The 135,590-nt window shown below is 33.6% G+C and overlaps 1 protein-coding gene and 2 long non-coding RNA genes across 7 annotated transcripts; 2 read left to right on the plus strand and 1 right to left on the minus strand.

The window, feature by feature from the left end:
• The first annotated feature begins 12,049 nt into the window (after positions 1-12,049).
• Positions 12,050-39,671, plus strand: LOC119077738. Its single transcript, XR_005087862.1, has 4 exons — positions 12,050-12,166; positions 18,199-18,201; positions 38,205-38,210; positions 39,658-39,671. It is a non-coding gene; the product is annotated as an uncharacterized LOC119077738 (long non-coding RNA).
• LOC119077736 (RNA-binding protein Musashi homolog 2) lies at positions 13,455-103,492 on the minus strand. 5 transcript variants are annotated; one of them, XR_005087861.1, is made up of 7 exons: positions 102,773-103,492; positions 30,983-31,030; positions 17,259-17,565; positions 16,525-17,153; positions 16,067-16,294; positions 15,844-15,937; positions 13,455-13,543 (listed from the first exon to the last, which is right to left on the minus strand). XR_005087861.1 is itself a non-coding variant. In XM_037185017.1 (6 exons), the coding sequence occupies exons 1-6, from the start codon at positions 102,871-102,873 to the stop codon at positions 15,931-15,933; spliced, it is 1,320 nt and encodes a 439-aa protein (XP_037040912.1). In that variant the 5' UTR covers positions 102,874-103,492; the 3' UTR covers positions 15,780-15,930. The 5 variants fall into 5 exon arrangements, 3 of the variants coding, with proteins under 3 accessions (XP_037040912.1, XP_037040911.1, XP_037040910.1); XR_005087860.1 differs by lacking the exon at positions 13,455-13,543 and adding an exon at positions 13,687-15,781; XM_037185017.1 differs by lacking the exon at positions 13,455-13,543 and having other exon boundaries at positions 15,780-15,937.
• Positions 76,357-94,503, plus strand: LOC119077739. Its single transcript, XR_005087863.1, has 4 exons — positions 76,357-76,487; positions 78,927-78,932; positions 85,482-85,492; positions 94,491-94,503. It is a non-coding gene; the product is annotated as an uncharacterized LOC119077739 (long non-coding RNA).
• Positions 103,493-135,590: the final 32,098 nt, after the last annotated feature.

Raw genomic sequence — 135,590 nt, forward strand, 5'->3', positions numbered from 1 at the left:
GCCTAATGTATCTACTAATGTTACTCTAAAATAAAGCTCTCGTCCGATTTCTAATCAAATGAATTTTTAAATGAGTTAAATCAGTTGAGGATTCGTCGTGACCGAATCTTATGGCATATCTCTATAGCACTATAAAACAAACAGCTCAACAACAATTTATTATGAGAGGCGTCTAATGTACACACCATACGCTGCAAACTAAAAGCTATAAATGTAACGACAAGACTAAGGAACCAACATGTTATTATCTTGAAATACATTGTCACTTTGCACAAGAAAAATGTCTCAATAAGTGGAGGTTGCATATCGTTTTGACCGAAACCAACAAACAATATTGACTCAATCCAACGGAATATTTAAAGTTTAATGTTCATATAACAAATATGAATATCTAAATACAGAAAGGGGATGTGTCCAATTAGTGAATTATAGAAAAAATGAAATGTAATTGATTTAGCTTCTAACGCTTGCATTTTACATTTATGTATTTTGATATTGATAATAAATTCCCAATTTATTAGTTGACTTCTGACTTGTTGGCAGTAGACCATTACACAATATTTATACTACGCCCACTTGTGTAATGTTCGAAGAGTTTCCGGTGATTCACTTCAAAATTTCCAAGTCATAATTTCTATTTGAGAAGTTATCAAAAAAGTAAAGCGACGATTGTCATGGAAATAATAGGAAAAGATGATATTACATGTAAGTAAATTCGGACAATAGTTTCAAATTCAATCGATGGTCGGTTCGCCATTTTAGTTACTGACAAAAAATGTAACGTACAGCCAGGTACCAAAGACAAAGACGAAGATGCATCGTGTGGAATATTAATGAATTGAAAACCGTTACTGATTCACTTTGACTTAAATGAACGAGATACAAATAAATGAAGCTTTCTCGGTGAGAACATCTCACGACCTGTGATAGAAAAAGTCAAACTAGTAGTTGTAGTATTTGACACAAAATAAACAAAGTAATCAACAGATTGATAGGAAGGACTGGACTAGTCATAATAAGCAATTAAGTGTCTACGACGGTAACAAAGAAATCAATCCCTCCACCCGATGTTCTCGTTGATGAGGAGTTTGGGTCTAGATAGAAGTTCAGCTAAAATCAACAATGAGTCCCCCAGACAGTCTATTGATGAAATCTAATTCAGATTCTACTAGCAGAATCCTAATAAGACATTACGTATCCAGATTTATACCTACTAAAGCAAACACCATCATGCATCTATAACAACAGAAAATTGAAGACTTTAAAACGAAACGAAAAAAACAGTATTCAATGGTTTAAAACTAAAAAAATTCCTTGGTTTGTTTTTATGTTTATTATATTTTTATTTAGTTATGCTTAAAATCAAAAATACCTAGTCGTCTACATTTTTTTTTATTAAAAATTATATTTGTGAAAAATGCAATGAGCAAAAATGTTTCTTTTTTTTAATATGCTCGTGTTAGTAAACCAAAAAAAAAACAGTTTTTAAGAAAATAATAAAAGAAATGAAAAAAATCACCTAAGTCTAACTACAAAAAAAAAAACGAAAAAATAACTAATTAAACTAATGAAACTAAACAAACAAAGAAAATGAAAATGTGATGACAAACTAAAAATCTCTAATTTTTACTTTTTACCTTAATCTTATTACAAGAACATTTTTTTGTATTTTTTTAAATATTTTTTTTTTGTTTTTGTTTTGTATTGGTTATACTTGTTGTTTTTGTAAATAATGTTTAAGGTATTTTTTTATTGAATTATTTTTTTTTCTGCAAATATAATTAACCATTTCATTATGTATAGCTAAATATAACTTTCAACCGTCTATGCTAACATATAATTAATATTTTTTCTTTATTTAATTTTTTTTGTGATTTTTTGTTTTGTTATTGTTAATTCATTAATATTTTTTAAATCTAATTTTCAACACTCAATAATGATATTAAATTCTAGAAAACAAACAAAGGTGGTTAAAAAGTTTATTAAATAAATACGGTGTGTACAATCATTAGTATAATAATAACGTTTAATGCTGATTTCAACTGTGATTTCTCATTTTATTAGTATCTCCATTGCAAATAAGTTTTCATTTAAAAAGGAAAAAGATGAACAAAAATTAAAAATCGAAGTAGTAGAATTGTTTTGTCAATTTATTTTTTATTAGAAATTAACAACAATTTCAATCAGATATGAAACGTCCACCCTATTAGGGCTTTAGTACACAGTGCCTGTATTACGATAATTTATATACTGAAGTTACTAAAAATTGTCGAAATTTTAGCAGGAATTTTTGCAAATTGTAACAAAAAATGGACTTAGGTGTTAGAAGACGTTTTCGAATAATTCTGAAATTAATTACCGCAAGTCAATGTTGCCGTAATTTGCATGAGGGACATAGTGAACAATTTAACTAAAAAAATTCTTTTATTTAAAATATTCACTAAGCCACTTGTGCAAATTACGGCAGATATTGAGACTTCCTGTATATTTCAGGAAAATTACTGAGGAAAGAAGTAGCTAAGGGTCGATTTAAAGAGTTTTCAAATTTGCGTTTTTTGCTAGAATTGCGTATTTGCGTTTCAGCAAATGAAATGTTTCCAGCACGAGTCGGCATCGAATTCGATAAAAAAGCCCTTTAGCATGTAAGTTAGGAAAGTAACATTTAAAAAGCGTGCGACGCACATGAAATAATTTTTCTTTAATAACCGAAGCATCATTTCATACAAGTTAAAAAAATGATTAACATTCATGTAGGACTAATAGGCCTGTTCATTTTTGACAAATAGTTTCAAATTCATCTGGCATGGTGTCTATCTGGTCCGGAAGGCTAAAATATTGGACCCGTATTTTTTTTTAGAATTTTAAAAAATAGTTTAGATCTGGGGAGCGAAGCATTTGTTCATATGTACGAATGCGTTGGTTAGAAGAGTAAAAAAGATATACACCATCATTCTCCTCTCTTCTAACCAACGCTTTCGTACATTTGAACAAATGCTTCGCTCCCCAGATCTAAACTATTTTTTAAAATTCTAAAAAAAAATACGGGTCCAATATTTTAGCCTTCCGGACCAGATAGACACCATGCCAGATGAATTTGAGACTATTTGTCAAAAATGAACAGGCCTAAGGACTAAGCATTTTTACTTCAGTGCAGAAGTAATGAAAGCAAGAGAGTGCCATCACAATTTTTATATTCGATTGTTGACGTAGATGTTTCATTACTATTCTAGAATGCTATTAAGAAATGAGATGATATTTAGGTTATGAAAAGATATCCCACTAGTCTTCCAAGACAAAAAGTTGTATGATGTAAAATGATGCAACGAAAGGCTGAGTATCCTAAAAATTTGAAAGTTTCGACCACTGTTTGAAACTAATCTCTTTTATGGAGTTTGTATTTTGAATGATAATTTCGGTTCAATACATGAAGATCGGGTTAATTTCTATCACAATTTTGTGAATGAGAGTATTGTTTTTTACACACATAATCTATACAAAAGCTAATCAAATCAGTCTAGAATATACAAAAAAAATTACTCGTTTTTAATCAAATTATTTCAAAAAGATACATGTGAATCAAAGAGTTTTATTATAAACAAAAAACAAAATACAGCAACGATTTAATAATACGAACACATTGACCAGCTCTAATGTTTACCAGAAAAAAGCTACGTATTCAAAAATAAACTAAAGTGAATAATCTTGGGGTTAGAATTGTTTTTTATAGAAAAAAAAATGAGAATAAAACTTGTACTTACAGTCAATTTATTTTGCTCTAATTTTTATTTATTTATTTTTTAATTATCCTCGGTTTATGACGTTCTTATTAACACGAAATAGGACACACTAAAATTATATGCTTTGTTGGATCACTACGACTCATTTAAGCATCTTCAGTTGGTGAATTTTTCTTATAGGATTTCATTTCTCAACATAATGGGAACTAATGCATTTAGTGCTTCTGTGATCGAGCAAACATCAACAGATTTTAATAATTCTATCAACAGAAATCGCTATCCCAATACATACCGAGAATTAACATGAAACTAAGAAAATTGTTAACAGTGTAGATCTATGGGGTTAGATAGTTTTTCGAGTCCAGAATACTTTTACTGAAAACGGTCCTCTACCCTACATAATCTCATAGACATATAGCAAAAATGGTAGAAGTATTATTGTAATAGTCATTCGACAAGTGGTGCAATGGATTTTCATACATATTTTACAACCCTAGGGTTGCTTTTTACTTCGAGTTTAAAGTTGTGTATATAACTCCTGATAAAGATTAAAAATTATGTTTACATGCTACATGCGTCGCAAACCGTACTTTTCATATTTCAAGCACGTCTGATGACACCCTCAGCAAGTAAAATACTATTAATGGTGATTATTGACCTCGGCTTCGCCTTGGATCACACGTAGCCTCGACTTTTCAATTTTTTATCCCTAGTTATGTAAGTTGGGCGACTTTGAAATTAGTGACGCATTTTGATTCAGCTGATGTTGGATCAGCTGATTCAACTGATCCACTCATGAAAACAAATGTGCTAATGCCTGTTTATACGAGTGAACAATGTATACACGCATGCGCGTGATAATAGTAAAATCGCTTAAAGACGTAATGCCATTTGTATGAGTGGATCAGTTGAGAAACAGCTGAAACGAAATACGTCACTTATTTGAAAATCGCCGACTGTAAGTAAGTATAAACAAGTTGCAATATAAGAAATTTCTTTGCGTCAGGGCTTATTATTTGGAACTTTTTCACGAAATTTTAGAGATAATAAAATTTTTAAGGAGTTTTGGATCCTAAAATTCTGAAAGACACTCAAATTTATGGATTTGTGTTAATGTTTGAGAATGTTTCAGAATTATTCTTAAAATTATTAAATTCTTAAATTTACAGTCCCGGAACTATAAGAGGTAACAATTTCAATCCAATCGACGCTATTCATTCCACATTACCAGCGTTGACATTTACGTATGTAGATGTATTATAACGTGTAAATCGCATGTGGAATGAATAACGTCGAGTGGATTGTAATTGTTGAAAATATAACTTCTGATAATTCTTCCACCGTAAGAGTTTGTTTTAGGAATTTTTGAGAATTTTTATTGTAAAATAAATATTCCAAATAATAGACCATGTTGTGCCGTGTAAAGTATTTTGTACCAATCAGCAAATTAAGTCTTAATACAATTGCCGTTCGTAGCACGGAAACATATTCTGTTCAACCTATTTGTCTGATTTCGTAATTGACATTTTATTTTATGAAAAACCGTAATTTTGTGAGATTATGTAAGATACCGGACCGACAGTAATTCAAAATAAATTAAGTATAACAAGAACAAATCCATATTTATAAACCATTCCAATATTCAAATGACTATTATGATATGAAAACAAATTGAATTTCTCTCACTTTGATGTAGTTCCTTTTTATTTTCAATCTTTTTTTTTTGTTGGTTTTGTATTTGTTAAATTAAAATTCTAGGAGCTAAAAATGTAATATTAATATCTTGTACAACGGAAAAAAGGTTAAAAATAAAATTAAAAAAATAGAAATGAAAAGAGAAACAACTAGAAATACTTTTGTTTTATTAATTAATTTCATTTTTTTTTGATAATCAGCATCGAAAACTAACAAGTTTTTAGTAAAATGTAATTTACAAAATACCATGTGTGTGTGTATAATACGTATTAAGTAAATATATATCTTCTTATTTATTTCATTAATTGTTAAGTACAACGATATATAATTAATAATCATACGTCTATAATGTCTAAGTTTTACTTTTTTGTATTTTTTTACTTTTTTTTTTAATTTTTTACCATTTTTTTTCTCGATCAACTTAACTAATCTCTCAGCTCATCACTAAAATAGAAATCACTAAACTAAAAACTAAAAACAAAAACATCATATCGTTGGGATAGAAAATAATTTAAGTTTCTTTCGCAAATTTTATTTTTTTTAGTTTACAAAATGGGAATTATTTATAAACTAATTTGATCGGTTAAAAAACAAACGGTAGAACTATAAAATCTAAAAGTGTGTTAATGTAATACACGCTAAAATTAATAGTAATCAATATAATCAATCAGTATTGTTTGTTTCTAAAAAACAAAAAATACAATTCAGTCCAATTTGAGGTTATATATTCAAAATTTATATATTTTAAGTTTTTTTTTAAATACTCGCCTATGTAATGCTTCGTTTTAAAATTAGGTTAATTGTTTCCATTTTCTTTAAATTACTGTTTACGATTATTGTTTTCTTGCAAATTTATGTAATATTTTGTTTCAACAACAGAGAAGAAATTATGAAATGGATGATGAGATTAAATTTCTTTTCCGGTTATAATGGGTTATATGAATCGAAGAAAATGAATGATGCAAAGAAAAAGAAAAAGAAAATCGCTAGATGAATGAAAGGATTTTCATTTTTAAAATATTTACATTAATTTAGGGGGTTGAGGGATATTATATAAAGGTATAATTTGTGATAGAAAAGTTTTGTTATTGCTTCTTTGAATGATATCTTCTTTCTTTTACTTTTAATATTGTTCTTTGTTTTAACATTTTGAAATGAAAAAACCGAAAAATGAATTGCTTGTTTAGTACAATTATTACGTTTCAATGAGAACTATTTGCTTTTTAGTAGATAACTATATTTTATACGATGCAATAAATACTTTGAAGCTTAGAGAACACTTTATTTATAGCTGCTACTAAACTAATTTTGGATAGAAAAACGATCAAAAAAATAATTAGTTTAAATTAAAGAAACAAAAAAAAAATCGAGAAAAATTCTCTCTTTATACGCATTACATAATATTGGGAAAAAGCTTTACTTTTCATCTTGATGATATAATAGAAAATTTGATTGGTAGTGAACGTGTAACGAACTCTTTCGCAGTTTTGTGCAAAGAGTGTCAATTAATTTACATTTTTCTTTCCATCTTCTTCACTCATCAACCAATCAAAATTAACAATTATATATAGTGCTGCTACAAGGATTACAAATGAGTGCTAATTACTCTACGGTTTACTATTTAGTTTCGTTAATTTTACCATTTTTTCTTCTTTTTTTTATTGAAAAAATAAATTCAAAAATTGATTTTTGGTCCATTTTTTTAAATTTTGTTAAATTTTATTTATAATTTGTATAGCTTAGGTGATATAGTTTTGGTATTTTAGAAGAAAATTCAAGAGTTTTATTGGTGACGTGAAATTTAGATCTGTGACCCCACATATACCTTACACGAATGTAACCGATGAGTGGAATTTTTGTCTCTTTAAAATCAAGATAAATGGGAATGGGTATATATAAAGACATGATATGTATCATCATCAGCAAAACTTCCATCGAAAATTATTGTTTTCCATTGACTTCTTTCTTTTCCACTTTCCCTAATTCAGTGGAGCAATTGAGCAATGTTTATAAAACCGCCGTTATCATATAAGATCAATTTATATATTTTTTGACCAGGATAAAAGGTTGTAATAAAGATATTGAAGTTTTGTTTCTGTAGTTTTTCTTTCTTTCTTCTTCTTTCAATAGAGATACAAGTTTGTACTTTTTCTTTATATTTATTAGAATTTAAGTCAAAGTTTTAGCATCGATTTAAGCACACACGTTTTTTTAATAGAAATTTTATTTTTAACGCAACAAATCGATCCCGGTTAATGAGTTATTGTAGACTGTCCAAAGAGACGTCCTCATTTTTCAGTGCTACTTTGACCTTCAAACTCTTTTTTTTGTGAAGCTGTGTAACAGTGTGACCATAATATCCTCCAAAAAATGGAGTAGGTCTATTCTATTAGACTTTATAGAATGAATTTTTTATCAAGTATTTAAATTTGCTGGCAGCACTGAACAAAGTGAACCGACATTTATGGTCAGTGTATTGAAACCAATTTTAACCACGAGTAAATTAACCGACTGAATAAAATTAAAATAAAAAAAAACTGACGACAGGAACGAATGAAGTTATTATTAAGTTTCGCACGACAAGAACATAGTTTACACGAAGAGAATTTAAAAAGTGTTGGATGTTTATTAAATGGTTTTTCTATTCTACATTTTATAGGTACTTTTATAATTCGAAAGAGACAACACGCGAGATTACTAATTATATTTAATTATTTAAATTGGAATTAAATTTTATTTTTAAAAAATATTTTACATCTTTTCTTCTTCTTCTTTCTTTTTTAAATATTATTGCTTAGGTTCTTTATTTATGTTATTGTCAGTTCAGTTTAATTAATTTTTTTTTAAATATTTTTTTCCGTAAATGATATGGATTACCTCTCATCTAATTCACAATTGGTTGTAATTTTTTTGTTTCACTTTTTAAGTTTAGGTTTTTTTTTAATTTTATTTTTGGTTTAATTATTGAAGACATTTGTACAGCTACGTATGTAATGAAAAAGTTTAAAAAATAAATAGCGAAGGATGAAAGTAATTTACAGTTGCGGGATATGTCTATTGTTTCACACATTAATTTTTATTTGATAAATTAGGGGGTTTTGTTTAAAAAAGGAAATTGAAAAATTAAAATATTTTACACCGAAAATTAGTGAAATTAATGAACTATAATGAAACGAAAATTTTACTAGTAAATGACAATAAAATGTGAAAAAGATATCAAAAAAATTACGTAAAAAAGAATTTTTATTCTACAACCGAAACAGAATGGAAATATAGAGGAAAAAACACAAACTCATATCTCTAAAATATTTATATTTGTTACAGCTCAGCAATGCAATAAATTAATTGAATAATAAATTGATTTTCGTTATTTAATTAAAGTTGTATCTAAGGCACCTAAACATAACCGGCAACTACATTTTTTTTTAAATTTCAAATACTAAAAATATTCAACAAACACAAAAAATAGTAAAAGGTCTTTCGGGCGAGGAGTTTTATTGAATTCGGAAAAAAAAACCTATTCGTTTAATATTTTGACAGTGTGTACCAAAGTGCAGTGCTCTGATAATTGCATTTTTTCAGTCAGAACTTGGCAAGTTTGTTGTTTATCACCGGTCATTCCATACCGATAAATCATAGATTTGTCTGTGATCCCGGCAATTTTTTTAATAAATTCTGTGTCGTCGGATAGATCAAAGAAGGTTATGCTTTGGAAAAACAATAGAGGACGCGTATTACAAGAGCGACTCGTATTTGGTAGTTTTACGCTACGTACTCGTATTACGTAATTCAATGAATTTTATCGCTAGTGTCAATCAGTATTGCGAAATTTTCATTAGTTGCCGAAACTTAATTGATTCGTAAAATTTGTACTGTGACTACTGTGCCATCTGTTATTAACGACAACAAAAAGCGTTACGATCTGACTATAATGTGATCTGATGACAAGTGTTCACTAACGAAGTAGTAGATTTTGTAGCAACCTAATGAAAATAAAGGATCAAAAGAAGTAACAGGGCCTATTTCTAAGAAATTAGTTTCTTGAAATTTCTCGAATTCCTTGAATTTTTCTTTTAAATTTCTCGAATTTTTCGAAAGAAAATTTTCAGAAAATTCGAAAATTCAAGAAATTTATAAGAAATTCTATAAATTCTTGGAAGTAAGCTTTGCTCGGTAGTAATGTTGAAGATGTGCCCCTTAAAGGTTTAGATAGATGTATTTGTCAAAAGATTTTGCGTTACAGTTCAATTGAAGAAATGAGATGAAGGCATCACTATTCCGAAAGAAAAATTCTGCGGCAAAGTGTTACCTGGGAATATTTATGTGAAGCTTTAACCATAAAAAAGAATTAAATTACTTCGATCATAGGCCTAACGATATCTCTCGCCACACCTGACTGGATATTGTCTAGTATATTAGGTCATTCCATTTAATCACACTGCATTGCTAGATTTTATTCGTTCATACAAAGCATGAAAGGCTGAATCACGTGATTTTCCACACTGTCTTGATTTGGTCAAAATAGAAACGAAACACCAATTGGTATACATCAGCTAATTCATAAATTATACCCAAAATATACACTGAGATTATAACATTATGGTTTTTACTGACAGACATTGCTTAATTATAAGTAATAAAAAAATGGAGCATTAATTCTACCTCTCGATTTAGCAATCCTTAATAGAGCAATATAATAATTCAAAAATGAAAATTTAAGAAAATGATAAAACAAATTTTTACCAAAAGCTATATAATTAATCAATGAGACTTCTAAATAAATAAGTGAAAATAAAATGTAATATTTTGCTGACTTAATTAATTTGTACAAAATTTTTTGTTTTTCTTTCAATCTGTTACTGTTTCACCGAAACAAAATCTAATTTATAGTTGTTAGAACAGACGAATTCCGTAAGAAAAGCAATTTCACATTCATCAAACACGCCCAATTAAACAGAATAAAAAGAGGAGGAAATTTATTTCAGAAATAAAGAAAATGCAACGAAAGATTTTGCGTACTTTTAAAATGTTAAGTTGAAAATATTTCTTAAAGTTTCATTGTCAGTTTTCTGCTTGATGAGAAACTTTTCAAAATATTTAAAACTAGACACAGATTACAGAATATCACATCATTTTTCCATATTTTTAGTTAGTCCATACCCTACTGGTTTGAAATGAAAAATTTACTTTTAAGACACACCACAAGCCTACACATTTTAATTAATTTTTTTGTCAATTTAATTTTCTTTTTTTAATTATTTTTACAACATACAAACATTGAACTGTTAATTTAGTTTTCTTTTCCTTTATTTTTTTTTTGTTTACCGTTAATTTAATTCCTCTCTCCGTTATATGTTGTAATAATTTTTCTTTTCCTTTCTATTCGCATGCATTTGTAAACTTGGTTTTCATCTCAATTATTGTTTGGTTCTCTAAATTTCTTTTTAATTTTTATTGAACAATGCAATTACACAAAACATTTCTATAATTTTCATTTCTCTATTTAAATGTACATCACAAATTTATATACGAATATTAGTCGTTATATATGGTTTTTGAAAATTTATTATTTATTTTTTGCACAACATCTTTTTTATTGAATTGATTTTTCTTGTGTTATTTTATACAAAAATTTGTCAAAACAAGAAAATCATACAAAATAAAATCGAATCACAAAAAGTTGAGATATTTTCCGTAATTTTTTTTTCTACAGTGAGATTCAACAATAAGGTTACACTTTTACGTTTCGGTTTCTCTGTTTTCATCAGAGACTATTTTTGAAAAAAAGTTTTTTTTTTTAATAGTTTCTAGAATTTATCCCCCAATTTCCTATCCCACTTTTCTTCAATTTTCTCAAAAATATTTTTGGTAAATTTTTGAAAAGTTTCTACTTTGGAAAGTTGATGAAAATTTTGTACAATTGATGAAAACTCTGTAAAATTGAGGAAAATACAGCAAAAAAAAATTCATAAAAAATAGTCCATGGGTTTCATATATCAAATAGGTAGCGATTGAAATACGAATAAAACGTCCACCTGAAGCACAACTATAAAAGTGTAACCTTGTTGTTGAATCTAACTGTAATTCATTTTCAAATTTCCTCTCTTCCATAACGACATACATTCTTTTGCTAAATTTATATCTAATCTCGTTTCCTAGATGGAAGTGAAAAATGAACGAGCACATGAATGATATAAATTTTTGTTGGTTATAATAGGTTAGTCCTTTTTTTCTAATTGTTTTTAGATATCCAAAAAATCAATGCGGGGGTTAAAATTGAGGATTTTTAGTTATAATAATTTCCGTTTTTCTTATTTTTCAAAATTGAATCAATTTTGAATATTTTGGAAAAACAAAATTCTTAGATTTCCGTAAAAATAGTAATACTGCTCTTATTGCGAGTTATTGCTTAAGTACTATACAATCACAAAGTCAACATAAATTATTGTTACACTTTGATATTAAAACGGTTTCTTTAAGGGGAAGGAAGAGAGAGACAGATAGAGTTTCAACATAAAAAAAACCATTTCAACGTTGCGACATAGATCAAAGACCTTTGTAAAAGTTTTCTTTTAAAAGAAAAACAGAACGAGAAATTTTCTTCATTCCTCCAAAAACATAGCTAACGAATTATCAATGCTGATTTTGGGCGTTGCTGTAAACATCGGTAAGTTGATTGCTTTATTCGAGGATGACCTCCTGTGAAATGATCTTTATCTTTGTACGACAAGTAAGTAATTCAATGACCTAATCGTTTGAAAGAGTATTGTTGGGATATTAGCTCCTGAACCGTTCAGTTACCCGTGTCACTAATTCGAAATAATTTCGTCACCATATCGTTCATACCGTTTTAAGCTAGACTTCTGTAAAAGTAAAACTGTTAAAGAGATAGTGATGCTTGTACATAGAGTGTGAATGAAAGTCTAGAACAGGTATGGTCGATCGGCGAATTCGTCTTAAACGCACTCACATTTTACGTCAAAATAATATGAAAATGAGTGCGTTTAAGTACGAAAATCAAATTTTTATGTCCTCCGGGCGGACAATAGACCATACCTGTTTTACACTTTCATTGGTCGGGCCGGCGCTGTTGGACTGCAGTCAGACCATTCACCTCTTTCACCTGAAATGCTAAGATAAACGAACTAGATGATCAGTCACTAGCGTGGAAAAGACGTTTAGCTGGACTTGGAGATGCCAAGTCTGACTATGAGTCTTTGATGACGGTTGGAAATATAGGATGAAGTCTTCTGATTCCGATTGAAAGGGGAAAGACCATTGAGCATATCGGATTATTGCTAAATTGAAACCAGAGTCATTTTCCCATAGTTTCTTGAATTTTCCAACCTTTTTATATTTTCCTCAATTTTCCCAAAAAAAAATTTGAGAACATTTGGAAAAATGTAAAAAAATTCTGGAAAATGTGCGAAAATTTAGGAAAAAATGTTTTCCCTAAAATAGTCCCTTATTGAAACACTAACTCTGAACGGTAGTACAATATCTTCCGTTCAAGTGTACGGAACAAAAAAAATTAGTTTAAAATTTCCGTTGTCCCAATTCAAAAGTTGTTCTAAATAAACCGTTAAAAGAATGTCTAAGTGAAAAATATGCTAGGGCTATGTGAGGCTACATTTAGATGAAAAAAGTGAAGTACAATTTGCAACTTTAACCATTTAATCCGCCTAAGTAGCTGTGAAAAATGTTTGTTTGTTTGTATAGTTAAACAGAAAAGATGCTGGTGTTTTTAAAAGGAAAGCTAATCATCTAAATTTATATTAGACTAAATCAGGTGGTACAATCTATTTACAGAATTAAGTACAAATTTTGTCATTTTATTTAAAACGTTCAGTCTCTTGCTAAACACTATGATCACTATTAACATAATCTAATTTCTCGATTGGGTTAATAAACAAAATCAGCAACAGTTTACAACCACGAATTTTGCATAATTTTACAATCGAACTTACCTCGAGGGGTCGTAATATGCCGACACATGGTAGTCGCTTAACATTTTTAACATCACTTTTATTTCTCTATTCTGTTGATCAAATAAACTGATCGATAGTGGCAATCTTTGATACAAAGTCATTATCCTTTTCAAAAGCAATCACCTTAAATATAGAAAGAAAAAACGAGAAATATTTGGAGTTTCGATTTGGCGCAAAAAAAAATTTGTTCTTCTAGGTTTTGATAATCTTCTTTCAATGGAACGAATTACATAATGAAACCAGAAACCACTAATTTAGATGACACATGCGATAATGAAATATTCAAGATGATGAAGGTAATGGCATGGTAACAGTGACACGAGTTTTATTCGTCTCTGTTTTCAGATGTCTTCATTTTGATTTATACACCACAGTATGAACGGCAAAATCAATGAAGACGAATGGAATTGTTAGTATTAATTGACCAAGATCAAACACGAAGTTTATTGTCATTGATGTTTGTCTCTCTATTAGGACAAGTCTTAAATTGGTTAACATTTGGGTTAGTGATTTTATGCTCCGTTTCTTTCTTCTGTTCATCCTTTCGTCACCGCATTCACAAAGGTTTAAATTGTTTCCAGTTCCATTCCATAATCCGTTGCATATGAATACAATATTTCTAACTATAAATTAACATTATTTGTACCAACGGTCATTCATATTACAGCACTAGGTTCAACCTAACTACACCCTAGACCAACATTGATAATATTGCGATTCGATTAAGTAAAAAAGAGACGTTAGGTAAGGAAGGATAAATACTTAAATTCATGGGAAGTAAATTGCTATGTTGCTAGTCTGTTAAAATGTTAAAAGAAACTTTCGTCAACAGGAACGAAAATCAATACGAAAATGTAAAATTAGTAACAGATATACGGGGAATGGTCACCGGGAAAAACTGAAAACTAGTTTAACTATCAAAATTTTGCAGATAAATGAGTTACATCATTTCCAGTTTAGTCTCGGTGAACTCATTAACCTTTTACAGACGGCAGGCATGTTATCAGTATGATTTTATTGACTTTGTTACTTCCTTCGATATTTTCAAAAGCAAAATCTTTTACTTCATTTGTTTTAACATACAATTAAGACCGCTTAAGCCAAAGCAAATCGTCGAAGTCGAAACACGAATATCCGTCGGCAAAAGGTTAATTTAAAATGAGAGAAATGTAAAAAATATCGGTTCTAAATTGAGCAATCGACGACCTGTAGTGTAATAGGAGATGTGATCAGTAAATCATAGTGTGGATGGTTTACAACCAGTGAAATTACTTTCCGTGGTTGTTTATTGTGGATGAAGTTAGTAAACGTTAGAGTTTCCTCAAACAAGGGACGAGGAAAACGAATCTTTCAGACTTCGAAGTTACACAGTTGAGATCATTCGATCAAATTTTATCGTTCAATAGTCAGCTTGAAATTGGAATTGATTGTGTTCGTAATGATTGTAGCAGGTCCTATTTTCGTTAAATTGAAAATTCCCGAAATTCTTGAAGAATCTTGAAACTGGAATTTTTTGAAATTCTTAAGTTTAAGATTTTCGAGATATTTCGGCGAAATTTGAATTACTGAAATTTCTGTTATTCTGGAAGATTCTTGAAATCTCAAAAAATAATCCTGAAAATAGGTCCTGGGTTGTCGTTATCTAATTTGAACAAACATTTTCCATGCGAAATGCAGAACAAACATTAGCAGTTCTAAGAATCGTTAGAAATGCAGAGGAAAAATGTAACTTTGCTGACTACTCCTATTTTGTCATTGTATTCAATTAGGTTAAGCACAACGTTCGGACAGTTGATTGGATCAGATATTTGATGATTTATCAATGGATTCTCGACGAATCTGTACATTTCAATGCGGACACTAGAATCCATCCGTTCTTCATATCTTTTCCTGGGTCCGATTGATAAGTGTTTTTTTAGTCGTTTTACATTTGTATATTCTTTGTCATACGGAAGTTAACAAAATGCTGCAACTAATTCAATTAATAAATTTTTTCGAATAAAGTCCTAGGCGATCCGATGAATCCTAATTCATCATTTAGTTGGTTAACATGACAATTGGATAAGATTATAATAGAAATTAATTAAGAAATGAAAAGAGACTAAGCAATTTCTTACAACGAAAATTACCAACATAAAATAATGTTCAAAGCTACAGAAAGGTTCTCAATATTAATTGATTTTTGTTGTAGTTTGGTGTGACTCAAAATAGATGGCAATGGTGACGAACAATATTAGTCAACCAATTGACTTGAAAAAAGAAAAGAAAATAATTTCTCATAATCCAGTAAGATGTGAAAAATAATTATATTAAATGTGTCTCGTTCATACCATAAATCTATGTTCAGTCACAGTCTGCATTCTGAGGGGTTAAAAATATATTTTCCATTTTAATTATCAAAAAAATTGTTTTGTTTTTCTGACCTCTTCAAATACACAATATTCTCTTTGCTCATTGTTTTGGAATCGCAAGCGCTCGGAACACATAATGGCAACACTTTCCCAATCAAATCAATAACTAAAATCAAACAAAAAAGAAAAACGGAGAAAAAATAAATAATTTTTTTTTTGTCAAATTCATATTGTCCCATCCAATTTTTAGTTGGCTGGGTGCAATGCAAATGAAATGATAAAAATTTAAACGTACATTCCCATGCCGTACATGGAACTCCAATCGACGCCCTGAAAACTTGACATGTCGACGTTCGGCAAACCATAACCTTGTGGATGATATGGATTTTGCGTACCAACAGTCGGTGCGGCTGCTAATGCCTGTTGCTGTTGGGCTGGTTGGCCTTGTGGCTGAGCGTGTTGAGCTGCAGACATATGTGCAGCAGCTGCGGCAGCACTAGCTGGAATTGGATATGGTGCATATCTACGGGGAGAGTACACGGAAAGGCGTTAGACTCACTCTCATTATCGTAAATCAATTGACAAAAAATCATTTAATGAAACACTCAGATTAGACTAGTTACTATCACAGACTCAGCTGGAATTTTTATATTTTTAACTAGTGAAGCTCGACGAAATATGTAGTAACGGCACACTCTTACAGTTAATAACATTACCACATCGCATCGATTTCCACTGCACAAGAAAACATACCTGAAACTATGCAATGTTGGTGGATATGTAGTGAACACTTTTCCATAGCCTGCAGCTGCCGCATTTTGAGCTTGCATAACGGCTGCAGCCTGAGCTGCCTGTGCCTGAGCCTGAGCAACTTGCAATTGTGTGGCCGCCGTCACCGAACCGGGTCCGGTCATCGTTGGCGGTGCAACCATGCGTACACCCAAACCGCCCAGCATCAAACGTTTCTGTAACAGCTGCGCTGCGGGTGTAACAGCCTCTTTCGGTTGAGCCTTCTTGCATTCGACTTTCTTATTCTTAATTGTATGGAAATGAATTTCGCAGACACGGTCGACCACATCCTCATTCTCGAATGTAACAAAACCGAAACCACGATGCCGTTTCGTTTGTTGGTCCATCAACATGACGGTTTCTTCGACTTTGCCGAACTGGTTGAAATAGGCTTTCACTTCGTCAGCGGATGTGTCCTGGCTGACGCCACCAACGAATATCTTCTTGGTTCGATGCGTTTGGCGTGGTCGATTCTTTGGTGTTGCGTGTTTGGGGTCAATTTTTTTGCCATCTAATATGTGAATTGGCACTTTGAGAACATTTTCTACACTACTTGGTTCTGAGAATGTGATGAAACCAAATCCGCGGCTTCTCTGTAGAGCGATGAAAGAAACAAAATTATGAAAAATCATTGAAATACCGTTCTTGTCGCCGTGCCTCCTCTAAAGCCAAATTACTCTTTTTTTTTGCTATCTCACCTGTGTGACCGGATCCTTCATGATCAGTACATCAGTTACTGTTCCAAATACACCGAAATATTCTTGCAACTTTTCCGAAGATGTTTGCCAACTTAGACCGCCAACAAACAATTTACCAGGTGCCGGATCTGCATTATTTGGCGTTGATCGACCTGACGAACCGGAATGTGATGCTGTTGTACCATTGGTATGCTGTGTTTGTTGCTGCTGCTGCTGTTGTTGTTGCTGTTGATGCGCTGCCTCAGTTTTCATTGCAGCCAATGCATTGTGTAAATCGTGATGAATTAGTGCACCATTTTCAATCGCACTGCAAGAATAATAACTTTTGTTGTAGCACATGTTTTCCATTTTGTCAATTCAATGAGATTATCTTTCTACTGAGACGTTACTGCGACATGTACAGTGGTCAACGCTTGCTATGATAAAACTTATATGCGATATAGTCAAGTGCTTTCGTTGTACGCTAAATATCAACTCATCCCTTTGATGCCCTAGTGAAAAACAAAAGCCTCAAAGGTTCGAAATACGTAGTCTCATGGTCTCAAATCTTTTGTCTTTTGAGACGTGAGACTACGTTTTTCGAACCTTTGAGACTTTCATTTTCACCCGGGTGTGGGCGGAAAACTATTACTTTGATTAAAACGGAAAGGATCCTGGATGTTATCCCATCCTTTCATGTTACATTTACGAGCGTTTTAATATCCTTCTCATATGGCTCGTAATTGTATCATGTAAGTTGATATAACCTGTGTGGTTTGCATAGACTCAGCTAATTGCCATTGCTTGAATTCCTGCTTTTTAATAAATTTACAAGAAGAACCGAGAGCATGAACATACCAATTTATACACCTGACAGACAGAGTTCAACAGTTTTTTTTTCATCAGTACACAACATTAAAAAGGACGAACGAAATAAACTGCTGCTATTAAAGTCTTGAAGGTCGTCCAGTGAACTTATGCTCGTTCACAGTCATTTTTTTTGGATATGTGCTGTGTATGTGTTGTTTATAATAAATCAATACAATTTATCAACATAAATTTATCGTGCCCAGAAGTCATTACCTTCACTACATACGTATACTACATACGCTGCCATGTACTTGCATTTTATTATCGAAATTAATAACTTCATGAAGCACGATATTTGTATACTAACACACATCTGACCTAAACTGACGAACCCTCTAGACTATTATAATCACGTTGACTCCCCGTAATAAAAGACAAACATGTTTACCTGTGCTCAATGTACCCACTTTTACAATGTTTTCTTTCATTAGCATCTAATTAACCATTTATTTGGGTAGAAGTAAAAAAGGAGAAGTGGACATGGCATGGCTTATACTGTGCTACAGTTTGCTACAGTCACAGAATCTATGTCATCAATTGTTACTATTGTAAATATACTTGAAAAAAATATAGGGATGGATGGAAGGGCGTCGTTAGCAACGCCGATTAGGCAAAAAAATATTGATTTTAAACAGGTAGTCACTTTTATCCCTTACAAACCCCGGCAAACCCTATAAGTTCAATTCAATCGGATTCTAAAAGACTGAACAAATCTTCAAAATTTTCATAAAACGTCGCTCCACCCTAACGCAAATGCTTAATGAATGTTCAAGCACAGTTTCATTTTCATTTTTATCAGTAGCTTTTCAATTACATCAGCGTCCCCAATAATATCATAATACAATCAACGAAGTTCAATGACCGCATAGGATATTTATGTTACGTCTGTTTTCATATGATATATAAATGCAATAATAAACACCACACATCGCAACGTATGCTGCAAAAATAATAGCAGAAGTTGATAGACCCTCCCGAATAACAAAGCATGGATGATCTAATCATAAGGTAACATTCACATAAAATGTATTGATTGGACGACCACGACGAGCATTACAGTAATAACGTGCGATGTAAATGATATTTATTGGCTGAACCGATTCGAGATTAATTAATTTCTCACAGTAGTGAATTGTTTCGCTAATGCATCCGATGAATGACCAATTGTTTTGCTGCATTGAGAAAGATCAATGAACAGAAAAGAGAATCAAATTTGTTTTCTAACCGAATTATTTAGATACCAAGCAAACAGAGATATCGTTTTAAATACAGCGATATTGCATTTTTCATGTTATTTGAGGTGTAACGACCAGATAGTAGACGAAACCATCCCCTATATTTTGGGGCGACATCATTTAAAAATGATGAAATTCACCGTCATAACGATAATAATATACTGCGCCGAATCGGTTTTTGTCGTTACGTTCGAGGAGTCGGTGGAAAATCTACTCACCGAATACGATTTCGCTTCAGAATAAGCATAGCATTTTACAAACGTGTTGGTGGTCTATTGATTTTCTTTTACACTCTATTTTCCTACCCTGTTCGTTTATGTTGGCACACATTCAAACGAATTTTTCTGTCCAGAGGAGAATCAGAAAGTGATAGATGCATAGACTTGAACAATGTGTTGTTTTTTCGACGATAGTGGAAGAGGGATGACACATACACGACTAGGATGGATTGAATAATATTATTTTATATTTTGAGAGTGTAATTGTATGCTGAAATAAGATGGATGCAATGGAAAAACTTGTCCATCCACCTGTATTTTTGCGAGGAGATCGTAACTTCTCTCAGAAAAAATTGATTCGTTCAAGTAAAGAAATACAACCTAAATGACATCAGTCGTTAAGTCCTATTATATACAATTCCATTCATTTGATGACAAGCAATATTTGTCGAAAAGAGCAAAAAACTAAGCTAAAACGAAAGCGTTGAACATCATCTTCATGAGCACTAATCATGACAATGAATGTTACAACCACCCACCACCACACCACCCCATAATAACACTAACAATGTATTTGTGAGTGGAAAATGAAACGTTTGTCTATCGGTCTCTTTTCCACCGTCGTTGTCATGACAGCCGAACTGCCCGATTACCAAATATCTACCCTAGTCTTTTCAGTAAGCTCAAAGTGTTCGTACGTGAGTGATATTCAGTCTAACACACAAAAAAATCAGATTCAAGTACCTCCTCACATAGTGTTACTCAAAATGGTACATTAACCCAAATGGAATATTTGAAAATTAAGAGAAAGTTTTCAAAGTCATAGCCGCAAAGTGACTTTTGATTGGAAATTGTGTTGATTAAAATTCGCTTGATTACGATTATATTGTCCTGTCACAGCAGTACTTTATTATGCGTTACTGTTGTTTCGGGGCAAATACATTGTTTCCAAGCATTTTCCGCACCCTACATTTAATGGAAATATATTTTTTCTTCCTCTGCCATTCGAAAAACAGAAAATCGATGGCTATGAGGTTTAGCGCTTCGTTTTCGAAATTTTTATTTTAGATATTTACGGTTTTCAGGTTTGAACATTTGATGGATAAAATAGACGGAACGGTTAAAATGGATTTAACAAAAATATTTTATGACACTCTAGGGGAGTGGATATCGGAAAAGTCTCTTTAATATTCCGAGTGTGTATAGCCCAGCCGAAAACTACTCTTATATGTGGATTATCGATTAAGGGTGTGATCAGCCATTTTGTAAATTTTCCGTTTCGGTATAGATTGTGAAAATGTTTTTAACCGAAAGAATATTACCGTTCCCAAACCGAATACCGTCGTGCACAGCCAGCGTTCATACGTGTGATGCACCAATCGTACTCGACAATTTTTTTCATTCAATAAAAGAGAACATGTAAATCGTTTCAAGTTCTGTTCAACAAGTCGTAAAGTCGGTCAATTTAATATCCGATGTTACCTGCTTGCACATTTTGATGGTGATATATGAACTGTGAGCTAGACGTCTAATCTTTTGACGTAGCACCGGATATTTGAAAAATTGTTTTTCTCTTCAACGCAGGAAGCAGTCCTTTGAAATTTTCTTTTTATTAAATAAATTTTCATCAAATAAAATCAATCCATGAAGTCGCCGAACCTTCAGGAAGTTTTTCGTCTCGCTTAAATAAGAAAAATTTCCTCTATGCCTTTCAGTGACAAAACTAAAGAATTTCTTTTTACATTGAACTGACTATTGAAAGGCTAAACGATCGATTTCAATGCGCTGAATTCATGAAAAGTACTCTTTCGTTGAAGGGGTATGCTTCGGAAAAATAAAATCCGAATTCTACATTAGTGTTTATGAATTACTGTGTTTATCGACCTGGAAATTGAAAAAAAAAATGATCTGAACCACACTTTAAAGAGAAACCCACGCATGACCACTCCCTCGACAGAATTAATTTTCATATCAAAACAGGTTACAAAAAACGGTGTACCACGACATTAACGCGAAACATCAGTTGGAAAGATTCAAAATGAATTTTCGTATAGTTAAAATTGTACCCCATCTATAATATACGTTCAGTCGAATGCTGTACTCAATATCTTCACCCCATATCTTCCTTGCTAAAAAAAAAATCCAACAACAACAACTGCACAGAACATTCATATTTGAAGTTTCGCCGACGACGGCAAAAATCTCTAGGGGGAAAAAGTGCGAGCCTTTGTTATGCTGTGTGGTACATCATTCAGCATTATAATATACCAGTAAAGCAACGTACATATTTTAATGCTGGCATAAGAAGTACTACACGAACAACATCCAACCATGCATACGCTTTTTTAGATGTCGTATAATGTTTACAGGTTTTACAGGAACGAAACGGAACATTTTTGTCAGATTAGATTCCTGTAACATAATCTCGTCATGTAACCACTTTCTTTGATAATTTGTGAATAATTTTTCATGATAACAAAAGAGCGGAAATCTTGAGCCTTTTAAATACACTTAGTGTCTGCTTACACTAAGGGAATTGTCTTCCATCATCGACGTAATCGAACGTTGCTACCTATTATAACACAGATGCGAATATGGAGGGTGAATTATGCTTTATACTGACATCAAGAGATTGTTGTCTGTATATGTAATAGCGAGTTACATTTGGCTTTAGAACAACGAAAAACGATTTAACTTTTAAAGAATTTAGGTCAGCAATACAATTGGGATGAAAACTACGTGAAAAGGTTCGTGAGAAGAAATGGTATGTTTTGCAGCTATATCTGTAAAATGATTTTTCCAACATTACTTAGACACACCCAATTCATAATTGAGTCTTTGTGATCGGATGTTTGGGTAACTGTCTCACTAAATCTCTAAGTTCATAGGTTTACAGGTTAGTAAATCATACAAATACATATCACATCGGAACCAAAATAACGATAATACAATAATGACTGACTGTATGCTAAAACTAATGAAGATCTTGTATCAAAGCCTCGACGATGTTTCTGACAGAAAGCTACTACAGACTTAATGATAATACGATACACTTGTTGTTTCTAAAAGTTAGTTTCTCATCATCATTAATGCATCATGGTGCAGTATCATTACGCAATTACAAGGCAGTGATTCAAAAACAAAAAATTCGCATAACAGGTGAAACAAACGCTGTGTCATTTATCAACGTAATAACTGGTTCAGTACATATACACGACTGTAAGTGATACGGGTCGACAAAAAAAATATTTAAAAACAGGGAAATAAATTGAAGAATGGTCTGATTAGTAGAATAATAACAGGTCGTCAAGCCTGAAAGGAAAATGAAAGAGAAACAAAGAAAAACCATCATTACCGTCATCCTTCAAATTAATATTATTTTTATTACTCTACCACCCAATGTGTGGCGTAATTTAATTTCAGGTAATGTTGTTAGCAAAAAAAAAAAAACACAAGAGGAAATTTGAAATAAGCTCGGCTCATTAAAGCTCACGCAATAAATTATATTCTCACGCGCATTTTCTTCAGCATTTTTTTTTACCTTTCAGTATAACAACCAAAAATTCCTTACGACATTTTTGCCATACGATATTACGATATGGGTATTTAACACAATTGTACGTTGTGTGAGTTCGTAGGCGTTATGTATGAAATTTGCATAAATATTTTGATGAAAATAGAGCCGTTTAGAAAACAGCTTGTTGCTTGTATGTCTTGTAACTGGAATATATTAGGGGAATGCGGTATAAGAGTTTTGTTAAGAAAAATATGAGGCCAAAAAGTTATTCAACAAAGTTGACTTAAGGATAAATTCTGGTTGGCTGGATGATATACATACATGCAGACATCGTTTCGTATAATATAAAATCATTAGGGGTATTCCAGGTCTCGACTTTATGCTTTAGTTCATATTGAGTATATCGAGTTCAAATCGTATAAATCAGTAAATACAAACTACCAAGTATGGTCTAATGTCACCTCGGAAGATATATCGATTTAAAAAACGGGGTCAAACGCACTCATTTTCATATAATTTTGACATGAATAATGAACACGTTCAATATAAACCGACCGATTTTGATGAGTCGATAATATCTGGTATAAATGGCAACTGTCAACAGAAAAATAAATAAATTTCGATTCGACAGATTTTCGTCAAACGAAATGCCAGCTCGCGATCTCAAGACTCCGGTTAAATTGGTTAAATACTTAGATTTTCAATCGTACTAATATCTGCTGAGAAATACTTTAAAAAATGGTCACCAAAGGAAAAAAGTTGGAAATCTCATTTCGAGGGTGTTTTTTGTGGCCAGAGCGTAGCAAGGGTCACAAGTCACCCAAGAATAGTACATTTCGTACCTAGGACTAAAAGTGAGAAGTTTCCAGACAGAGCCGAAGGCGAGGTCTGGAATCGAATACACTAAAAAAGACCTTTAGTCCGTGGTACGAATAGTATTTTTCATATTGGACGGAGAAAAATCCTAGGTATGAAAAATGATATTTCCTACTTTTTTCCCGGGGTAAACACAGCGGCTTTCACAATAAAGGCTCTCGAAGCTTCAGTTGAGCTGAGAAAATGAACATTATCTCGCCTACGTTGTCAAAGTCTTATCACCCGGCAGACTGAACTCGTTACACAGGATATACATTACTCGATTTGGATCCAAAACTCATCTTTGGCATTCTATCTTCTTCTCTTTCTAATTCTATCGTATGAAATTGAGGTTGTATGCGAGAAAGAAAGGGTAGAATGTCAAAGAAGAGTTTTGAATCGTCACCTGGATGTATTGTATACGCAATATAATGGAGTAAAAAGTCGAGGCTTGGAATACCCTTATTATTTGTAAATGTGAATTCATTAAATTTCTATTAAAACAGCAAAATATTTTCCGAATATGATTTGTTCATTGCGGACGAACCGAAAAATGTCAATTAACATCTATCTTGAGTCCAATTAGATGATTCTACACAATTTTTTTTTATAACGAGTTTCATAGTAAAAATAACAATTTCAAATAATTGTTCGACTAATTAGTTTAATTACGGAATTCGGTATATTGTTTTCATTGTAATAATAAAACTTAATGATACAACGGAAATATCAACTCTCCAAACGGCTACAAAATTCAATGAAATTTAGAAGTCCGATAGGCTGACAAAACGTTTACCATATAATTAGAATGATATATTCAATAGAAGACTAATTAATTGCTATATTGCCCTTTCGTTTATATTTTCCGTCAATAAAATATCGCATTACAGACGGATAAATGATGTATGCATCGGATATGAATTTGCCATCAAAGCGATCGATATAAATTAGTAGAATCCGAAAAGGAAACGAAATGGAAGTGCAGGAGTAATATTGATTGAACAAAAGTTAAGAGCTATCAGTATCCATTCAGTATCACTCTTAATTAAAACAGAAATTTCATTAGTGTAAGCTGATTGCATAAAAGAAAAATTGAAATTCAATAGTTCTGTAGATGCACGTAAATTCGGATTGGTACAGATGTGCCGAGTGTAATTACAGCAATGGCAAAATATGTGGTAAAGTAATCTCAAACATCTAAAAGTAATAAAAATGTTTCCGAATGTACGAACAAAATAATAGAAATTTTAATACCATCAGCGTAATGGCTTAAGTTGAATCAAATCCAAATTCCATATCCCGAAATTGTATATGAATTCAACTGGGAATGTTCTGCATGTCGCTATGCATGCGAACGGTCCGACGAATGCAAATGAACGAATATGTAATGACGTGCACACTAAAAGGTCACATACAAACGCCGTATGGATTCATGGAAGGTACATAAACTCGCCCGAGATTTTCTTTCCCTTTTTTCTATTGTATTGTATACAATGAGCAGTGTGTGTGCGGTAATTTTCCTCCATTTTGTGGGAAAATCGATATCCGGTAAAAAGCTCCTTCGCTTAGTTCGACTCATGGCTTCGGTACTAGATATTAGGGTGAAACGGCATAGCGTAAAGGTGAAGTGCTTGGTGGACAGAGTACGTAATAGAGACGAATAGGAAAGGAATTAAAGCTCAACAGGCCCACTGGCGGCTTAGGTGCACGGGTTTTGCCCCACATACTTCTACTAAACTAATTAAATGAATATGTAGAAAAGTTGGAACCATCAACGATTATTGTCGTTCCACTAAAGCAGAGTAATATAAGAGAAAGAATAAAGTGAAGCAGGTTAGAATATCAATGTTAAGATATCCAACAGACAATTAAATTAGTGTAAATTAGAGTTTTTTGTTTGAAAGACATCTCGGTCCTAGCACCCCAATATTAATATACCTTACATGGCCTATCTGTCACTTAATCGAATAGTGATTAATTCCTCCGAAAATAAACGTGATGTCTATCCACCCTAATAACATGGTTCTTACGAAAAAATTGATACATATGCGATACAGAGAAAGCTTAAAAGAGTGATTGTTCGTCCATCTTTTGCAAAACTTCGGAACTAAAGATGTGTTAATAGATGTCGCTGTGCATGGTAAAACGAAAAATAAAATCAATGTGTTGGGTAGCTTTTTCTTTCAGGTTTTTTTTCCTTTTGATTTCGCTCTGCTCCTTTCACATTGTTGTCTTTTTTTTGCTGTTTTGGAAAGGATTTGTCTGGGTGGATAATAAATTATATTTTTATTGATTAAGGTTGAGAAAAGAAACATTTTCCTTGAATTTCTTTTTTGCCATTCATTTATCGTCGACATTCTGAAAGAGGCATTATTTACACAAATTAACTCTGGGCTATAGTCCATGTTTTCGATCGCATTCGCATTACAATGGTTGATAAATTGAATTTTGCTGGAGAACATTTTTTGTTAATCTGTTTCGAATGTCTTCGAAAGTAACAACGAATCGAGCTGAGAAGCTGAGACTTTTCATCACCGTTTGAGCTTTTTGTCAAACTTTATGGTGACTAATAACGTGACAACATTTAGCTGTCCCCGGGTCACATGTCTTTGAAACTACTAGTAATCGTTCAGTTAGGAAAACCAGTAAAGAAAATTCTGTATTTTTTGGATATCGATTCTCAATACAACCTGTGCAATGACCACAATCTAATTTTCAATTCACAATTGCTATTCCAATCAATGGTTCCCATCAGTATTTTGGCTCGTTTTCACAAAACTCTGCGTATACAATAGGCCTTTCACTATACTTGATAAACGAAGCATTTCCTTTCGGTAATAACCTCTTTAGGTAATGTAAAACGACATACAAAATCTAAGCCAACAAGAATACCCACTGTGATATTCAACTTAACAGGTTTTTTCTTCCCCAAGAAATCATTGTTTACATCGTCATACCATCTCCACTTTCGGATTATTTATTTAAATTTTCACATACCCCATTCAACGTCGGCATACGTTCACACATACACTGAACGAGATATCTAAATAAAAGGCGACATCCCTTCATATATATCCGAGTATGAAGGGAAAAAAATCGGTTCTCTGTGTGCGCTGATAACTCATAAACTCACACAGCAAGAGACTTAGATTTTGGTTTATACAAAAGCATGTCGTTAATGCCAGCCAGTATCATTAGACATTATGAAAGCTTATTTCTCACACATCTCTCAACAATGTTCTGCAACCAGTGAGCATTGTAATAAAACGGATGTGGAGTATGTGGAGGTTTTTTTTCTATCCTATCCGATCTAATCTTGGAATAAATGTAAAGAAAAAGTGCGTCACACACAGTTTTCAAGTGGTTGTGAGCACAAAGGATGTTCTTTTCGATTATCAATATGATAGCACACTGTCTGAGACTCGGAGAGGGTTACCAATAGACTTTCAACAACGAACAATTGGGTTGAAATTATGAAGCATTTCATTTTGAAAATTTATTACAAAATTTTATGATGAGGTTTCTGTTTTACGTCAAGTGTTTGCTATTTACAATATTACCCTGTAAGTGTCTCATAAAATTTTGAATTTTTTTTTTTCAGTATCCTGTCGGAGAATGATGTAACGAGCGAAGTTTTTTTAATCAATAATTTCGCTGAAAGTAGTCATTGGAATTGCATTTTGTGTGCATAATCAGCAGTTTTCAGTTGTCGAGTTAAATATGGTTTCCACTCAACAAAAAGTACTCCGTTAGAGAGCAAGCTGTCAAGTAAACAAAGAAAAATTTTAAAATATTCAATTTTGTCTCTCACACGGAGTACTTTTTTGGTAAGTTTTAGAAAAACTATTTGAAGTTTCTGTTATAAAAATGCTAGAAAAGGTGAAAAAATTTAGGAAAATTGGGAAAATTTAGGCATCCCAAAAATAGTCCCTGTCCATAACAGTGACTCGAACTTGTACCTTTATTTAACGGTTTCACCAAATAAATCCGGTCTCCGATTTTATGTCTCAACACAATTTTGCTAGAGGTACGGATAACAAATTACCCAACCAATCTTCCCCAATATAATTCAATGCTTTTTGTCCTTTGAATACATCAACTTTGAAAGAGAAGGCGTAAATTAGAACGAAACGGAGACGAACAAGTGATTTTTCATCTGAAGAGTTTGTAAATGAAAATTTATTTTGCTCGTCTTTGTGTACACATCCATAATGGGCTGTCATAAATCAGAAGCTAACATCGTAAATTGCAGAGGAATTATTTATATGGAAACACATGTGTTCAATTCGGCTGCTTCAAAGATTCCTGCGTTCGTCAATAAATCGTTCCAAGGACAAATTACATATATCGCCGAAAAACCAATCGATTTCGATGGTCCTACAGGGCGATATTGAACAGAGTGCTTTGGGTTGGTGCACTTTGTATCCTTATTTGTTAGCATGTGGAATGTTAAATTCGTTATAAGTAGAATAGTTAGACTATCAGACTATCACATCTACCTCCAAACATTATCACCGGTTTTTGTTGCATCAAAATAAAGTATAAATAGCTGGAGGATACATGTTTTCTCTTATTTTTCTTTTGTTTTATTCCCAATCTCTACTCAAGGATGAAACATTTTTGCTGTGAAACTGACGGCACGTAATTCATGTTAACACAAAGCTGGAATATCAAAGCCATATTGCAAAGGGTACCTATAATTACAATCAGTTCATAACCGATCCCTGTCTAGGAACGTTTATTTTCTGGAAAGCGTACTGCATCTTGCACGTTGTTTATGTTCTAAGAGTGGAATAGTTCACGGAATCTGCATTGAATAACTTAGCACATTAAAAACATAATTATATTGTGCGGGTTTTTGAACGTTTTCCATAGTCAATTATGGATTTGTCAGATTGTGAATGGTAGAGGTGTATCTCATGCTGCGTTCGTTATGTAACTTCCTGTAGTATAAGAAACGAATGGTATTCCGTTTATTTTTATGGGAAATGTTTGCAGCAATTGCTTTGTACTTTATATCAATTTTATTCTATTTGAGAATGTAAAGTTATTTTTAATATTGAATTGAATTGAATTGAAAAATGTCCATATAAGTCCGCTGTAAAATCGAATTCTTAGTAAGAAATTTCTAGGAAATATTTCTCTGACAATATGCATCGAAAAATCGTTGTGGTTTAAGCTTTTCTGTTACAAATTCAATGAAGATTCCTCCCACCAGCAGACATCAAGGATTGGAATTCATTTTATAATTTTTTGTCTATAAAAAAAAACTCCAACTTCCTGTACTCAAAATCCTCCAGGTTCTATGCTAGTCAGACTAGTAACATAAGCGCTTCAAAAAACAAAATGACAATAATCTATGCTACACAGCTGAAACTAAATCATTATAAAGAGTAAAGGCAGCATAAAAAAGGATGTAATGGAGGAAGAAAAAAAAAGCACTGAAGCCCTTTGGGTTATTTCAGGATTTGTATGGTATAATCATCACAAAAAAGGATTCTCTTTCTATAAATAATATTTTTTTTCTCCATATTTTTGTTGCATATACGGGCTTTATGGAATAATGTGAAGTTGTTTGTTATTTCGTAAAGAAAGATCTGGATGGAGGTCACAAGCATTGTGTGTGTGCGAGAGCTCTGTTTATAATGAAAAACTATACTTTTATGTGCATATTTATTATGCTCGGCTCATTTTCTGTCTTATCTGGGAACGGTATGTACATTTATGTTGTGTGTGCACATCAAAAACTTTTGTTTGCCTACTCTCTGTATTTATTTATGCATTGAGAATTCCTTTTAAAATTGGAAAGTATTATCTAATGTACTACATTCGACTTGGGTCTGAGATATATAATATTTGTTACTGTACTTACGAGATGGCCAATAAATATTAATAAACAAATTTTGAAATTGAACAACTAAAAGGCTTGATAAGCCGTACTGATAACAATTGGAAAGGTCGTTTCTCGTTAAACAACGAACACTGATAAAAGAAAACTGAGCAAAGCAATACAAATGCTTACCAGACAGTACCGGACTGGCTCGAAAAAGCCCATCGGGGGCTCCATGCAACTCAATTTAAAAAGGACCACAAATTAAAAATTCTCATACAAAAATCCAAAAGGCCCATCGGGAATTCCCCGAATTCACCATATGGCCAGTCCCGGCCTGTTACCAGATCGAACTGGCGAAACTCACCGAATAACAAAGCAAGGGGATATTAATTACAGTAGCTAATAATTATGCATCCCTTCTAGACCTAGACTCAATGGGATGTTGATGATAGTCTGGGGACTATCTCAACCCAAGGAACTATTGCTATAGGTGCTTAGAAAGATCGTCCATCAAGAAACGAAAAATCGGCTCTCAAAAGAATGCTAAAAAATCGTAGATGATCCGAATCTACCGATGTACCAGAGACATCGTATAGACACCTGATAACTGTTTTTTCTATAGAACCTCGGAAACTATGAACGAGCTAATGGATCTGTGGAAACGTAGGTATTAGCAAGCGACTACATTTCGCAACCAATCTTTAACACGTTGCCGGTTATTGCGACTTGTCAACTTTAGACACACCGGAAAGTGCTAAGGGAGTCGAGGAATACCTCTAAATAAATTTATAAAAATAGAAAAATTGATTTTTATAAATTTATTTGGAGAAAAAGTGTGACAAATTTGGAGAACGTTGTCCCAAAAGTAATCCCTATGTGACACCCTATGCACGATTTCGTCGGAAGTCTCCCTGATATTCACGACGCTCTTAACTGGTTAGAGAATCTAGGTGTTGACCTTTGATGTGAACTGTGATATTTTCTTACAATTTTATGTCGTGGCAATCGCAATATCCTTTACATAGTGTGAATGCTTAAATGTGGTTCAGTCATTTGAATATAAATAAACGAACGACAAACTTTAAATTGTTTTTCGAGAAAATTGTCAACACTTCGCACCATATCATAAATTATATTTTATTCATCGAATCGTCGGCATGATTCGAAGTTACCGAACCGCAGATTTATAAAAAGAATTCGAAATCACTTTTACTCACCCAGGAAGTGGTCCATTTGTTTGACTGACTTTATCAGGACTGAAGTATCTGCAAAAATAAAATAAAATTTCATTTCAAATTGAATCGATTTTATTCACAAAATTAAATGGCCACATAAAGATTCTCCATTTACGGATGTCCCTTTTTGCATTTACCTATTGAACTGAATGAAAATTCTGTTTTTTTGTGTGTATGTTTTATATACCTTTGATTATTCACCTGAAACAATATAATCATATACTACACTATATACACAGTGTCAGAGTGCTATTCCAGACCTTATTCTGACTGAATGAAGTCTATGCCATTTACTTCGTACGTGGGTAATACACCATCAATGGTATGGTTTATGCAGAAATAACTACGTCCAAAATGGATGGATTTTGTATTTATATACGTATAGGTACTACATTTTGTGTGTGTGCTACAAATACAATTTAGCCGAGAATGATAACGGATATAAAAGTCATATAATTTCATCTGCTGATCTGGGTATGGGTTAAAGGTTTCTCATTTTTACGAATGTAACAGGAGAGAATGAGTTAAATCAAGGAATTTTGAGCTTATGCACAATATTTTCTTCCTTCTATCTGCTATTCCACCTGACGCCTGGGACCAGTTTTTCGATGAAGAATATGTAAATCTGGAAATTAAGTTTGTTCGCGTTTTTTTTTATTGCGCTTACATTTGCATTAAATGAGGGAATGAAAAAGTTTAGAATTTTCTTTTTTTATGAGAGTTTCAGGCGGAAAAAATGGAAAACATTTATTTTGGTTGGTATATTTAATATAACTAAGCCTCAATTTATGAACATTTGCGCAAGTTACTTGTATTCCGTTAGTTTTACTGATCGCATTAAACGTAGAACGCATACACGGAATTCTGTTTCAAAAGTTTTAAAAGCAGACCGTCTAAAGTATGCGAAAAGTTTTAATTAAAATTTGCTTCAATTTGTTCGTTTAAGGATAAGGATAACTCAGAGGCCATTATGCTTTATAACTGAAGGAATCTTCAATGCGGGCTTTGTATGAATCGACAATAACAATATTTTACCAGCAACGCAATGTAAAAACGCCTTAGAATCTATTAAAAACATAATTGGGCAATCTGCGCCATATCTCAGACTCTTGCCGTAGAAATTTTCAATATCCCAGTCGGAAGACAAACAGTTTCTTTTGTTAATGGAAACTTCGTGTTCATCGACAATTTACACTGTGGATCACTTAATTACATTTTGAATTACAGTTGAGATATGCGTAAGAAGGACCAATGTACTTCTTATCTGCCATATACATAGAAACTTACGTTAAATGTACATAAGTAATGTGATGCATTATATGACAGAGTACAATTATAAAGCAAATGATGTCGTTCAAAAGCTTAAATTTACCACCAAAAGCTCTGTCGAAAGCTCTATATAAAAGTTACTATTCCACAGAGTTTGGTCGCGGTATCAGCGCTAGTTTCGTTTTTCGACAATATCTCTACTGTTTTTTGTCCAAATCACTCAGGTAAAAATGCTATCGCTAGCGCTTATGACTTCAGCAAACTTTGTCTCTCAGACGCGTTTTCACCGCCTGATGTAGACCCACCAACCACCATATTCTTGAAAACATTTCTTTGTTGTTGGGAAATTGCGTTACATGCCCTACTCTAACTGAAAACGATGGCAGCAAAATTAAATCAGCTGAAAATTCAAACCTTTTTCTAATGTTTTATGTGCTTTCTGACTGAACGTTTCAGTACGTCTTTAAATGACACACATCATGTAACACGGTTCGGCAAATTCCTGACCTAACAAAATATTGACACTGTAGAATATAACGATAAAAGCATACTGCGCGCTTTCGTACCCGCTCCCCAAATGAATGTTTAAAAAAAAAAATTGTGCTTAGACGGAGTACAGAATTGACATTATAACATTATTGACTTATAACATTTTCGTTTAGATTTATTTTTACACGAGCGTACATTACGTATTAACCTCACATTTTATTTTAACCATTCTTAAGTGTCGACCCAGGTTGTTGGTTTGAAATAAAACTTAAAGCTGTGTGTATAAGTATATATACAAACGGAATTCATGCTTACAAATATATCATATAACAATAATCCAGTTTGTTTCGGGGACTTTAAACAGATCTACAACACGGCAAGCGTACACATCAGGCCCCAGCTCATAATATAAAATGAATGGTATTTATAAGATGTCCCGCAATACCGAAGCCGTAATAAATTGAAGAGAAAACATATTTTTAAAAGGATTATTCAATTAGGTATTTATGTCTGTTTATGAATGGTGTATGCGCGATACTTTATGATGAGCATGTTATAGGATTATGAGAATGCGATTATGAAGCCATTTTTCAATGAAAATATAACAAAGTGAATTTTAAATAACTAATGATGGTTTCATATCCATCACACCGTTTTGCACTACTAAATAATTCTGTTCTTTTGATTATTGATTTTTTTCGATTTTAATTGAATTTGGATTTTATTTTGCGAGAATTTATTCCAAACTGGGTCAAAGAATTAGACCGAATTCGGATCAATTCGTCATTCATAGTTTTAACAATTTAATAATACCAATTTAGAACTAGCGGATCAGCTTAATTGAATTTACTGATTAGTCTGGAAATAAGTTGGAAAGATTTAATACGATAACTGACACATTTAACATTTGTGATAACTTTTACCGTCCTAACCCAATTGAAACTAAAATTACATTTGCTCTTATGCCATTTTCGGAGAAAAAGTGTGTTTGTGGCTGCAGCCCATCACAAAATCGATATATTTCTTGTCTATATGGTATACGTTTCGGCCATCAAAAGAAGCTATGACTTACAAGATACAACAACAACTCCAGACTTGAAAAACTTCCACCGTTCAACAAATTCTTGCCAAATTGCTTTTTCATAAAATCAACAATTTTATTGTCTTGTCGTTGACACGTAAGCTTTAGGATTGAAACAAGTAAATGTTAAAAGTATTTTAGCCGAAGTCGGAACTCTGAGAAACAAAAATAACGAAAATGTGTTGAGAAATCTGGAGCCAATGTGAGATCAAAATATTGCGACAGACAGCGAATTTTTGAAGTCGGCTCTCTAATGTCTTGGCTAGGTTAATCAAAATTCTTTAACAAACATATGCAGCGGATCGCAAAGTACACAAATGGTTACACAAATCCACGACACCATATTCACATCGACGAGTCTAAAAAAGATTGTTTTACCCAAATTATCTACGAAGATTTCGATCAAAGTTATGTACATATGATAGAGTCACTATAAGTTATGTGGGTGTGTGAAAACCTAACAGAAAAGACTGGGAAGGAGTTTGTTTTCGGATTTAGATTTCCGTTTGACTCTTCCATACCTATAATTCAGTAAATAATATAGTTTGGAGTCAACCGTGGCTGGTACACACGTAACGTCGAGTACAAATATTTTCTATATTTGAACATAAAAATCGCTGGTATATGTATGTACACTGAGGTAATTCGAGACCGTTTTTAGCTATTTTATGTTTTAGCTCATGGCTATGAGAGGTAATACCTTTTTGAGGGTTGGATTGTGGTTTGAAAATAGGATGTTATAACACGAAACCGCAATAGTTTCTGTTAGATAATGGAAAATCGCATTTTACATATTTATTCCGTTTCGATAGTTATCATTTGATTTACTATCAACGTAATGCGCTTGACACGACTGTAGACGAACAGAAATAGCTTTCTTGTTTACAACAAAAATTCGTTCCCGTAGCGAAATTGAATTCGATTGCAATATGAAAAATGGATTGGATAGGTACAACCCTCTTCAATCTACAATAATGTCTGCGTTTTACCTCTACTTTTATAATAACATTTGATTGATCAAACGATTGATTGAGATCTTAACGACAATATTCATCTTATTTATGGTCTGTGATGAGTCGGATATACTGGATTTTTTTCCTGTAGTCTTAAGAAAGATGCACAGAACCTTTGAGGGATAGATTTAATCTTCTAATGCCATTTTCAGTCATCACGTTCACATAAGTCAAGCTCATCGTAGCTCGTATACAAGTCAGATTTGATTTGTTGGTGCAGGCTCACGTTCATCGGTAAAATTACGAAAATCAATGAAAAACGTGAAAAAACAACAAAAAGGATTAGTTTTAAGTCATAGTCAAGTCGAAAACGCATAAACGCAAAAAAGGCAAAAACTGTTCAAGTCGTGTTACCTATCCATAAAGTACCAAAAAACTTTATTCCGTCCATTATTGTGTTCATGACTCACTGCAAAAAGGTGTACATTTCAGAGGACTACCGTTTTTTTATCAACACAACACACCATGCCAATATTTTTGATAGTTCTATTCCACAATTTACAAAAAAAAACTATTTCTCTGCTGTGTGCTACGCTACTTAAGGTAATTTACAATAAATGCATACATCATATTCAACCGAAGAAAACATTCTCTCGTAATGCGACCAGTTCCAAGCTAGTATTTTGGTGCATCGAAAAGCGAAACCATAATCTTTCTTGAATCCCTTAATGAGCAACGTACGGATCAGTTGCACTCTATAAAAAAATGTGAGTGATTCATGGATGTTCTAAGAATCGAGTCGATGACTAGTTATAGCCTTATATACCCAGTATACCCTTATTATCCAGTTAAATCAAAACTTCAAACAATTCTTTCACAATTTTTACTTTAAGTTCTCTTTTAACATTAAACAAAAGTTTTATAAAATTTGAAAAGTTTACATTAAAAAGGAAACAAAGGTAAACAAAACTGATGTTCAAATCAATTTACTGCATAATCCTTGCACACTGAATGCACATTCTACCCGATCAGAAATTGGATTTTTTTTTTTGTAAAAGTATATGCACACGTGTAGTGTGGATAGTTTGTAACTAAATTAAACAATGGGAACCCTTAGAAAAACCATCCGTTTCGATAAAACTACTGCGCTGCAGGTTGATGTAAGACACTTTCGTGGTGTTTTTTTTGCTACAAGGATAATATTGAATTTCATTTCCGCCTTATTTTTTGTTTGAATACGTAACATGGTTCAATATTAGTTTTAATTATGGATGAGTATCTTCCATTCCAGTGAGTGTTATTAACATAATTATAGCTTGCCTTATGCAAGCTATACGCAATGAATTTTTAGAATATAAAAAGTAACAAAGAAATATCGAACAATTGTACAACAATGTATTAATATTAGATTAGAAAAGAGAATACGACTGAGTGATTATGAAACGAGCATCATAATTGTTGACTACCATCAGCCATAATTCATTATGGATGTTATTAGAATGAAGCAGTGTAGTATTTTGCCACAAAATGAAATCACAAAAGGCATACGACTCGATTGGTAAATTAGATAGATGTACGGAAACAAAACTTGACTCGACTAAACGTTTTGTGTACCTACTACTTAACATTTAACAGTTTCATTCGTTCCATATCGTTTCCTATCAAAAGAAGAAACGGAAAGAGAGTCATTGCACTCACTCGTACGTATTGAATGGAAGAACTATAGATCAAGTCCAAGGTTATTCGAAATGTCATCCACAGAGACCCTAACCTGAAAATGTGCAGGCACGTTTGAATATGGAAACAAATGTTTGAATGGTTTTCTTGTAAAATAATCAGCTCAAACACCATACAAGAAACAAATTTCACCTTCTATACATTGGAAATCTATTAAATTTAACGTTTATGTAGATCCGGACAAAACACAAAATTAAACGGCAGAGTTGAGGTTAGGGTTCTCTATAGATGACGGTGTAGCAGTTTACAGTTGCCCGGACTTGATCTATAAGGCTCTATTAAAAAAAGTGCTCCGGGTGAGAGACAAAATTGATTTTTTTCACGGCTCCCACACGGAGTACTTTTTGTTGAGTGGAAATCATACTTAAATAGACTTGCTACTCTAATATGTAATAGATATTTGTGTATCTGTTTTGGACGATTGTTTTTAGGCAATTTCGCTTGTTGTAGCCCGAACGAAGTGAGGGCTACATGCGAAAGTGCCTAAAATCAATCGTCCAAAACAGATACTCAAAAAATTTTTCATGTGAGGGGTCGAAAACCTGAGAAAAATATCGAAACTCCCTCATTTTCGGCCCCGACATGAAAAATACTTTTTGCCTAAAATTGCCTAAAATCAAACGTCCAAAACAGATACACAAATAACTAGTGTAACGAATAGAATTGAGTTGAGCATTTTTCATTTTTAATAGATTCCACAAGTTCCACTCAAATTAGGGGCGTGCGTTTCTCAGGCTGTTTAGAATTGTTTTTGACGTTCAAAGTGACGTACAAGTAGGATTGTGCAGCACTTGAAAAAGATTTTTGGGAAATCGAGAAAATTTCATAAAAATCAACCGAATTTCTAGAAAATCAAAAAAAATCTTGAAACTTTTTCTGTTTTAATTCGTTTTTCGATTTTCGAGAAAATCATGAAAAAATTTCTTAAAGTCAGACAGTATAGGGCACTACATCTGCCTAAATCTAGTACTGCACAATATTCAAGGCAATTATACTTGGGGTAAGAAATTAGTGAATAGCCAAATTTTAATGTTGGCTTGATCATTTAATTGTATGTAAAGAATTACGCTCATGCGAAAATTTTTAACAGACAAAACTCCTTTGATTAAAATTTTAATTTCATATTGTAGTACATCAGGAAGTGTTTGAAATATTTCTTCAATTTTAGTACTCAAATCAACATTAAATTGATTTAATTTTTGGAATCTACCAATAGAAGAACCACTCCCACCAGACCTGACTGAAATTTCCGCTTACATTTTCGTTCATCGATAGACAAATAACCTGCTTTTTATCTTTCAAAAAACGAAATTTCTATCTTACAGGAAATATAACGATTCACCATGCAAAAATTCTACATTAATGTGAAATCCAGTGAGCACCGAATATATACATTGTTGAACAACATAAATCAAAGTGATTACTTCTTGTACACAAACACACACAATATCGAAATGAAATCGCGTGCAGTACCATAGTGATACTGTTACCGAAAACGGAGAGTTTTTTTTTTTGGTCGTTTACCCAGAAGGCTAAAGAAAATTTATTTGTTTTGGTGAAATAAAATCAAAAATAATATTTTTAATATTTTCAAATTGAACTTTGATGTACGACATAAATAAATCGAAATCGATTTTCAACCATTTTTGTTTGCTATGAGTTTGAGGAGGTAAAGTGTTTTGTATGATTAAAATTGTTCGAGAAACTGGGTCAGTAATCGGAACGAAAAGTTTTTGTAATTTATGTATACATATACAATAGACCAAAGTTTTTGATACAAACCCCAGATGGTTCGATCTATAGCGCCACGCAAATAAATCTTTTTGTAGTTACCAATCTGTTCAAACACAAATCGGTTAACGCTAATGTTTTGAAACTTGATGGACAACACCATTTTGAAATCACTATGAACGTTTTTGCCTCGGTTATTTGCGCATTATTTTCTCCTTCTTTTTTGACTATATGTACACAAGCAACCCAATTCGACACGCGTGCGAGTCAGTTATACCATCACAGTGAGGAATAGACAAAAATACCGAATTGAAAATAAAAACGATTTGTTTTATGAAAAACCAATTTTTGATAAATTGTCCCAAAACAAATGTGCCAAGATTCTTCACCATCGAATAAATCAGATCGTGTAACGCGTCACATTAAAAATAAATTCAAATGTCCCACAAAAATGTATCCCATGTCCATTGATTTGCCTAGTACTGAATACATGTCACGGTGGGCCTGAACCGAATTTAATTGAAAATTTGGTTTTTGTGGGTCATTATTATCAACTTTGGTTTGAATGTAAAAAATTATGATTTTTTCATCGATTTCCATATATTTTCAAGAGGTACGTGAAAGTGACGAAAATGAATCTCCTCACATGTGGAATCTGTTGATTGAATGTTGCTTGTGGAAAGAAAATAAATATATGTTTTTGTGCAGTGACACCAATGGAAAATGTATAGATTACGAAATAACCGCCGCTGAAGCAGACGTTTTTTTTACGTTCAGAACGTGTTTGATACCAAATCTATCGGCCTCCCATACAACAAAGCAAATTGCGAAGATTTTTTTGTTCAATTAAACTTGGTTCAGGCCCACCATGATGGATATTGACGGTATATGAATGTGTTCAGAAGAAAATAATTTGAAAAAAATAAAGATAATAATTTTGAGCTGATGACAGTAGCCAATGAATCTGTGATGATTTTTTTCTCTGTTACTTCTAGGACGCCAATCTAATTTTAGAGTATACATTTTTGACTTGAATTGTATCACACTATATTGGTAATAGGCACTTATCATACGCAATTATTGTTCAGCGATGAGTTGTTGAATTCCGTTATATAACACTTTAAGTAAATTTCTTTATCATTCTATCAGTTGGCATAGAAACCCAGTTAAAAGTTAATTTTTTAAGTTAGATTATTCTTGCAAAAATATTAAGATGACACATACTAGCAAAAGTTCCACTAATAATGTTGAAACTCAAAATTTTGTCAAGTAGCACGAACCACGATGAGTTATGTTATTGGAAAAGTGTGTCATATCATATACTACCCGCCTATCCATTGATTGACCGAATAGATCGCTTCTCTGTTAACCTCTACGAAACTTGGTATTTCTATCAGAAAAATCTTATTTGATAAAAATACAAAATTTTCGCAAAATTGGATTTCCTATTTAAAAAAAGGTTCCAGAGACAATTCCGCGAAGTGCCCTATGCATGATTTGCTGTAAACAAACTTTCTTTGAACTCAAACCAAACGGATTTGTATTGATGATGTATCGTTTTACAATGTATTGTATTGAGATTGAGAAAAATAATCTTTGAATTTACATTATACGTACAACTTAAGTAAATATCTTTAGCAGCTTCTGTGTCGTTAAGCTATTATGGCAAAAATATTAAAAACTATCAAAGGCCTCAGCTTACAAACACATATTTGTTACAATGAAAATCTAAGAAAACTGAAGACGTTGTCTACAGAGAAAAAAAAAGTAATAAGAAACGTGATCTAAAGATTTTGGAACGAACGTAATAACAACAGTAAAACGTTTGAGTTAGCTTAATATTTTCAAATGAATCATCGAAAGAAATCGTGGCACATAATTAATAACAATTTTTTTGTTGAGAGACTCACTTTTAGTGTGTTCGTTCAATGACATTTGGCAAATACTTCGAATACTCTTGATATTCGTTTTATATTTAAAACATTGAACATATCGAGTAGAAAGTGAAAAAATGATGTAGGTAAATCGCAATCCCGTTTAAAAATACAAAATAATTTAAAAAAAATATTTTAATGTGTCGTGTCAACAATAGGAAACAGACAAAGATCTAGCATTTGATCAGTAGAAACATACATTTTGCAGTATTGCTGCATGGAAGATTTAATACTAAACTAACGAGAATACATGTGATAGTTGTCACTGGCTAGGGCTACACTTGTTAGAAACAATTTTTTTCAATAAAGTCCTTTTAGCACCTAATTCGTAATTCGGACAACGAATAAGGAACAGTTTAAAAGTTACGTTGTACCGCATGTGGTGGAGTAGAGTGTTAGAGCTGGTTTAAGTTTCATATATTTAAAGTGGCCGCCCCAAATACTTAAGTCAATTAAAGTTTTACGTCCATCAACTGCTGTTAAAATACGTGATGAGCTCTAGCTAGTGTTATTAAGCAACTGACGATATAAGATATTTTTCATCAAACATTAGACGACCATTTGATGACTTGACTGCCTTGTTTGAACAAAAGAAGTAATAGATTTATATTCACTTACACGAAATCGCTCCGAAAGTTAAAGGAATTAGATTTGTGAAGATATGATAGAGAAATCACCCAACTGTCCCAACAAAAACTTTGGGTGATCCGGGCCCTTTAAACAGCTGGTCATATGCTATCAACAGCGACATAAATGAGCAAATTACCTCTTTTAAAAAGCGAAACGTATAGCAAAACTAGAAGTGTATAAGATTTTGTATAAGTAAACTTTTGGCGATGCGTTGATCAAATGAAGGAACAGATTAACAATATAGTTACATTGTGATACCCAATAGACACGATACGCTTTGTGTCTTAAGAAGATTTACAATGAATTATTAATTCATTTCAGAGTGCATGACCAATTTGAATATGGAATGTGGTGAATGCATCGCATAATTTTGTTTATCATTCTGATGATTTAATTCCAATTTGTGCCAATATTATTATTCTGGAGCCATAATTATGATTTATGTTCTAATAATCAGTTTGCACGTTAAACTTGTGCATAAAGAGATTATCGCTTTGTCTATAAAATTATTCCACATTCCAATTTAATTCCGACATTAGCCCGTTTGTTTTTAATCGAGTGAATCGACTCATTGAAATTATAGCTACTAATGCACGTGAGTCACAAAATAAACTTTCCAGCAGAGTTCGAAAAACAAACTGGAGCTGAATGCAGGACCTTTGAAGAGGAAAAGCCTTCAAATAAATCGAATGACATTTTTTTGTAAAGTGATCAGAAGTCAGAGGGTTAGAGCAGTTTGCCTGAATCGAAAAAGGATATGTTCGATTGGAGGGCAACATAATTTCGATTTAATAACAAAAAATTTCAGATTCAGTGCAGAGGTACTTTGAAAGAGAATTTGAAATTAAGGACTATCATCCAAGAATTGTACACCCATCACACTAAAAAAACAATTAATTTTTCCATTGATCCAAAAATAGCGTTAAATTGCAATTTGAAGACCACACTTTGGTATTGCGAGTGTGGTTTCGTTTTTTGAGATGCCTACACCGTTACATGTAAACAATGCTGATTACAACCCACCCTACACGGTAAAATATCATTTTTCGTTATACACTGTGAGCATCGTGCATAAATTTATGTACACTGCACAAACAGTGAAAGCTTTAATTTAAAAAAAAAAATATGGGTCAAAGGTTCAAAATTTCATCGTTGGATGAATTCGATGGACTTGCTGCAAAACAAACAGTGTTTTTTCGGTATTAAAATATACAACATGCCCATAGTAGTTGCTCGAAGGCACAATTTGTACAAACATTTCATTGTTATCGTTGTTGCAGACTGATAGTATAATAGGGGTAAGCCATTATGGTTCGTAAACTTTGTTTGTACACTCACGGAATTTTGAAAACCGACACATTTTCTGTTTTGTGGTTTACTGGTTTTTTGTGAATTTTTCATTTATTTTTTTATGGAGAAATCAGACACTCAAGCAGCAAAACACAGAAAATGTGTCGCGGTTTTCAAAATTTCGTGTGTGTAAGTCAATTTTGTAACTTTTGACATTTAATGTATTGGAGAAATGTCAAAAGTTTATGAAATTGACTTACTTACAAACTTAACGAACCATCATAATGGTTTACCCCCAATATGTGTTTTCGGTTGTTATTTTTAAAATGAATATTTGGAATATAAATTCTACTTTATTGCCCCATTAAAAGCTTCAGTTTATTTAAATTATTGTCCATATTTCATTTTGTCTGGCATAATTCGGCAACTTTATGTATTCGAGCGTAATTTAAAAACAAAAAGACTTCAAAAGCTAATGATATTTTCTACATTTGCTCTCCAATCATTCGGTCATTATGCACGTCAGTATATACAATTTAAAAAATTTCAATATTTTGTCGGTTTAGCCTGCTGGTTAGTGTAATTTTAAGTATTTTATAGGAACAAGTAACACGAGGTAGGAGAAGTCATAAAGAAATCCATTGATAATTATCGGGTTGAATATCTTCTACACCGTTGGGATTTTGAATGATGCGAAAATTAGATTCCGCTGAGTGTTTTTGCAATTATGATTTTAATGCAAAATTGTTGGCAGTTTTTTTAGGTGCTAAGGTTTCAATAGATGAAGTTGACAAAAAAAGTTGAAAATCTTACCTGCTGCAGGTAACTTTGTCTCCAGGTAACCTACCTTATCTGATACAGCTTTATTTTTCAAATGTAGAGCGACCGTAGTGGTTTCTATTATAGGCTACCTGGAGACAAAGTTAACTGAAACACGTAATAGATTTTCAACTCTTTTTTGTCAGGGCATCCAGCTTCACTTTTGCTTATGCAGAAAACTCACTACCAATTTTGCGCTGCTGAGATCGACAATTATGCAGCGTTTTCCATTGTAAACCGATTCCTAGCATACGTTACACAATGCAAAACGTTGTTGATCACAGCAACGCAAAATTGCTCGTTTGATTTCTGTGTTAGGATGTCCCTATTCATTGGAATAACTTATTCTTCCGTTATGTCTGTGATTTGAATTTAAATTGTCCTAAAATCATAAAAAAAATTGATCTCTCGGCTCGGTGTAACGTTTGAATTTCAGATCTTGCTTTCTTTGTCGCACAAGCTCATATGACGTTCAATTTTCGTGTATTTTAGTGCTCATGAATCACATTATTTATTGATATTTGTATAGTAAAGAACGGACATTGGCATTCTACATCTACATTCATTCTTATTCAGATGTGTTTCCAATTTTAGTCGACATGACCTAGGACCTAATAAGTGTTTTTAGTTCTAATTGCCACTTGTTTGTGCTTTTATGGGATTCTGCATGGTCAAACCTTAACTAGTGGGCCAAACAATAATTGTGTGACGTTTCTGTTGCTTTGGGTTTTGCATAACAGAACCTAAAGCATTTACATTTGAACTAAAAGAAAAACAGATTTCGAGCTTTAGGAATTTGGAATTGTAATGGTTTTTGATCTATTTCCTAAAATTCCCATTTGAAATCGATTTTTTGAAAAAAACATATTGCGTGGGCTTATGGACTTGATTTAAGCAAGATGATAACGAATCGTTCTAAAAATGTTCCATCGAATTTACAGTCATCATAACGTCCTCGACCGAATTACGACTAACATGTTTCTTTAGAAATGCTCCGATTTCACTCTCCTCTTACCAATTATTACAAAATATTAAAAATATCGAAAAACAGAGAGAGAGAAAACAAAAATCGAAACCACTTCAAACGTATACTAATAATAGTTAATTAACCAACAATTTTCGTTTTTTTCTTTCTTTCTTCTAAAATTAACTTGCCATCAAGGCACTACTGTGTAGTTCCTATAATGCGATCGAAAACATATAAAAATTCCGAACGAAATGAAAGAAAAACCAGACGTCGTCTTTGCTTGTATTTTTTATTTATACTTTTTGACGTACAAACCAACCGAATGAAAATTACGCTATATTGATTTTCCATTTTTCTATCGGTAACATATAAATTATGGACTTTTGAATACGTTAAACGATATTATGTTGTTGTTGTACAGGTCCAATATTCGTCGTCTAGTATATTGAAGTCGATTCAATAATTCAAAAGTCTAACAATGCTCTGCATGTACCGCTACCGTATATATATATATATAGCTTGTTCTATGATAAGGAGACTTAAAACATTTATTATTGATTTGGTTGGAGTTCATATTAAATTGAGTATCATGACCTCATATAATTGAATAGTTTGGATGGAGTGCACAATTTTGATTTATTTACTTTGAACGAAATTTCAATTTAAAAAGGCATGGTCGTTCCTTGTGCAAAGAAATAGTAGGATTTTTCGCTGCTTGTTACTGATTCAGCTTAAATCGAGAAGGAAATTGAATTCTATTGTACATCGACAATTACAATCATTTATGTATTGGCAACCCGATAGCATCCTTATTCCCGTAAATCCATTGTAATTGGACCACTCAGGTCAAATGGCTTAGAAGTGAATTCGTGTCTGAGCCTCGTGTAACCGAATAAAGTAATTAATTCCGGAATACTTTCCGAACATTCAATTAAACAGAGGGTCTCGTTATAATTAATTAAAATTACAATAAAGGAGAACAAGTAATTTCTTTTCCGAAAGCAGCTGCGTCTCTCAATAAAATGTACAGCAATAACTCAATGAAGTGTTATTATTTATACGAGTTTTAATTGGCTTTATTTGTGTGAGGGAATTTATTTTCCAATTGTCTATAATGTGGTACCGTTGGGTAAATCATTTTTCTTTAAATGATTAGACCTATAAAATAACTTTATGTTACGTTTCGGTTCGGGGTGGTTAAGATTTATTGATTTATGTTATGCGATGCAACCGATAAAACATCGTGTTGTCTGCGTATTTATTGGAGAGTAATCTGATAAAGCAGAAAGCTCACCAGAGTCAAAGCCAAAATTTAATTCATTACGAACACTATAAACTTTGTGTAAAGTTGCAGCAAAGGCAACAGTAAAGGAAAGCTATGGTGTTAAGTCTTAAAATGCATAAGCAAACAGTACTTCAACTGTTTCAATTACAAGTCACAAGTGGTTTTCATTACAACGAACAATGGTTATAATTTGGTGCTATTCATAACAAGGTTGTATTTGAGTTGATTTCCAGACTTTGCACCTAAAACTTTGTCTTTGCCTTTCAAAGTTATACGTGTTTTATGTTAGAAAATTCATTTGATTTTATTTTTTCACTCCATTCGTTGACTTACACAATAAAGTTTCAACGATTCCGTGTACGTCTCAATAAGATTCATCTTTCGATTGACAGACAGCAGATACCGAAAGGTATAAAAACACTTTTACGATCGATTTAATAAATATTTTCATAGCCAAAAAAGAAAAATTTAAATACTCGGAGAAGTTATGATTTACTTGATAGACAGTTATGGGATTAGTATGTGAAGCACATGGATGTATATTGTAATAGTTAGACGTTGTATAGGCGTATTTTGCGCCATAAAATGTATTTTTATAGGGAATCCGTTATTAAGGCAATGTTTTTTTTTTTAAGTTTGTTAAATCGATATTGTTTTTCGAATATATTCGGTTTCAATAAACAAAGTCGGTTTCGAATATAATTTTATAAATTGTTCAACGAACTTTTAACCTATCCAATTATAATCTCAAAATATTTGCTCCCAAATATTGTGTACTGTTGGATAGATAAATCTACTACTTCGTTTGTGTAACACAGAATTTTCTTTACTAAAAGAAACCAGTGCCTATATTTTGTAAATTTATTTACACACTTTTTTCTCTAGGGTCGAAAATGGCTTATTACAACCCTAGGGATTAAAAGTAATATATATTATGCACCTGTTGCCAAGATTGATATTTTGACATGTAGGACATTATTGCCTTAGCCGAAGGCGTGGGCCATAATGCCTACACGTCAAAATAACAGTCTGGCAATAGGTGCATATCATATTTTATCTGTCGAGAACAGATATATCGAGATAAACAAAAACTCCCTAGAGGGATAAGCTCGAGATTATCGTTCTAGACAGATAAAATCCATTACATAACTTGGGATAAAAATGAAAAGTCTCGTATTCGTGTGTTTATTGACCTCAGATTCGCCTCGGACCAACTAAACTACGCACGAACTACTTTTCTTCTTTTTATTCCTTGTTACAAGATAATTAGCTATCTCGAATCCAGATGAGTAACATTATACGAGGGCTTCAACCCGAGATACTTTTACTCATCGTGACACGAGATAAATACTATTTTACATGACTATAGGGATAAAAAGATGAAAAGTAAAGTTTTCGTGTGAATTTTGTTGATCCGAGGCGAAGCCGAGGTCAATAAACACACTAAAACGAGACTTTTCATTTTTATACCGAGTTATGTAATGGATTTTACATGCTGAGGGCGTTGAAAGAAGTGCTTAAAACATGAAAAGTACGGTTTTCGACGCATGTAGCATGTAAAAAATATTTTCTTTGTATTGTATTGGGTTTGCGCTACGGGTGGAAGAGCCATATTACCTCCCTAGAAGGCAAAAGACTATTGAAAAATTTGATGAAACTAGCCAAAATTTACGAAAGTTTACCGAAATTTACCGAATTTATGTATCGATAAATTCAGCAAATATTCTTTAAGTTTCAGTAAATCTCGGCAAATTTTAGTAAATTCTGTAAATAAATGTACCAATAATATACCCTGAACGAACAATATAATCGACAACAGTCGTTTGTAACAAGTTAGCAATCGCTAATCATTTCGGTTTACGAATATTAATTTCAAAAAGAAATTACGCAAAATACGCCAAATACATTTTACCAGAATGATCCACCAACTTCAAACTCATCCAATATTCGAGCTTCGAACTTATGGCTTACCTGGAAAAGAAAAACAAAACCAAATTAATTATAATTATAAGAATCAATGTTGTCAATAAATCTTTCTTTTCTGTTTCAAATAATCGTCCAAATCAACAAACATAAGAAGAGAGTGTCAAAGCTTATGACGTTCTAATTACAAATTGGTCTTTTTTCTTCCGTTTACTTTTCCATCCCTTTTTTCTTTTCAAAGTTAAAATTGATGGATGGTATTCAAATTACTTTTTTCGTTTGAGTGAATAATAAATGAGGAGGCGAAAAGGATGAGTTTTTTTTTTTAAATATTGAATATAATTCAGGTATAGTTGCTCCATAAACAATGTGCAAGACAAAAGATTTTCCTATAATTTAAACAGTTTCCTAAAATTCAGTACAGTGTACGATAACGATTTCACACATCAATGATGATGAAATACTATTCTCAAGCGCCTGGTGAATATTCTGATTCATGAAAATATTCGGGCCAATTCGATATTTACATACAAAAAAAAACTGTTCAGAGAGAAAACTACCTTTATAAACGCGTGTTAGTTGTAGTTCTACAGCTGCTGGTCTCAGGGCCTATTTATTCGAACTAAAAATTTCAAAATTCTTTAAATTGTTCAAAGGTTCGAAATGGATTGTCAAAAATTTTCAAGAAAATTCGACAATTTCCACTAGTTTGATTTCTGTAAAATAGGCCCTGGCAGTAAATGTTACGCGATATAGCGAGCTTTAAACTTCCGGCACTAACGTTGAATCGATATTTAAATATCGAATCCATTTCATTATTTAACACGAATCGACAATGAATATTTAAAAACTAACAGCAGAAAATGAACATAAAACACCCCAAGAAAACGGTGAAGCTACACGAATCACCATCAGTCAATATACTATCTCTAAAACTCAAACAATTTATCGCACGTTCGATTTTATTTCCACAATTTTTTTTGTTTGTTCTCTCTCTGCAAATTTCAACGGTATCGCTGTCACTCAGTGAATTGTATTGTTGTACTCAATTTTAATTTCATCTTCGTATACATAACAACAAAGAAGTGGAACAAATTCTGAATGAATATTTTTAGCGCCAAATAGTAAGTCGACATAATTCAATATTCCATTTAGACAGTCAACTGCCATTCAAGAGACAAGACAAATTGAGTCAGGAATCTTTACAAAAAATTTTTGGCATTGAATAAAGCCTGGTAAATAACCAATTGTTGCTCCAGTATCAAAGATAAAACGAAAACATTTCACATTTTCGAAACGATGATTTTTTATTCCAAAGATCTTTTATTTATTTTCTGTCTCAGTCGCCACAGTATAGACAAGACACATTAGATTGTAGCATGAATAATAATATCATTCAGAAAATGAACGTATGTGGGACATTCCAGCTAATTTGTGTCTTTTCGAAATATTTTCACCAAACGTAAACGTACTGACTATGACTATTCGCAGGCGCCTGCCAATAGCCAAATTATTACTAAAGGTGTTATTGACAGGCGCCTTCCAATAGCATCTCACTTTACAAAATGCTATTGGCAGGCGAACTTGCCTGCGAATAGTGTTTTCCCTTTTACGGAGGTAATTGGCAGGCGCCTGCCAATAGAATTTTGCCTTTTACAAAGACTATTTGCAGGCAATAATGGCCTGCCAATAGCATCTACGAAATGTAAACCGATTTCGGAAAACTTGTTTTTCCCTGACAGCTACCACAAATTTTGGGCTATCAACCTCATATGGGGCTTAAGCTGTGCGTCTTTACAATGACTTTCAAGGAAAAAAAAGTTTACCTAAATCGGTAAAGGTTTAGTGAAAATATATCGAAATGTCACACATTTTTAACGCTGACGCGTGTGCAAATTGTGTGTATCCGTGGTATCCAGGATACCGGGAAAGTTCTGAATTTTTTTTGAAGATACCGGGAAATCGAATTAAACCAGCGGGCAATGTATGTAGCGGGAACTTACTTTTACATTTTTGGATACCGGGAAATCCGGGAAATCTTGACTCGGATTTTGGGAAGAAAACATATTTTGCACACGCGACCGCTGACTTCTTCGATCACACAACTCACACACTTCACAGGCTAGAAATTCAAATTTCTGTTGGTATGAAAGCAATGTGTCTCCATTAGAAAAGTATTATAGACTGATTTGTTACCGCAAAACATAGCCAACACAGCTCACTTTATGCTTCAGAAATGACTAAAATTTCTAGCGTAACTAACCATGGAATTACCCATATGTGTGTTTATTTCACTCAGATGCTGCATTTCAATTAGGCGCAATAAACGTTTCGTTAAATTAAACCGAGTAGAGTGATATTGCATTCAAGAAACTCATTAATAAATGGTTTATAACTGAGACAAATGCGTATATGTACAAGACTGTGTAACAACCATTGCGTAAAGTCCATTTTTTAATTATTGACTCAAAAGGTTTGGACCTATGAGCGAAAAGAAATTCAAGGTTTACTGCATTTGTGAACATTGATCATAAGTTTCGCTAAAATTAAGAAAACTCTGAATAACTGTGCCACAGGAAATCCAGTTATTTATGTTAAGAACGTATGGGATACTTTTCTTGATAACTTAATGACTGATATTCTAAATATAGCACCATAATGATAAATTAAATCATTATCATCAGTAGAGTAATCCAATTATTTTTCGTTAAATATTTATTTAGTATTGGAGTATATTATCAACGTTAAATATATTCCAAAGAACCAGTCGATGTGATTATTAAAGTTCCGGCTAGTATAGTCTATCAACTCCCATTAAAGTACACAAAACGAGCCAGTAAAATTCAATTTACCTATACAGTGGAAAATTAATTAAAATTGAAAAGTTAAAAAATTGAATTGAACGAGACTACAGTATACAAGCGAGAGGGAGCTGTACATACTTATTTATAAATATTGACTTAACGAGATAAAAACGGTATACAATTCACGCCGAAAAATGTTTTTTTTTTGCAAATTTCTTTCACTTCATCATCATACATATCGCAATAATGATAAAAAAAAAAGAATTTACGCCAAGATTCATAATTGATATTATAACTTTTAACGTTCCTAAAGCAATCTTCTGAGTCATTACAACTAATAAAAAACAAAATTATTCACCCCTTCGCTTGCGGATGTCTCATCATGAGTTGAGATATGAAAGGAAAAGAAATCAAAATGGTCGCAAATGAAATGACTAGATAAGGACCGAGAGACGGAAAATTGTGTTCACGAAAAAAAAAAAGTTTGAGGACAGTTTGTCTCGAAGGGATGATGTATTGCGGTGAGAATATATTGTGGTAAATGTTTTGTATTTCGCTACACATAATACTGATGAACTTGACGATTGTTTAATTTTGATGACGCAATCATTTAAACCCGAAACTTCCGGTCGGTTTTCTGTGCCATCAACGGTTGGTTTGGCGAAACGAAATGGATGGTAAACAAATGGAAATTTGAGAAAAATTTCCTGTCCCTTCGAAATTTGTTTATTTTTTTGTGTCGATTCAAAGTTGATGTTAGAGGCCAATGTTCTAGATTTATTCATTATTTTGCTGTTATCCTCGATAGAAATCCATTAACATGGTGTATGAAAAGACGTTTGTAAACAATCCTGCCACTCTACCACCCATTTAAAGGATCCGAATCATGTTTGAGAACGTGGCATTGAAACTATTTAGAAAATGCTAAATAGATTAACGCTTAACCGTACTGAGAAACAAAGCCCGAGATATTGTCGAACATAACAATTTATACCAAAAATGTATGGCATCCACATATTTTCCAGAGACTAGCCAGAGACTTACTTGCAAACTATAAATTGAATTTTATTTATTTCCTTGACTGCAAGTCATTGGTCCTACAGCACAAAATATATCCTACGAAAGACGACCGATTTTTACAAACCTTTTTATATTCGATGATGGATTGAAATCATCAGGTCAAGTTTGAAAATGGATATGGAAAACGAAGCTTTTCTGATAACTGGAGTAATTCGCAACCGATTTAAAAAAAATTGTTTGATGAAGAATGGAATTCCTGAGGTTAGGTTCCAAGATAGATTATAATGATCCAACGATCTAGCTGCTGTTGCTAAACGAATTTTCGTATCTATGTCAACAGTATTTTTCTTGTCATTTGATTTTGACTTGTCAACAAAATTGAATTAAAAAAAAACGAATATGAAGTCTGCGATCGGAGCGAAGCGAGGGTCGTATTTCACACAAGTATAATATCTACAGGAATATATATTGAAGAGATACGCTATTTTTAACAGGGTATTTGATAGACAAATACTTTAAGTGAGCATAAAGGAAGACCTGTATTAGAAAGTGAAGTTCTGAAGCTAAAATTAAGCATCGATTTACAATATTACCGGTGTCAACAGAAGTAAACAGAAGTTTAGACACTCAAGGGATCTGACCCACCCATCAGGTGAGACCTACTAACACAGTAAGACACAGATATTTCCCTTTGAACAATCTGTTGATGCATTACAAGGTAAAATTATTTTTGTTTTTTCACTTTTCAGTCTCATTGAATTTTATATTACTCCAACCGCATTTCAATGAAATATCATACCATGCTCCAATTGCATATATTCATAATCGGATAAAGCAAACCACCTTCACATTTAAATTAAAATTTAAAATAAAATTTACACAAAGTTCACACACCGTCATCATATGAATGAATGAATGGGGAAAAAAATATTCCTCATTTTTACCGAGATCGTTAATTTTCCGTTTTTAATTAAAAAAGAAATTTGAAATTAAAAATTCTGTTATTTCATCAACGAGTATCATAGAAGAAGAAAAAAGACGATACAAACATTGGAAATGGAGAATGTTTCTGCCCTAGTTGTGCCTACGCCCAAGAAAACTATCTTTTTTCAATATGAAAACGATTAAAAACAGCGCATCTCTTTGCACGACTCCACATAAGTATATATAAGAGTAAAATTTTGCATAAAACATTATATATATAATGCATGATAGAGAAACGCTGATATGTGTGCTGCAACCGTTTCAGAGAACTAAGCACATTTAATGTGCAATGTTTAAATGTTTGAAAATGCACTCACTCGTGTAATGCTAAGAAGGTGGATATACATTTCGTGTCTTTTTTTTTTATTTGATGTTTTGAGAAAACTCTAATTCGAAAAGAAGAAAAAAAAAAACAAGAAATTAATAAGGAAAGGCAGCTGCGATAATTTATTTATACCTCGATTTATATGCATGAGCCGAGGTACAAGTTTAGTGAATATTCGCTATTTTTTTCGTTCAATTAATTTATGTGCATACAGCAACACTTGTATCGCAATGAAAAGTATGATCGACAGCGTCGTTTTTATTACATTCAAAATGTCAAGTGACACATTCATTAGTTAACGAATCAGAAAAGAATCTCCGACATAAGTAGAACTCTGTGGTACAAGCTTCTTATGATAATTTATAGGAGTCAACCTTGTCAGAAAACCGCCAGCGTTTACTAGGCTGCAACAAATCGTCACGCCGAATCAATAAAACTCGGTACATCATCATAAGAGACAACCAACAAGACTGTTAAAATTAGATCGAAAAAGAAGAAAAAATTGTTCATGCAGAGAGCATTAAATCATTAGCATCGAAATCAACCCAATTTCGATTTATTTACGATGGGATATATGCTTCCCACATCTAACAAGAATTGATGATTTAAAACATCAAATTAATAAATTTTACGAATTTCTTTCCAATGGCATTCAAAATGAGACAAACTGAATGCATTCCGATATTTATGTTTGCGATATGGAAGTTGAATTCCAAATTTTCGAAAATTCAATTTGCATATTAGATTAAATTGGCTCAGAAGACGGTGATGTACTTGGTATAGTTGTTACCAAATATATTTTGTTAGATTATCCGTCATACGGGTGAGATGTCAACTAAAGTGGAGAGTCAAGTTATTCAAATGAGGTATTTTAGGTCTTAAGTGAAATTAGTTCATGTCAGAAGGTGAATCATAATTATTCTTAAATACTACTCGGAAGGAATTCCTTGTCTTGGAGCCGCAGTAAAATGATTAGAGCAAGAAGTATGGAATCTAATTCAATTTTGAATAGAATATTCGACTAATTGCACATTGCACTGCATATTTAGAAAGTGAACATTTTTTTCTTCTTCTCTAAATAAGAAAAATTAAATTGCTTTATATAAAGTACGTTAACTTGATTACCGGTATGCAAGAGAGTATTACATTTTCTATACATTTTGTACATAAATCCACATAGCAATAATATAATGGAGCTGACTATATTACCGATTGTATAATGAGGCATCGTGTATTTTACGTGTGATGGAATCAAGGAAATCTAGATTTCGCAATAATTTTTCGTATTTTTCTTGTTATTTGTGTGTTATTATAATGTATACGCTCACAACGCTGTATTCGGTATTCACGACTTCATTTGTGTATTTATTATAACGTGCATCAATAAAAGCCACAATTTATTGTAGAAACGATGGGTATACATATAATATAGGAGAAATTATTTCCGAATAGAAAATCTCTGGGATTTTGGCATAATAATTGAGTTCGTATACAATGCAGTAACAGTGTAAACGGAAAAATTAATGAGGGATTCTTTGGAAAAATAGCTTACTGAAATCGTACCTTGGTTGCAGAGGTGTCAGTTTTTATGTAACTAGAAACGTATTCATCCCAAGAATCGGAAAACTTTTTACGCCTCATGAGACGATCGAAGCGCTAAAATAGTTATTTTCATAATGCATGCTAAAAGGCTTATTTAGCGAATGAGAAGTGAGAGCACGAGCCAGAGGCGAGTTCTGGAGTCGAATTCGCTAAGAAAATAATAAAAGTCCAGGTGTTTGTGTCAATCTACTCGCTTTGCGTTTTTCGAGATTTTCAGTTAGCCCATTCGATTGGAAACGAATATCTGGAGAGGGATTACGGCGTCAGTTCTCTTTTCTCTATTCTATCAAAATTCTACTGATAGAGAACGAATCACTGTTTCACTGAAAGATGTCGCTGCAACAGAAAAATAATTAATTTTTTACTCGACGGATTTCAGTCAAATAAAATTGGGAAGAAATAAAAGCGATAAATCTAAAATAAGAATTGATCACTTGAAAATAAAAATGATTGCAGGAAAATAAGAATGTGATCACAACCAGTTTTTCAAATATAACACTACGAAATAAGATTCTATCAACCTAAAATAAGAAGTGATCACAAGTAGTACCTACCACCCGCTAAATCAAATGTGATCACTAAAAATAAAGAATTTGATCACTAAAAATAAAGAATTTGATCACTAAAAGTAAAGAATTTGATCACTAAAAGTCCGAACGAATACACATAAAAAGCGTTTTAACACGCCGAGCGATCCGGCCCATTGCCCCGGAGCGAAGCGGAGGGCCGCAATGCGAGCCGGGCGCCGGAACGGTGTTGGTAACTTAGGAGTTAATTTTTTCTCTCTCGCATCGTCTAATAATTAGTCTGTGTAATTCATTGCACATAAAAAGCGTTTTAACACGCCGAGCGATCCGGCCCATTGCCCCGTAGCGAAGCGGAGGGCCGCAATGCGAGCCGGGCGCCGGAACGGTGTTGGTAACTTAGGTGTTAATTTTTTTTTCTCTTGCATCGTCTAATAATCAAACAGAATAATAGATAGCATATCCTTATTTCTTGCAATCAAATTTTTTATTTTGCACGATCATTTCTTTATTTTTTGTAATCAAATTCGTATAATTGTAGATCATTTCTTATTTCGAGACGATCATATGTTAGTGGTAAAATTGCATATATTTAGTGATCAAATTCTTATTTTTTGGTGATCAAATTCTATTTTTATTGCTATCATAAAAAAATTGTGATCATTTCTCTTTTTCTAGTGATCATTTCCTATTTTCTTGTGATCATTTCTTATTAAATAGCTATCACTTTAATTACATGCCAATAAAATTCCATCGTATAGCACATAATCTTAGGACTCCGGAATAGCAATCAGTTTTTCCATTGGACTGATTACTGTTCCGGAGTCCTGAGATCATGTGCTATACGATGGCATTTTATTTTTCTGTTGACAATGGTTTTGTCGCAGCGACATCTGTCAGTGAAAGGGTGAATCGTTCTCTATCAGTAGAGTTTTGATTGAATAGAGAAAAGAGAACTGACGCCGTAATCTCTCTCCTGTGTAAGAATTTCGTTAATTCAAAAAATTTTAGTGAGCGGACCCTTTTTTTACTACACGAGCGACTATAAGTTAGGAACAACGTTTTTCCTTAGCGATGTTAGAAATACGCGACGAAGTCGTGATATTTTAAAAATAGTTAGGAAAAGTGTATTGATCTAAGGCAAAATAACACCACAGACGACGGGGGACGAGGTGCCAATGGAAAGAGCATGTGGGCAAATATGGTCTTATTGGATTTGGGAGTCAACTTCACTAAATTGAAGGAACGACAAAGAGCTGATTTTTTTTGTTTGAAAGCATTTTAAGGGATTTTTCAAAAAACTGAAAAATGGGATCGATTTCAGTAGACTGTTTTTCAAAAGTATACCTCAATGGATTTTCAAATAATATTGAGCTTCAATAAATAAGGAGACCTTTTTTGTAGCAAATTCGATTGCGTTTCGAGCTAGAAATCTCTCATTCGCTAAAAAAGATTTTCAGCATATATGCGTTAGGAAAATAACTATTGTACGGAGACAGATATCACGGCACAGTTACAACACCCAATTCCGTGAAGTCGACAGATCAGATAACTCCCACCACCACTTCGTGATTAAATTTCCGAATAGTTTCGATTTACCATAACGTTTTGTATTTATGACAATTTCAAATATTCCGTAAGACTGATTTAATTGTGCAGAAAATGATCAAACGTAGCAGAACAAACTGAAGATCTTGCGGAATAAAATCCAGCACACAAATCATAACAGGTAATAAATTCACTTAAATTATACTTTCAACCAGAATGGATGATATAATGCGAAATAACAATGTCTTATGCAAGTAAATTGATCTCGATGTGACAATATTTTGTTGTTTTTTTTTTTTATTCAATAAAATAACAGGTTTCGAGTTTCGATTCATATTTTTTTACATTTTATGATGGTATGGCACAATTGTTTGAATAATTATTTTAATTAGATGACTATGGAACTCCTACAACTTACTATTAAATTTGTGTAATGTCAGATTTGAAATTGGCTTATATCATTGAAAATGGTACGGATTGAATAACAAATTAAATATAAAAAAAAACATTGAGGTTCACCTACTGATACTTGGTTCACACGAACGTGCTGTTGATATGGTTATTTGGGATAGGAAAATATGGGCAGATTAACAATAAACTGAATCAATGTAGTGAATTTATCAAGAGTAAAATGTTAAGGTAGAGCCGAATGAGAATCTTTATTAGTTTAATTCGACATTATCAACACTACGGGCATAATTACTTTTATGCAATTCAGTGATGATATTTGTAACTTACGCCGCCTGTGCGCAATGTCGTATGAACGCATTTTACCGCACTAGTGCGAAAAAGGATTTGCAAGATGTGTGATCGCACTAGTGCGATAAAAGCCACATGTTACTGAAGTTACTGAAGATTAAGTTTGGTATATTATCGGCTTAGCCTCGGATTGACAATCTGACATCTAGTGCGATAATATACGTCCATACGATTCTTGTTACATAAATATCTAATTTACATGACAAAGGATAGTAAGATGAAAACCTGGCTTTTCATTTTTCTCCTGAGTTTTGTAAATGAATTTATTCAAAAACGTGAGGTAATAGTATGTTGTGTTACAAGTATTGTAATGTAGATTTTTTCAGAAAAATCTCATTACAATACGCGTAACACATCATGCTTTGAGCCTACCGAGAATTGAAACAGACAAATGCCCAATAGTACATTGAATGACAAGGGGCGAAAGTAAAAAAATTCAACCGTGTGCGAGAGTTGGAGCCCGCGCCGAAGGCAAGGGCTCTAATCGCACAGGTTGAATTTTTTTATTTTTCCCCCGAGTCGTTCATACTATTTTTTTTGATACCAACATTGAAAATTGATACGTATCGCAAACATCGCAACAAAATGTTGAAATAAAAAGGCATTTAGCCAGAAAATGCGGGGGTGCAGGGGGCGGCAGCCCCCTGGTATATGAAAAATTTAATAATTTAGCCATCACAACAATAACACACACAAAAATTAAGATATAACTAACAAATCATTCAGTAACAAAAAGTATCAACTTTGTATGCTAATTTCAATAAGAACACTGGCGCACAGTGTTTTACAATTTTGATCAAAGTATTCTGCATAATATGAGCGGATTTTGTTGACAACTCGACTCATTTCTCTCATTTTCTGTGACGTCAGTCACTTTCGCTGTTCGTTCAGTTGCGTTCGCTCTTCGTTAAGTACTTTCTCCCCGTGGGATGCATTTTTTTACTTTCGCCCCTCATATGCGGGGCGAAAGTATCATTTTTCAATGTTGGTATCAAAAAAAAAATCATAATTTTCATTGTAAACAATCACTCTTCAAAATTGGTCGATCACATTGCTTTGCATTTTCTAAAACGAATGCTGTAATAACTCATACAAATTCCATATCAACACTGCTTTGAGTGTTGAAATATCCCATCAAACTGGTGTGGAAATTTTCGACTTTTCAATCTAGTTATCGGTATAGAAATCCGTCGTATTTCAATTCTCGGTGGCACGGATCCAAAATTTTACCTCAAGTTCTTGTATAAAATACCTTACTTGGTAGGGGGTAAATGATGGAAATGGTTCGTCTTGTGTGTTTACCGACCTCGACTACGCCTCGATCGGCAAATTTCACACAAGAGGTACCATTTACATCATTTGCCCCATTGGTAAGTAATGTACTATTTACATGCTGTGATTTCCCGAACCAAGTCCCGAAGAAATTCTGTTGTTTTCCCTAGTAATGTATTAAGCCCTTTTCGACCCCATGGAAACCAAAGGTGTAAAGAACACTCTTCTAATATCACTTCATAAAAAAGGAACAATCTGTTACAATATGGTTTTCTTAATTCACAAAACGACAGTGCCGAATATGTTTATCTCATGTTCAGGAAATTGCACATATTTTTTGTTTGTAATCGAGACATAACTTTATTCGGTAGGTCATTTTTGTACATGAAATTAAGACCCGACATGGTGTAAGTGTCGTCGTCTTGATTTCTATTTTAATCAAAAGTTAGTGTGGCAATCGTTACACGTGTACTTTAACTTTATTACTCATCTGAGAGTGGTCTGCACTCAAGATATCACAATAAAATGTGAATCTACATTCCCATCTAACTCTAACGAACAATCTCCATCGAAATGTTACCGAAAATTAGCCTCTTCCACAAAAAATAAAAAAAAGGAAAATAAAAGAGCAACACACCTGAAACAAAGCAATTAAGAAGATTTCTTTCTCTACCAACATTTGCTGGGAAAAGTAATGAAATTTTTTTTATGGCTATGTGTGGGTGTTTATAGTCATTATACACAGATAAGTTAACATAACAACCGTTCGTATTTATTTATTTGTCTGGGATATGTTTTTTTTCTGTTTAATTTCTGATTCTGAAGATTTTCGTTACATACAAATGACTGAACTTTGCCTTTTGACAGATTTTCCTTTGTTGTTTATTAATCATTCAATCAGACAAAAATACCTACAAAAGGAACCGGGTGCCACAATGTAAAATGTTTACGTTGTAGCAGTTTAATATTCTAGTCATCTGTTAGTGAGAAATATGACAAAGATGTACATAGTGCGGAAATGGATTCTCATATTTGTACACTAGTGCGTAAAAGTAACGTTTGTAAAAAGGACGATTCAACTGCTGTACATTTTGTTCTTCAGCTGTGACTAAACTCTTATTTGTACAAACACTTTTCGTTACTGTTAGGCGCAGGATGTGTATTGTCACTGAGTTGAGAAAAATAGTCTTAACAAGAGACGTAATGCTACATCCGCTCTTGGTAGAAGATGTTGTAACTTAAATCGTTCTGCTAATGGGACCCCAAACATTGACAAAAAAAACTGTCGAAAATCTCACCTCAAGCAGGTAGATTTCAAGGTAACATACAACTGTCACAGCTGTAACGCCACATGTAAAGTATATTGATAATGTAGATTACCTGTAGACAAAGTTTCCTGTGCCAGGTGAAATTCTCAATTCTTTTTTGTCGGTGAATTTAAAATTAAGAAGCTTAAAGGAGCCTGTGAAATGAGCCAATAACATCCAAGAGACATCAGGCTTCTTAGAATAAAAAAAAAAATGTTGAGCAGCCGTTAGCTGGATCGATTTTCAAAAACACTATTAATCCAAATAGGATTTCTATAGAGTAAGTATAAGTGGTCGTGCACTTTTTTGGGCCTCACATTTACGTCCGGAATTTTGAATAGAGAATTCAAACAGGCTTCTTCGTTTAGGATACAGGTAAAAAATAACAACCATCATCTGCTATCGATTGCAACGATATCATAAACTAAGAGCTCTGTCCAGTCTTATACAGCGATGGTTATGATAGAAATATTGAAGTAATAGATTTGCATCAAACACTGTAGAAACGTTAAACAAATGAAGTAACAGAGTTAATGGTGTTATTGCGAAACGTTTTCTGTTTCTAAGGGATTAATATTCATGTCGACAATACAATAATTTCCCATTCTGTTGTAATACAAAACATTTTTATTGCTGTGGAACATGATACTCCCACCCTTATGTTTTTTTAATTACTCCGATTTCTGACAAATTTTCGTATATTGACCAGAGTACTGAAACGCGCAATTCAATAAAAAAAATGAAATAAAGGAACGAGCAATCTCCTCGAAAGAAAAAGAAAATGCACTTTCAATTCCATGCGGGCGAATTGATAACATGAAGATAAAGTCGAAAACAAATAAAAATTTATCAATGAGAACGAACGTGTCTGAAGTGCACCATTTTTTTCTCAGAACAACCGTACTATACATTATCTTCATAAAAAATAAATTTTCAGTACAAGAACAGTGACGTAAATGTAATTAATTTCAAGCCCATCGTATTGTGGAGAGCGGAATTGTTGAAAGAATTTTTTCATTTAATTTCAAAATGTGCACTAAATGAACTCCGTATGAAAAACGATATAATAAAAACAGAAATTTCAGAGCAGAAGTTTAAATAAAAGAAAACTATTGTCTGCAGCTTACACGTCATGTGGATAATGAATGTAAACCGATCCTGTTTAGGCGATCATTAAGACCAAAAATATTTAACAAAACAATGTGATTCCTTTGTCTTTCACAGAAATTTCTTTAACATCAGATCAGACACCATTCATTTACAGTACAAATAAATTCAAACGAGACATGTTCTTTGTATCGAATTCAGTTGATTTACTGAATCTTTTAAAAGTTCTAACTTTGAATTAATAATAGAATAAATGTGCTGTCGCTGTTGCCAGTCTTCGCACTATAAGACAAAGTTTAACAAAGTTAATGTGACGACTTTGCCTCTCCAGAAAGTTCACACACAAAACAACTAATTACGACTAATGTAATCAGTTTACGGAAACATAATACGTTAGTTTACCTAAGCACATCAATAATTAACACTTTAACTCAAACACTACAATCCACCGATCCAAAATCAAAGCAACGTCGTTTCATCTTCATAATTGTTAGAAGACAAAAATCCATTCTGTATGATAAGATAAGAGCACCAAGTGCAGTGAACCTGTTGTTTACATAATTCGCCCGAAAAGCGTAATCGGTTTTCAGATCAACGTTTTAATGCGGCATGTTAGCTGTTTTAGTTTAACGGTAATTGAATTTATTAAAGTTAACAAATTGGTCCATTAATGAAAACTCTTTTTAAGTGACTATGGTCGTAATTTGAACATAAAATTTATGTCGAGAACTTAATTGCTTTCGTACAAACATTCTGGAATGTCTTTGTACTGTAACAGTGTCGAACAAAGATGAGTTGAAGAAACTTCTTAAATTTATATTTATCGACTTTATGGAGAAATGGATACATATCGTTGAAATGTGCACTTTATACTAGAAGAAACAGAACTTGTTCAAGAGTCAAAGGATACGGACAAAGGAAGGAAATGTCAATGAGTTCGTTACGTATATGCTAAACTGTAAACTCAATTTACTGTTACACGCTCTTTCCGTTCCATTAACTATTTTGAAAATTTCATCAATTTAGTTGGAACAAGCTCATGACTAGAACGAAAAATTTAACTTTATTCGAAAAGCATTTTTGCTGTTCAATCAAAGTTAAACAGTTGAAAAAGTTATTAAATTTAACGAGCTATTGAAAGAGACATACACCTCCTGTCATAGCAAAATCTGACTTCGTCTGTCCATTAATACGATCATAAGTGACAATACGACATCGTTTGTGCTAATAAAACATGGTTGAAAAGTGGAAATAGTTAACGTAACTGGGTAATTAGTAATATAATATAGGAAGGTACCTGTATCATGTAATGCACAATTATAAAAGTTTGTAAAAGCTCTCTCAATTCTGAATAAAAAACCAGAACACAAAGCGATGAAATGTTTAATTAAACGCAAAATTCTGTGCAATACACTAAAAATACTGGGTATTTTCTTCACAAATATTTCCGTCGAAATGTTTTTCGTGAAAATATTATTTTGAAGCAGCGAAAAAAAAACTTTTTCAATGTAAAGCAATTTTTTTTAATTTTACCATATTGCGATCGGATTTTTTTTTTCATGTGTTCCATACAGTTGTTGTAGCGGGTTTTATCCCTTAAAAGGATTTTAGCGCATACAAAAATATATTTTTTAATATCAGTTATAGGTATTAGGTACAGGTATAGGTTTACAGGTTTATTGTTGTGCATTTTTTCGGAAATAAATCTGAACATTTGAAAGTTTAATATATTCAGGTGAATTCATAAACTAACACAGCGAAGTGTAGGGATTGTAATTTTGACATTTTTTCCTTGTTGCCTGGCCCATGAGAATAATTCATAAAACTTAAAAAAGGCTCAACAGATGTAAACCTTTTCGCTTACCCACTAAGTTTACGTAAAGTGATTGTTGGTGGATTGCCACCAAAGCAGATATGCTGTTTCGAGCTTGGAGTTTAGTAGAGGTCCGAGGTGAGTATGGTCTAACCATCTTCAGGTTTTTCCACAGAATCCTTTCCAAAAGCGAACGAGTATTTGAAGGTTCACATAATAAGAAAATCTTCAAGTGAATACGGCGGAAAACGGTCTCACTGTAAGAAACTGCTAGAAAGTCCGAAACAAAAAAAAAATCTTTTATTTAAGAATTTTATTCTGACCATGGAAGAGCAGTTCAGCAAATTTTACTTGTAATGGAAAGAAATTCGTCAAAGAAATATCTTTGACGAAATACTTACCGTCTGTATCGGTACCAACATCCGTACTACATTGGTTTCAATAAATTCTGTTGACCGTAAAGTAAGTACGTTTTTACTGTTGCTATACCGACGCTATCATTGATTAATTACTTTTATTTTTATTTCGTCAGAGATTTTGGTTCGGTACACTGTGTATCTTGAAAAAAAAGGGCTTGGAATGAATAAATTTGTTACAAAGAAATATGAGTACCGGCCTGGAGATTCCCGAAAGACAATTTGCATTTTGATATGAAACAAGGGCCTTTTTCGAATTTTACAGGCCTTTTCCCTATTTTCCCCAATGGCCTTTTGGTAGCCAGTCTGGCACTGAGACATATTGTAAACGAATCACAATTAAAATATATCGGCCATACCGGTGAATAACCATAACTAAATCAATTGCATATCACAGTTGCATATCACAAAGTTTGTGAACACCGACTAATGGTTGACGATATGCCTGCCATCTAGTAGACGACAGGCGAATCATTGACGATTCTTTACTTATTAACATAGGAGCTGGTGGCGTTGTGGCATTATCATCGATCGATATACATGCACCATGTTCGAATCTCGGTCAGACCACCAGTTTTCCTCTTACTCGACAAAGAGTGGGTACTTCATGAAAAACGTTTTTGCGAAGGAAAATTCGAGACAATAATGTCGAGACAAACATGTTAGTCATGGCGTTATACAGTCAGATGTAATGAAATTTCAGCATGAATTTGCTACAGCTGTTTTTCAGCTGATCCATAGATACAATCAAAACTTTAACTTTTTATACTTAATTATACGGTTGTAACTGTTGCACGTACGCACGTGATAGTGGCAAAACCGTTCAAAGACGTATAGACAGTTTTGATTGTTTGTGTGGATTATTTGAAAAACAACTGTAGCAAATCCATGCTGAAATTTCACTGTCTCTGACTGTAAGTAAAATGAATTTTTTGAATTAATTTTTCATGTTTTCAACTTTTTAGTCATATCGTTCCGTGAACACAGCTTTAATGTGGGAGCAATCGTAAACAAAATCAAATCGTTTTATGGTTATTCGAAATTAAAACGCACCACTTACAAAGAACATTTGCAATATTACATTTATATCGTTCATCTTCCATGTCATTTATGCTAAATTTGTTTTCGCTTAAAAAAAACCCTAAAAATATAGCCTAATGTAAAATCAACCGACTCTCACGTTTACCATTAAGATCCGAGATACGGACATAAAGACAAACATAACATGTGCACATTACATTACATTACACTACGAAGAAGAGAAAAAAAAATAAAAATTACACGTCTATTTCAAACTACCTACAAGAACGAACGAACATTTCGGAATGGGAAGAAAATAAACGTGCCAAAAGCCAGAATTGAGCGCCGTTTTCATCGGTAAAAGGGATATTCTTTTGCAAAGATAGGTCACGGAAATCAATAAAATTCGCCATATAGAGAAGTAACTGTCTACGATAGAGCACAGTTTATTTGGGTGGAAAAGGAAATGAGATTTATGCCATCGCTTCACGTATATAAAATATGAACCAAATATGTGAATGCACAAATATATAGTTAAATGGTTTGTTTCGACGATATAAAAATGGAAAAACAAAGTTTGTGTGTACATACCATGATCGAATATATTGGAATTGGAAACAAAGTTTCGCAACATTTCAATTAGCCGCCCGTATATATAATTAACCACAATCACACAGACGCCTGCGGATATTGTAATATGTATAATCGAAATAGCTCATTTTCATTTTTCAATGCACCGAAGTTGGTCATTACACGTTACATACAATGGCTCACCACGGCTGTTAAGCGACAATGCAAAATTTCCATTTCTATTTTAATGTCGCTGACGAGAATGTTTTTAACAGAAATGACTGTCCATGTTCAAACTTCATATAAAGTTTGACACCATTGACGGAAACTAATATTCTCATAAACGGAATTTCGAAATAGTTTTTACAAGAATTTCTATCGTTACCAATGGTTCTGTCATTCTGCATCATGGCTTGTTTCTTTGAACTATAATACAGAACTATTTTCATCATCAATCAGTGAGGAGAACGTAAATCCTTATCACAGCAATAACGACAGCAATGAAAATACCAAAAATATGTGCTAGTTTCGAATATGCTACAACATACAAATGTTCTCCGTAAGTGAGTCGTAAAACAATATTTCTATGATAACTATCTACCGCCTGCAGGAGAGGGATTACGGCGTCACTTCTCTTTTCTCTGTTCAATCAAAACTCTACCGATAGAGAACGGTTCACTATCTCATTGAAAGATGTCGCTGCAACAAAACCGCAATGTCATCAGAAAAATAATTAATTTCTTACTCGACGGATTTTAGTCAAAAGCCATCGTGTAGCACATGGCCTCAGGACTCTGGAACAGCAATTATTTTTTAAATCGGTCCTATATCGGCTTGGCGATAATAGTTTTCAAAAAGTATGAGATGAAACGGCAGCAAACGTTTTTTCAAAAGCTTATCCCTAAGCCGATATAGGGCCGATTGAATTACTGTTCCGGAGTCCTGAGATCATGTGATACACGAGGGCATTTTATCCGTCGTCGAGCAAAAAATTAATTATTTTTTCTGTTGACATTGGTTTGGTTGCAGCGACATCTTTCAATGAGATAGTGAATCGTTTTCTATCGGTAGAGTTTTGATGGTTTTGATTGAATAGAGAAAAGAGAACTGATGTCATAATCCCTCTCCAGTTTACTGAAATTAATGGAATCGCATTAGGTGATAGTGCTAGAGTGCCTGATTCGACAATGTAATGAAATTGATTTGAATGATCAAGAAGCATAGATGCTATCAACATTTCCAGTGTAAATGGTACACCCTGGTAGTACAGATGAACGGCTCTTGAGCACGTAGACCATAGGAAATCATAGGAATCATTAGTAACATTTATATTTCATAGATTCAGTCTTGAAACTATTGTCCCACAATATCATTGATTTACATCTCAATGATGTTGTGGGACAATAGGTTGCAACAAACATCAGATTTCTTCAATACGTTTTGTAGTTTTGTAGGAGTTCCACTGACCTTTTACCACCTCCCAGACACTTCGACATAAAATATATGTGAATAGTGTCACACCCGTGCCTTTTACAGTCAAAACGATTTTAAACTTCTTAGATAATTCAATAACCAGATCGTCTAAAATGCATTCGTTAAATTTACCTTAGGATTAATTATAGTCATTGACAATCTCATCATCTGCTATCAACAACAAGAACAAGAAGAAGCTCTGAGATATCTATAGCTTTCTGTTAAATAAAAAGGTCGTTTCAAACAAATGAAGTAAAAGATTTTGTGTAAAACACTTAGCGATAGTAAAGAAGTAGTAGATCTCGCTGCGCTTGCCTTAAGGTTCAACATTCGTTCAAACAAACTCTATCGTTGGTCACATATGCATTTCTGTCTCAGATGCCACCGATGATGGCTAATGCTTCATGTTCCCTTAGATCTGTCAAATTTTATTGTACAATCTGTGTTATAGCGGGCAAGGTGTCAGCTTCTTCAGATTTAGAATGAAGAGTTCGTCACATTAGTTAAAGGTAAGAGGCTTACTTGAAGCCGATCCAATGACAAAACATGGAAACTACTACTGATACAGAAGCGTCTCGTATTCAAACAATAATAAATAAAATTCATTTTGATCGCATTTCTCACAGCATGTTACGTATCAATAAAACAGCAAAAATTTCTTCAAGTAAATGATTTTCTGTTTACCTGCAATAAAGGAAAATATTTTTATTAGAAGATTTATGACAACGAACTCTATTAATATCAAAAACCGAGTATCATGGAATTTTAAATTAGACTAAATTGGATTATACTCGCGGTATATTTGTAATTGCATGTGTGTACACTCAGAGTAAACAAAAAATAATAATCTCAGCGGTCTGGCCATTAAATTGATGTATGTTTAATGTTCAATCGTGCATAGAGAAAGTACCATAATGATTTCATTTCATCGAAGAAGAGGAACGAAAAAAAAACTAACAAAAGAAGTTAATTCACCATATGAACTAAATGTCATTTTAACTCCCACCGTTGATATTAATGTGTTATGAAATTGTGTGTGAAACCGACAATCCAATTTAAATTACGAAGTGAAGGTTAATAAAATATTGCTAAATAAAAAGCAGAATTGGTATACGCTTCATTAACTGAAATGATGCATCGTCAAACGATCGCTTTAATAAGCTTTCTCACTTGTTTTTTTTATTGTTTAGACAACGATTGAAACATTACCACTGAAGTGCTTAGAAATAAGAGCATTACTTCCTTATAACGAAAACCGAAAGCAAGAAGTAATGAGAGATGGCGTTGGTATACAGAACTGTTGTAATTATGTAACCGAGTCAACACCTGAGATTCCAAATGTCTCCGAGCAGAATTATATTGCTACTTATGTTCAGAATGATTATGTTCTTATTCAAATAACTTTTTAGATTCAAATAACTTGAAAGCATTCTTCCACCAGATGGACTTAAAACCTTGTTATGCAGATAAGAAACACACACAGCACATTTTAATACTGTAAAGTCTTCCACATGGTTCACGTATACCAATATGCTTGGAGCAGTACATGACAATATAAACATTCGGTTGTACATAAAAGGCATGAACAATTTCTCTACAAGGTGTTATGTTTAGTTTTAACGTTGAAATTTCATTTTAAAGTGTCTTCCAATATACCTTTGGTAATGTTTGTTTGTTCTAGCACATAGTCGATTCGGATTTGAAATTCACTCGTCTGTTTTCATAAGATATTGACTTTAAGGAGAGAGAGAAAAAAAGCAACAAAATAGAAATATCAAACGGTTTTTTCTTCTCTTTGTTGAGATCGTTTTCCATTTCACTTAAGTGAAAAAGGCAATGGCATACACACACTCAAAATGTGATTTCGTTTTCATTTTTATTTCTTAATACGATTTCGTCTAGTTACAAATTCGGTTACAATCCACCATCCACTCAGCTTACATTCGATTTTCTATTTATGAAACGCCCAAATCTGTTGATGAAAACACCAGCCAATATATGAATAATACTCCTTCGGTGGATAGAAAACCAAAATAAAAAAAAATCTTTTACATAAGAAGTCTATCGCGTCGAGAAGAGAAATAATAAAAATAATTCACATTATCCGAAATATCTTTATTGACTAACATTCATTCGGTTTCGAAAGCAGTTAATAAAAGAAATATCCATAAATGTGATGGCCAATGGCATATGTTTTTCCCATTTCATGTTTTTATGAAATGATTTAAAGCATAAATCCATTATTGCGATAATTCCATGTTCTGTACTACGTTCGAGTACCTCTTCAAATTGGTAAATTTAATGTGCTGAAATTTACTGGAAAATAATTACAGAAAAAAACTTTGTTTACTCGGCTGATCATGCACAAAAAATTGAATGTGCTTTAAAATTCAGTGGCGAAGCTTTTAGATGGAACCTATGGATTTCCTGACGTCGTCCTTAGCTTTAGCGATTTGAATTCCAGCATAACGGATTGTGACCTAGCCAAGGCCCACAGGTGGCTGTAGCGCCGGTAAAGTAAGTAAGTATAACGGATTGTGTATTCACTCATAGGATCTCAGATATTTTGCTCCAAAGACAATAAAATTTGCATTCAACTATATCGAAATTAAGTGAAGATTTCTGGATTCATTAGTAAGACCCTCGACCACTGTTTCGATCTGAGAGAAAGTTTCAATACATCTTCTGACGTATTGCATTAATATGCAGTTCAAAAATACCATTTTTCGTCAGGCCTTGGCGACGGTGGTACTGGTGCAAAAATTAATGAACACTATACAATTTTGCTCACGAAAAATTGTAGCGAATTATAGTCGAAATGAAGTTACCACCACGCTTAACAAAGCAAGGATTTAGTATGTGTTCTTATGAAAGTATTTTCAAGCCTTCATAAGCCGCTCATACCAATGTGACGAGTGTGTTCATTCCTCTATAGATACAGAGGAATTTATCTTCATATTTATGATCATTTGATCATATGTTGGTTGACAATTCAATAAATGTAGATACATTGCACTTCGCATCTAAAGAAGAATCAAAGCTCGTCACATTGGTATGTCCGGCTTATGAAGGTTGGATAAAAAGAAACCTTCGTAAGCTCACATACAAATGTGCAAACCCTTACTTTGGGTTCATTAAACATCTGAGTTGAAAGTTACTATGAAATTCAGTTGTTTTTCTGATTTGATCATTTTAATCCCTTTGATCGAAATACTAAATTATTGACAATGTCGTGCACTGATCGCGTTACTCTATAAGTAAATATCAAATCTATTACTTCAAATGCTAAGAAACATAAATGAATAGTGGGATGAAATTGCGGAATTCGTAAAAATTAGTAAAGTTTCAGTGTGTAGTTCAATCTAAAAAGAAATTTAAGGTAGGTAATAGGTAATAAGCAACCATTTGTTTGAATACCTTTGGGTTAAATTAGATGAATGTATTACGACACTATTCAGAATACGACTGTAGCTGTAATTCCATTCGACAAAAGTTCACCTGAAGTAGGTATGTTTGTGAACTACTAAAAAAAGTGAAAATGTAATTCGTTTTATGGAAAAATATTCACATCTCCGGTTCGGAATGCTATGTCGTACTTGGTAGATTTTCGCAAAAAAAAAGATGAAGAAAAATGGAAATAAAACGCAATCCAGCCTGGTATATAAAAAGATGTTCCATATCTTCAGGAAATATACACGAAAAGTTTATTCAACTGAAGTACTGAATCAGAAATATTTCGTTCGTCTATTCAATTGAATTAAATAAAAATGCGAATGTAAATTTTACTTAATTCTATTTATGCAAAATCTACACGATTGTACATAATATAATGAAACGTACAATTTGAAGGAAAAAAAGATTCCGCTTCCCATGAACTCAGTGAGAAAATATGAAGAAGAAAAAAATGGTATGCAGTGGCTTCTGCAAGCTGAATATTTTCATTAAAATTTCAACAGACACTTAAGCGGTACATTCACGGAACAGAGCAAAATACATTCAACAACAATATGTTCTGAAGTGTGAGAAACTTTGAGTGTAAAATGCGAAAAAAATCTATCTAAGGTGTTCTCTGCAGCGAAATCTCAGCGGTACGGTTCAACCTTTCAGAAATGGTTAATTTTATCTGTTATCTCTGCGACTGACACCAGCAACAATAATAATGTAATGAGCTCTTAGTCAGTGGTCTATTAATTTTAAACAAAGAGAAGTAGCAGAAGATTAAGTTTTTATACCACCGTGAGTATACCAATCATTCATCAGTCACTAGCATTACCATTTATTCGGAATATTTTAATTTAATTCGAATCAGAATGTTGACGAACATTAACAGTTCCAATAATAATGTCCATTTGGGACTTTTGGCGTCGATGTAAGAATGCTTAAATTTGCTCATTCAGAGGTTAAGAGTTTCAAGAATTTCGACAGGACTTCCAAAGAGTTCAGAAATTTGTAAAACAAAACGTTGTGTGTAGAAGTCTTATGAATTTCTCAAACAAATAGTAACAGCGAGACAAAATACTTTAAATATTTCTTGCATAGCAAAGACGTTGAAAAAGTTTAAATTATTAAAAAGAAAAGAAAAACTGCGGCAAAAACCACTAACAATCCTGAAAAACCGGTTTTATGTACCCATTTACTTTGCTGTGAGATAATTGCAATTAATTAAGAAGTTTTGAAAGGGATCTAAAAATTATATCGTAAATGACAACTTATTAGGAAACTTTACGTTGAAAAATGGCTAAAAAGTGCTGTCGTTGAAATTTTCTATCAAAAAAAAGCATAACAAGCGAGCTATTAAATTTTCATTTTTATTCCACTTCTACCTCCATAGTTTCACAAAAATGTTTGCATCACAGCACAACCACTTTTACATGGAATTTTAAAACATTTTATGCGCTGATTGTTAACGGGAAAAAATCCTTACATGTTATGAAAACGCTGAGCTACGTGTTCAAATTAGTACCGACAACAAATGTAAAATTTAGATCCGTGATGGCATACACAGAACATACATCACTTTTACGGGAAAAGCTTTTGCTGGAAATGATTTAATTAAAATGGGACATGTTCTTATTGCATAAACACGACAAGAAAAAAAAAGGTTTAATGAAATTAATGGCTCCAAGTTTGTGCGTTTTTTGTCATTCTTTAAAGTAGATTCACTTGAAAATATACAACTTTCTATGCAAATCTAAAAGAACATTCGATGTGCTGTGAATGGAAATGTTGTGATGGGATAAAAGGCGAATTTTCTTCAACGAAAAATTTGACAAAATGTCTCGTCATAAGCCGCTTATTAGATTGACGAAATATTCTCAAAATGGTTTTGTTAGCGTTGGATACTTAGTGACAACAGCTGGTTCAATTTTTAGGCTATAACTGGTATAATCGTCGTTACTGTGTGGGAACAATTTATCATAATTTATAGCTAACAAGTGGTTAAGTTTTCATTACATATATGACTTCGTTGATAATAGGAGTCCGTATCTTAGGGACGAAGAGGGAAGGACTCTTAAATGCTGGATAGATAAAATGGTGGGACTATTTTATGAGTGCTTTGTTGTAATTTCGATTAAGTTGATAAATACATCTTTGATGTCCACGGAAGTATTCGAGTTCTGAACTGAGTCTATTTACACTTCAAATCCCTCTCCAACTTTCCAACTATTTAATCTAATATTTGGAAGATCTATTTCCTATTTGATCAGTAGTAGTTCAATTTATCTTCTATTCGATCGAATGGAAATAACGTCTACCCAACCATTTTCCCAACTCACTCGTTGTTTTCTCATGGTTTCCCGCATCTTAATGAAGTACTACTTGTACCTATGTTTTTATCTCATATATTAGTCAGACTTGTCTGCCTCGTTATTCAATAACAACCTTTAATCTTTGTTATCAAGGCAGTAATTTTAGTGCTTGCTTGTAGAGCTGACAGTGTAATTGATAATAAACGAAATAATTGAAATAATTTTTTAACAGCATTGTATTCACGGTTCCCGACTTTTAAGTGGTATAGAAGCCGAAGTGCATGACTGACGACCACTACCTGAGCTCCATTTACTAAAACAAAACAAAAGCTTTGAGAAGAACGATGTGCAGATTGTAGGACACATTTAGTACATCCATGCAAACCTTTAATCGTAAAAGACCAAGCCACAGGCACAGATTAATTTTTTTTTGCGATATTCCCTATACCTTTACAAAAAAAAGACGTTGGGCCTTCAAACTGTTGCTTCGAAGTTAAATGTTACCAAAATCTAGTCACTTTTGAACCAGTTTCCCCATTTGGTCTTGTTCTTCTCCGAACTCCAAAAGACATTTCATTCAAGACAAAAACAGTTGAAGGTTAAGTTTAATGTACATGGTCAGTGCTCGATGGCATACAGATTATCGTAATCAAGGTCGACCGATTAAAATTAAATAAACCAAACTGGTTTTTTCGTCGGTTTCGAAGATTTTTTTTTTCCTTTGTTGCCGAGCAAGAATTTTTTTGTTTTGTTTCGTTTCATTTAAAGGCATTTAACAGACAGTTCATGTTTTTGCTAAAGTTGCGTACGAAGAACGGATACAGCAACCACCTTAACATGGTTAGAGATTAATGACCAAATAAAATAAACTGACAAAAAATTATGCTTAAAAGACGGTAGACAAAAATGTAGCTAAAACAAACATTCAAATTTGGTTGATTATTTACCGACCGATCAAAATCCATAAAATGTTCTCTCTACATACTTATAAATCAAACTTAACGTAGTGATTAATTAAATTGACCTTGCTACAATATTTTCATTATGGCATTATGGTCATTCCACAATAAACTATATCTCTCATTACCCGATTGAAGTTTGAATTTTTATTGCTGCCGAGTCTGTTTGTATTTTGTGTGTCGCTTATATATCGCATAGATTATCTGTGTACAAAATTACGTGCTACAGTACGACCGAAAACAAAATCAACGGTGTGTTTGTGTGTTTATTTTGAAACAAAAACAAAATATATTCACAACCACGCACTGTTACACATGACCATAATTGTCTTGAACAACCTGACGGACAACAAAAACACATTCAAAAATTTATAGGTATCGCATGGAATGAATAATGAAAACGAATGTTATCGAGAATATATCAAAAGTAACATTTTAACTGCATAATGCGTTGAATTTTTGTCGAAATTAATTTTGGGAACATGCATGGATGGAAATGCTATACTTGCGGAAATGTATGAATTAACTTACAGTCTACGAACATTCGCCGCGAAATGCATTGTTTGTGTAACACTGTACTGAATGTCTCGTTTGTAGTTTTACGAGGGCTATAAGACATGAGTTGTCATTAGGGCGTATTGAATTTTGAGACTTGTAATCGAAGTCACAATCACAAAAGTATTGCATAAGAGTTCAGCTTATGTCATGGAATGTTGTGTATCCTGGACTCACCAGCATCGGTTGCAGTATCTGCACTGACTTCGTGGGCGGGTAACATTAGGAAAACTCGGAAAGGTCAGGTTCACAATGTTAGGCAATCTCGACAGGGACACCTTCTGGACCATCAGCACTTTCTGCAGTTTTATAGAGATTTCAGTGCTCTACATTCCACTAAAAAATCTTTTTCAAAAATACTCCCAACTTTCCGAGTTATCACCATTATAAACACATAGTCGATTGGAGTTACTTCTTCCGCTACAACTCCGGATTCCTCGACAGAGTTCGGACAGAGTTTTCGATGATCTACATTTTTACGAGTCGTAGAAATTCGATTCGCCCTAGTTTACATGACATTTTTCAACCAAAAAAAACTTGAGGTTCGCTCTTAATAAGGCTTCCCAAACCGAATTCACTTACAATAAGCCTAACTGAGCATGAAATGAGAACAAGTTGCATCATAAACGAAAATTTGTGTCATTCATTTTCCATTTCAAACAGATAAAAACCGCTCTTGATAATAAAAGAAAATTTCATACACGTCAAACCGTGTTATCATATCAAAATTGTACGGTTGTTCGTTACGGCGTCACACATAAATAATATGTTATGTCAACCAACCGACTTTTAGAAACTGTGTGCACCTACATTTTCAATTGCATTTAATTCACAACTCATTGTTATCAACAATAAAAGACAGTTTTTGCTATGAAAAGCAAGGCAAAGTTTGTATATAATATTAATGCACAAATTCAGTAAATTGGAATGCATTTGTTAAGTGATTAGAGACTGAAATTGAGAACCATTAGTTTGAGAGCGGCTCTATTCAATTTCGTTCCATGTTGACCATTAGATGAAGTAACAAGTCAATTAGGTAGAGGGTTTCCTCTGTAATATAGACATTGCTATTCAAAATTGTGCAGTTTTCCTTTTAATTACCCAGCCCATTTATTATGCATTCTTCTCTCACATTCTTGACGATCTAATTTGTTCCGTATAATGTGTATGAAGCATACCGAACGGAATGTAAAAGCATCCTTGTCGAAAATGCAATTTGTTGCACAAAGCTTTTAAATCTTCATTGGAGTATAGATTAGGTCGCTAACATAACAGTAATGCTGAATGATGGGAACATGCATTATGTAATTGTTATTGGCATTATTCAAAAGTGGTTCGCCCACCCAAGTACAATTTCTGGGCTGAAGATCCCCGATACTCCCTCGCATGTATTGAAAATTATTTCGAAAATTAGACTGGGCTATTCACTGGTACATAAAATTGATTCCATAAAATAAAATTCCTGGAAGAAGAGTTTATTCGATTCGTAATTTTTTCTGTTTCCACCAGGGTTTTCACTTCTTCTTTCCGGAAAATTTCTAAAGTTTTAACTGCTGCCAGCAAGAAACAATCTGGAAATCTAATTTCATCTTTTAAAGTTTTAAGTTTTAAAGCTGGAGCAGGGCAAAATTTTAATGGAAATGTAGACCAAGTTTCGACTGATACCTCCAGAACTTTGAACACATTTATATTTACGTTCAACGTATTATGTATAACCAATTCGACATATAACACAGTCTCCATCATCCCGTTATTCGTTACAATAATTAACGTGGAAGACCATACCGATTGGCATTGTTTCAAAATCGCTGAGAAATCCGCACAATCAAACCGATACATTATTATCACATCATTGAGAGCCATCCTTTCTGTATATCTCATCAATTAATCAGCGAACATTTAATTTAATTTTCTGTCATTAAACCGCTGCATACACATTGTTTTCCATACAATTAGAGCCAAAAACATATTTCAAAAAAATGATCCTGTTGTTCACATTGCTGATAGTGCATTAAAAACTTGTTCATTTCCAGCTTTTGTATAAAATGGAACATAAAAATGTTTCTCGATTCGAGAAACATTTTCATTATTTTGAATCCGAATCCGAACAAAAAATTGTACGAGTTTGAAATATATGGACAGTTTATAACAATCAGAAACAATTTACTGCGGTGGTATGAGTATCGGCGGTGGGTTGGGATGGATGTAGGAATATGTAGTTTATATGTTTAGAACTCGTTTCCATTTGAGGGTGGTTTTTCATAGAAATTTACGATCATATTCCCTTAACGAAACCATTTCGTTTATATATCCAATATACCCCGAGTGTACGATTGTGCAAGAGGGGTTCGCCTCGGAGCTGTTGTGTTCCATTTTCTATTGTTATGAGTGTGTGTATTTATATATATTAACGCTAAAGTAACACATGTAACACGCTAATACCTACGCTATGAGCAAATTTATACATAAACGAAACTTTGTTTGAGAAATGGAAGAGCGAAGAAGGATTTTCTACTTCACTGTACGTGAATTTCGATGAGGAAATGGAACGTATACTTTAGATAATGGGATGTATTTTTGGTTGTTTTTATATTGATTCGGGGGCATTTATTATTTAAACAAATACCTTTTGATATTTAGGACATTTTATCTCGAGTACAATTCACATGATGAGTGTGGGAGCAGATGGATTTTTCGTATTAAAAACAAATTCTAACAAAAACCTCTCGTGAGTGTACCTCAATAATTTAGAATAAAAATAAAAAGTAAGTGGAACAAGTATGGCCTGTCGCTACAAACTTCATACTGAATAAATAAATGAGCGACAGAACTGTTAAATCGGTGAGGTGAATTAAAAATTAAAATTCTCAAAATCGTCAGAGTTCCGTCATTGTTAGTTGTTCACCGAGTAAAGGGGTTTTTTGCCATTACGTATTACATGGGGATAGTACATTGTCAACATCATCCACCATCGTGAACAAATGACACCAGAACCACACAGTTTACATTATATAGGTAAAATTTTGAGGTGGTTTTCGGGAAACCATTACTATTAGGTACGTGGCAATGAACTATTAGTTAATAAGCAATTAATGGTACATTACGTATGCTTATGTAAAGACCCACTTTTGGCCAGGACATTTCTCAAATCTGTTCTTTACCATGATGGTAAATCAGAATGTCTTATTCATTTTTGTACACTTATACAAAAAATAGCTATCATGGCTGACGGTGTGCCCGAAACCAAATTTAATCAAGAATTTTTGCACCTATGATTTCTCTTCGTGTTTCCCCTTTTTTTGGGTCATAACAAACGTTTGTTTGAAGGGTAGGGTGGTAAAGTTGGCGCTTTTCGAAATAATGTAAAAATAGTTATTAAAGACATCTAGTGCAAAGTACTTTATTAGGCTCTACACGTATAATTATGACACGAGGCCGCAGGCCGTGTGATAAAACACATCGTGAGCCTAATCAAGTACTTTGCACCGAGATTCATACAACGTTTTATGCAACAGAGGGATCTAAAGTTCGCAGTTTTCGAACATTATGATCTCGAGTTGCATAAAACTATGTTTGTTTCATCGATTTTCGTACATTCATAACACTACGCGTTTCTTGTTTTGACCATTGATGAATCCGTAACTGAGAAAGTTTTTTTTAGAAAATCAAGAAAGTCAAGAGAAATTAACTTAAAGAGAAATTGTGAAATAATTTTCTTGAAATTTGTTCGTTTTTCGATTCAGTTCAACCTAAAGAAAATTCTAGGAAAATTCGAGGAAAATTCGACGTAAGGAAAATATACTCCTAGGTATTGGGGTATTGTGGTGTATTGAAACATACAATTATCACTGCTAGTTAGATTGTCAAATCATATAAAACAACAAAACTGGTACGTACAGAAATATTCTGTTTAATAATTAATTAAAACACGGAAACCTAACCTAACCACTAACCACCGATGAAAAATGCAACTTAATTAAATGCAACGAGTATTATTTTATAAGAATATTCTTGGAACTAAGATTTTATGAAAACAAAACTTATGAAAACTCTTACTCTATGCTAATGTTTGTAATGGCACAGTATATATTTTCTTCGTAGTTACAATATGAGGCACATCACGTTGATGCAGTGTTTACTCACCTGTAAATAAAAATAAAAAAGAATTATAAAACTGGAGAAAATTTCAAGTATTTTTAAGTTAAAGGTAAGTGCATATTACTTAAGAAAGAGGTATTTTATTCAAAAATTTGAGGTAATATTTCACTGCAGTGAATAAAGCTTCACTTTTCCCGAAGTTTTTGAGTAGCTTTTTTTTAAATATGGCCAGTTCCATAACGTTATCTAATATCAAGTTCAAATTAAGAAAAGAGTAATGAAAAAAATTCTGCTGATAAGGTTTTACCTTTCAATGAAAGTGTAAAACAGGTATGATCTATTGTCCGCCCGGAGGACATAAAAATTTGATTTTCGCACTTAAACGCACTCATTTTCATATTGTTTTGACATAAAATGTGAGTGCGTTTAAGACGAATTCGCCGATCGACCATACCTGTTCTAGACTTTCATTGTTACCATTTCCACGTACTTCCGTGTAACTATCAGCACTTTTATTTGTATGAATGCACCAGCTGAAAACTGCTGAAGCAAATTCATGTCTAAGTTTAACTGACGTCGACTACAATTTTTGTTAATTTGTTGATCAAAGGAAATGAGCCGACAACATCTAAATAAAATATAAATATTTGACATTTCCTATGGCAGAAAGACAGATTTGACAGAAAGAAATGTCAAACTGATTTTTTTTCCTCTCTGTTATGGAACTCGCCATATATTTTTTAATCTGGGAAAAAAACACCCTACTCGTCCGTACTGTCCATGCACGTTTTTCGTACAGAGCCAACGAAAATGTTCACCAAAATAACGTCATTATGTACACACATACCATATAGTCGGTAATGTGTATGTGTATAAGAAAACGTCAGACTCATAATTCAGTAACTTCACATTAAAATTACATGTAGTGGTCTATATAATACAAGTATCCGCAGACATAATATATAATTTTCAATTCACCAGCTGACACCATGTATTACGTTCGCTTATAGAACGAAACATTCGAAATAGAAGAAAGAAGAAACATTTTCGTTACATGCACTGCCAGGTGGTTGTTACATCTTTCGGCAGCCAAAATGGAAAACGATGAATAGTCAGCTGTCATTTTGCGAACGAGCAACACATATATGATATGTACCCAACCTAGTATATGCATGATGCGACGAAATTTTCCAACACAAAATTCAGTTTTTTTTTTGTCGAACCAAATTGTTTTGTCGAAATAAAATAAAATGAAGCGCGCAAAGAGATGATTTGATTAATTGCTAATTTTATAAAATAAAACACACAAAAAAAAACGAGCCACACACTTAACGAAATGAACGGACTTGTCTTTTATTCTCGCTTTTAATTTATTTCGGGCGAGCTAATTTAAAACGGTTCTCATGGCAATGACTAGAACGATGATATTGATAATTGTCTGAGTGCTAAAATATGAAATCAATGTTGGCCATTTACTAAAAAAAAATCTTAAAAAAATTCGTCTCTCTCGGTGAATGAATTTTTACGAAAATACAAAACTATTTAAATCTAAAGTAAATAAATTTTCTGTTGAAAGGTTGTTGGTTATCAACTTTACGCCATGCCACACTGAAAATGGATTTTATTTACAGTGGAATTAACTCGGTCGTATTCGTTATTTTGTTTTAATATCGACTTGGATGACACTCCATGATAAAAAGCAATTAGCTTGAGTAAATAAGGAAAGTCGGTTGATGTAACACTTAAAGTTTTTTTTTGTTTCCTAATAATTCACGCACGTCTATGCAGACAGCATGTTATTAGTGTCGGAAAAAGAAATCATAATAAAACTTTTGATTTTAGTATAATTTCCTCAATCAATTATAAGCATGAAAATGCTAGCACTTTCGATCATTACCCGAATTTGTTCAAGTAAATTGTAGCTGTATCGTTGATGTGTAGGGTGTGTAGGCGAAAGAAAACGAAAATGTCATCGTAAACTTAAACGAACACACACAGTTGTTTCGATAAGCTTTCGAGAAAACGTCTCTTTCTGTTTCACACCGTCTTAATCATAAAGAAAAGAAACGTCCGAAACTTATTCTCAGAAAAACATCCGTGTTTTTTGTAACAATCCCGACAAAGTTGCAAGGTGTTTTTAGTTGACTTCCTTCGTGTAGGTATTTTTTATTCTCTAAATGATTTATTACTTCGTGCTGCTTAATGGCGTGCCAACATTTTATTTGTAACCAGAATGAACAAACACAGTTTTTATTGCTAAAAGGTGCAAATTGTCATCGGCTGTAGATTTTGATCAAAGTCCCAGTTAGTAATTTATGAAATTACACAATTACGGGATTATATCGAAATAATCCATTTTAATGATGTAAGCATACCGGAAAAACTGGAAATCAATACCGTTCGGCCAACCAACTTAGTTCCAATAATTTCCGTTGTGGGTAAATAGTAAATTTCTTCGCAATGAGGCACGTTTGAATCGATTTAATGCGTAGTTTTAGACGAGTAATGGTCGCCTGAGAATATGTCGGAAAAACGGAAATTATTTTGACACAGAATTGAAAAGGGTTGCAGTTATCCCGAGTTATCATTGATACTAAAAGGTGACGACTAATGGACGTAGGTACTCGAAGAGTGTGAGTACCTACATCTGAACCGTATTCATTTGCTATTATAGTTTCGTATAATCGCTGGAGCTCAGGGTTGGACTGTGCTTTTCATGCTCTACATTTTGTCGGGTAAAATTTCAATATACTCCACCTGCGACTCCTTGCAACTATACCAACATTTTTTCCTCAGATGTCATCGTATGTTACGTCACTGTTTGTAAATATTTGTTTAGGCAAGTGTGAGGTTTGCGAAACGATCCGAAGGCGAGTGGATTAATCACACGTCCCTAATGCTCAAAACAAACGAGGCATTGAAAACGTGTTTTGGTCCTAGTTTTCATTAACAGATGCAGCAGTCGCGATTTTGAATAGAAAAAGTTCTAACTTCATTTGACAGTTTTGAAAATTTCGTCATGAAAAATAGGACCAAAACACGTTTTCAATGCCTCGTTTGTTTTCAGCATAAACAAGCATTTACAAGCAACGTAACACATTTTACATGTTTGTGGACATGTATAAGCATGTAAGCATCTAAAAATTCCTCTGTGAACATCATAAGAACTATTCTTTGCAAAACAGAAAGTAGCGCACAACTAGAGTAGTCTGATCCTGCTGTAAGTGACCACTTTGCATAAAAAGGATAAGGTAAGTGGGTAAGTGTATCGCGACAATATGATTAAATCTGTTACTTCAACTGTTCAAAGTATTTTGTAGTGTTTGCCACAATAGTCATTGGCATAGCTAGTGACAAAAATTTGAAAAATCGAGTTTTCGTGTGAATCCGAGGCGAAGGTTATGACTGTATCTGTTCCTCTGATTTCACCATGTCGATAACAGATCCTTACATTAAGTTAACATCTGGATTTGTGTTTTCCAAGAACTAATCTATGATCATATCCAATCAACCGACATAATGTATTCAGAATGCATTACGAGTATATTACAGAGTTTCCATTTCGAATTTGACAAACAACCAATTGTTTCGAATATAATGCTAATAGAAATATTGATATCGTTCACCGAAACAAACTTGCTGAAATGCAACCTACAATCTAATATACGGATTGACGTAACCACAAAACTTGATTCATTTATTCAAGTCACTCAACCACCGTCTTACCTCTCCCTTGCTTATCGTGTACCACATATACTACTGTGAATGTTCAATATCTTACGTATTGAAGAACTACTTGTATATTGAACACATACGTTGTTCTTAAGTTGTTCTTTGTTCGTTCAGGCTGTTTCCTGACGATGTGTTGATATCTTTGTTCGAAATCCTTGGTTTTCGCTTGGTTATAAACTTTTAGGTTTCAACATTGCATTTCGGTTTGGTTTCTATATTATAATAGCGATCACGTTCATGATTGTGCATACAATGCATTCGTTGAATGTGTAAAGCTGTGCTACAAATGCAACATACATTTTTTTTCGGGTATACGTTGGGATGTGTTGGTATATTTAACATAAAAGAAATGAATAAAAGGAGATGATGCATGAGAGCATGAATGTAGTCATTTAGTTGATTAAAAATTTGCATAACAAAAGTGTGATACACATGATAAACAACCAAAAATAAATCCAGTTAGTTTTTTTAAAACTCTGGCAACGATAGCTAAATAGAAAACAATGACGTCGAGTAAAAACAATGGAGTCATAGTTTAGAATTAGCTAAAAAAAACAACATTGCGAACGTATACACATCGGCGACATTTGTATCCATACTCATACTCATTCCCATTTCAATACAATTTCAGATATCTATCGACTTCACTTGGTTATATAAGATGTGTAGAATACATCCGAAATACATCTGCAAACATATCTTCAGACGCTATAAGAACTTTGTCGCTACATTCAAACGTTACGATTGAAAAACTTTGAATTCAGCAAACTTTTGCATGCCACTTTCAATGGCTCGGAAAACAAACTTCTGTGTTTTATGTCGTCATATCACCTGTATTCGATATCAAAATGCAGCATATGTGAAAATTCGATTAACAGAAATTAGCTTACGGAAGTACGGTTCAGATCGGAAATAATTTACCGAAAAAAATGCGATCACAGAAAGAACGGTAGATACGTTGTTTCTACAAAATGATTTTAGCAAAAGTCTGAAGCGATTTTTTTTTGTCGTGAACACGTTGGTCTGTATAAGTAAATGGAATTCCGAATCGATGGTAATATTCGAACGTTGTTTTATTTGGGTTTACCATTATATTTAATGTCGTTAACGTTACATTTTCCAGAAATTGACAGATATTGGTCGAAATTGAGTGAAATAACGGTAAATTGCTAAAAAATATTAGTAAAGCAACCATTCCATTGGTGAGCCCAGAAATTTAGTTGCCGTTATCCTAATTCCAAATGTGATTAGTTCTGTATCATCGTCGAATCGTAAAGTAAAATAAATGTTTTACATTCCATTTTGTACTTCTCACCATCTCTGACCCACTGTCGGATTTTATTGAAGACATGTTCAGAAATGATATGAAGCAATGACTTTCTTATGTGACGAACATCAGCCATATAAGTGATGCATATAAAACGACTTCCATGTACCAATGTCACTTATGTACACATTTGTAATGAAAGCTCAAAATTGTCTCATAAAAGAGCATTAAAAGTTCGAAATTTACCCTGATAACGAAATCGTAATGGGACAATAATTTCGCCGTTTTTATTATATACATTGGCGGGTGCGAGAATTTCACAGAAAACTTTGCATTCAATTTATTTTTCAAATTTATAACGGAACGACATTCCGAATTGTTACAGTGCCAAATTTCTTTTCCCTTTAACTTATCGGAAAATTTGAAAACTGGTAGGCAGGATATCGAAAAATGCGAAAAATTGTAGGAAGGATTTGTAGTAGGTGTGGTGTATCACAATGTACATCGCCATTCTTCTGCTTGAAATGTGTGCACACTTTGCAGACACGCAACAGAAATGGTTTTAGATCAAAGCTCACAATGAGGCAAATGAAAAATGAAAATTTCTCGTAGATTTATGCAAATATACAAACGAAACAGACAAAGAACAAAAAGCAAACAGTGAAATGGATTTTTTTTTATCAATTTTGATTACACCTTTTTGCCTATCCGCAATCTATAATCAATTGTGAATAGCGTGCTTCAAACGCTCAAATATTTTGTATCAATAAGCAATGTCATTATCGAGTACCTGATAATTACATCCGCTTCTACATCAGCAATATTAAATCAGCTGGAGTCTAATTTAAAACTATGATGACAACTTTCGACCAGAAATTATGCCCACTGTCGACCGACGAACGTCTTTATTCGTTTTTAACGATGCCAATATCGGGCTCCGAAAAATCATCTTTGCTATCGATAATAAAATCGTCATCCCTTTAATCAGCAACATTTATCTGCACCCACTTACAAACTTTGTTTGTTAAAGTCATCAAAATTAAACAAGCTGCAAAATACTTTGACAACATAATGAAGCAAGTTATCAGAGCTGGCCCGAAATATTTACCTATTATTTCATCACAATGTCAACACGGACACAGTGCACACTGTACGTAACGTACATATACACTATCCTTTATTTATTCTCCTACTATAATCAATGCGAACCAATAACGGAATAACAGTCTTGTTTTGTGTAGCATACCGTTGGTCCCTGTACAGTTTCGAAATCTAGTTTCAGTTAATTATATTTCTTTGACCTTTTCTGTAACGAAATTTTATGGTAAACTGAATGTAACTGAATCGAATTCCGAGTCACAGTAGAATTTAAGATAGAGAAAGTGAGCGCACCATCAATCCATTGATGTGGACGATTGTAGGTGAAATTACTCGACACGGCCATGCATTTCGATTATCAGAATTGGTTTGAAATGGTATGCTATTAAATCGAGCTGAGAATTGTAATGAGCGATATGACCTGTCCCAAGTAGAAATGAAAGGTGCAATCTCAGTTGAGCGAAATAAGTTTTTTTTTATATTAAAGAAATTCAAATGATGCTTCATTTTGACCTGGGTAGGGACAGGCTACATCGGGAATGGAAATATTTTTTTCTTCCCGTGAGGCAAAATTTCCCGGTAACCAAAAACGTTAAGTGGTGGTCTACATATTTCACGACGGTTTGTTCGCCAAAAGTTTGATTTCCCAGTAAACAAATTTTGGGCCGAAATATTTCCCGATAACTAGCCTACCGCATTTTTCCTTGCCCGGGCCGCACTGAGCGAAATTTTCTTACGTGCTATGCGTATATCATTCGTGCTCCCTGTTAAAAAGTATGGTAAGGTAGTTATGCAGCGGCCTCGAATATAATACGTGCGAGACGTATTTCTCTTCCACAAAGATTTAAAAATATAAATTTTATTGAATTCATCTACGGTTGACAGTAATTAATATACATTTCAGAAGTTATTGGTAACAAATATTTCAAATTAACAATTAACTTCTTCGGGAATTGAACCGGGGACCTCTGGATCATGAGCCAACGACCTTTCTAATGCTGCAGTACAGCAGTGTTAGTTGACATTTCTTATTGTATAAGCGTACTTTGAAAGCCATAAACGTGTGTGGCATATAAGTTACCCAGAGCACGTTATAACCGCAACGCACATAAACAATGATGATCTTCTTCGTGTTACGAAATATCAATATGATGCAAATTCATTGCTTAGGACGAACATCCATTGTACACGCTTAACATACGTGGTGAGGGCTTATCTTCCGTCCCACTCGTAAGTTATTCACATTCCACGTACATCACCACAATACGTAACACATGAATATTCAAACGTGACAACCGAAATACGTAACTACGTTTTCAATATGTCTCACGTATATAAAACAGTGTCCATGTATCATATACGTCAGTGAAGTAAATTACACCTATCCGAGAAATTTTACACATACCCGAAGTATTGTCTGAATTTTCTTTTTCTAGGTGTACGTACATACCTAACTTCATTGCATCCTCTGAGGTAGTGTGATGTACAGTTTTCTACATTATCATTTTGTTCTACATTTGTTCCCATTAATGTGCTTGAATATCATCACAATTTATATACCTTTTGCATATGTCGAGCGACTATTTCCTTTTGGTTTATACAAACGAGAATTTGTACTCGAACTGAGTATTAGCAATTTAACTTTAAAACCAGACAATCGATTACGAAACGTTAGAACACAATTCGTTCACCCATCACCGACACCATCAATGCACTAAAATTGGCTGGAGTCCAGTGAATTTATATTCATTGATATTGGTATCGAAATCACCATCAATCAATAACATTTTCACCTGAAATCAAATCTATTGCACTATATAAAATGTAAATTGAATATTCATTTCCAGCGTGAACTCTGTAGTGTAGTTTTGTTGTAGCCAGGCGGTGAGTTGCTTTATAAATGTTTCGTCTATTTGAGTTTTCATTCATTCAAATTGATTGTTTATGCAAATTATTTTTGTATTTTTTATGATTATTGTTTGTTTGGGTTTTATTAGTATTTTCATTTCTTTCTTCTTCATTTTTTTTTTCGTCTGCGGTTTTTCGTTGTATTAACTGATGTGTTTAGTGGGCTCATATATATGCGCCTCAAAACACTATTATGCGTACCAATAGTTTGTTTAGACGGTTTTATTTATTTAACTTATCAGTTTTATATGGGCGATAATCACAATAATAAAGTGTGATTTATGTGATGAGGCGAGTTAGTAATCAATGATGCAGGAAAGTATTCATACGAACACGGAATGAATGGGATGGGATTATAATGCGTATGAAAGAAAATGAAGAATTAATTGAATTGTAATACGGTTTTATGTTCAATTTAATTTATTAGTCACATCAAACGTAATTTAGGTCAAAGAAGTGCAGAACAGATGAACGTTATTTTGTAGGATTAAAACCGTAATTGTTTTAGAGCCTCTTGTCAGCAAATTGCCGAAGGATTTAATTCTCTGAGTAAAATAATTATCGACAGAATGCTTCGCTTATTTTATAGATTTTTGTTACGACTTCAATATCACAGTCTCGACAACACTAGCTTAGACATAATCTGATTCGATTATATTTTTTTTCTCTTTCTTCAACACACAAACATTATTCCCTTGACGGAAAGTCAGGGTCTGATGACATAAAATCAATTTGTAGGAAGAGTACTAAAAATGGGCACCAAAGAGTTTAAAACTGATTTATCGCCGACTTCGCAGGATCACTAATTATATTTACATGATAGTCGATATTATTGCGGCTTGGGCACTGCACTGGAATATGAAATTTTTACCACAAAAAAAACTTTACTAATTATGCTGGTCAAGAATGCGAAACCGACCTCGATACCCATCGAACAGAGTGTGAAATAGTAGCAACACGATTCTTTAGTGTTTAAGTGAAAACACTTCAAAAAATGCGCACAACCGCTGCTTAATGTACATTTAAAAATCCTTAGAATAATAATAATGACGTCATACTCATCACGAAACCATAGCAACAGTTACAAAATTAATTTCAAATTTAATATCCTGAAAAAGTGCATTAAATGCTTATAAAATAATGAAATTCGCGTAGACAATAAAATATTAATTTTACATTGTGGTATACCAGCGGGACCGTTGGTTCATATTGAATTATATCTCTTCAAAAGTAGAATTTAAAAAAATTTAAAATTGTACAGAATATGACACTGTATCAGGGCCTGTTTTCAGAATTTGTTTCTTGAAATTCTCGAAAATTACCCGGGAATTTTTTAGTTTAACAATTTCGAGCATTTTAAAGAATTTTGGGAGTTTCAAGAATTCGAAAATTTGGATAAATTTCGAGAATTTTCAAAAATAATTTTTACGAAAATAGACCCTGCTCTGTATCACATAAAAAAGCAGTCGAATCATATTCTAGGGTAATTCACGTTTAGCAGTCACTCTGTCAGCATAGAGCTTTTTTATTGAATTTATGCATTCCACTATATACATACACGCAGATAGACCAATTTATTGAATGGTTCGATAGGACTCAAGGAAACGAAGCCAGTAAAATGAACACGATGAATGCAATAAAAGGAGTTGATATATTTCATTTTCTGCCGTTCTGCTAGATAGTTTTATTTGATTTATTGTCGGATTAAGTGTGATGACTTTCTTCACTTTATATTTAGACTGTACATTTCTTCGCAATTACCTTTCAAAATTGAATTTTCCATTTATCAACAGATATGAATTGAAAATTTAAAATCATTTCACCGAGTAAAATCTGTGTCGTACTTCATTCCACATATAGATAATACCTCCCTTCAATTTCATCATAAAATTTCGCGGAAATATGAATGTATCTCATTCATTTATTCATTGTGTGTTTATGTATGCTCACTAATTTGTTATTCGAATAATATTTATTTACCGTCTAGAGTCTAGACTCAAGTACAAGATCAAAAATCCGAATAAATATTCTTTTCCGCCAAGGTAAAACATTGCGCAATGATGAGGTGAAGAGGGTATGATGAATATGCATGCACACAAACATAGTCAATATAAAAAACGAATGGCTTATTGCGGTCTGCGGGCTTAAATAAAAAAATTTAAAAAATGTGTCGCTTGATTTGCTTTTAAAACATTTTCGATAATTAATAAACAAAAAATCATAAAATTATACGAGGTACACGAACCCTGGGCAACAGTCATCATTGTTTACCAGTTAATTTTGGTCTATTAACAAAACACATTAGCAACAGCTTATAATCAAATTGTCCAGACTTAATCCTAGCTTTGGTGAAACGACTTGTGAAAACTGTCGCATGACACTGCTACAGTGCTACAGCCAAGCATCGATAAACTCGGTTAATCTTGATCTCAATCATTATTAGTTAGTCATGCATACAGATACAGAGTCTGAGAAAAGAAAGAAAGAAAATTATTTCCATTTTTCGTTAGTCGCCGACGTACAGACCTCCAAAAAATCAGTATGATTGAGTTCTGATTAGTTACATGGCAGACATAAAAAAAAGTAAAAATAATTTTACACAACGTGTTGTTATACCAACGAGCGTACCAATTAAATTTTGTTATTAAATTACTCAACAATAGAGACATTGTTTTTGACGAGGTTTTTGGAGACAAAAAAAAAATAATTTTCTTCTAAGCAAAAAACGAGAACGTGCAGACGCTTGCACATTTTTTGTTACTTATACAGAAGACGGAAAAAAAACCTCAGCCAAAAATTTACTCGACAAAAAAAAAATTAATGAAATTATGCCAAACCAATATACACTCAAGTACACAAAACAACGAATTACTTGGATTTTCAGTGCGTGGGATTTTCGTGAAGTGAATTCCAGATCAATATTTTACTTTCGTTTTATTTTATTAATTTTTTTTTTCTTTACTTCGTGCTTATGAGCTGTGACAGCTGAAGGAAGTTGTTTGCTTTATATTTTGCTTTTCGCCTAATTTTTTGTGTGTATTTTATGAATTAATTAGCCATTTGAATAATTGAGTTGTTACATAAGACTCATTGTGGATGTGTCTCAAAAATTGATTTTGAATTGCGATCAAAGATTTTTTTTGCCGATTAGACGGTGTCACATTTCATGGTCTATTTACCATACATAGCAAAAATTTATTTGTTGGTATTTCAGCAATGGACCCCTGTCCAAATATGAAAAATTGCTACCGCAAGATTAGTGTAGGAATGGTGGGCGGGTAATTTTATTGAATCATTTTAAAGTCACTTAAGACATGAAGAACGATGTGTACATCATAATAACGTATTATCTGACACGCTACACCAGATATACGATCATATTATACGATTAGAAGTTTTTTTTTGTTTTTTGTTTCAATGAAGAACACGTTGTCCTTCCCGACGACACTGTAACATAGTAGATAATAAGCAACAAAAACAATGAGCATTCTACTGAAGTTGGTATTTTGTTCATTAGATTTATATATATATGACGTTAGGTAGGTAGGTATGAAATAAACACTAACGCAACTGAAACGTCGTCATTGATTTTCGAAAGTGGATACCAGTAATTATTAAACTAATGAATAATAAAATGATAATTATCTGAACTAATTAATTGTTTATTAAAGAAAATTACTTCGCATGATGGGAAATCTATTTTCTTTTCCTCGTTAGACCCACACTGTACGGAGTAATAGTAACCAGTCTATTAGGTTTATGTATTATCGTGTAACGTTCAGAATTATGATAAACTGTACTGGTCCGTCGTCCTGGGCAGTTGGGAGCAAAAGTTAGGCCGATTTAGTACGCCATTGGTTGTGATTTCATTTTCCTCGTTAGAGTAGCGCCATATGGAGTAATAGTAACTAGTCTCTTATTGCGTTATCGTGCAACATTATGACAAAACGTACAGGTCCGTCGTGTTCTGGGGAATTGTGAACGGGAAAAAAGCCGATTAAGTACGTCAGATGTCAACAAAACATTAGCAACTGTTAGCCTTTTGATCGACAGGTTCTTTTTACAGTAAAGGTAATCGAGAAGTCGAGAAGGACGGAACAAATGACGATATAACAAAAAGCATGATCAAAATAATGAAGTAAAAGATTCGATTCAATCTCATGAAAATACAAATGAAGTAATAGATCCGATAGTAAAACTGCTGCTATACTCGCAGTCTGTAAAAGGTTAAGCCGATTTGATTTATTGGTTAGTAAGCTAGTGTCGTTTGGTTGTTCTGGTTTCTTTGACAGTACAATAAAATCTTGAAAAGAAGCCGATTTTTATAATCTTTTTCATTCGAATGGTAGAGCAATTACCGTAAATAAAGATGCAAAAATTGTGGGTTCAAAGGACTTCTCTTTCGTGTCGTTAATATTATAATGGTAAAAGTCTTGATAAGAATGACATATCGCTGGAAACCTGTTCCATTTTCGGGTTTTGGGTCACCGAAATTATGTTCGACCGTACATAACAGAGCCATAACCTAAACGCTTTTGCGAACATTTCGTCAACAATAATTGTTTAGTTTTTCTACAGCAGAGAAATTTCAGCATGAGTTTGCTTCAGCTGTTTATATTGTTTATACGGTTTTATACGGGTTATACGGGCGTGTGAGTAGCAGATTCAACTGTATAAACGAATGAAGCAAATTCATGCTGGAATTTCACTGTATGGATGATGTTTTGACAGCTTAAATAGGCTTGGAACAGACCTATTTAGATGATCTTAATTTCATTCATGCAGATTTCAAAGTGAGTGATTTCGTGTGAGTCTTTTTTACAAACACTACGTGTTTGCCTTGCCTGGCTGATTATTCAAGTTTTATAATTTGAAAACTTCGAAAGGGACGGAGGAAAGTAATAAGAAAAGAAAAAGTTTCGTGGAGTGGGTAGATCGGAACGTACAGTCGGAATGCAAAAATGAAACACAATATAAAGGGAATCCATTTCCAATAAATGATTTAACGTTGAGTTATTGACCCGAATAGACTGTTTACGGACATATACTAAGTAAACAACAATTACTGAATTTTATACTCCAATCACTAAAGAACGAATGTTGAAGGTACATACACCGAAACTGATAGTACTTTATTTTCGAAAATGAAACATTTTCAACAATAAATAAATTCTTTGTTGTAAAAGTTCACTGTACGCTATTTCCTTAATCCAAGCATTGTCTCAAACCAACATTAAATAACAACAAATCGGCATGGTATTAAGTTACATATTTTGCTTTTATTTCTCAAGGTTAATAGTTCTACAATTCGCAGAACATAAATTTGTTTCTATGTTTTATTTCATTCGTTCTTTCATTCATTCTTGTAATCTGGTATAGTCACATCAGCATGATCTGTATCGCTAAACAAATGTTTTGTTCGAAGAGGAGAAAAAAAAAACGTTCGTTATCATCTAACGTATCATTTGTGAACGACGCTAGTTTTGGATTATACAATTTACTTTATTCATTCTACTGAATTATAGTCGATGTTGTGCAACCAAATGCTTACTTAATAATTAACTGACAACTAATTTGTAATAACATAAACAATGATCAGCAATTACGATGCATTTCAATGCAGATCTACATATTTATCTATTGAACATGTAATTTAATTATACACGAGACAGTTTTGTGCTTGGATATTTGTTATTTGTGTAAGTATCATGTACAGACTGTTGGTCTGTTTGCACAATAATGTAAACGGTTTCTGGTTTTGCACCGAAGAAAATAAATTCGATTTTCAATTTTCACTTTAGCCACTCGGTGATAGAGATAATGCTATTGAATGTAAAGCTTCCTTTAGCTGAAAGTGACATAACAATGTTAGAAGAAATCTCCACTAAAGTGGGTTTAGCATCAATTAACCATTTAACTAGAGACTGCTAGTGGTTGACAACGATAACAAAGATAACAGCATAAGTCATCATATAGACATCATACGTATCATTGAGTGCTCACGTTTTTTTCATAGCTAACCCAGATCTCTCTTGCACGCAAAAATGTATGGAATTTTCGTTGAAAATTTATGTAGCATACGATTTTGTATACCCCCTGAGACGCGTGCGTACTTTGTGAATGGCTCCTTATATTACGTTTTGTATAGCCCATTGTCGGAACTGGTCAGGTCAATCTGAAAGCTGACCTAAAGAACTTGAAATCTGAGTTTGTCTGTCAGAATCCGATACTATAACCCGGCACAAAATATTGTTTTGACTCAGAACCACTGAAGATTTTTTTTTTTATTTTCGTAGCGACCTCGTTAAAGTAAAATTTGAAACCCGCTTTTTTTGGGCATTGTAAAGCTGTTTTCATCGACCTGAGTGACCTAACTGTCCTTATCGACTTGAAAATATTTTTGTGGCTTAGTAGCTTTCAAACGACGCCAATCTTGAGGCTTTATTCGAGAAAATGTAATTTTGGGAACGAATAAATGGAGGGCTACTTAAACGAACCAAAAATATTTCGAAAAACTAAATTATGTTTTTGGTGTCATTTTCTTGGCATGTATAGTTAAGTTACATTGGGCTACGGCATTCGATTTCGAAATTTTCTTATTTCTGGCGACGCTACTTGTAAGTACCTCAGTAAAAATAAATTATTTTCTACTTGGACACAAACAAAGTTTCTGATTCGAGTGTGTCAGAAAGTTACGCTGAAGAAGTGAAATATATAGCCAGATTGAATCGTTATATGACGATACGCTTATGGTTATTAGAGGTTAAAATAATGGTGAAAACCATCACCACCAAATATGCCTTCTTGTAGCGGAACTCCGGACGAACGCTCTTTAAAATCGAAGTCATGGTACTCTAACTGCTGATGAACATAAAATGCACGTCAACCTAAAATAATAACAGAAGATTACGCGCAATTTTTTCTTCTTCTAATAAAAACATAAAACTTATGGCGTCCAAATTGTGCGTTTTTTTGTCGTAACACGTAAATCTTTATGAGACTCTCTCCATTGTCAAATTATTGTTCAATTTCACAATGTGTTTCATTATTTGAACCGATTGTGACGCAAAATATAAAATTACCATACAAAGCCATGGGCCATTTTTTTTTTTCTTTGTATGTACGATGTACGTAGCGCGTTGTGTGGCGTTGTACAGATGTAAATGGTGAGTTAGATGTTTCTCACGCATGATACATTTACCATTTTACGCGTATGATAAAAATTGAGAGAATGGCTTTTGTGTGTGAAAAGTAATAGAGAGAAAGAAGTAGTACCTGGTATGTGTTGCACAATGTGTTCTTCAATGTTATTTTAATAACACTCAAGAAAAATCTAATAAAGGGAGAAATCTCACGTATATATCAGTCCTGCATGATAGCCAAGAACACTGACGATGGCATGGCTGTATAACTTGGAGAGGATCAAGCGGATAAAGATACAGACCGACCACATCTAAATTTTCACAGAAAGAATTCACCTATCGTCGTCCTGATGTGGTGAATTTGTTTATGTGTAAAATCATGAAAAGTGGTCCCGGGCATCTAGCAAATTGCGTGACCTTCCTCAGTTTAGGAGTTTGGACTCCTAATAGATACACTCCTGATGCATTTCACAGTCAGCTTACATTGTAGACTGATCTATGACTTATATCTTAAGGAGGACGCTAACGTTGATAGGCTTGTGAATGTGTCAATCATCACACAAACTCCAAGCTGATGATACAAGAAAGGTATTGGTCCCAAAAGATGAATGAAATTTAAAAATAAAAATTTTTTCATAGATTGTCATCCCAACAAAAGAAAGTTTGACCTAACAGACATGACAGACCTCTTAATAAAAAAGATTATGTTCGAAATGCAGTGATCATTTGTGTTTTTCAAGCGAATATTTTTTGCATTGGGTAGCGAAATAATGTAAATCGCGGGTTGCGTTGCGAGTGAATGACATGCACACAGACTCTGGATTTCTTTACGTTTTCAGTTGCTAAGGAATTTTGTATTCCTAAGAATATTAAAATGTTTCAAGGCAGTCGTAAATGGTAAGAAATTGATAGAAATGAGATATGAATTATGAACTCACAAGTGCATTTGAACTTTTCAGTTAATATGTTGGAAAAATTGTTAGCATTTCTCGTTAAACTTCATAAAAAGTAAGGAAGCTAATGTTCAGAAAAATTCCTTTATCAATTCATTTCATGTAAAAGACTTAGTTCTCCCAGTTACTGTTAGCTTCATACAAAAATCTGAACATTCAACACGAATTTTTAAAATATTTTCGCTGTATGCTATCAACATTGCACTTTTTGTTCTTCTAACAAACATTGTTGCCAAATCGATTAGAATTTGCGATAAAACGTTTATTATAAACCATTAGCTGCTTTCTTCTTTTTTTTCTCCTTTCTTCGAACATTAAAAGTTCTAAAAGCGTTACAATCCTCGACACACTGGGCATCTTGATCTATCCACATAAAATGAATAATTAAATAGACTCATCTAAATTGTCAACAAATATGTTTATTTTAGTAACGAACACATTAATTAGCATTTAGTATTCTTAAGCATAAAGTATAGCGTGTCGTGTATGTTGTGTTTTAGATGAGATATGAACAAACAATTTCACACGAAAAATATTTAGCAAGTTTTGGTTTTGGTTTTATTATTATTATTATGAATATGGGCGAGGAAAATATGGTTTTACTGAGTAAAATCAACGAACAATGCCAATGGTGTTATTTGCTGGCTTAAATTTAGTAAAATGTTTTATTGAGAGACGGTGGTTTTCCTTAATTTATTAAATTATCGACATACTTCACGTCGTGTACTGAAACTATCCGAAAATATCGTCGAATATGTAAATAGTGAGCGTGTTGTTCTACAAAATTAATTCAGGAGAATCGAAAATCGGAGTCATTGAATAAACAATAAGGCAGCAATTATGGCAGTCAAATAAAAACAAAAATTATTAAAGCCAACCTTTGCTCCAATAATACATTGGTATGCCTGGGAGGTATATCATATTATGTATCTATGCATGTTTGTTCATACATACCCGGAACACAACATTTTACACATGATATTTGCCATGACGACTTCCTGACAGTAACTATTTTCGTATCAACTGCTGAGAAAACTGACATTTCGAACCGAAGAACAACGTTGAACAACGTATCGGGTGTGTAAAACAACATTTCGACACATACCGAAAACGAAACTTTTTGTACGAAAGCAAATGTCATTTCACATTTGCGCAGTCGAAGTACAGAAATATTTTATTTCGAAAATTGTGTTAAATAATTGCCCCAGGCAGCAGACGAATTAATTTCCAGGTGTGATATTGAGTTTTGGGGGTGTGCTTTGTTAACTTTTGGACCGTGCGGTAGAAGAACATTTATACAACGGAAGTAATAAAATGATTAATTCACATTGTCAACTCTCAAAGACGAATTTACTTTCTAGAATTAACTAAAGAAGAATCAAATATTTAATTGGCAAATTTCAATTCAATTCATTAGATTTGATTCGGTTCATAGTATTGATTTGTGGGAGCATCGTTGCAATATTTTCCTCTTTTTGATTGAAATATTCCTTAAAAACCTTATAGAAACGGCTAGTCATCTGTCTATCGACAATAACGACAACATGAAGCCACTAGCTCTGCCTAGTTTCCTCTTATAAAGAGAAATGTCTGATAAAAATATTGAAGTAATAGATTTCGTATCCAACACTAGTCTAGGGGTTAAACAAATGAAGTAACAGATGTAATGATAATTACATGGAACAGAGCTTGTACTACTTACGGACGGCGTTATGCACTAACCGTACTTACAAACATAGCTAACGCCGACCCGTACGAAACACCTATTCGTATCAAAAGCCTTTAATGTGAAACTCTTTATTTATCTTACTTCATTTTCTTCTCTGCTGAAAAACTATTCTCACTTTAAAATCACTTACATTATCGACTCTTTGCCTTGCTATCATCAACAAATAAATTACCGGAGGCAATATAGACAGCCCCGTACGAAGACAAATTTCATAAATTCCTATTATTTAAACAGCTATATTTAACTATATTTCACTATAAATAAACATTTCACAGATAAATATATGCTATTATATAGCTCTATATGCCTGTATATAGCTTAATATAGCTGTATATAGATATATATAGATGTCCATATATGGAATGCCTGAAACACCCCACACACATAACAAATTATTTCCATGTTAACAGAAACACTCTAAGTACCATTTTTCCCAAGATATATCACTTTTAATAAAATCCAATATGGCCGCCGGCAGCCATTTTGTTAGGAGACCGAAAATAGTACCGACGCTTTACATTCGTTAATACCTTTCAAACAAAAAAAAATCATGAAATTCGGTCAAAATTTACTCGAGATATTGACAAAATACTCCACGTTCACTGTACGGCCGAGTAGCCAGAGAAGAGCTCACTCCAAGAGACCTAGCTCACGCTCCGGAAAACATAATTTCATAAACTTTTTTTTTCCTGATCGGTCAATACCTATCTTTTAAAGCGAAATTAGTCGATATCGGTTCAAATTTGGCCAACCTACAAGCAAAAACTGCTTGCCGCCCTGTGCCTGTTTCACACCAAGGGGTCTAACTCATGAGTCGGTCATCCGATTTCCATAAACTTTTTTGTTTATTGTAAATACCTTTTATTTGACGTATCACTGACAAGTGTAGTGCTTAAATGTCTGGAGATATCGTCGAAAAACACTTAGGCACTTATTGGGCCCCAGCTCCGGAGAGGTCGATCCGAAATCACCCATCTTCGAACTTAGCCTGTCTTTTGACATTACCAAACGAGGAAAAAAAGAATTTTTAAAATCGGATGCGTTTTACTCAAGTTAGAGAACCCACAGACAGACGGACAGACGGACGGACATTTTTTTTCGCGGATTTGGCATCTCTATACAACCACAATAGGTTTCCCCTTACTCAGGGAGTCCAATTCGACGTGTTACAAACGTATGCGTAAACCTATAAGACCCCAGTACTTCGTACGGGTCTAAAAAGATCCAAAAGATACACATCAGGATACCCATGAAATTTTAGGATACAAAAAATAAGTACGGTTAGTGCATAACGCCGTATTGTATCATTTATCATACACATTTGCTGGTTGTGATATTGCTTATGGTATTTTGTTTTGCGTTCCACTACGGTCAAGTTAAAAGTATTCGAGTCATTTACGGCCTGTATTGATTGTATTATTTTCATACCAACAGAATGAATTGAATTTTTGTGTCGAATGACATGAGAAAACATCTGGAATTCATTCTCCGGTGAATATGGCAGAAAAACCTCCTTGTTACAGTGGACGTCAGTGAAATTTAGATCAAAGTTTCAGCGATTTCTCAGCTGGTATATGCTACCATATGAACAGTTTTGTTTGTATGTTTGTCATACAAACATCGCATGAATCATGCAATATGCAATGTACATATATAGAACTAGACCTGTGAGTATAATAGAATTGACCTCATAACTTCTAATCCTTATGATTTATAAATCGAGTGTCGACTTATATAAGTTATAATCCTTCTAATGGACGACCAGACTAAATCAATATTGAATGTTTTTTATGATATCCTAAAAGGAAAGCATACTTCATATCCCGTCATTTTTTTTTTTTTTCAAAAAGGAAACGATTTTCTGAGAAAATAGAATCTGTTTTAGAATCACTTAACATCGTGGAGTACGAAGACATACAAGTATTTTTTTGTGGAACCTCGTTAGTTAGATTTAAAATTGTGTCGGAAAAGAGCTCTGAAAAGACCTGCCTACATTATATCTAATATGGGAAACCAGGCAAGTTAAAGAAAAATAAACCTTGTTTATGTCGAATGTACGTGACTCCGAAGCCATACAACTGTTACTTCGAAAACACATTGTGTGCTCGTTCTATCGATGGATAAGAGATGGTAAAGCTGTGCAATTACGGCACAAACTCACATATATATTTTCTGTGTTTGTTTTTGAATTAATTTGATTAAAACAATTGTTCCGTACTGATCCAATAAATAACTTTGGTCAACGGGTGGTATGTTTGTTTCTATCACCACACCGGTTGAATTGGTATGAAGAAATTGTCATAGCCACAAATATTCCATTGTTGGACTCAGTGGAGGCTCGAAAGTGATAGAAGCACAGCATTCGAATGAAAATATTCGCGTTTCGGGAAAAAGATACACTTAATTCTGTGTGTGGATTGTATGGACTTCGCATATAATTTTGTGCTGAGGTGAAGGAGGGATTTTAAATCATTTTGCTAAATATAGATCTGTTCGGAATATCTTTCGAGTTTATTATTGACAACAGCAAATTATGGACAATTCCAGCTATAAAGTGGAAATTGCTATCACCCCACACTGCATGTCCTCTTATAGATTTCTCACGGTTGCTTGGGCACCTTCATCTTTTAAATTGTTGTTTAGGTATCATAAGGTGTTACACGAAAAACTTTGTATAATCTATAAGGGAGCTGTACCAGCCTAGTTTAGTAAACTTTCTTTAGGATTTTTAAGAATTTTTAGAAATTTTGAAAATTATTTCTTGTGCATTCTTAAATTTTTTCAAAATTTCTTAATTTTGAAAATCTAACGGAACTTTTAAGAAATTTGAGAATTTTTGGAATTTAATTCTTCAATATCTTTCCTTATATTTAAGGATTTTATTCAAGAATTTTCAAGAATTTTATTCCTAAAATAGGTCATAACTGCTCTGCAGAAAAATTTGGGGAAATAACGTCTGAATAAGAGAGGTATTTGGCTTAAGCTCGTTAATATACCCACGGGCAAAAATTCTTTTTTCAACTCTTTGATGCGTCTAACTAGCTATATTGACGATAAAAAAATAATTCAAAGTGGTGTCGGCGTTTTCGGTTCAAGACCTCTCTAGGCATGTATAGGTCATCCCCCAAAAAAGTTTCCGATCTTTGAAAGACGATTTTCAAAAGAATGCATCTGATGAGTTAAACGAAAAGTTGTGTCCAAAAAGTGAAACTGAACCAACATAACTTCCATTAACACGGCGCCAGCCCAGCACCTTCTATATTATCTATAACTGCGAGTCAGACTCTCTACTTTCCTGTTTCGTTTGTTTTTCGTAGAATCATTAAATGTGATAAAATCAACAGAAAATGGTTAGATATCGTATACAGGGTTAGATCCCTCCTTGAATTGTAGATACAACTTCACAGAAATTGTTACATTTTCAATTTTCAATTTCATTTTACTGTAGCATTTAGTATTCGAACCCATAGGTTATAACAGCCGGCACAGCAACGTTTAACATTTTCTCGTGAACTCTAAGAGTTCAATGTTCCTACATTTTAAATGTCTAAAAAGATTTTTTTTTTTTCGTTTAAAATACAATTTGCATTGTTATTTTATCCAATGAACAAATGAATTCGACAAACGAAATGATGTGGTTCACAGAAATTAATTCCATTAAATGGTTTGCAATCAGAAATGAATAAACAAAAAAAAATCACTTTATTATTGCGTGGTTTTGTTTGAAATCAAAGGTCAAAATAAATTATTGTTTTCCAAACACAAATCAAATTCCACACAGTACATTTGGAACGTTCAAATGCCGTTTTAAAATCTCGCTGTTCGATCTTGATTGAATATCGAAATACCAAATCATAATTTGCAATTTATAATAATACGTGAATGGATGCAATTCGGATTTAATAATACCGTGCATGTGCTATCTACCTACTTAATCTGGTTTCTATTTTGATGTAGGAACGAGAAGTTGTCTGACTTGAATGTTGCGTTACTATTACCCTAGTTTTCAGACATACGAATCGGTTTACTCAGCGAACATTTATATCCGTTCTACGAATTGACAGATTTAAAATTTATCCAGAGATTTTGTAGCAAAAATTCTTATATTTTTAATAAATCTTGGATCTGGAACATCTTATTCCCTGAAGCAATGTCACGTCGTCTTATCTCTTAATTCGACATCGACATGGGAAGAAAAATGAAATTCTCAGAAACAAAAGATGCCGCAATTACTAGTTGTATTGTCAAACGATTTTTTTTTGTTTACAAATTCTTGTCTTTGCTTACAGCCATAAAGGGAAAAAAATGGTTTCTCCAACGTATTTTCGTTTGAGTCAGTCGACAATCATCCTAATCCATATTCCCTTAATCTTTTCCCGGGAACTCTGTTTATTTTGTTGTCCTGCTTACTGTAAAGGGACACAATTGAAAATTCGGAAAAAGCACAAAGAGGGATTATTTTGGAAAACAAACTCCTGAAATTGGACACACTTTCCGAAACGCAACCAAAACATCAAAAAACTGTTTCTACTTGATTGCTAGTGATCTCACCGTCACCAGCTTTCCAATGACACTAGTAGTGGTAGCGAGTGGAGAATCACTACTTTGTGATCAATATCGTTAATCAGTGTCAGCAATATGATTCATTTAAGTATGCAGTGATTAAGCACCATATTTTACGATTAATTGGATCCCTGGTTCATCATGTTAATCACGTCAATAACAAAGAGTGATTTCCCTCTCGATTGGCAGTGGCCCAATGGATGTGCCTGTAATGTTTAAATTTGAGCAAATTCAGCTGCTGATTCACCTTGTCGAAATCAGGAACTGATGTTCGATAATTTGGTTGCGTTTTGGATGTAGAGGAACCCCTAGAAGTTCGCCGAAATAGTCAAATTTTTACACGTATGCACTACTGCCCGGAACTCAGTGTGGATGAATCTTCAATCCAATAAGCTCTATTTGCTTTGAAAGTACATGCAATTACCTTTCGAATGACAACCCACACGAAACTTGTACCTTTCATGTACCCGGAGATATTTCCATAGGAAAACTGCACCGGTTTTCGATTTTAAAATTGGTCTTGGCTTCTGAGAACCAATACATCTCCAGGCACGAATAAAAAAAATCACTGGAAAATCCGTCCGACTTTAGCGGGCTGTTTCTCAAAAGAATCCCTCACACGCAGCATTTACGTACGAAACGAACGTTGCGAAGCAAATGTTTAGCTGTACACAATATGCTTTTGATCCAAATCTGTTTAGGATGATGAAAATGGAAATGGCAGAGATAATCAGATTTTGATCTTTGTACAACGTAAGTTAACAATTTACGACCGAGACTGTACCATTTTTACAATTATTACTGAAATGACATTGGCCTTCGTTGTACAACGTGAAAATGAAAAAAAAGGTGATAAACATTGTTGTGAGCACATTCTCTTGCCTTCGAAACCATTTCAATATGAATGTATTGTATATGCATAAAGTATCGTAAGACGTATCGTCGATTATGGCTTCAACATTGGTATTGTGTTTTGTGCACACAATTGAAAAGTTAAATTTAATCTTACTCCGAGACGGCTTGAAAAATTACTTTCATTTCAGTTTATGAACGGTGGGAGCTCAATGGATCTTTTTGTACACTGCCGACCAATTATTGAGTATAATAAATATCGTTTATAAAGCCCTTGGATCACCACTACCAAGTTGCCAAAAGTTTGCTCGCAAAATACCAATTCCATTGGAAAAGTCTCTATCTACCGGCAAATAAAACTTAACATTACACAGCACGAGAAATTCCATTCGAATATTCACTCTCTGTATATGGCTGTTGGTTCGCCCGAAAACCATTCGTATAATGTGGAAGACAGAAGACAAAAAATGCTCCGAAATATATTTCATTCCACTTGTAATTTTAGCCAGTCATAAATCTATCCAGAACTTTAACCCATTATCCATCGACACAACAATATTCTTCAGTTTTAATTACAACATAGTCGTAGTATGTATACACAGTGTGGACCAGTGGAAAAACCAATACCAATTTCTCACACAACCACCGAAAAATGTGTGTAATTCAACCGAAAATACACCAAAAAAAAAAGAAGAAGGAAAATCAATATGAGACAACCCTGAAACATTTGTATGGTTAAATATATCTCATTCGAGTAGAAATTTTCAGAGCTGATTTTCTTACGATGGTAGTGGTGTGTGGATGGGTATACATTGCTCAGGGATTATAATATAAACAGCTCAGCTACGAAACGACCGACACCATCAACATTATTTTTTTCTTTCTTCTGCTTTATAGGTCTTCTTCGACTTTAAAAACGTAAAATCCATGCCGTATAAAGAAACAACGAAATGCACCGTATATAGTATAGTAACGTCGGTTGGTTATACTATCGCATATCATAATATTCGTTGCTTTCTATACTTTGTTGGTGAATCTATTCTGTGTATATTTCAATTGGAAACAAGTTTTTATCGTTTGGAACTTCGTTTTTTTTCCTATGCACACCATATATAACGTTCACTTACATTACAGCACACACATTTATAAAAGGCATAAGCGAAAAAGGAACAAATAAAAACCTTAAATTCAGTGTGTATATGTGCTGCATAGCATTTTGTAGACAATCGTGAATATATATCGAAGAAACAAAACAACGAGAGAAGAAAGAAAAAAAACAACCCCAAACGCAAGCTGTGTATATTAAAAGAAGTTAAGGTTGTTACGGAATAAAAAGACAAAAATTTATTGAACATGAAGAAGTACACCGAACGTAGTGAAGGTATTAAATGTATGTAAATTTTCCAAAGTGGCCCGGTGTTTTGTCGATGAAACTGGTATATTACCTGAGCATACATACGTACGTTGTTTTACGTGCGATGATATTTTCGTTGTGTTTCACCCTTTAGCGTGGTTCCACAACAAAACGGAATTTTCGGAACCGAAAGCAAAACTTATTCTTTTCACGCACATTTTATATTTCGTTGTTTTCTAAATAAATTACGACGTCTTGCTGGAAACACACATAAAATGTGTTCCATTTATTCCACAAAAAAAATAAAGAATAAAAAAAGAGTTCTGCCTCCGTTCCCTATATTTCAAATCAAACATCCTCGAGCCATTTCCCACATACATATTATTCAGTCAAACGAATCGATCTAAAATATTTATGACAGTTGCCGCTACACGAAATTGTGTACCAGTCATGTCAACATATTAAGCTTAAGTTTGCACTTATTGCGAGAGAGTAGGATGAGCTATTGGATTGATTTTGCAAATCGCCACCGGTAAACTTACCCCCACAAAATCGGAATCAGTTCTGACGGTATGTTAAATCAATGGGATTTAATTTCAATTTGTAATAACATTCCCCAGCGTGCAGAACGTACAGAACGAGTGCTTGGAGCTGGATGCAAGCAATGTATGATGATCAGATTGGAAAGACAGAAATTTGCACAATTACAGGTAAAGTAATCAAGGAATCGGACCTGTCTTTTTTTTAAAAATAATAAAAATTCTGGATTTCCCATCGCATCGTTAAACAACTTTTTTTTGAGGTATTAGTGAGTCATAAATCGATTATAATTATTGACGAGAGACTGCAGTATAGTATAGATTAACTTTGATTTGGACAATAATGGTACAGGTTATACTAAGAATTTCTTCATTATAACCAATTTCTTTGGACACCGTTACTGTAGAAGGTTAGTAAAGTCACAATGTTTTGAAATTTAAATGAAATAAAGAAAAAAAAATTGAAAGAGATTTATGTGTACCTGAAAATATCGTTCATTAAAACCGTAGTTAGCCTCACATCGTATTTGCGTTGTAATACGCTTAAAGCATACAATTCAGGTATAAATTTATGAACGAACGAAAGAAGCAAATAAAACCACCAAAATAACAGCAACTCACCTGAGATTTGGCATTGGCAATGCTGCAGCTGCTTGCATTGGTGGTGGTACGTTGTACGGGAAAGGCAGCTTAGCCGCTACGGCCGGATTCTCAAACAACATGCTATAATTTATAATTTTGACGCTTTTGTTTGGATCGATTCAAAAGGGAAAAATAATTATTTTTCTTTTTCGATCAAATTGTGTTTTGATCGTTGAGCACAAATTATTTATTTATGAATAAAACACTCTCCTTTCGATATAGCACTAAATTGAATTTCTAAATTTTTTTTCTTTGAATTTCCTTTTTTTTAAAGAGAACTAAAATCGTCACGCTACTATATAATAATCACAGTGTTGTAAAAACCACTTTTTATTTAGTTACATGTAAACACGTAATCCTCATCGACGAAAATCGGCTTTAATTATATTGCTTCTGATATTTATTATATCCACTCTTTCCGAATTTCGGGGCTGTCATTAATAAAAAGCCTGCGAAATGGTGATTTTCACGGATTGTATTGTTATATGCCACTTGAAAACAACTGTCGGGCATTTGCAAACAAAAACACTACAAACAAAAAAAATGTGAAAAAAACGCCATAGACTTTTTAAAACCAGCTCATGAGAAAATCACAATTAGTAACGTTAATAATCACAAAAGGCGATGTAAATCGAGCACTCGCACAAGCTGTGTATGTTTACTAAACAACGGCAGAAACCGGACTGAAAATGTGTGAGCTCTGAGAAATGTAGTGGCAATAAAACAAGTCGTTTTTTCTTTGGTTTGTCTCTAAAATTGAGAGAGAAATAATCTTAAAGAGTGCATCCATGTGGGGTTTGAAGAGAACATTTCATGTTCTAGCGTTCATGTTATTATGTCTTTTGTTCTCTTAGATGGAGTTTTACAGAGGTTTCAATGTTTGCATTAATGAAGTATGCGTGGGACCGTGTTGGTGTGAGTTAAACACCATTTTATGCAGATTTTTACCGTGGAAAATTAGCGCAAAATTTTAAATGTAAAGATTACCATTCTCTTAAAGCTGCTTTATCTGCTTGGACGAGATAAAAAATATTCATCGGCTTCGTTCAGGACATCTTACATGCTACGAGTAGGAAATCTGTGAGATCTTCTAATGTTGCTTGAGGTTTATTTATGGGTGGTCCCTTAGCTAATTTTTTTTTCATTCATATTCTTATAACCGACTAGAAGTGCCACTCGTAACCTAAAAGACTTGCAAGACTTGTAGCAGTTTCAAAACGATGTAAATTAATTGAAATTTCCCTATTGCGAAATGGATAATAACCATTAGTGCAAACGCAATAGTGGTCAACTCTGAAGAAAACAATGTCGTCATGAGAGCAACACGAAGTAAATGTTCGTAACTATACTAACGCAAAGAGCCAATACGGTATATAACAACATGCTTACCGAAAAAAAATGCTTCAATGTTTATATTATGCTCGGCATTTACAGCACATACCTACCACGGTTCTATGGGTTCTATGGGCTCCATTCACGCATTTTTATTTAATAATACACACAATAGAACGCATTTACTCATTCTCCATCATCGAATACGATGACATTAAAACTCTCTTTGTATTCTTCGGTCTGTAGTCGTTCTGTTCTCAGTTTGGGTATGCGCGCGCAATGTGCAAACAAAAGAAGAGCTGAACTTTTGCTCACTTCAAATGGAAATAGTGGAGCAAATGTTTTAGTGCACATGTTGCCAGTTTTATGTTGTTAAACACTCGTAAAGAGTGTACGCATATTTGATGGGATGTTGTGGTGGAGGAGTTAATGCATACTTTTACCTCTCGACGTTTGCAGGAAAGAAACTGATGGAACAAATACGGCAAATTGAAATAGAATTAGGCGTAGTTTATTATTGGATGAATTTGAATGATTCTAATTGTAGTGCATTTTGATTCCTTATGCTCCGATTATTCTGTCCATAACATATATTTCTCAGCGTATTTATGTGATTTGGACATCATGAGCTTAATGAGCTGGAATTGTTTAAGCAAGATAAGCATACATTTTCCCAATTCATTGAACTGATTATTAATATCATATTGTTGTACAGACTGACACCAACCTTAATTTCTTTGAACTCTTTTCCAGATAACTCAAAATTATCTACGAGCAGACGATCTCTATAACAGAAAATTTGAAACCATATCTATTTCCTCCCTAAAATACGAGATGACCTATGACCCCTTTCCGTCATTTAGTCATTTATATGCTTAGCTGTCAATTTGTACCATATACCTACATACATAAGTTTTCAGTATTTTTTTGTCACAATGTTTGCTCAGTTGACTGAAAATCAGGGTCTTATGACAGAAAATACCCATATGAGTAATTCCCAGAGGCTTCCAAAATCGCAGATGTGAAAATATTGTCTTGTGACATTAAGTTTTTTCTGATTGTGCCGACCAATAGCTTAACCTGTCACAGATGACAAGCATATCAACAGTTTAACTATCCAAACTATCACTTCATTTGATAGAAGATTTTCAGAAATTAATTTCAGAAATCTTTTACTTCATTTGTTTTGAATATGATTTTTGCTATATAAGACCTCATCAGTCAAAGATTGTCGTTTATTCTTGCTGTCGTTGTCGATAACAGATGACAGCCATCTATAACAGATTAATTCATGTGATTAAATTCAAAGTAATGGGAGCGCAGCGAAGGCCGCAATTGGGCACGAGTTTAATTTATTCATGAGGTAGGCAAGAATTTTGTCTTTTCAGCGATTTTTATTTAGTACAATTATATTTAATGGGAGTAAAACATCGCTCGCTGAACGAAAATTAAATTTAATTTAAGTAAAATAAAGCATGATATGGCTGCTGGAAAAAATAAAAGAGGTGTAGCAAATAGACCATTCTTGTATCGCTTTTTCATCTGACTATAATTTTGTGATCTTAAAAACACCAGCTTATTTAAAAATGGCAAGAAAACCGAGACTGCAATTATTGAAAAAAATTGTCAGTCAAGGGACCTGACCTACCCAAGAGATGGGACCTGGTGTAATTGGATTCAAAATAATAAGTCAATGCTTTAGGCCAAAAACACACTAGTAGTTTTGCAGTTGACGAGATTGACAATTATGTTGCGTTTTTCATTGTTTAGACTTTAGTTAAAATCGAATTACAATGTGAAACACAGCACAATTGTCGATCCTTCGCCTAGTTGATGAACTGCAGCAAGTGTCGGTTTTTCGAAGAAGTGGAATCATGTGATCCGGGCAGCGAATCATCATAAAATTGCTAAAAATGCATTAAAATTTAGACCTTTCTAACGTTGAAGTGGTCTGCGTCCTTGGAACTTCGAACCAGAAATAGAAATTCAGAGATGAGAGGCATCCGCAGGACTAATATTTAATTATACTTCCTTTGGTAAACCAAAGTATCTGGCAGGGTACGAAATGTGTTACCCACTACCTGCCGTGTCCAAACGAAAATCAAAGATTGATCCAAGTTAATCTGTTATCGCTCCAATCAGTAATTAAAATTGCTAAAGTAGAAACAACAAACAACCATACATAAGATATTCACCACAGGCTAAACAATGGAAAACACAGCATAATTGTCGATCCCATCAACGCAAAATTCCTCGTGTGCTTTCGGCCTTAGGAAACAGCCGTCCTCTTAGTTCTATGTGAACGAAAACCATCAATTCCATTCAATTATTGACTATGTGCAGTGAAATTTCCTTGCATTCACATACACATGCTCACCGTCATTTCTCATGTGACAAATAAATTCACCATAAAACACACAATAGCGTTTGCAATAGCAATTTTGAATTACACGTTGAAAGTCATTTGTTCCATACCACATCCATTTTCACATCCTCTGTACATTCGGTTAGCCATAAAATTTATAAGAAAACTATACTCTACGAACACAAAAAGCAACGACCATAAAAAACCAAATCAACGCGACTCCTTTTGTTCCTGACACACAGCAGAAAAAAAAAGTATCCAATACATCGGTTAAACTTTGGAGAATTACCCAAACAGACGGAAAACACGAGTGGAAATTTCGTGGATACAATAACAGAATGAACTTTAATAAATTTATGGTTAATGTGTCGCATAATTCGAATGTACGATTTCGTTTCCATTCTTGATTCGGTCTTTAATATACGGATATATTTAACATATAATATAACGTGGTATATATATGCACGAATATGTATGTAACTGAAACGTTTACGAGACTCTTTTGGCTGGGTTCTTTTTCCACTCAATTAGCTCCATATGCTGCACTTGATAGCTTTTCAATTATGAATTTAATTCACGAAATAGGTCTGAAATACTGTGGTGTATACGAAATCAATCAAGTTTTGGTCGTGCAAGTGACTCTGTCAAGTTAAGTTATTTACACTGAAAGAGTAGAAGTAAATTTTTATCCGTTGAAAGAAATCCATTTCTTCTCTTCTTCGATCGTTCGTCTAAGGATTTCAGACTGTAGTTGTTATAATACATTCACTACAAGTACAGATACCAGTTGTTACGTGTTGGGATCTCACTATTGCAGAAAAATGTTCAAAATGAAAAGTGTAGACATTGTAAGCATGAGCTAATCTATATTTCCTTCATCGGCTTATCAGTAACTTATGCATGAATAACTCGCATAAAATGGTTAAAAGTTCATGACACTGAAAATAAAGGACTTTCAGTTCACAGTGGGAACAACGCTTTCAGCACAATGTGTGACCTTATCTGATTCGTTTCTACATCATAAACATAATTAAAGTTTAATTTTATTAAAAGAAAATGATTTCTCGTCGTAAATTTCTGTAACAAAATTGTGATTTATTAGTCTAGAGCAGAAGAGGTGAGTGGGTCTCTTTTTTGTGGGGTTATAGTGTTTTGGATTGTTCCAAATTTGATGTATTTATGCTACAATTTTTGTTTTAATTAATCATTCTTTGCACTCTTTTTTCTTGTGAAATAACTTCAGACGTAGTAAATATCCATGGAATGGCATAGCAGTGAAGTTGGTTCACAAAAAATAATTTTATGACGAAATGGACTAGAAATGTCATATTGAGTCAGATTTTTTTTTATATCTGTCAAAGTGACGTTTTAAACGTCAAACGAATGTAAATCTGCTGCACCATGTAGCTGCAGAATCCATTATTTTTCCTCAAATAAAAGAGTCATAAAACTTGGTCATATTTCTGGCCAAGACATTCTTTAAATCGATTTGTCACCATGAGGCCATGATGGCTCATTTTTGACTAAATTGAGAAAAATGTAGATCTGGTTGTGTTCTATCATTGCTATCTACTATTTACAGCATTTATAGTATGTGTAATGTTTGAGGTTGTAATTCTTTGGAAGGTAAGCTCCCAAATTACATGAATAGATTGTGGAATTTGTTCAATACTAGGCCGCATTTTAGTACGTTTCAGTGCGGCGCTGCAGCGCGCTGCGGCAAGTATACCAAATTTCTTATGAGTGTGTGTAGCTCGATCCGTAAAATCATAACTTGTGTTGGTAACGCATACAATCTATACAATCCACGCTCTATTGCCAGTGGCAGCTTTGAAGTAATTGATGTGGTTCCAATAATCAGTAAAACTGACAGTTTTTAATTGTATTCAGCAACCGCTGGCGAATATTAAGGCATTAATTTATATGTAGACTGTGCCCACTCCACATATTCGTTAATCACGCTTATGTGAACTGAACCAAATATGAGATTACTATCATAATCGTTTTTCCATCGCTGTGATTTGCTATGTACAATTTTATAGCAAAGATAAGTGCTATAAAACCAGCGATTTTTTTTTGCACATTGCTTTTTTGTACATTCCGTATGCGAATGCATTTCGTAATGATTTTCCCCATTTTAATTTACGTAATGTTTAGCTTCCGCATATATATGCTGATAAAAATGGGAAGCATGAAATAGAATGTTTTATCTGCTGTAACATTGCTCACTGTTACAACACTTACAGCTTATAGCCTTTTTTCTAATTAGGAAAATGTTTTTTATTCATTTTCATTTAGAATTTCTGTGCAACATTACTTGTATCGGACGATTCTGTGATACTACCTATGACCCTGTGTGGTGATAATAAATGAACAAACTTCTAATGGGCTAGAGCATTTTCTCTTCCGTTTGCAAACGTTTGCTATAAATTGACTGGTGAAACGGTTGAATGGAATGAACGTTTTCATGTCAGTTTGTCGAATTATGTGAAAAATTCAATTCGATAAAGATATTTTTTGCAGGAGAACTGATTTAACTTACAAATATACGGAAACAGAAAACAACTTTCAGTCAGTACGACGTTTGACCACTGTTTCGACCTAGGTCCCTATCGCAGGGGCACTTTTAAGCTTTTTGAGAAATTACACAGTTTGTCTCAAATGTTATTACGTACCTATTCGCAAATTTGAAAAGTGTGTAATTACCTTTTTGCGAATACACACTTTTGGAAAAAGTGTGTAATAATTACACACTTTACATAAAAACGGAAAATAATACCCTTCAAACAAAACTATTGTGCGTGCGAGTAATTATACCTAGAGAGGAAATTTCGAACAAAATTACGTAAAATATGTGGTCCCAACATAAAATACGAAATGTTTATTGGTATGTGTGTTTGCCCTCTTAATTAAGAGGGCAAATTGAAATATCAATAGCGAAAAAACGTCAAAGCATACATGTGTTGGTGTAAAATTATACGAAATGTGTATCTTATACAAACTGATGTTGGGACCACATTTCGTCGTACAAATTTCCTCTCTAGGTATAATTACTCTAAGGTTTTGACCGTATCGAATTTTCCCTCTCTGTTCTGACAGACAATTTGCAGTAATTGTACCGGAGAACACTGTTGGTACAAGCCAGATCGAAATATTACTGTGCGAATAAACGAAACTCTTAATCTGGACATGCTACTCGATGGCACGTTCTCATTTGTTCAACTAAGATATGATCGAGCGATCGTAATTGTAAGTCTCTCTCTTATCTGACAGTCACACTCGAACATTTCGAAAATTGATGAAGTAATTTCTTGTCGAAGCTGAGAGAAATCTTGACTGAAATTTCCTTCGGAAACCACATGCCCATTAAGCTTGTAAATTTTTTCCCTAATCCGGTCTCAGCTTCTGAAAGACTATCTATGAAATCCCTCTCCCATTCTCCCATTCTATCAGATCGATGATTTTTTTTGACAGTTTTCTGAATTTGTAGTTGGATGTCGAAAATCGTCAGGGAATTGCTCATAAAAGATTTTGGGAATCGTTTGTAAATTAAGGACGGTTGATTTATGATGATTTTAGGTCAAGTAAAAGTTGGAAATGGGTGCGAACTCGATTTAGAGCATGTACAAAGAAACTCAAAGTAGGAAATGGTTGCGAACTCGATTTAGAGCATTTTTAAAGAAAGTAAAAGTTGGAAAGAGGTGCGAACCCAATTTTGTAAAAGAAAAATTCCCTCAGTCTTTGTTAACATTTCGTAAAAGGAAAATTTAGTTTCTTTGTACATGCTCTAAATCGAGTTCGCACCAATTTCCAACTTTCAGTTTCTTTGTACACGCTCTAAATCGCACCCATTTCCAACTTTTACTTTGCCTAAAACCATCATAAATCAAATTCGCACCGAATTCCATAATTCGCGCTGACTTCCAACAACACCTCGCACCCGTTTCCAAAAATTCAAAAATGTATGGGCGCGAAATTACGACTCTAGAGTAGGAATTTCGCACGGCGCGAGATTCCCCAACTCCCAGTTTCTCATCGACCAAATATTGCATGCTGACTTTCCAGTTTTTGGGTGTTGCTTCAAGTAGACTGTTGGTGAATTTTTTTTCTCTGAAAACGTGTATAATTACACATTTTTTGTGCAAACACAAAAGTGTGTAAGATTACACACTTTTTAGAAGTTTTTACACACAATGTGTAAATTACACGCTTAAAAAAGCCCGTGCCCTATCGACCTAGGTCAACTGTCGTACAAAAGTGACGTAATTTTCCAGTAGATTCATCTCCCATAATTGAAAATAGATATCCTGAGAGAAAATTAAATACGACTTTCAACGTTTTGCATTAATGCAGTTCAAAAATAGCATTTGTCATCAAGTCATGGTGACAGTGGCACTTGATACAATGATCTAGGAACACTATATCAATTTGCACACGAACAAGTCTAGCGAATCATAATCGAAATAAAATTTCAATTCATCAATATCTTTGCAGATTCTGTGGTATAGTCACCACAAAAGTAAACAAAACATTTGGCTTTTGTGTATCATACGATGTAAACTTAGGAAAGTTTCTTCAAACTTTCATAAGCCGCGAAGTGTAACTTTCAGTTTTGAAATTTTTATTTAAGTGCTATATCAGGCGAATGCTTAACCATTCAAAACCGGCAAGTCTATCACGATATATAAAACATTAAATCTGCTATTTCATTCATTTGAAACTTTCATTTGTTTCAATAAACATTTTCTTAAATAAAAAAAACCAAGTTAATGGTTCGGAGTCGAGGGCGAGTACATGAAAATGAGGCAATTTGGAACATGGCGAAATTGCGCCTCGAAAGAAGAGACACGAGGGTCACGAGAATATGGATGTTTAGTACGATTACGATTTACTTGTACATCAACTTCTACATCTCTTACGTAGAATGTACATACATTTAAGGCGCCTAATTTTACATTTTGCTAGTGTAGATTAGATTAGAGTTTCTTCTTGAGAAGCTCATACCCAAAGACCTTTTGTTTAAACTCACTGACCTTATTTACTCTAACGGAAGATAATACAGTAGATCCTCATCTCGAAGCTCATAATACCCTATGGTGCAAAATCTGAAGTTGGTTCCAAGTTCCTAATGAGTGGAACACCAGTCTCAGGTGACAGACCACAAAAACAGATAGGAATTGTTGGAGTTCATTCCTCCAGAATTTCGACACAAATGGTCGGAAGACTTTTGTATACATTCCTCCTTCATATAGGCTTGCTGATCACGGTGAGCTTGAAATTTTTTTATTCGACCTCTCGTGGACATGAAATGTTTTTAGTGGTTTTTGTGGAGGGCGGAACCACTAGTAAGAATACCATAACAAGTAAATATTTCGATGGGGAAATTTTTAATTTTCGGGCTACTTTCTCTTATAATTTCTTGGATTTTCCCTTATTCCACTAGACTTACCGTAATTTTGGTTAGTAAAGTTTGGAAAAATTTAGGAAAACATGGAAAAAGATAGTCCCTGTGATTGAATTGATGAGGTTACTGTTAATTTCCATATTTTATAACTGACACAATTTTTGCAACTGAGGAATATAGCACTTAACTAATGAACATTTAATTGCAATCAACACCACAAATTCAAAGGAAATATTTGCACATGGTTGAACATGAATGACGCAAAATAATCATTCTGAAGAAAAGATCAGCTTCATTTATTATAACCACGTTCACTATACAATGGAAGCCATACGCTGCACACACCAAGTAAACCTCTCAACGGCAATATTTTAATGAAAAGTATCAAGAAAATGCTTTATTGTAACATGTAAGCGACAGGGATATGCATTAACCGCAATGTATTCTTTGTGAAGTGTTGTTACTTGCTTGGGTGAGATCGTTATGCTGATGGTGTATACGGTGCAAACGACGTAACGTGTTTGTTTTAAAATGAAGTGAAATGGGTGGAACCAGCTCATGTAATTTTTTGCAGAAAACGTTCGCCATGAAAAATCGTAGTTATTACTTGTAAGGGAAAACTTGATTCTGTCGAACTAATCCCATGTTTGTTTTCCATCGCAAACTGACGGGTGTTTTTAATGAAAAATATTTTTTTTTAGTTTATGGATAGAATGTAATTGACTGGTTGTAAGCTGAAGTATAAAATGACTTGTTTTTTGCATCTATGAACTGTAATTTTCAAACAAATTGTGTGTGCCATCTCAATAATGATTTATAAAATGAGAAACGTTGGTAGAGTAAATTTATCAATGTGAACGAGGTGTCACAAAATTTTCACACATGTTGCATTTCTCTGCGTGGTAAATGATAGTAACGGCCATAAATCAAAATCATATTTAACTGACAATAAACTCGTGGAAAATTGTTACAAATCATTAATTAATTACACATGGAAGGTAATAGATCATCCTATTGCACAGCAATGTTCCGGCATTTAAAAATGTCTACGGCAACAAAAATATTTTGCCTCCTAATAAATAACCATTTTTATCAGTATAACGTGTTACGTACCTCCTCGCACCCTTCACATGGACGAACAATAATCATACATTAATGTGGTATTTCAGTCTTTGTAGCATGCAAAATATATACACTGGAATTCTCTGTGCGTTCTCTGTGGAAGCCCAGGCGCTATAAATATTATGTGTTTATTGTTTCCAATGATTTAGAGCATTAATTTACGAAGCCTCTGCATAGTTTTCCCACATACAAAAGCAGTGAAAATATCGAAATACCTTGGCTATTCAAATCGTCAAGATTTATATCGGTTTGCAATTATTGTTTCCACAATCCAAATACCCAAACATAATCTGTTCGCTGTTTATGGCATTCTTTTCGCCACATAAGTGGGTACATGACATTTTCGAAGGAAACAATTAGGCATGGAAATTTGTGACTTTTAATGGATTGAACTCATGCTGGTATAAATCACAATCAATTCCTTTACTGGAGGGAAAAAAATGCGGAAACCTTTCCATCGATATGCTAATAGCGTCGTAAAGTGGTTTAAAAAATTGGATTTTTCCAAATTGTAGACCGCATCAGTGGAGTATGGATCTGTGTGGGAGCCAGGGAACATTTTTGCGAAAATAATTTCACAAACGTTTCCATATTTTCATCAATCCCAAAACTTTTTTTTTGGGAAAATTAAGGAAATTCATAATTTTCTCTAAGATTTAGAAAATATTTTCCCGAAAATGGTCATTGGTCCCTAAGAGTGCAACTCCAGATCTGAGGGAATGGTTTTGGAAAGATTTACGAGAAACAACACACCTCTGTTTTGTTTTATACCTTGTTGAGTCGGGTACAGTACAAAACTACCTACAATTTCTGCATCAACTGTTCCATTTTTGAGAATCAGTACTGGCGTTGATTTGATTTGAAGTAAGCCTACCGGTAAGGTATAGAAGTTGTCAAAGTTTGCTGAGGATACATTACATTACCCTCGTCTTGAATTGCCAATAACATGCTGCATAAGAAAATTACGTGCATCGGAGGGGCACGAGAGTTTTAAGTAGTTTTCGAAAAATATGAATTTAAAAAGAATCAGAAGTGCCAGTGCAAATATTGTGTATCCTTGGTATCCAGGATGCTGGGATTTTTTTTTTGCCGAAAAACTGGATATCAGCGGGAAGAAAAATGAAAGGAAGAAAAGAAGCGGGAAAATTACTAGCAAATGGGAAAATGACCAGAAATCGGGAAATGACCTCAAAAATCACCAAAATCCGGAAATGATTAGTTTGGAAAAGGACTGAAATCGGGAAATGACCAGAAAACGGAAAATCGGTCCTTGCAGTCGAGATCGAGAATTGATTAAAAACCAAGAAAATATGAAAATAGCAAAATGAGTGGGAAACGAACTGGAATCAGGAATTGAAATGATTAGATGATAAAAGGTGAGCATACAACGGGAAGCGAATCGGGATCTTTTGTAAGAAAATAGAAAGGAAGCCTGTAATAGTGTACAAACGAAAATTTTCTCTCGCTCCGCTCGCGATTTCAGTTTTTCAAAAGAAGTTAATAGATTTTTTTCATTTCAGGAACGTTGAAATAGTGTAGCTTTAGTCATTATACCTCTTCCTCTTTACTCGCGTCATTTTAAAGTAACAGAATTCAAACGTATGTACATTTACTAGTCATTTTTATCACTAGTTGCGCTAGTTTTCTTGACAGGATGTAAAATTTTCAAGCGCCCGTGGGACGCCAGTGTAATATAAAATCATTGCGAGAGTCACCAGGAACGATTCTAATAATTTTTGGTTCATATTAAGGCTGCAACAAAATAAGCCAAATTAATTCTGCATCCTGTTTGAATTCATAATGAGTTAAGGTCATCGTCTTATAACACATACAGAAAAATACATGTTGAAACCAATGAAGTAACAGATTTTATTTCAAAGCATAGAAAATAACAGTCCAAAACTCTAATGCTATGTGAAAAACTAGTGCTTTTCATTTTCGATTTCGGATTGGTTCATTAAATGCTAAAATTAAAGTGTACATTTCCATAACGATTATGCGGTTTTTTATTAACCAATTTGTATACATTCGTATACCACCAATTACATAATTTTCCAACCAATATCCCATATTGTGTTGATAATCGAATTGCCTCCAGTCATTTTACGATTCACAATTGATGCGTATTTACATTTTTACGCTATATTATGCTACTAACAAATTCTACCGGCATAAACGAGCCCGGCAAAAGAAAATGATAAAAAAAAATTATGACAATTATACGCAAAAATCATAAATTACGAACAGACGAGATCTGGAATGGACAGGAAGTGGCATAACACTGAAAAGGCGTGGTTAATCCAATCATTTATAATAAAACTCATACCCCCGACGAGAATTGTTGACTATAATATGTGTATAAGTATAATACATCGGAAACCCGCAAACATATTATAGTCACATTCATTCAATATACGGGTTCTCTATTCAAGCTTTTTCTTACCTTAGTTATTAAAGTTGTGCTTAGATGGGTTTTACAATGTCCTCACAGTCAGGTATGTAATAAAATAGAAAAAAAAAATTCTCTGGATTTTCTTTTAACGACTTTATTTGGATACACTACACACACGTAAAATAGTCGGGCGAATTCTGGCAGAGTTGGACTACTCTTCTGTGAACAGTGTTTACTTATTTGTGTCTAGATTGAGGTGTTCACACCATAGCGTTACAATAGTAGCCCTCTTTTAGTTCCACTGTTTTTCGTAAACGGGAAAAAGTCAAGGAAAGACTGGAACTATTGTAGCGTTGCATATATGTAACTATTGTAATTCTGAGTATATGTGACGTGAATATAGTTCCACTTTTGTCACTCGATGCAAAGCGGGTCTTTTAAACACATCGTGTGATAAACGTGACCACTTTCGCAACGTGTTGCATACAACGCTTTATGCGATTTCGTCACAGAATTACATTTTCATTTGTCATTTGATTGGTATGTACTTTCTACAGAGCCTATTCGCGTTTTCCCCGCTCAACAGATGACAAATTCAAATTTTTCACACAAAAAACAATTTTCACCACATTCTGTGCAAAAAGGGATGTTCGATTTCTTTCCTATACGTGTCGCACATTTTCTTGCAAATCGTTTATTTTAGACAAACTTTGGTGGAATTTGTAGAAACTTAGTGAAATTTCTATAATTTTGATAAGTTCGTTTTTCAATTTTTAACCAGAGCTTATCTTTGGAAGATTTTTTTTTACCTAAATCTTCCTGAAACACCTAAATTTCAACAAATCTCTTACTCCTACTTCGTATGGAAGTCCGTTTTGTCACAAGTGATATAAAGTACATCAATGTACATTCACAGAAATAACACAAGTAAAAGTGAACGTTTTGTGACGGAATTGCATAAAATATAATTTACTTTACTAGTGAGGTAATGTGGTATCACGATGAGTAAAAGTACCTCGGGCTGAAGCCCTCGGATACTTTTACTCATCTGGATACGAGATATCAAATTACTTCACTGGTATAGTAATGTACTATTCCTTTACTAGGGAGGGAAAATGGACTTTCCGTCCATATCGAAAAGTCTTTACCTCCATCGTAAAGGAAAACGTCATACTACAATCGGGAAATAATTTGATATTTCGTATCACTATGAGTAAAAGTGTCCGAGGGCTTTAGCCCTCATCTGGATACAAAATATCAAATTACTTCCCTTGTATAGTAACATACTATTACTGCTGCTAAAGGCATCGAAAACAGTGCCTTTCATGTTTCAAGCATACTTTTGACGCTCTCAGCTTGTAATATCAGATTACTATACCAGGGAAGTAATTTGATATCTTGCATACAGACGAAAGACGATTCAAAGCTGAGGGCTTCAGCCTGAGTTATGTTTACAGAACTCGAGATAAAAATAAAAAAAGTCTCGTTTTCGTGTGTTCACACAAAAATCACACGAAAACTCTTCTTTTCATCCCTAGTCATGTAATAGTACTTTATTTCATATGGAGTGGGATCCTCGAGCGACAGCGACACTCGAATGCAATAAAATTATTCGAACGTATATAAATCATTGAATGGACCTGGCTGGCATTGACGTGACCTATAACTTAAATCGAAGAAAAATACGATTTGATAACGTGAATCACGAGCTACCTATTTACAGTTGTAAATATTTAAAATGAATTATATCAAAATGCTGTCACATTCTCCTGACTAAAACTTACTGCCATTTATAATGTAGCACAACTTCTCATGTGTCACTTGAAAAACTGCCTACATTTTGCGGTGCTGAAACATGTTTGGAAAATTGTTCAGAAAAAATCGGCTTAGTCATGACGTCTTTTTAATCAAAAGTTTTGTAGATCTTTGTCTAGATATACATGTATATTGTTGTTTCATATGACCAGGAGAATTTTCATCGTCGTATCTTTCTTTCGAACTTGTCGTTATAAAAGTAAAGTGACGCTAATGGAGCAGGTTTCTTTTCATCAACTTTTCGTTAACAATAGACAAACAATAGCTAAAACTTTGAAGTTAGAATTTAGAAAACGGTGAAAGGATGGGTAAGAATACCAGTCTTCTTAGTAATAAATTCCGTCAATTAATTTTATTTGTGCTAAAAAAAAGCTTAATTGAGAATAAATAATGTTCCGCTCAAGTTTAAATGTTTAATAATTTCGTTAAACAAGCTTAAAATACACTGTGTGATTACTGTGACAACAAACTATTTACGATTTAATTTAGATTTCATGAGGATAAACACGAACATGCAAACGAACTATAAATGCAATATTACTTTAATGTATCAGGACATTTAAAAGGGTAAACTTTTATAATTTGTACGGTATAAAAGCCATCACGACATGCATGTAACGAATTGAAGTAAATGGAAGTTACATTTTTTGAGTGATGAACGACATTACCCGGACGAAAATAAATCATAAAAACAAAAGACTAAAATAGTTGAGGGATAAATTTAATGTCGTCGTCGTGTACAGTGTATGGCAATGCATATATGGATTCCACTTGTTAAAATGAGTAGATTGAAATGTACTGACTGAATCATCGAAATTATAATTCGTTTTGTTCGAAAATATTCTTTGGTCTAAGACTTGAGTAGTTATATAAATGTTTTCACATATTTACAAATTTTACCATCTACCCGGACGAGTACAGCTAATATTGGACAATTGCAAACTATTAAAACAAATAATGCCACTACCGTAGGTGTTAAATAAAATTGTCAAATGTGTTAATTAAATAACAATAAAACGTCATTAGCAAATAAATAAAACAACAAAACAAACAAGCGCTGGGAAAATTTAATGAGAGAATGCTGCTTTTATTTACTTAGCACCGATTTTCATCGCTCAATGCATCATCACAGCGGGAATTTTTTCGAACAAGTGGAAAGCATTTCTCAACAGGGTTGATTTTTAGGAGTTTTTATTCCGAAAAATTCTGAAAAACTTCCAAAAGATTGTAAAAAAAAAAATCAGAAAAAATCAGATTTTTTGTACGAATGTTTAGGAGTTTTCAGGATTTTTTAGAAGTAGATCCATTGACTGATGAACTTATCAAAGGCCGTTGAAACATTCTTTTATTTTAAGTTGAAAACTCCATTGTCTGAGCTAGGACAGATAACACAGCTATTCGGATTTCTCAAGTTGTCGTGCCGCCATAAAAAAATCAGTGTGAATTGGTTTGTTTCCGAATGTATGAAGCATGGAAGCATGAAAGTGAAGGTGGATCTACGCGAACTATGGATCTACGCGAATTATGGTACGAGAAACTTGTCAAGCTCATGGTGGACGAAGTGCAACGATATCTGGATCGACGCCAGTTCAGACTGCGTTTGAGAGCGAAATTGGCTGAAATTTCGATTACCGGTTTTGTTTCAAGGGTCAGTCTTTGCAAGTCGAGTGTAGTGAGTCATTCTTTGAAAATTGATTTTAGACCGATGTTTTTATCGCTTGTAGCCCCGCTTACAATGATGTTTCACTTGCTAATCATCGCTTTGCGATTTCAGTCCTATGTAGTTGCTCCACTCGCTTACGATCGCTTTCGCGACTTATAGCTTCATGGACTCGGTTATTGTTTAGGGATTGAAAGACTCGATTGATTCTGTGTCTGGTGTTTCGATTATAGAGCAATTTAAAGTTGATCTTTGCAGATCGAGTGCTAGCAAGTCATTCTCTGCAAATTGAGTTTCAGTGTCAAGGGCAATTAGTGTAGTTTGTAGCCGAACGTCACTCACTGCTTGATTTTTCTTTCACTGGTTTCATTCAGTGTTGCTGCTGGAGGCTAAGAAACATCTTCAATCATATTCTTTTCAATCGGTGAACGTTTTCAGTCGGATTGGTTTCGGTCGAGAAAGAACTTGGTTTCAATCGATTAAGGAATTTTCAAGGTGGGCTGTGCGAAAGGTGGTTGATTGCCGGATGATTGTAAGTGAGTTTTTAGGTATGAATGTTGATTGCTTGATTGCTTGATTTGACTGGTTTGTTGTGCTACGATTCGAGGAATTTCATAGTAGCTTCCATAAAGGATGTCCTAATTCAAGTAAACTTCTAATACTCGTCAATTTAAGTTTACTGCTGTCTTGTGTAAGAGGCTAGCGGAAACAACTGAAGATAGTCTGACTTTCGGACCGCCGCTAGTTCTCGAGGTCGAAACAGCCTTCTTTTTCTGCATTCAGTCACTTAACGTGAGCCGTGAACAAGGGAAGAGTGTTTAAACTCTGTTTGTTTCTATTTTTGTTTTCTTTAATTTTTGAGTTTCATTTTGACAGGCATTTCAGCTATGGGATGAAAATGGTAATTGATGAGTTGATATTGCCCATCTGCAAAGTTAACCTCATGAATTTTATTCCTCGTCGATTGAAACCAAATTTTTGGAAATCAGTTCAAGTTACTCAAGCATTGCAGACATTTTTCTCTATTTTGCTAACATTTCACAAAATCGATCACATTGAACATAGTGAACGTGAGACGCATTTTCTGACGTAAGACTGTTAATTCAAGGGAATTAAATATCCAAAAATAGGCTATGTTTCCCCAGCAAATGTACTGTCGAAACCATCGATTCAATATTGATAACAAAAGCAATTACTCTGATTTCACTAACAATTAATGGATTAATTGAACTTAAACATAATTCAGTAATGGGTACTTCAGGACAAACAGTAAATTATTTTCCATCTTTTGTTCTACCGGTCACAGAATAGACAAACATTCTGAACCAAAGAAAACATTTTCTGTAAAAATACTTCGACTTTTACATGTAGATGATATCCACCGATTCGATAGAAGTAAAATGAAAATCTGTTTATAGTTTTCAGCCTTCTGGAAAACTGAAACTTTGGTTTACTACAAATTGAAAATGTAAATGTACAAACCAACAACTCCCTGTATGTACTATAATCGTGATTTGCAAATCTTTTACATGAAATCGAAATGCCATGAAAGGGGATTTGTTGTCGCCTCCCCGTTTCGAATAACAAAATTCTTCCGGTCTAACCAAAATATTTTGTTATACTTTTCACCTTTCGGCGTAATTTGTTTGTGGTGTTTGATGAACTGAAGCAGCAAATTTGTTGAAGCATGCTAATCGATTTCGTGGTTAAAGTAGCTTTAAAGTTTTTTAAATATGAAAATGACATTCATGAATCTAAAGGTTTGACTTAGTTTCAACGATTATCATGTGTCAGCTAACGGGTGGGTCAGGTCACTTGACTGATGAAGCTCTTTTATTTTAAGTTCAAAACTTCACATTCTTTGAATTAAAGCACTTAATTAAATAAGCCCGAACGCGCTACAATAAGTTAAAAGCGAATGAAAAAAAAAAACAATGAAATCAAGGAAGTAAGCCAACAGCCAAAAAGGGTCGACACATGTCGACTGAAACTAATTTCTTGAAAATCGGTTCAGAATTACTCGGGTTATCGTGTAGTCAAGCGTTGAACACTTTCGCATTTCCGTTTTTTGAAAAGACTTCATCGATTTCATCGATCATAGTGAACTTCAAGACGTATTTTCTGGTGTAACACCATCGACTTTACAGTCAAGCAAATTGAAGGAAATTATCTGAAAGTCACTGAAGCCGGGTGTCGATGCGAGTGAGGTACTATATTAACGATTTCACGTATTTACGATTGTATAGAATGGTAAATTGTAATTATTCACAAACATATCGAAAAAATCATAAAATCTACTACTTCACTTTCTATTAGTTGATGCAAAATATTGTACATACTGCATGCGTCGAAAACCGTACTTTTCTGGTTCAAGCCCTACTTTCGACGCCCTCAGCATGTAAAATCCATTACATTACTCGGGATAAAAATGAAAAGTCTTCTTTTCGTGTGTTTATTGACCTCGGCTTCGCCTCGGATCAACAAAATTCACACGAAAACTCTACGTTTCATCTTTTTATCCCTAGTCATGTAAAATACTAACATTTTGCGTATTAAGACAACAGAAACTAGAGCACCAACAGATGACGACGAATTTATAATCTACGAGGAGTCTAAAATAGTGTCAATAGCCAAATATCAAGTGCTATTGGTATGCTGTAAGATAAGAAGCAAAAATGTGAATATCATATTAGGGCTAGGTTAGGGCGTTTGTGTACAATCTTTATATCAGAGTTAGATCCACAAATTGTATAAGGAAGGTGTTTCATTCAATCCTACTCAATGCATCCTTCTCGACTTGTTTAAGGTAAATGTTTGGATCGATCCTACTACATTGATTCTTTGACAAAATGCCACATATAAAGTTCGACCTTGGGAAATAGCTGTCTCTTCATACTCTGCGAATAGCCACTTATAAAATGACGAATAGTAGCTTACTTCCAACAATATAAAATATATCCCCGCCACACCACTGACAACATACATGTAGCTAGAAATTTTCATCCACGACACTGATTTTGATGTGAATGAACGCACGAATCGAAAATCAATGAATTATCTAATAACGATGTCGAAAACTATTCTTGTCGCATTTACCTCGAAGATCTGAAATAAATGAGTTAAAGTATTAATCAGGGCTTACAGTTTATCTCTTATTTGTCAAACATCCACATGAATATACAACCTCCGTTGTTATGAACGCTTTATAGTGAATAAAATTAAATGAAAATCTTCATCTCCGTACCAATCTAGTGTCTTAAAGGATAACAGGAATTTTATTTAAAATGAACGAATGAAACACATATCCAAAAATCTTAATTCAGCAGGTAGTACATCTGGTTTATCGCAACAATAAAACGAACAGCGACAAACATATATCACTTCAGCTGTGCAATTAAAAACATCATCATCTTATTAAGATCTTTTTTTTTTTGCTGAGCTCAGATGGAGATAAGTGCATAGCGCCATTGTTCTGAATGGCATCACCATTTTATACGTTGAAACAATAAAATGCTTAAATCACCTAACAATGCCAAATCTTATAATCGTTTCGTCTTAAATTTTCTTGTTAAAATTTCGTTTGCCTTTGTACAAATTTCATTATTTCCACAGAAAAACACTTTTCTTTACACAACATAAACGATATCACACACAAACCCTCAATTTTCACTAATTTTCATTCGAAAAATAGAAAATTTTCTAAAAATACTTTCGTTTTCCCTTTTCAATTTAACCACTCACACCCCCGGTCTCGAACGCATATATCCTTCATTATGTGTGTGAATTATGATACCTTTTTCACTTCTAGTTTTTCCCATTCGTTTTCGACGGCAAAATGGTACGTACTTAAAGTCAATTTCTCTAAGCTCTTCTCTAATATGCGAGCGATATATAGTACAGAGTTGAGTTTTTTTTCCTCTTCTCATTTTGCTACAGCTTGATGGCAATAATAAAGGTGTTTTTATACTTTTATATCTTTTCAGACAGAACGGAAAATGAGAAAAGAAAATTTATTTTTATGAATATGATCACCTTTGTCTGATACGGACGATTTTCAGATTGTGATGTTGTGATACATTGACATGAAAATGTGCTCCGGTGACGGCAGAATGGTTTAATAAAATTTTATTATTTTTATAAAATGAAGCAAAAAAAAACAAAAGGTTGGTGTAGCTGTAACATCGCCTTTTTCATTAATTTTGTTTATTTTAAACTCGATTCAAAAATCGTTTCGAGAACGAGATTGTTATTTCAATCTTATCTCGGCTTTAGTTTACTGGCTTTAAATTTGTTATTTCTGTGTGAGCTTTTTATTTAGTCTTTTAAACACTTTAACTTGTTTGAGCTGTACTGATTTACCTAACGGTAGTGACACTGAAAGGTATTTCTTCTATATTGGCTTGAAAGCCATAAGAATAGGATCGGATAGGATCGGGTTGATCTGTTTCAATTCAGGTTCGACCCTACTTTGACTTTAACCTAAAAAAAATTATTTGAACCTAAATTGGTTCAACTCGAGTCTGACCCGAACCTGAAGTTCAGGTCCTGAACTTTCACTTTCAGGTTCGACCCGATCCTGACCTGAACATGAAATTTTCAGGATGTAATCAATTCAGGTTGGGGTCTGGCTCGATTTGTAGCTGACGCCGCATAGTACTTAATCATCATCATCATCATCATCTTGTCAAATCTTCTAGACTTCGTTGCATCTAGTTTCCACCCAAAATAGACAATACCAAATTGTTGATTCTGGCTCCTCTGACAATTCGGTTTTAATTGAAGAACCTATTTAATCTATTTTGTTATTGTTTAACCATAACGAGCTTGTTTTAATTCGTTCAATGAGCTCATGCAGGAGAACTGTTTCTGTTATTAAAACTAAGTTCTCGGCTGAACTCAGAAGAATCAGAATCAACAATATGGAATCGTTTATTTTGGATGGAAAATAGATGCGACGAGGTGTAGAAGATTTGATATAACCTTTTGAAAAGTTGATTGAAGGACAGTTAAAAAAAAGTCCGTTTGTTGCGAGGCAAATTGGAAATCTGTCAAACAAATCTCTCTCCATCACATCCAATCCAATCCAATCTATTGTGACTTGGAGACGTTGCAGAAGAAGAGAAGAATGTAGAAAGTCTGGTAATTTTCCTGTTTAATACAAAATTAATACAAAATTGCTTCAACAGTGTATAGGTTAGGTGGTGTAGGTTTGTTAAAGTAACCGATTTTGACTCTATGTATAGTACATTATGAAACTGGGTGATATATTATATGAATCGGCAAGGGAATTTTTCTTCGGGTTTGGCAAATTTAATGATTGGATATTGTTGGGGGCGTAAAAATTAGATTCTAGCAGACGAGACAAAAAACTCAACTTCATTTATCCCCTTTATACCCCATTACCCCATTAAAGTTCAAGGGCATAGGTGTGTTCGTCGATTATTTATGGGGTTTTATGATATGGAGGATAGCTCAAATTAAAGCTAACTTTCTGTGTTTCAGGCTTAGTACTAAATTGTCAATAATTATTTCAATAAAAAAAAAGTTCGTTGGAAGCAGGCATCATGAACGCTTTCAGAGTGTGGCTACTGTAGCCCTATGCGTTTTTTGGCTTGAGTAGATTTTCACCGATTTTCACGTGTGAGTATTAAACAAAGGTTCTAAAAATAAAAATCTTTCGACTTGGAGCTTATAATTTAAAATGAAACAAGACAAGAATGTTCAAACGCATCTTCCGTCTTAAATGTTGGTGCTGTTCATGTTCATTCGAGCCACAATTGTCATTATAATTTGTATGATACAAATCGGAATTACAAATGACTTTTCTGTGGAAAAATGCGTATTCCAGAGGTCGTTTATTTGGAAAAGTATATTATCATGGCGCACAGCACGGACAAGAACGAGTGATTTGAAAACAGTTTTCTACGTGACTGGAAAAATATTTTTTTGATTTTTCTTTCCTGCATGAATTTCTGTGAAGTGGAGAAGATGATTTTTTTGTTTTGTTGGGCTCTTGCTTTGAATTTCCGAACACATTTGAATTATGTAAAATGTCTAAACCAATTTGTAGCAGAAGAAAAGTTTAGCGATTGGAATATATATACGCAATGTTAGATTTTAATTTTCCTGCACACTCGCACGTGAAAAATGTTGTTTGTTATAGTTTTCAATTAAACAAGTTTTGCGAAAGTTCGGAGTAATGAGTCCATGCATGACAATTTTCAGTAAGTAACTTTGTGCGATTGTTTTCTGAATTAGTTAAAACGCTCAATTTTCAATAACGACTTTTCCAATCATTTTACCGGTTAAGACGAATCGACACAACGCTAAATTGTAGCCTAAATTTGTCCGAAAAAAGGATATATTTTCGATGATAACTTCGTATCCGCTTCGTTTCAGAAAAAAGAGAGGCCACCGTTTTGTGTCAAGAAGTTCGGGAAGAGAAAACCAATGACCGTATAAACCAGGTATGGTCTGTCCATACAAGCCGGAGGAAATAGCGATTTCCCTTATTCACCCTTAGATGAACTCATTTTTCATTTATTATTCACTAAATCTACCGAGTTTAACAAATGCATTTAACCAACGCACTTCAAGCATGAGTGGTCCTCTAAATAGAGAACTGAAACTGGACAGTGTAAAGTACAAACGTAAAACACTGTAAAAACATTTTCATGTAAAATATAGTACTTTCTGCAGCTGATGACCACTATGATCACTTAGCTTGAAGTGCGTTGATTTAACGTAACATCACTCGAAGATAATTAGAAATTTTAAACATTTTTTTTACTTACCGCCTCCAGAAACTGCTTACGTTAACTTGTTGAAATCGATAGATTTGGTGATATATGTAAGTGAAAAATGAGTTGGTCGGAAGATGAAATCAGCGAATCCCTCTTTCCTCCGCTAAATTCTGACATTAGACCATGCCTTTTGTATAGTTTCATTTTGAGAAAACGCAACAGTTCACTAAAATTGCCACAAATTCTTAGTTTTCTCATAGTAGTCTACATCACTACAAACATTTATCACTGTTACTCAGAGTCAACACTTCTTGACACAAGAGGAAGTTCGCACGTTTTCCAGAAAGAACGCGTGGATCAACGCACTTCAAGCAAAAGTGCTTCTAATGACAGCTGTCAAATAGAGTACTTTTTTGTATGACAATTTTTTCCATTTTTTTACAGTGCCAAAATTTGTTTGATACACTGTCCTGTTTCAGTACTCTATTTAGGGTACCACTCACACTTGAAGTGCGTTGCGCGGATACAAATTTTTCATCGAAAATAATTATTTTTTCGCACAAGTTTAGGCTAGAATTTAGCGATTTGTCGATTCGTCTTAATAAATAAACAATTCACGTTAGAAAGACCGACGCACTTTCCATTTTGAATTTCAATCGCTCTTATGGCGTGAATTGCGAACGGTACAGGAAGATAAAATGGAATCTCGTTTTCTGTTTTGGAAGTTGTTGTGGTCTGTAAATGATTCCACACAGTTTTATTTAACAAATAAAAATCTAGATTTCTTTTAGTATTTCATTCTTTTCACAAGAACGTCAAAAAAAATCTAGATTTTCATTTGTTCAACGAATATCTTGTGGAATTACGAGCCGAAACACCATACAAATTAGAAAACATGACGAATTCGAATTTTACTTCCTGTAATTCAAATTTGCTTTCATTTCCACAGTACAATGAGGCGTTGAGCTGTCGTATCCTCTGGGTTATTTATCCATTATTTTTCCCTAATTTCCATTCAATATTTTTCAAATCGTCAAAAATCAAAGTGTTGTCTATATGCGTCATAAGAACTTGCCTCTGGTGTGTAAAGAAATTCAAAAATTTAATATATACAGTGAGGTGAAGTAAGTAAACAGGGAACATCACTTGTGAATGCTGTATCGTCAATAAATTCTCCCAAATCTCTCCAACGAAATATAGGAATGTACTCAATACGTGCATAATATACGTTACATGTACGTAGATACTGAATGTATACAATAGAGGTGTACCATGAAATAGATCGTGGGGTGGCATAATAAAATTCAATTCTCGAATACACTTGAAACCATTCCATTCCAATGTACTATATGTACTGTGATTAATCTTTGCCGTCTTGTGTGTTTTTCGGGGAGGGTGTTGTATACGAGATAATATAAAATAGTCAAGCAAATGTACTTGTGTATGTACTATATGTCGTTCCTTCACAGAATGAATTCTATTGTATTTATGTCGATAGTACTTGGAAACGAATATTACAATTTCAAGTTTACGATGCTACGGGTCGTCGTGTCGCATGAAACATTTTAATCAAACTGTTTTCAGGGTTCAAGGTAATTTGTTGTTTCCTGTTCAACATTACAATGGAAAGACCTGTCTGCAGTAAATTGATACAGGATTAAATTAGGACATCTTTAAGGTTGTTTCGCATGAGATTTCAAATGAATGGCATATGATCTGTGCAATTTAAACGTATATGAACTCTACTTGAGTCAACCAGTAAAATTGGTGTACTGAACTCCATTTTCATTAAACTCAAAGCACAGCCAGGCACGTCTCCTAACCGTTCATTATTGTTAATAATTTTATTCCACACTAAAACTAAGTGCCAAACCATAAACTAACTGAATTTATTTCTACACTAGCGGAACAATATTTTAGATTGTGCATTTGCCACACCGTTCTAAAATATTATTATTTTCGCAATTTATTGGTACGGTTAACTTTCGGAAAATAGTCGAAAGCTTCATGGTTATCACGGTTATGTATGGGTTGTGCTGGTGGGCTTTGATACGCGTTCATTATCGCTGATTAATGATGTTCAGCGATGTTAATTTTGCAGTTCAGTTGTAAAATGTTGCGAATGTGTTTGATTTTCTCTTCTTCTTTTCAACAGCTAAAATGTTTCGTGGAACAGTTTGATAAATTGCAAACGGATACAGCAACGAACAGAAAAACCATCAATAGCAAGCTACTCCATAATTCGGTTAATGAAAATGCTGCGTCGGATTTTAGCAAACGTCAATGGAAGCTATACCGAGTTTGAGTGTTTGTAATTCAATTTCCAATAAAATTCGTCGAAGCTAATTATTGTCGAATTATAATTATCGAATGTGTACTACATTTGGTATCGGATAACATTCATCAATTATTTGTATTTTACCTCAGGTGAATTATTTATAAATGCTGAGTAATCCCTTAAATAACCATCTAACCATCATCATGTTTAATGCAGCTACAGTAAATTTTATATCTCTAGTCTACATGCTGCAACAATTGAATTGAACTAAAACTTTAAAAGGTGAAATTTATGTATCAGTAAGTTGATCATACTAGCGGTGAATTACATGTGAAAGCTGATAATGAATTTGGGTGGTATGTACGTGGAGCAATATATTTATAAATTTTACATTGCGGGTCAAAAGTCGGTCTTTTAATCGAATTTCACGAGCTTTCAACGCCCACATTTACATGCTACATGCGTCGAAAACCGTACTTTTCATGTTTCAAGCACTGCTTTCGACGCGATGACAAAACTCGGGATAAAAGTTGAAAAGTCTCGTTTTCGTGTGTTTATTGATCTCGGCCTCGCCTCGGTGGACGTCGTCGTCTTTGAATGCCATGTATTCACACTGGTTGTTTGTATGCTACTCGATTCGTAAAAGTAGCTCTTTGCTTCCATGTTTTCAGTGTAGAATGTGATGTGCGAGTGGAACGACTCTGTTTACGATTCTTTGGTGGACAACATGTGGAAAGATGGTGATGGGGAACCTGTAGAGCGTTAACTACATGACCACTACTTCATTTAAATTTAGTTTAGCTTAAGTTTAGTTTAGCCTGAATATAACACAGTGGCTGACTTTCAATTTTGTGCACTATTTTGATTAAGCTGTTCGACCAGCTGGTCCATGTAAACAAGATAAGTTAACTTTATAAGCAGGAGTTAGGTAACGTAAAAACAAGAGCCATCTCAATAGAACAAACTGACAAATTAAAATGAAATAGTATGTTGTGTTACAAGTATTGTAATGTTGATTTTTTCAGCACTAGACCCAAGTTTGGGTCGTGTGCTGAAAAAATCTCATTACAATACGTGTAACACATCATGCTTTGTGCCAACCGAGAATTGAAATAGACAAATGCACAAAAATTCAGAATTTTCATTGTAAACAATCACTCTTCGAATTTGATCGATCACGTTGCTTTGCATTTTTTTAAAACGAATGCTGTAATAACTCATACGAAATTCATTTCAACACTGGTTTGAGTGTTGTAATAAGCCATGAAAACGGGTGTTGTAATTTTGGACATTTCAATCTAGTTATCGATATTGAAATCCGTCGTATTTCAATTCTCGGTGGCACAAAATCATATATTTAAATGTGTGTGTGACCACTTCGTGTACAGACTGTAAAAAGAACTCTTAATGTCAAAAGTAAAGGGACCCATAATGTCAAAAGAAGCAAAGTTGACGTTTTCGTGTTAGTGATGTGTGTGATACAATTTTTCAATGAGTTTCGGGTTATAATTCCTCTAGATGGTCTACCTCTATGGATAAAAATGGCAACGGAGTAGTTTGTTTATTATCGCTAACAATAAAACTAAAGAAAGTATGAATATAAAAGAGTAGAAAGATGCGGCGCAATATTTGAAAATTTAAATTACAAAAAATAAAATTTTTCTATGAAAAGATATTGTTTTGCATGGAAAGCATATTTCGAATAGAAAACATGTTTCGAATAGAAAACATATTTCGGATAAAAAACATGTTTGGAATTGAAATTATGTTTCGAATAGAAAACATGTTTCGGATAAAAAACATGTTTGGAATTGAAATCATGTTTCGAATAGAAAACACGTTTCGCATGAAAAACATATTTCGAATGGAAAGTATGTTTTCGCATGGAAAACATGTTTCGGATGGAAAACATGTTTCGAATGAAAAGTATGTTTTCGCATGGAAAACATGTTTCGGATGGAAAGTATGTTTTTGCATGAAAAACATGTTTCGAATGAAAAACATGTTTCGGATGGAAAACATGTTTCGCATGTAAAGGATATTTCGAATGGAAAGTATATTTCGAATGGAAAATTATGTTTTCGTATGAAGAGCATGTTTCGTGTGGAAAGCATATTTTGAGTGGACAACCCATTTTCTAATTTATTTAACTTCATAAAGTGTAATATAAATAGCATTAAATTATTTTATTTGAATCTACCTTCTAGTCTCTTTATGTCCATGGCATTCATGTCATCGAACTTCTCATTGGTTCTTACTTTTCCTCTGAATTCCGATGATTAAACAACTCGCGGTGGTAAAAAGTTTTGGAGAGCATTTGTTTCATAACACAGATTTAGGCATTGAAAAAGAAAGTTTTGAATTTTGGAATTCACCTACTCGTAGATTTTTCTATGCAACAGTCTCAGGATTTAAATTATTTTAATAAGACTATACTCTACGTCTAAAATGATTTTAGTTTCTAAATAATCTAAAGATTTTCATTATATAATTAATGTACCAAATTCGGAACGAAACCAATGTTCGCACGATGTTTTAGTGATACATTCGACTCATATGAGACTCTCTTTAGTTGTATTGTTGACGATAATAAACAAACCACTGTTGCCATTTTTATCTACTCCTGATTATAAAATTAACTTACTTTGGACCAGCTGGTCGAACAGAGGAATCAAAATTCACGCCGTAAGTGTGCCTACAATTTGAATTTTAAGTGAACGATTCGATGAAAAAGTGAACCGAAAAATACATTTCAACGCTTCATTGTATGAAAATGACGCTACGTTAGAAAGACCTCCGCACTTTCCATTTTGAATTTTGACCGCACTTACGGCGTGAATAGTTCACAAAATTGAAAGTCCGCCACTGTAGGTAATGACGTAAAGTAACTTTACCTTGATTTTCTTGGTGTTTGTAATTCTATCTTGTGGTTTCCACCCGTTGAAATCTTGCATTTACAAAAATTGGTCATCTTTTGGATACAGTGCACAATCTAATAACGTTCCATTTAAAATCAACCAAAAGTTACGTGACCTCTTTAAAAGCGAAATATTTTTCATCTACGATGGTATAATGAAATTTTCTCGCTCTAGATGTCGACTTTCCACTTGAGGAGAAGCCGTATATGCGACAAAATACCATGGCAGACACCACTTTTTATGCAATTCATGGCGGAAATGAACTATTTCGATGTAAAATATGGAAATACAATTTCTACCTCGTAAAATTTTCAATTTTCTGTAATTCTATTTGTTACAACTCACCACCCGCGCAACCCGTTCTTTCAAATCAAAAATTTTATAACTATTCAGAGTTCAATACATACAAGTTCAGTACAGTGAAGAGATATCTTATATCCCATCCAAAACACGCAATAAAGAATTCATTTCCGTCACAAAATTATGAAACGAAAAGAAGTTTCAGTTACTTTATAATAATCTTCAGTTGAAGATGGATTATCATCTATTGTTTTTCGAATAATAAATTGAACAAAACTCAACGGATATTGTGAACATTTGAGTACGCTTTTCAAGGGATTTGAAAGTTAATTCTCTAATATCCGAAACAATACCATAACTTTTGAGTCTTTTGAAATATGCAGCAGGTAGTTGGATGCATCAGAGAAAGCATAACGAACATCTGTTCGCTTCCGAATTCGATAAAATCATTTCGTTCTCGTTTCGTCTAATCCTTCCTCACAATAATATTAAACTTTTCATAGTCTATTTTCTACCGGAAATTCATCAGGTAAATGTCGAATGGTGTGAATGTTCTTCTTTTACGTCGAAACCATAAATATGCAAATGAGCCTCCAGTCTCGTACCAAAGAGATACCACATAATCCACACTAATGGGTTGCAACAAATTCACATTCTACCATCGAAACAAGATGAGTTTTTTTTCACCACCACATGGTATATGGTAAACAACAATTACAAATACTTTGGTGTTTTCAACATATGGAAGAGAAAACCACAAACGTTCGTTTGCTTAGGAGATTGAAAATGGAATATATTGATGTTTGTTGAAGTAGATTTGTTTATCATAAGGTCATTCTTGTTGCAGTTTGTGGCTCATAATTGTAGTACGGTAATGATGGAAACAATGGGAAAATTAATTAAGAGAAGAGAAAACTCTAAATGGCGCTAATGGCTGACGTCGGTTCAATGTATCTACAATCTACATTATGCGAAGATATTTAATTTCTTTGCCGATAAATAGGAAAATGTTTACCGAATATTTTTCCCTCTTAAATCTTCAAAGCTAATTACCCTGACGCTGTCATACTCCGTTCCATTGAAATCGCTGTCGATCCATTTAATTGTAAACGACTTCAGGAGTGAGAATTCGTTAGACTGAAAAGACTTTAGTGCCATTAAATATTCCGCCACAAAATGTTAATGATCATTTAATAATGACAATGCTGATAACACAGAGAGAAAAACACACAAATTCAATTGTTCGTTCATCCGCACAGATTAACTATAAATTTGATTAAATGGTCTGGAAGTTCTCTGATAAAAATTCGTTCAAATGATGAAATGATACTTTTCTGTGATATTTTGTATGGCGTACGAGTACAAAAAGACAAACACAGCGCTAGTAGGGTGATGAAAAAAAAAAATCAACAAAATGACAACGTTTTTTCCACAAATTTGTCCAAAATAAAGCCACATCTCCATTATTTGATTCTAGTAAGATACCCGATTGTAGCCTCCGTGTATTTATTATTATTATTATTTATGTTAGGGCACCTAAATAAAATGAAAGCTACAAAGGTGCCATTTACAAAGATTGTTAACCGTACTTTTCATATTTTAGCACTGCTTTCGACTTCTGCGAATGTAATATTAGACTGTACGCTACGCAGGGCCTATTTTACGAAAACACGTTTCTCAAGTTTCTGAAAGTTTCCAAAATGTTTCTTAAAGTTTCTTAAGGAAACTTTTCTAGAAACTTAAGGAAACTTTGCGAAACTTTAAGAAACTTTAGAAAACTTTTCAGAAACATTTTGGAAACTTTCAAAAACTTGAGAAACATAGTATGTACGTACATTTGTCCAAAATATTTATTTTGTCTATTTGGAAGTTATGTATCGAGCCATTACCTAACTCAAAATTAAAATGTAAAGTCTCGTTTTCGTGTGTTTATTGATCTCGGCCTCGCCTCGGATGAACAAAATTCACACGAATACGAAAAGTCGAGTTTAAATGACAAATTTGTTCGTCCAAGGCGAAAAACCCTAGGGTTGTAATAGTAATTTGTGCCACCGAGAATTGAAATACGACGGATTTCAATATCGATAACTAGATTGAAATGTCCAAAATTACAACACCCGTTTTCATGGCTTATTACAACACTCAAATCAGTGTTGAAATGAAATTCGTATGAGTTATTACAGCATTCGTTTTAAAAAAATGCAAAGCAACGTGATCGATCAAATTCGAAGAGTGATTGTTTACAATGAAAATTCTGAATGTTTGTGCATTTGTCTATTTCAATTCTCGGTTGGCACAAAGCATGATGTGTTACACGTATTGTAATGAGATTTTTTCAGCACACGACCCAATTTTCCTTACTCGCTCCGCTCGTAAGGAAAACTTGGGTCTAGTGCTGAAAAAATCAACATTACAATACTTGTAACACAACATACTATTACACGACTGATGACGGCGTCGATAGTAGTGCTTGAAACATGAAAAGTACGATTCTCGACCGAAGCATGTATGTACCATGTATAAATGAAATTTGAAAACGAGACACACAAGCACATTCAGAGTAACTACTAACTAGTAGTAGTTAGTTAGTTACCCTTAATGTGTTTGCATCTCTTTATATTAATCCTTTCGACGTTGGAGACTTCAAATTACAGTTGGATATACACAAGCAACAGCACAGGTGGTATCGTTACAATTGATTACATTTCGCGTTATGTTCCGTAATTTACGGAGTTATTGTTTGAGGTAGCTTTTTCACAAGCAAGCGTATCAAGCGAATCACTTAAAAAAAGTGTCACTTGAAATTGCTCTAACTTCCGAGCCGTTTTGTTTAACAAATTTCACTGTTTTATCAGATCATCGCATGCAATGGTCTCATAAAATGTGCGCTTAGTTTTAATTGCACTGTGTGTGTACGTGCACATATTATGCGAGGGGGAAACCACTCTTTTTTATTGATGTGATTAACATGATTAACGATCGAAAAATTGAGAGAAACAACAATCAACATAACATGATTAACATTATGACGAATTGGTGATTAACCAGCATTTGACCGGTGGAATCGTCGCAAAACTACAAATAAACGTATAACAAAGCGGTTAATCATTGTTAATCACCGATTGACTGTTTGGATTCACAAAACTTATGTTTCTGATTAACAGATTAACTGATTAACCATGTTAATCACAAAATAGTGTTTTTCCCCTCGATATTATTCTCATTCAATATCCGAGACCACTTTATATAACGAATCAAATGAACTTACATCAAACTGTTCTGATAAGTTTTAGCTGGATATGTTACTATAACATTATGGAGTTTAATGCTGTTTGCGGTTAAATAGTATTTTCCATGCTAAATCGTACCTTTCATGTTTCAAGTACTACTTTCGACGCCCTCAGCAAATAAAATCCATGTGCTTATTGACCTCGACTATGCCTCGGATTAACAAAATGTTAGCTCTAGTCATGTAATATTATTTTACTTTACTAGTGAGGTAATGTGGCCTTTCCCTCACTAGTGAAGACCCTTTCCCTCGCTCGTAAAGTAAAACGCCATACTTTACACGTGAAATAATTTGATATCTCGTATCATGATGAGTAAAAGTACCTCTGGCTGAAGCCCTTGGATACTTTTACTCATCTGGATACGAGATATCAAATTACTTCACTGGTATAGTAATGTACTATTACATGACTAGAGATAAAAAAATGAAAAGTAGAGTTTTCGTGTGAGGCGTAGCCGAGGTCAATAAACACACGAAAACGAGACTTTTCACTTTTATTTCGAGTTATGTAATGGATTTTACATGCTGAGGGCGTCGAAAGAAGTGCCTGAAACATGAAAAGTACGGTTTTCGACGCATGTATCATGTAAACATAATTTTATCACATACGCGCGGTGTTCGGATGTCAAAATTACTTAACTAGAAGAATAATTCAAAAATTACACTTCAGAACTATGTTGTTGTCTCGTTTTCGCTTATGTGAGCACAAACTTGTCACTATAGAGCACAAACTTGTCACTATCAGTCTCAGTTAGCCTCGACTTCTTCGTGACAAGTGTGTAATATATATTATCTGTCTAGAACGATAATCTCGAGCTTATCCCTCTAGGGAGTTTTTGTTTATCTCGATATATCTCTTCTCGACAGATAAAATATGATATGCACCTATTGCCAGACTGTTATTTTGACGTATAGGTATTATGGCCCACGCCTTCGGCTAGGGCAATAATGTCCTACACGTCAAAATACCAATCTTGGCAACAGGTACATAATATATATTATCTATCTAGACGATAATCTCGAGCTTATCTCCCTAGGGAGTTTTTACTTATCTCGATATATCTTTTCTCGACAGATAAAATATGGTATGCACCTATTGCCAGACTGTTATTTTGACGTGTAGGCATTATTGCCCACGCCTTCGGCTCAGGTACACATCAAAATAACAATCTTGGCAAC

This window comes from Bradysia coprophila, unplaced genomic scaffold (genome assembly GCF_014529535.1).
Source record: "Bradysia coprophila strain Holo2 unplaced genomic scaffold, BU_Bcop_v1 contig_24, whole genome shotgun sequence".
Taxonomy (NCBI): Eukaryota; Metazoa; Arthropoda; class Insecta; order Diptera; family Sciaridae; genus Bradysia; species Bradysia coprophila.

What these genes read in the sequence shown, in the direction of transcription:
- LOC119077736 (XM_037185015.1), bottom strand. Translation starts at nt 102,873, where the DNA reads ATGTTGTTTGAGAATCCGGCCGTAGCGGCTAAGCTGCCTTTCCCGTAC. An exon ending in TGAAGGATCCGGTCACACAG is followed by an intron (nt 17,154 to 17,258) that starts GTGAGATAGCAA and finishes ATCGCTCTACAG; the next exon opens with AGAAGCCGCGGATTTGGTTT. An exon ending in CCAACATTGCATAGTTTCAG is followed by an intron (nt 16,295 to 16,524) that starts GTATGTTTTCTT and finishes CTCTCCCCGTAG; the next exon opens with ATATGCACCATATCCAATTC.